The sequence below is a fragment of the Mytilus californianus genome, unplaced genomic scaffold, assembly GCF_021869535.1.
Source record: "Mytilus californianus isolate M0D057914Y unplaced genomic scaffold, xbMytCali1.0.p SCAF_1, whole genome shotgun sequence".
Lineage (NCBI taxonomy): Eukaryota > Metazoa > Mollusca > Bivalvia > Mytilida > Mytilidae > Mytilus > Mytilus californianus.
Window position 1 is genome coordinate 54,553,170 of NW_026262581.1, and position 120,557 is coordinate 54,673,726.

At 33.2% G+C, this 120,557-nt stretch overlaps 2 protein-coding genes across 2 annotated transcripts; one reads left to right on the forward strand and one right to left on the reverse strand.

Moving 5' to 3' along the window:
* Positions 1-18,926: 18,926 nt before the first annotated feature.
* On the reverse strand, positions 18,927-30,311 carry LOC127721542 (transforming growth factor-beta-induced protein ig-h3-like). Its single transcript, XM_052228305.1, has 6 exons — positions 30,174-30,311; positions 28,133-28,359; positions 24,228-24,417; positions 23,219-23,317; positions 22,066-22,176; positions 18,927-19,052 (listed from the first exon to the last, which is right to left on the reverse strand). Exons 1-6 carry the CDS (start codon positions 30,199-30,201, stop codon positions 18,964-18,966), a joined length of 744 nt encoding a protein of 247 aa, XP_052084265.1. The 5' UTR covers positions 30,202-30,311; the 3' UTR covers positions 18,927-18,963.
* Positions 30,312-32,045: 1,734 nt separating this feature from the next.
* On the forward strand, positions 32,046-109,466 carry LOC127723724 (protocadherin Fat 4-like). Its single transcript, XM_052230505.1, has 30 exons — positions 32,046-32,164; positions 33,666-33,894; positions 39,312-39,502; positions 40,880-41,110; positions 47,056-47,108; positions 51,792-52,040; positions 54,421-54,627; positions 56,953-57,013; positions 60,868-61,418; positions 77,114-77,210; positions 78,858-79,102; positions 79,779-79,890; positions 81,318-81,560; positions 82,375-82,514; positions 82,825-82,921; positions 83,534-83,674; positions 85,527-86,282; positions 86,656-86,959; positions 88,186-88,301; positions 88,673-90,715; positions 91,151-91,273; positions 92,761-95,374; positions 96,151-97,376; positions 97,834-98,104; positions 100,048-100,187; positions 102,755-102,947; positions 103,208-103,320; positions 103,942-104,207; positions 105,622-105,766; positions 107,257-109,466. Exons 1-30 carry the CDS (start codon positions 32,113-32,115, stop codon positions 107,319-107,321), a joined length of 11,274 nt encoding a protein of 3,757 aa, XP_052086465.1. The 5' UTR covers positions 32,046-32,112; the 3' UTR covers positions 107,322-109,466.
* Positions 109,467-120,557: the final 11,091 nt, after the last annotated feature.

The window sequence follows — 120,557 nt, forward strand, 5'->3', positions numbered from 1 at the left end:
TAACAACCCATTTAAGTTATATCAAACTTGTGTTAACTAAAATATAGACGTGAACCGTGTGGATATAATCATTTCCAGCTATTATAGAATAAAAAAGACAAAATACGAAATCATTTTTATGAAATTCCGTTGATTCATTGTCATAACATAAAACAGACAGTCTTTTTACTAGAAATTGGTTAAGCTAGAGAATTGATAAGAAGTAGTGTATTCGTAAACGATAATCAACTTGCGACTAAAGTCGCTCGTTGATTATCGTTTACGAATCCACTACTTCTTATCAATTCTCTACTACTTAACCATTTCTCTGACGTCAGTCTATTGTTCTTACAGTAGATTATTTTTCAAGAATCCACTGACCACTTCGTTAACTTAAGATAACTTATTTTATAACTTTAAACTTTTAACTTACGATTTTTTATCCTTTCAAAAACGAGAGGCATATGAAGGGTTCGAACTCGCGCGTATTTTCTTCATAATCAGTAGAGTCTTCAGTCTATGAATGATACCACTATACCACGAGTGCTGACATAAATCAATATTTAAATAACACTCTTTAAAGACCGGGGCTAGGGTATAAAAGGGAGACAATCTATGAAAATATGGATATATTCAAATTTAAGGCAGGGTTTAGGTCTATGGAACATTTTTTAATATTTCTTATTCATTACTTACTTTTTTTTACTATAAAAAATGTACAGAGGTGAGAACATAAACAAGAATTATTTAGAGCCAAACAGCTTGAAAAAATTCCAATTAATAATTAAAACATTTTAAAATGAAATTCTGAGGTGCAAGTATTTTCAAATTCAAATCTTGTGATTGACAGATGGGGAGGAGATACCCATGGCAACAGTTTCTTGTTTATATTTACACAGGAAGTAGTGTGCAACATGTGAATAAATTCATGTCTAGATTATACTTCATGCACTAATTTACTGATAATCCACTTACCAATCAACATGGGAATAAGTATTATTATCCTAGTCAAGTATCAAGAAATCCACAGAATGGTCACTGATAAGTGTATTTTACACCACAAGAATTATATAAAATCTCTATCAGTATAAGTTTCAATTTCACAGATGAACCATGTATTCACTTTTTCAGTATTTTTAAGAATAAGATGTTTTATGAGGTCTGGATTTAAAACAAAACTAGGTAAATAAAGGATTATTAATTGTTATTCCCATAGGTGGCCCATGTATGGGATGTTATCAGGATTGGGGTGCCAGTTTCGCACAAGTTTCAAAACACAATTTGGCATTATATCTCGTTTATGCCAGATAAAATTTTTGAATTTTGGATCACGTGCCAAAGCTAGTAATTTTCTTTCCTGATATCTATCATCTCTCCAAACATCTCGATGGTACATCATTGTCCAAAAATATTTATATTTTTCCTTTCTCAAACTGTTATTTCTCCTGTGTGGTTGCTGACACTCCGTCTCCCACCACAATTGTCTGTTACTTTCATCAGTAATACATGGTTTACACAAACAGAAAGGACATTCATCACTATCTGCATTTTGCTGAATAACAAATCTGTTTTCAGCCGTTTCCTCATTTGTATTGTAATCATCATTTTCAAGAATTTCATCAGTTTGGGTTGTTTCATTGACACATGTTGCTTGTTCATCATTCAATTCTTTCACATCCCAGTTATAGTATCCAAACAAACTTAAAATTGTTTCTTTCTGTTCTTCATTTACAAAAAGTGATAATTTTGTGCTCTCATTTGACATATTTGCAGAGATGACCACACTTCTATGTAGAAACTTGTGTAAAAACAACTTTCCCTCCAAAATTTGTATCTAAGATTTATGGACAGTATCATGTTCTATCACATGGCATTGAGGAATTCCTAAGACCTTCTATTTGTTTTATTTATTTTGTGTGTAGAACAGCTGAGATTCCACAGACATAATAAAAATCAGAGTTTTATCTATAACTTTTATGTGAAGAAATTAATCAACCAAATTAAAAGACAAATAATAGGTGTTGTCATGCTGTGATCCCTGGTTAGTTTTATGTAGCATTTTTCTTAGGGGTCAGTACAGGATAAATTAATTAATTCTGTTAACTTCTTTTTCTTAAAATAATTCATATCATTGATTTATTCTTTTTATTTAAATAAAAGAGGAAAACTATTGAAAAAAAAATATTTCGATAAGCAAGTTCGATCCTTGCTACATGATTACAGAACTCCTGTTGATATCCTGAAGATACAGGCTCACACATTATGTAGGTATCAAGTTTCCCTCCTATACTTAGGTCCATTTTGTGCAAGTTGTTTATACCTAAATGATGGAAAAAGAATCTAAAAGACCGCCTTGTTTCAAAATTTCTCTACCTGGTGATGATAGTAAGAAAAAATCTGTATTGGATAAATTACAACATGTCCGAAGTATTATAGTCAAAGAGATGAATCACCCTGTCAATAATGCTTACATTTTGGAGAAGGTTCTGGATGAATTTATTTCTACCCACAGTCTGGACGACTCTGAGACCAAAATGGAAAATATGAATTTAAACACATATATCCAGGTGGAGAAAAAGGATGTTGATCAGCAACTTTTTGTGACAGCTGAAACTTTATTACAGAAATTGGTCAGTGTTTCAGAAAATCATTCATCATTTTGTACAGGTCACTTTAAATTTAAGAAACTAACTAAAAAAGGACATGTAGCAGCGATTAGATTTACATGTGACAAGGATAAGCATCATTCTGTACTTTGGTCATCATCTCCGTATTTGCCAAATGGAGAATATATGGTTAATTCAAGAATCTTTCACGGATATGAATGTAGTGGAATGTTACCGGTACATTACAACAGATTTTCACAGGGGGCCAATATTGGACATATCAATAAGTCTAAACAAAGTTACATGCTTAATGAATATAAACAGTTTGTAGACGAAGAATACAATGACAGCATTGAGACAGCATTGATGGAAGAAGTTGGCATGTATGAAGACTTAACAAGTATTGACATTATGACTGATGCCCGCCATGGCTGGAGGAAAAACGCTAAGGATACAAGTGTTGTAGCCATAGGAGAGAAAATGCACAAGGTACTGAAATGTGAACATGTCACTAAAGCAGATGACTTTGTATCACAGAGACACGAAAAACTTGGAACTCAAAGAATATACCAGTACTTAGAAGATAATGATGTAAAAGTGGGTATTCATTCACATGACAGAAACATGAGTATAAATAAGTTGGTACGTGATTCTGATGTAGTAAACCAGAATGATTCATGGCATGGAATAAAAGCAGTGAAAAGTGCCATGAAAAAAGTATCCTTTGGACCCAAATATTTACGAGATAAAACATGGTCAGAAGAGCTTGAGGACAAGGTAGAATCAGTAGCCACCCACTTTCATTGGGCAATTCGTAATTGCGAACAAAATCCTAAAGAGCTGAAGGACCTGTTGCTTAATGTTGTGGAACATTACAAAAACAACCATACTAAATGTCACCCAGACTCAAGATGCAAAAGAGATTTAAATTATGAACCTAAAAGGATAGTCCTCACTAAACCTATAGCAGAAAAACTACTTCTAGGTGTGATCCATAAATCTGTAATTTTCAAAAGTCCAGATCATTTTATTCTTGCACGTGATACATCATATGTAGAAAGTTTTAACAATACAATGAACATGTTTCAGGACAAGAGAATTGTGTTCAGTGATGCAAATTATAACACACGAGCCTGTTTAGCAGTCTGTCACTGGAATGAAAATGTGGATAGGGGCTTTACATCCATTTGGAATCCTGAAAGGAGAAATGCACCAAGAAGCATTAAAGGAAAGAAAAATTATAAACCTCCATCTTACTCCTATAGAAACAATATATGGAAAAGACAAATAAACTCCATTTATCTGTGACCACATTTTTGATAGACAAGACAGTTTTCAAAACTATTAAATTCTACATAAAAATTTGGAATTAAAACAAAAAATTAAGAAAGTGGATTAATTTTATTTAATTGTTATTTTTCATTCTTTATATTTAATCTGGATATTTATCATGTAAATAATGTGTACAGTAAGTTATTTTATTTACATACATTTCCTGTCCATTTCAACATGTGTTATTGTTTACATTATCATCATCAGCTGTTTAATCCATTTCTTATCTATCTTAAGACCGCCCATATCCAAATAGGCTTAATTGCTGTAGGGGTGTAAAATTTTTTAGGTCATCCCCGGTCTTTAAGCGCACAACTGTCAGTACATGTCAATAAACTGTATTTCTATCTCAGAGATAATTCGCTTTTGTTATCTAATAAAATATTTATACTATGTCTGGATTTGTTCATGTTCTTTTCAAATTTATGTAAATTGTTTTATGCGTTATTTTTTAAGGAAAATTATGTTCTACATTTGAACGTTCTTGAGTATAGTTATATAGCAGTATGGAAATATCTTAAAAAAGAGGTTAATCACGATGTCAGGTTGTGTCTTTTGATACCAACGACTAGACGATCACGGCTATGAACAGCTTGAATGTAATAGTAAAAAAATTGACATAATTATACATTGTATATCTGTAGCACGAGCAATTCTGCTGGAGATTTAGAATGCGTACCACAGAAAATACTAGTTTATTGACTGGTTTACGATGGATGCCAAATGTAATAACGTTAAAATAATCTAAACTTAATGAAAGGGAAACAGTTTAAACAAAATACATGTATAATTTTCAAAAAAGACCTTCAGCAATTATTTTATTTATTTCGGAAAGCATCATTTACTGGAGCATCATAAAATTGTAGTATTATGGCAACTACGCTAAATACATGTATTTGACTTAATACGGTTAAATTGCAGGCAATCGTTAATCAGCTGTAAAAAATCATAGATTGCTAAATACTATATATGTAAATTTGAAAGGTTTCTAAATTTTGGTAATTATATTTTTTTAACTATTCAAAAAAAGATTAAAAAACTCTGTATATTTACATATGTCTTTTTGAATAAATCATAAATACCAAAATCTATATATTAATTTAAATACTTTGTAATGATAAAACATTAAATGAAATATAAATATACAAGTATTAAATCTGGTAATAAAAAGGGGAGCTAACAACCCATTTAAGTTATATCAAACTTGTGTTAACTTGAATATAGACGTGAACCGTGTGGATATAATCATTTCCAGCTATTATAGAATAAAAAAGACAAAATACGAAATCATTTTTAAGAAATTCCGTTGATTCATTGTCATAACATAAAACAGACAGTCTTTTTACTAGAAATTGGTTAAGCTAGAGAATTGATAAGAAGTAGTGTATTCCTAAACGATAATCAACTTGCGACTAAAGTCGCTCGTTGATTATCGTTTACGAATCCACTACTTCTTATCAATTCTCTACTACAGAAACCTAACACTATGCTTAACTCACAAATATCTGACAACTCCTTTACGCATTCTTTTGTAAACGGAAATCAAGATAAACAATGATAAAAGTGTTTTTTTATGACACATCCCCTTACATTATCCAACATCAAACACAGAACGTCCCAGTTTACCGTGCCACACATTACCAAGAATGGTATACAACTTCAAAATACTGATGGATTCAGTCGAGGATTATGGCAGGCAATGGGCTAAATGCGAGAAAGAAGACGTAGAGACTCTTTCCGAATGGATTAAGGCTGTGAGGTCGTTGATACAAACCCGAATTAAGAAACTAAATGGGTCTATCAATACCCACGCTACGTCAATTTTTAAAGACCCAAATGTTGCAAAACACTTGTCCTACCTCCATGAAAAATATGCTGTTGTCCCCGCAGATAAAGCCCCAAACAACATCGTTTTTGTGTGTAAATATCATTACATAAACTGCTTGATGAATGAATTAGGTATTGACAATTCATTCGGAAACTCAACATATACCCTCACGACACTTACCAAAGGGAAAATCCTGGGTAATCATAGGTCTGTTCTATGTTCCTTTGGAATTTCAACCAAAGATGAAGAACTGGATCTTCCATCACTGTATTGGATACCCAAACTACAAACAACGGTATATTGCTGGGTCTTCCTAGTGCTCCACGAAACCTCTTTCTAAATTATTAACATCTATTTTATCAGTAATCAAAGCCGGGCTCCAAAGTTATTGTGAAACTGCCTATTCTAGAGGTATTTGCAAGCATCTTGTACCATTTTTATTACAATCATATAATGTTGTTTGTAAATACTACGATGTCTTTTTTGATGACGCAGGTGTCAGTACCCCGCTGGCGCTTGCCCCCGTTGTAAAGGGGAAGTTTCACAATAATATAGAGAGAGAGAGAGAGAGAGAGAGAGAGAGAGAGAGAGAGAGAGAGAGAGAGAGGTGGCGTGAATCAGATGAGGATACTAAAAAATTCCAAAGATCTTTTAGAGTACATACAATCTCAGACTCTCTCATCTTGCAATAGTATTAAAACATTTGACTTTTCTACACTTTACACAAGTATTCCCCATTCCAAACTAAAAGACAAATTGAAAGAGTTGGTATAATTTTGTTTCATTAAAAAGAATGGCGAACGTAAATACAAGTATTTTGTCTTGGGGAGGGATAAATCCCACTTTGTAAAGAATCACTCTGATTCAAACAAAAATTCTCTGAAACTGACATTATCAAGATGCTTGATTTCTTGATTGACAACATATTTGTTACGTTTGGAGGACGTGTTTTTCAACAGACTGTCGGAACTCCAACGGGAACCAATTGTGCCCCTCTTCTTGCCAACTTGTTTCTTTATTATTATGAGGCTGACTTCATACAGGAACTTCTTAGGAAGAAAGATAAGAAGTTAGCAATATCCTTTAACTTTACGTTCCGCTATATAGATGATGTTCTCTCAAAATTTGGTGACTATGTTGAACGAATCTATCCCATCGAACTAGAGATAAAGGATACTACAGATACAGTTAAGTCTGCCTCATATCTTGACTTACATCTAGAAATTGACAATGAGGTTCGGTTGAAAAGAAAACAATACGAATAAAAGAGATGATTTCAGCTTCCCAATTGTAAACTTTCCATTTCTATGTAGCAACATTCCAGCAGCGCCTGCATACAAAGTATATATCAATTGATACGATATTCCCGGGCTTGTATTTCCTATCATGATTTCCTTAATAGAGGATTGCTGCTCACAAGGAAGCTATTAAACCAAGAGTTCCAAATGGTGAAGTTGAAATCATGCCTTTGTAAATTTTACGGACGCCATCACGAGTTGGTTGACCGTTTTGGAATAACAGTTTCACAAATGTTATCGGATATGTTCCTTATGTCGTAACTACAATACCCTTCCCTTTTCACGAATGTGACCTACCGAATTAGACTATTTACCGGATTTGTAATAACATAAGCAACACGACGGGTGCCACATGTGGAGCAGGATCCGCTTACCCTTCCGGAGCACCTGAGATCACCCCCAGTTTTTGGTGGGGTTCGTGTTGCTTAGTCTTTAGTTTTCTATGTTGTGTCATCTGTATTATTATTTGTCTGTTTTTATTTTTATTTTTGGCCATGGCGTTGTCAGTCTGTAAAATACACAGACAAAGCATCAAATGCAATTAATTGCATAGATTAGGACGCACGGGATGCAAACAAGCCTAATCACGAATTAAGTTATGGCGCCTATATGCCCAACACTGGTTACAATCAGGCAGGGAGACCCACACTTACATGATTAAAATCTAATAGAAAATTAAAAGAACCAGACTTGTATGACGGACAAAAGACAGAGTGGACAGTTTATAATTGCGACTTTGAACAAGTCGCTCAATGGAATGAATGGACGGACGGACAGGGAATGTCAGCACAGCTGGCTATGAGCCTACGCGGAATTGCGCAAGTGTGTTAAGCGAGCTATCCGTGGATGCGCTCTCTCACTATAATACACTGAAACCTATGCTGATGCAGCGGTTCTGTCCACCAGAAAGAGAAACACCATATCGATGCTATTTCAGAAACAGGAAACGCCATCGTGATAAAACATCCGCAGACTATTGATATGCACTTAAAAGACTGTAGTCGTGCATTACCGTCAATTCCTATTACAATGCGGGAAAATCTTGTAGTAGAGCAATATGTATCTGGGTTGGGTAATGCCGAGCTAAAGCGCTACGTGCAGTTTCCACACCCAACGACACTCGATCGCGCAATTTCGTTAGCAATGGAGTTCGAGGCGTTTGAAGGCGCGCAAGTTTTCCCGCGTAAAGAACACGGATGAAAGGCAAGTAATGACCCTTACAAATAAAATAAATTGGACTCGGTCAAATTCAAACACGAGAAGACAAAAATCGCCGAGTTAGAGGAAACAATAAGAGACGTTCAGCAAAAGGAAGGACACTACATTCCCGATTGTCTGGGTTTGCAAACAAAGAACCCTGTTTAGCCGACACAAACCTAAAGTATACCTAATGGACGATCGAAAAATAATGCTGGACTTTCCAGCGACATGAAATTGAACGTTGCGCAGATAACAAACGCAAAATCGTTCATGTGGACAATTTGAAGTCCATATTTTTACCGTATGACAACGATTATGATGTTGTGTTTAACAAAATAACGACCGACAGGGAAATACCAAATTCAATAAGTATGCCTACCTAATATTTCCCGACTGATACAAAAATTTAATCAAGCGAGGTTGAGGCATGCACATCTCGGTACAGCAGGACTAGAAGGCTTATCAAACCACCAATTATTTTTTTCTATTATAAAAACAACAACACAGGTTGCGCTTAACATGGAGGGAGGATATAAATATCATTTTAAAAAATCGTAATTGAGGCATATAAGGGAGGAGACATGTGATTTCACATTAAAATATTATTGACTTACTTTGTGTAAATTGCGCTCATTCCTGAAAAGAAATTCACAATAATTAAATTCGTTCATGAAATGTCGCGATATATTGGAATTAAAGCTGAATTTTATCCATGGTTATGTAGTTATGTACACATTTAGGAAAACAATGGGCTATTTAGCTTTCAGTTGTGTATATATTTACATGCCATTTCCTTTAAAATACATAATAATAGGATTTATTAAAGATTAGAAATGGTTTAATTTTAGCCCGGTTGTTATAAGCATATTGTTGCTTACTTTTTTTTTGAATTTAACAGTCCATGGAAAATTCGCCACTAAGGAAAAATACAAACGGCACTGGGAAGAAAGGCATATAGAGGAAGTGCAGAATTTTGAATGCTTCTTCAAAAACTGCTTTACATAAGTAAGGAAACAGTCTGATATGAGAATTCATTTAAGAACTATTCGCAGTGAACATGGTGAAGCAACAAGAAAAGAATAGAAGACATTTTACTCAAATGCAGGACCAGGCCCGTCAGGAGTACATGATATATTGATCCGGGGTTTTTCGTTTTAAGCAGAATGAAGGAAAAGACTTTTGTTGTTTCTGTCGTCTCATCGTATTGAGTTGCACCTGTCTTCCATTTCCGCATCCACCTCCTCTTAAGTTTCCGTAGTTGCTTTAACAGGATCATCCCTTGTCTCACTCGTCTCGCCGTTTTATGTCCCTGTCAAAACCTACCAGACGCCGTCGTTTACTGTTTTACCTTCTCCGGTCGTTATTACCGACGTCTTGTCTGCCGACACTATGGACACAGGATATGACGTTGCTTTCAGCGTCCACATACCACCTTCATTACATACCAAGAGGCCAGCAGCCATCACACTCGAATAATATCGCAAAATATTTAGACCTTTCCCTCCATTGAGGACTCTGCAACACAAACCTCCTCTATGGATATACAGCAGGTTTATTTCCCACCTATATCAGCAGCACAAATGGAACTGAAGGACCATTTGAGGTTTTATGTAACTGCATGGACCAGTTTGGAAGACAAAGGGAGGCCACAAAACTCAGGCTAGAGGAGTTGAGAAAGGAAAAATCTTCATTTTAGAAGAAGGAGCTCAGCCGAGTCAGAAAACAGAGAGCTCCACAGACAGCTCTCTAAGATAACATTGACGGAAAGCCATTTTGCAAACAGGATCCCTAAACAATAGTTATATAATCAAAGAATTGTGATTTACAGGGAAATTTTGTTCTTTCTTTTCATGAAATGATTTTAATTTAATTATTATAAAATATTGGTGATTTTTCTTTTATTGAGAGACAGTTATCTTAATATTTTAAAATATAAAATTGATTGCTACTAGTTTCCTATATTTAATGTACTCTCATGAGGACTTAAGTGCATTGGCTGGTGCACATTATGTCTTAAGGGAGGGGGATTTTAGTGGTAGACGTTTCTATATTTACTCCTCTCGGGGTTCCCTATTGTTCATATGTATATATACGTACAACGTACTCTCCATGTTCCTTTTAGCAAGCTCAAATAACTTATTCCTTACGTTGTACATTCCGTCGGGCACTTCCTGTGTACTGACCCCGGCCGGCCGCTTCGGACATATAAATACAGCCATCTCCGACGTCCCGGGGATAGCCCCGATAATTACGTCACTGCGACGCCAACTAGACAACTGTAGACTTTTAGAACGAAACAAGAACAACAAACTTTACACTGGTAAGAACATCTACCACGAATATGGATAAATCTTGTTATATTTATTCTACATAGCTAATTAAATGAGCAGTCATTTAAAGGATTTCTTAAATTATTCAACTATCCTAGTAACCAGGGAAGATATTGTTTTGACAAAGAGACACTCATAAACAAAAGGATCACTTTGTTTATTTACATTCACTCCCATTACAATACAAAAAGTAACTGTAAGACGTAGTGTTTTTTGTTTACTAAAACTTTGTTTGGAATTTACTCGTACAAGACTGGCATCAGAAGATATTGACTGTCATGTGCAGGTCCATTTGGCTTTCATAGTATCGAACATTTCAGGTACATAATAAACCTACTGTGATGTCAAGTTTCACAAAAGTTAATCCTTTGAATAACCGAAAACAATCATACATATGTGAATTGCTTTAATCTACCAGCCGGTCAGCAAGAAGGAAAACACACTCGTACATAAACTAAACATGTCATACAGTTTACCGTAAATAAAGACAACAGTAGTATACCGCTGTTCAATAGTCGTAATTCGATTCAGCAAAAACAAATCCGGTTAACAAACTAAAACCGAAGGAAACACATCAACTTTAAGAGGAAAACAACGGAACAGCAGAAACACTGAACTACAACAAAAGCAAACACCTACATACATAGAAACGGACTGTAGATAACAACTTCCATAGACGTATTAACTCCTGTATGCAAATTTGTCTGCGATTACCTAAAGTAAAACAAGTTCCCGTAAAATTTTTGTCTCGCAATTCAAAACATTCGACGTCATACATGTAGATAAAAGTGATCCTTTGACACCAGAGGTTATTTGTAGGCAAATTTAGGGTCATTAGGAGCAAATTCAGCTAAATATCCAAAACTTTAAAAAGTCTTTTTAAAGATATGCAAATCCTTTGAGTTTAATAAGTTTTTTTTCGGCAATTTAAAGTACAATGACTACATCGAATACTTTTTATCTTGAAAGAAATACTGATTACATATGGCACCCCGTTAAAATCATCTTCTTGAATTTCAAAAGATATTTTTAATTTTTTTGGGATTTGATTTTCGATTATTTACCACCAAAAACCTTATCAGCAAGGAAAAGGATAACAAAATAAAACAAATTTGAGTCCATATACTGTCCAGCAATGCGACAGGTCTTTTACTGATCCCTTAAAAGTTATCAAGGGTGGTTAGTATGAAAATTGTGACACGGTCACAAAACGGTGATTGTACTCCATTTTGGCCGGACGTCGTTCAGTATTTAAACAACTTGATAAAACAAGTGACTTAAATCCTCATTTTCCTCACAGCATGAGTTTGATATGTACAGGACGAGAGTTGGAAAGATTTCTATACCCTAGTTAACTCTTAGTAATCGGAAACATACAAAAATCATCTTAAACCTGGCAAGTAGTTTTACTAGAAGTAGGAAACATTGAGACATATCAACATCGCGATAAAATAAATAGCATTTGTGTTTAAAATCATAAAACATGTTAATGTTTCCGGAATAATAATCACTTCAGACCAAACGTTTTGAGAGTCAAAATTAAGTGTAAACAGTCTGATCTTTCACTAATCTGCGTTGATTAAGACCGATTTAAAATCTGAAAAATGAACACATCAAGAACAATTACCTTGGTACAAAAAAGACTGTTAATAATATCCGTTGTTTAACCTTCAGATTTAACGCTTGTCCAGTTTAGAGGAAATTAAAATCATTTCATCATCTATACTATTTATAGATGAAAAGATTATATAAAATAAAAAAAAAACACGTCGAGTAGAACATTTGTATTACACATTGTACAGTTATTTCTTTTAGTTAAGATAGAGTCCGTCAGGATGTTTGGTTGGGTTTTTAATAATGTTACACTATGTATTATATAAAGGACATTGTTTCAACATATAAACATGATTTAGTTTTATTGTCCAAGTTATTACAGGGATTTTCGTATTTTAATCAATAATAAGAATATTTTGTTTGGAAAGATGTTTTAGCGTAGGAAGTAAGGTAAGAATGTTGTATTCATCCATTTATATGATGGTAAATTCTGTACTCTTAGTTTTAGAAACTACGAAAAGGTCAGATTAGCTTCAGTCGTGGATCTGTCTCCGTCGCCTTTTCGTTTCTGGTTCATTTCAGAAAAAAATATTCGGTCTGATAAAAAGAACAACGTTTATGAAAATATTTTAAAGAACTTACAAGGGGACAACCTTTGATTTTCGGATGGAGGCAGGATTTTTCATTCCAGATCCATGAAGCATCACTGTCACAAAATGATTGCGCACATGTTGAAGTTGTGCAACTGGAATTATAAAATTGTTTGAGGAATCCACCCAAGCTTATAAGCATTATAAACACGTAGTTAAAGCAAAATTTATAAAAGATGATACAAGTTTTAAGTAATCAACTCCTACAATGTTCCACTAAGAACCCTGCATCTTCACAGTGAGATTGAAAACATGTGTTTAAAGTGTGCACCTGCTACATGTATTATGGATTTGTTTTGGAATTTCCCACTACTATTCCACACTTGGAAATTTAGTATTTTTTCTGCGAAATTTACAAAATATGGTACCAGTGTTGTGTAATCAAATCATCCTACAGATCCAGATCCCTAACTTCACCGAAAGATTGCACATATGTTAAAATTGTGCATCACCAATTATAAGAAAGTTAACTTTTAAGAAATTTTTACTCATATACGAGACTTGGGAACTAAGTCCTTTTTGTTTGTTTAGGTTGAGTTTTTTTCTGATTAATATTTGCTTGTAGTTACATTAAAGTTGAATTTTTTCCCGTATGTATGTATTGTATTGTTAAATTTTAATAGCCTACTGACTAGAACAATATAATAATTAATACCAACGCAACGAAGTTGCAGAGGATATAATTCTGACTGTTGACCCGTCTGTTTTTCATCGTTTTGTTGTCGCCGGGATAGCACTTTCATTTTTCGAAAACTCCAAATTTTCGGATGAAGGTTTCCACTCATCAAAACTGCAGATAAGCTCGTTTTCAGAAAAAATTGAAATTGGCCCTTTATAGTAAGTCTTATGGACGGATAGGGTCTTCATTTTTATCCGATCCTTTTCAAATTTGTTGAAATATTTCCACCTATCAAAACCTTGGAAGAGTTCGATATTTAGAAAAACCTTAAATGTTGGTCCATTTTTGGAAGGGGCACTCTCTCCTATATCTATTTGCCATCGAGAAAGCGGCTTCATTTTTTTATCAGATCATTTTCAAATGATGGTTTTCATTCATTAAATCCTCGGGTGCTTTATTAGTAGAAAAATCTGAAATAGGCTACTTGTTCAACTATCCCATATTGGTTGTGTGTGGTGTGTGAATTTGCTCACTAAAGTTTGATTTTTCATATAACATTGTACATTAACTTTCCTTTGAAAACACCAATTCTAATTTATTTTGTAGAGAGCAAATGAATACATTTCTATCTCGAAAGCGGTTGTGATCGCCTTGTGCATATTCGTTGCATTTGCAGGTAAGAAATGGGTTCATGGCATGCATTGCTAGAAATACCAGAAACAAACCCAACATGTATATGTTATTATAGAATTTTCATAAGGAACTATTTGTCCAGTCATTTGGTATATGTTAGGTTTCGCGTCAGCTATATACAGTGTTTAGTGGATACGTTGGGTAAATTCAGCATCATTACAATAGCAGATTAATTTTTCGGCACAAGATGCACATTTCGACAATAAATATATCTTCAGTGATGCTCGAGACCAAAATATTTACAAATCTAAATATTATCAAAAACACGAAGAGCTGATAAACAAAAAAGAACATTAAGTTATTTGACTAAGTGTATTATATGATTGCCAATGATACAGCTATCATTGCTCTATGCGCAGTGTTGCGATATTCAATTTGCCTTTATACTTTATGTAAACAACGACCCATACATGTAACATGTGTAAATATAAATTCAGCTTTAGATTAAGAACTATATTACATGTAGTGTCCTGATTAATCAACACATTAATTAGATAACCCTTTTCGACCGTTTACTAGATTTTGGTTATATTCCACAAAAACTGTTGAAATGAATATGAAATTTTTCATCATTTTCTATCTATATAAAAAGTAAAATAACAAAAATACCGAACTCCAAGGAATTATTCAAAACGGAAAGCCCCTTATCTATATCAAGGGAAAATTGAATAAAAAAAAGACATGAATATTTCGAGATCATAATTGATTGACAACTACACATGTATCATAGATTATCTTTAATACTTGAATAGCATCCTAAACAAAATGTACTAGTGGAAACGAATGAACTGCTCGAACTTTGTTTAATGCAGAATTGCTTTTAGGTCTAGAAAAGCCACGAATAATGTCTGTATCAAGACAAACTTCATATTCAATCGAGGTACATTGGGAAAAACCAGTTGAGATCAATGGTAGATTATTGAGTTATGATTTACAGTGGAGAAACAGAGCAACTGGCGAAGAATTGAACAGGGTCGTTGACTGTGTAACTAACACTCCAGTTTACGAGAATATATTAGGTGCTAGTATACATGTACACTTAAAATTAAAGTAGAGTAATAGTTAGAAATCTATTCATTATGAAAAAAACCTATTTTAGGTTCGAAATGTTAAACGTTTTAATTCTGACAATGAAATGTATGTCTATAATGATTCATTCAGGTTGTCTGTGATAGATGCATGTTATAGGAGATGCAAATTAAATACAGACCAGTTACTGACATGGAAAGAGCCAGTTAAACTTTCAAATACGTGTACACCTTTTGTATGATAAGCAGATTTCATGTATTCAGATGCAATATAAAAATAAGGAGATGTGGTATGATTGCCAATGAGACAATTTCCCACCCGAGTACAAATGAAGAGGGTGTAAGTAATTATAGGCTATTGTACGGCCTTTAGCATTTAAAAAAATCAGCTATAAAAGGCCTCGACATTAAATATGTAATACAAACTCACTCTTCTTTTCAATTGTGGATACGCTGAACGAATAAAAAAAGATTTTTTAGTCATGTTTGTTCCGGAGGTTTCCCTTCGTAAATCTAAATGTCTGGCCTTTAAATATTGACCAGTTGAATGCCGCCGACATCAGCAATTTCAGATCCTAATAAATATTATTGTGTTCACTTGTTGTTGTCTATAATACGGATTAAATATTTTCCGTTTACCAACCGTGATCACTTAGAAAAAGGACTCATAGTTCACCAAATATTTTTTTTAAAAAGCCAATTTTACAACGACACTAGCTAATAACTTTAATAAATTAGAAAATAAGAAAAGAAAGGGAAACTTTTTACTATAAACAAATTGACTCGAATTCGCGCTTTTTTTTATCAACATGCTTTGTTAATCATAAGTCATATGTTCATATAACGTCAGTTATATAGTTGTTATATTTCAGAGCCCTTATGTATACACAGTATGAAATAAGGGTAAGAGCTGTAACTGCTTTTAGAAAAGGTGAATTTAGTGACAATTACCCTGCATTAACAGTCATAAAATTTGGAACAAAAACAGTATATATACAATGGCTACAACCAGAAACAGTGTACCGCAGTGTTGATGCATATATGATTGAATTTGTCAATATTGACTCTGGTTTCAAGAAAATGGACAAGATTGCACCAGATCAATTCAAGGTACATTGTTCATTGCAGCATTAAAAATACGGCAAGCTTGTGGCTAAGAAGAAAAGTAAACTATTCATCTCTATGCACACAATTTGAATCAATATTTTTTTAATGTTTTTAACCTTCTACCGAGGTTTAGAAGTATGGTTACCTGGACTCCCATCCAACAGACATTGATGGACGGCGCGTAAGTTTGCCTATGCGAATGTAAAAAAAACCGCAGCGGTTTTTTTAAGAGGAATGTAGACGCTGCGTAGTGAGAGTCATGTAAACATCAGTAAATCCATGCACAAACACGGTATGGAGTCCTTAAAATGAAATTTTGCATGGCAAATTTCGGCCCATACGAAAAAACACTCTTTCTAATCAAAAGTCCAAACCACCCACTTTATGTTTCGGGCGGTCATTGGCAAAATTTTATAAAAAATACTTGTTTTATGACAATTACTAAACTTATTTAGTAGAATATTAAGTCTTTAATATTAAAACCGCTAGGTTTCATTAGCCCTTGAATATGGACACTGTAAGTGAAAGATAAACCAAGAGAAAATTGTTGCAGCTGATACAGAGTTTACATGTATGTTGTAGGTTGTTACATCAGCTGGATTAAAATGGGTTGAAACTTCTGTAGAGCTACCGTCTAACACCCTATATTCTGCTAGAATCGCAGGACTTACTGTTAGCTTGTATTATTCTTCCGAGTATCTAGGAAATTATTCCGAGTTTAGATTTTTGGAATTAAAAGGTAAGTTTGTAAGGAATGTAAATCATGGCGAGAAAAGTGCATCTTATAGGTAATTGAATAAGCTGCTATCTGTGGTTTTTATTAAGAACAACATGTATCGATGATTTAATTTAATAGCGTTCAGAGTTGAAGAGCGATACACATAGCTTCATGTTGGTTGATTTTACAAAGACTTAAATTATAGACTGACTCGAAGAAGATCCAGCATAAAGATACAAATCTTAACATTCTTCAGACTCAATTTGTGTCTAAAGTTTGTACAAATAAATGTACAATTACAGTGTTTTATTACAAGATATGTATGCACATTGTATTGGTGAATTTCATAATTAACTGAATACACGAAATGCATTTCATGAAAGCAGTTGTTTGTTGAAATGTAAGTAACTATTTCATATAAATAATATTTAAATGCTAAAGTAATTCAAGTATTTTTACTACATTTTGAATTTGTACAGATACCACAAATTAAGACTTTATAACAGGCGATTGTTTTGGTTTTTTTTTTTTATTCATATCAATTCTATTAATGTACAAATGAATAGCTAATTCGTTACAATATTATTTTGTAGATCAAAAGACAGACTTTCGAAAGACACCTTAAACCCTTTGGGAATGCATAATTAGATATAAAAAAATGGTCTCAATATATGCATGTTTAAGTGTTCTAATTTCTACTTATTTCAAACAGATATTCTTATATTCAATAGTTTTGCCAACCAGTGGTAAATTAAAAGCAATAATTTAGCCTACTTGGAGATATTGTTACCGTTACACCTCACAAGTTAATCTGAAAAATACCCTTTTATTCATAAAATTGGAATCTTGCTCATCATATTTGCTACTAAACTTGTTCTCTTTTATTATGTTCACGATAAAGGGCAAAAAGGAACAAAATGCGCAATAACCTTTTATAGTTGACTGTGCGGTATGGGCTTTGCTCATTGTTGAATCCGTACGGTGACCTTTCGTTGTTAATTTCTGTGTCATTTGGTCTCTTGTGGAGAGTTGTCTCATTGGCAATCATACCACATCTTTTTTATAATAACTCGTATCAGAAGTTGACTGATGATTTTGATCATAATGGACAGTATGTAAATCTAGACATTCTGGACATTTTAGCTTGTGTCAGATTCTTCCTATCTACTACGGTTTTCATAATAATGGACTAAACTTGCATCTTACATCTATGTTATATTTTTAAACATGTCGCCCATATTGATTGATGAGCAGGATCATCTAACAAATTAAAAAAAAAGAGTTCCCAAAAATGACGATTATGCCTAAATTTTGTTCCAATATGCCGGTAGTTTCATAAAATATTTTTATAAAGGTTAACGTACAACGACGGACGCCAAGTCATGGCAATAACTGAAACTGGCCTTCTGGACCAGATGAGCTAAACGGAAAACTTAAATAATCATGGTATATTGCATTTCATATCATCTAGTACATGTAAGTACAGTCACAATTAATGAAAGAATCCATGCATCAATAAAGGAATCTTATTGATAAATTGTTATGCAACATTACTTGGTGAAAGAAAACCCCGTAGTCTTTGGCTTTATACACGTTCAAAGTTTCAGTCATGGCGAAAATAAGTAACAAATATAAAACCTTATTTGCTGCTTGCTACAATCACTAATGCTGCATTTTACTGAAAATATTCTATATATAGACATTTCTATTGTTATGCATTCCCAGAAATCTCTGCAACTACATTTCCTGAATATATGGCGTTTTCCGTGATTACAGAAGATAGGGCCTCACCAGTACCATATCAGTACCTTTGTAAAAAAAATTGAATAAATCTCAGCTTTTATATATCTCAAATGACCAATAAAGTCCATAATCTGACGAATGATTTGCGAAAACTGCATGCGGAAAGTTTTACATCTTTTGTGGATAAAACATATTGATAAGCCTGTTATTTTAGAAGTTAGAAAGGAAAAACTACTCAATATCATGTTTTAAAGGATGCACAGAATATTTATTTCATTCTACAATAGTTTGTTTATGACATGCACTACTCCGTTCTTTGTGATAAGATCTGGCTTTGAAATACCACTGTCGTTCACTGTTATATTTCCTGTAAATGATAATAATAACAATACTATACATTCAAAAATACAAGTGCAGTTTTTAAGGCCATAACTGGAAAATGTTTTTCTATCATAAAATGTTTGTTTAATGGAGATCGTGCTGTTGCATTTGTCAACGAAACCTTCGAGTAACACAATTTCAACTACGAGCGCCTCGAGAGTATTCAAACTTTTAAAGGTAGATTGATTGTTTGTTGGTGTTTAACGCCACTTTCAGCAATATTGGTTATATCGTGGGGGTCAGTTTTGTTGGTGGAGGACTATTTAAAGCACTCGGGCATCAAGTCCCCTTACTGTTAAAGAGTGTACTTTGTTTGTGTATATTGCAAAAAAATTAGTTCAAATAGATTGGAAAGTTCTTTGATCAAATATTTATCAAATCAGATTCAGAATGTTCGTTTGAGTTCTACGGTCTTTTGATTCACATTTTTTCAAGAAGTATATCTTAGTTTTTAGACTAAGTTTGGTTTTAGATAAACTACACTTTTATGTAAATGAACTATCGATTTGTAATATTTAAACGTTTTCAATGGGTGTTATTTACCCGATAACCAATTAAATTATTTGTGTGTTTCAAGTACAAAAATGTATTCTTTTGATACTCAGCTTTATGAATTGTTTCAGACACAAATTCAACCTGATTTCAACAAAAGGACATATGCACGTACACACAAAGTTAATTATTAGGTCTTTCCACTTTTCCGTTTCTTCCGCCAAATTTTGTTATCGCGTAAAATTTTTGTTTCGCAATATGTCGCTAAGATATTTCTTATATAGTTTCATACAGTTTATGCGCTTTTTATTTTCACCGATTCGAAGCTGAACAATTTTCATTTTAAGAGTTATCTCCATATTCACTGTTTATCATGTGGGTGCATCTTCTTTGTAACAAAAAAAGATATCGACAAAATTCTTTTTCTAAATTGTTCGTTACATCCTCAGGAATTTTTGGCTAATTTGGATCGAAGCGATTCGATGAAATTTTAAAGGAGTTATCTACCTTTATCAAATAAATTTGTCAATATGTTTTTTCAACTCATAAACCGTTAACCGTATAACCCTGGAATCTTTTTATTTGAGGTCCCTAGGTTCTAACTTAGAAAATGAGGTCAAGGTCAAAGGTCAAGGTCAAGTTCTCAATTTTGACCTTTCCTTGTTTTTGCATTTTCTCAAACACTTTTAAAGATATATATGAAACAACAAGTGCAAAATGTTTGCTTTATTGTAATGAAGATATGGTATATTTGGTCTGAAACAATCTAATGACATCTTATAAGAGTAAGTTACTTGAAATGTCCAATTATAAGGTTAATTAATTATTACTTCAACTTGGTTCATTATAAAGCCATATGACCTTTTACAAAAGTTTGGATGACATATGACCTTGAAGAATGACAATCGGAAGAGACCTTGAGAAAACTGGAAGTAGCCATTTTTGCACTTTCTTCATGGAAAAGTACTCGGAATCCATATATTTTGTAATCTTAATACATTGACTTATCACTGAAGACTAGAAATGACTTTCGATAAACCGGAAGTGGCCAATTATCTCCTGGTTTACAAGCAAAAGTATATAGAAACACTATATTTTTGGAATCAGTGGGAAAGAAACTATTATATGAGACCGGAAGTAACATTTACTTCACCAGAAGTAGCTAATTATCTTCCTTATTTCACTCAGAAGTATATAGAAACCACTTATTTATCGCATCAGTATGAAGAAACTGATGATAAGATGCCAATTTTAACTGAGTAAAAACGAACTAGCTTCTTTTCAATAAATTTAAAAATTGCTGTGGAAAGACCTTAGAGAACAATTGGTTTTTAATTTTTTCTTTTCTTCCGTCTAATTTTTTTTTTTCGTTGTTTTATTGTTTTATAAGATGTCGCTTATATTTTTTGAATATGATATCGTACAGTTTATACGCTTTTGAAACTAACTCTGCTTAACCGAACACTTCACGTTGTAAGAGTTATCTCCCCAAACACTGTTTTTCTTGTGGCCACTACTCCTTTGCAACCGTAAAAGTTTACGACAAATTTATTTTACCAAATTGCTCGTTACATCTTCAGGATTAGGATGACCATTCGGATCGAAGCTATCCAGAGACTCCATATTAGTTATTCCCCCTTATGCATTTGATATAAGTGATATGCATTTCTAACTGCTATACCATAAGTGATAAAGACTGATTTGAGGTCCTTGGTCCAAAAAAATGAAAATTAGGTCAAGGTCAAAGGTAAAGGTCATATTCTAAATTTTGATTTTGGCTTATTTTCACTTCTTTCCAAAAACCGTATAAGATATCGACAAATTATTTTTACTAAATTGTTAGTTGCGACATGTCGTAACACGTAAATTTTGATTGCAAGGGTACGTTGACCGTAAAGGAGAGTTTTCTCCCTTTTTATATTTAAAATTACATGTATAGTGGTATAACTCATTTACCAAGTATAATAAAGACCTAGGGTAATTTGTTTAAAGGTCCTTGGTTTATGACTGAAATTGAGCTCAAGGTCAAAGTTGAAATTGACGATCTAGATTTTGACCTTTGCTTTAACTTCATATTTAGACACGATAAAGCCATGGGACTCTTTTCATTAGGTTGCAATTTACATGAGCTTGAAAATCCAACCAGAAATTACTTTGTGTCAACCGGAAATAACTTTGTTTTGTACTTATTTGATGTAAAAGTATATAGAACCATATATTTTTGGAATCAGTGTCAAGTAAACTATCAAATAATACCGGAAGTGACATATATCAGACCGGAAGTAACAAATGATCTCCCTTATTTCAATAAAATTCTTTAGAAACCATATATTTTTGGAATCAGCGTACATTAAGGTATCATTTGACACTTTATATGACACTTTAAACCGTATCTTAATATTTTCATATCAAAATGAATCGTAAGAAGTGGAAAGACCTTCAATTGTTCTCTGAACAATTGGTTTTTAATTATAATAAATATACGTATCTATTTTAGTACTACTTACCAGGACTAACATTTATTTTAATTCTGCTGCCTTGAGATGTGAACAAGTCTTGTCCATTTACTAGGTCAGCAGTGAAATAGACAGAGTTGACAATCAAGCTCGAAACAAAATCTTAAAAAAGAAAATATGGGAAAAAATCAAGCAATAATCATTATCGCGAAATTTTAATTATAGAACATTTGATATAAGTTATATGAAAATAAACTTATATTCCATGATTATGTGTTTTGCTTTTTTGGCTATTTCAAAGTAGTTTAAACTGGATTCACAAGTTTTGAAATGAAAAATATATAACTGTTAATAAACGCGGAGAAGATGCATCCCCCTTTTTCCTTCAAATTAGATTATTTTCCATTAAATATACCATAATTTTATTGCTTTATGCACAGTTTTCAAGACGTTTTGTACAAATAGGTAAATACATGTTTTAAGCATCACCTAAAATCCAAACTATCTATAGGGGTAAATTCAGTAAATAAGTATACGTCATCAGGGACCGCCCATTTGGGGAAGAGCTTTCTGTATAACACTGAAGTCCTGTGCTCCTCGGATTGGTAGATAATGTTTGTAATTAATATTTTTTGATAAATGGATCAAAACTGAGTTCGAAAAATGAAAAAAATGAATACTAAATGCACTTATTTTTTACTACAGGGCTAAAAAGTAATGGGGTCAGTATAGGAATTAAGTGCGAATCTACAGTGTTTGTAAACAAGGCCATGTGAATGCCCAAAATGCCGCATGACCCTATGTTTTTATTGTTGCAAAAGATAGGACTACATTTGTACTTTAATGAATGATATATGAAAGCTTCTGATTTCTAAAGGTAAACCAGGTATAAATTTAATTCAAGACATAGATTTGCAGTATAGTCAATGAGAGATTTTTTACTGAATTTACCCCATTAGGATTACAGGGCTCTACAAAGAAAAGGGAAGGAAACTGTTACAATACAATTGAGAATGGAAATGGGGAATGTGTCAAAGAGACAACAACCCGACCAAAAAGCCAAAAAACATCTATTACTAATGACTAACTACCACAAAACCAAATTAAACATAATACACAACACTTTTTATCAGATAACTTTCAATAATATAGAAATATACTTGGTTATATTGTTTCTAATCGTGATTTTGTGTTTAAGACTTACGAGCTATAGCTGTGTCGTTCATTAATAAATTAGTCATATTAAAATTAGGAGCTGCATCAAACGCCTCGTCATTTGGAACAAACATGGTTATGTTCTGTGCTATAACAAAATAAAACATAAGAACATTTGCAAACCATGCATAAATATAACAATTGATGCAGTAACTAACTTTAAAGGTTATCTTTCCCCTTTAAGCCATGCAAGAAACTAATTAATTTGGCGTCTGTCGTTAAAATGCTGTCGGTTAATGTGAAGCGACTAAGACTTTGAGTTATTGTGCATGATGACTTGAACTCATAACGTTTTAAGGTTGTTCTCCTCTTATATTTGATGCGTTTCCCTCAGTTTTAGTTTGTAACCCGGATTTGTTTATCTCTATCGATTTATGAGTTTTCGAACAGCGGTATACTACTGTTGCTTTTATTTAAATCAGACAGGATAATCATGTTATATTTTGAATATTATGTGCGTTTCCATAAATATCTATACCAAAGTTATAAAAAAAAAACATTACGTAGAAGCTGGCCTATCGACTTTTCATGCACGGTAAAATCAACATTTTTACTGATTTTATCGTTTTTGTTCATCATTTTAAAAACTAAACTATGTTATAGATGAACAGACACAACACACTAACAGTTATCAGTAATTCATGATGGACAAAAATCAAAATATAATTGAAACCGTTAACTGTCTACATGTGTAAAGGAGTTATTGAGTCATCATCGTCACTACATGTATCATCAGCATCTTCATCGCCATTGTCGTCATCACGAAGAAGCAGAAAAGTGTTTTTTTCCACATTTTTATCAATAAAATATTTTTGAAACTTACACATGTTACATGTACATTCAATTCGATAACTACGGTCAGTATTGGACTGATTTGCTTAAATGAGATTACAAAACCATTTAAAATCAAATAAGTCACACACACAGCTGCCTTTTATTTATTTTTATTGAAACTTGAATAAAAAAGAAAAACCCTGTTTTATATAATGTACAAATACCTTTCAGTTGATCATGCAGACCACCTTTATCAATTAATAGTGACATCTTGGAAAGATTTTGGTGTTCGTGTACGTATTGAGTCGTGTAAACTTCGGGGAATCTGTAAAGCATCCGGTCAATGACATGGACAACACCATTGGTGGCAGTATTATCTGGACTCGTTATATTTGCGCCAGAGATAGTGTGAACCTGTAATGAATTTGTCATTTCTCAAAAGTCGCGGTAATCATTTGGGGTTACCAATTCATTTTGTAACTATAGATATAAGAAGATGTGGTATGAGTGCCAATGAGACAACTCTCCATCCAAGTCAAAATTTATAAAAGTAAACCATAATTATTATAGGTCACAGTACGGTCTTCAACACGGAGCCTTGGCTCACACCGAACAGTAAGCTATAAAGGGCCCCACAAAATTACTAGTGTAAAACCATTCAAACGGGAAAACCAACGGTCTAATCTATATAAAAAACGAGAAACGAGAAACACTTATGAACCACATCAACAAACGACAACTACTGAATATCAGATTCCTGACTTAGGACAGGTGCAAACAAATGCAGCGGGTTTAAACGTTTTAATGGTACCAAACCTTCACCCTTTTTCTGAAACAATAGTGTAACATCACAACATAGAAAGACACACTATAAAATATCAACTGAAATAGCTTAACTCAATCAAAGGATATATTAACACCATTGAAAATACACCGAACAAATAAATTTGACCTATGACACAATGTAAATACAAAATAAATAAACTAAGGGAAGAATAATAAAAGTAACATGTTATATCGGTAAGAAATGTTAAACAATTAAAGAAAAACAATATGCTGGAACAAAAATATCAGCCATTTGCAATAACTTTAAACACAGGTAAATGAAAATAATTTTGTTATTAGGTATACGTGAACAGTACCAATCGAGAAAGGAAATATTTTTACAAAATAAATAATTTTGATGTTCATAGTACGAAGTGAAAATTAATAGTTATACCAAACACTTATCAAAGCCGGTATATAGACCAGATATAACCCTGAATAACATTAAATAACAAAAAAGCAATACAATTAGTATCAACAGGTCAAATAAACAAGAAAGTACGATTTGAGAGTACTCGCAGTTACTGACAGCTAACAATTAATAATAAAAAATCATGCATCAGAGACTAAAATCAACTAAAACACATCCCAGGGATTTAGTATTTTAACGTCATGGACAGTCAAAGAAGACATGACTAGTGCAATGCCAAAAATAAATGTATCGACAGACAGTAGGATAGTTAGGAGTTTAACCTCTTTATAGATCTAAACGAACGTGGGTGTGTCTTTATACATCCCGCTTGAAAAAAATACAAATTTAGTTATGTTTTAATTTGCTGATGACAAAATCGATATTAGTGCCAATGTAAACTATATTCAAAGATCTAATAACAACATTGGTAAGATGTTGTTTTTACAATTAGTATGTCCAGTTTTGTGATGAATGCTTTAGTTTTAAGTACAAAGTTTAATAATAAAGGTATGACAATTTCCTACAAGACGTGTATTTGCAAGACGTTGCCACAAGTATATGCTCTAATATTTCTTTAATGACATTGTCAAGTTAAAAAAAGAGAGGCGAAAGATACTAGAGGGACATTCAAACTCATAAGTCGAAAACAAACTGACAACGCCATGGCTAAAAAAGAAAAAGACCAACAAACAATAGTACACAAAACACAACATAGAAAACTTAAGACTGAGCAACACGAACCTCACCAAAAACTGGGAACTATGGACTCTACGTATACTTTCATATTTTATGTTGTATTTCTTTCTGTCTTTCTTATCGTCCTTTTTCTTATTTTTGTTAAAGAAAGGGTATAAAAAATATTAATCAATTATCAAATTCCTATAAGCGGTAAAACGACTTACTGGCGACTCGCATTTTACAAATAAATTCAGAGATTTATGTCACAACTAAAAGACCAATTAAAATGAAATTAAACTCGTGTAATACACGAACCACACTCATTTATAGATATCAGTTTTTTTGTCAAAACAATGTAAGCTTTCATGACCATTTTGTATTTTCATCATTATTAGTCAATACTTATAAATTGACCGATAGAAGGCTTCATTTAGCACTTTCATATAAGAACAAACGCAGTTATTATAGACGTCATTGGTAACAAGCTAATCATTGACTTGCCATAAGAGTATAATTTGTCTGAGCTTTGCCTGTTGTCTTCATTTTTCATTTATTTTCATATATTTTCATATTTATAAAACTCTTATATCTTCATACTATACTGTTCAAACAAAGAAAAGCATAGCTCGGATGAATTTTTCAAAATGCAAAATATATATTTTACAAGGTAAAATGAAACGGTCAATTCATCTTCGAATTTTTACAGGTTAGTTTTAAATTTAAATGCCCGTTCTTTTGATTTGGCTCTCTGCCACATGAAATTTGCGACTCGCTAAAAGTGCATATGACCTTTTGCTAACGTTTTTCACGAGAATTTTGTGGTCAACTTAACTGTTACACTTTTGCGCATATAAGGACCAAGTTTGAAGATTTAATTCATCACAACGTTTAAACGCTGCCATGCCAAGGTTGGACTCTGCTATTCGAAATATCGTCATCGGCCGCCTCCAGGACAGAGTGTCCTAAAGTGAAGTAGCAAGAACTGAAAATATTAACCAGAGCATAATTTCGCGACTTTGGAACAGATACCAGCAGACTGGTTATACTAAGGACCGCCCGAGGAGTGGACGACATCGCCTAACGACTCCTGGAAAAGATCGCTACATCTGGGTATTTCATCTACGGAATCGAACCGTTGCCGCAATAGCCACTACAGTTGGGATAACAGGATTGAGAATAATCAGCTCACAAACAGTCCGCAATCGACTGCGACAACATGGCATTAGACCCAGGTCGTATTTTGGACCCTAATTGAGGCCGTTACACAGACGGAATAGAGTCCGATGGTGCAACAGATTGAGGGACTGGACATTCCGCAACTGGCGCAGAAACTGGTTCAGTTATGAGTCCCGTTTTATGCTTCAGAAACGTGATGGAAGAACTCGTGTCTACCAGCGCATGAATGAACGTTTTGCTTCCTCGTGTGTCCAAGACGTGGACAGCTTCGTTGGAGGAAGTGTCATGATGTGGGTAGCTATCTCTAATGACCGTAAAACGGATTCCGGGTTTTTTAACGGCGTAAAGTTATAGAGACGAAATTCTCCAACCTCACCTGATGCATGTCAATGACTGACAGAGGAAGTTATTCCAGCAGGCCAATGCTAGGCCTCACACAGCGCGTTTAACAATGGACTACCTTGGGCAGAACAACATCAATGTTCTACCTTGACCTTCCAAATCACCGAACTTGAATCCTATTGAGCATCTATGGGACCAATCGGTCAAACGTGTGTGCCAGCTTCAACCCCCCACCTCAGACCCTTGATCAGCTCCGATAAATATTGCAACATGAATGGCGATCAATTCCACGCAACAACATTAGAACATTGATAGCATCCATGCCGAGGAAATGCGTAGCAGTCTTACATTTGTAGCAACGAGAGGTGGTCATACACGGTACTAACTTTAATGGCACCGGAAGTAAATCTAATTGTGATAAATTGACTTTTATTCATCATTCTCGAAGGAATTGACTCACCTCTTCTTAATCGAACACGTTTTGAGTGAATATCTTTATTAGTAATTGTAAAATTTCCATTCAAAATACATGTATTAAAATTCTTAAAAAATCCATTATGCGTTTCTTTTTTTGCTGAGTATATGTTTGCTTGTTTCCCTATATTTGACTGCAAATGGTCTTTTTGCTCACTTATGGGTGCTATAATAGCACAATACAACAGTTATATGTAACAGTAATAGGATTATAACATTTACCTTTGAGTTTCCCTTCGGATACACATTAAATCGAAGTTGACTGTTTTCTAACATCGTATCATAAAGACCATTATTTTGTAGTGAAGGCAATAGAGATATGTCTTTTGTGATGTGATATGACACAATGTCAAATGCCAATTCCCAGTTTCCAAAATTAAAAATTTTCACAATTTCTGGCGGTAAATTATTAATTGCTGCATCACTTGGTGCAAAGACTGTGTATGGACCTAAAATTAATGATATTAATTAAGGAATTAAAAAAAAAAAATTTAAAAATATAAAAACTTACCATTATAAATTATCGAATTAATTGTAAGCATCATATAAATCCAACCTGATTAGAATACAGATCCTGTCTCCAAGCTTTGCTTACAAGGATCTGACAAATCTTGGGTAAATCAGCAATTTCAGTTTGATTTCGCGTTTTATTCCTCCTAGTTTACGTGCACGCGCTATTGTTCTGGAGTCTGTCCTACAGAAATTTGCTTTAAAGCAGTCACATTCTCTCTAATTTTATTTAGGACATCTTTAAATATAAATCACGATCTCCAATTCTCAAAACGTCCAATCACGTGGCATACGCGCGTTTGCAATCCGACACCTCATCAGGGACATTTATCGCGCCATATGACACTTCTGTTTATATTGAACATTTGCGCATCCGAAAACGGATTGCCGGAAAAATAGAGATTTTTAACTATTCATCCGACTAGCCGGAACAATGAACACTCCATATTTTATATAGTCATCAGTTATGACTCTTCGAGGGAATTTCAAAAGAATAACAAGACAGTCGTCTCTAGTGGAGCAGGAACTGCTCACCGTCCGCAATACCTGAAAGAACACTGATTTTATGGTGATGTTTTGTGTTGTTTATTTAAGCGTTAGCAAGGTGTAAAGTATGGTCAAATATAATGCCTACCCATGGCCATGTTAAAATGAGCATAGAGCATGACATGAAGGAATTATTTTGATTCTAATAGGACAGATACGAAAGTTTCATCGGCATGAATATGTACATTTAATTAGGACAAAAATGAAAATAACGAGAACGTAAACATAGAATGAAAACAGTAAGTATGTGCTAATTAAAAAACTGCTTTGTAAGAAAGCGAAATAAGGACGTCATATCAGAATTTAGAGTTACAAATGTATGTGTAGTTTTTTGCGCAATGTTGTTTGTTCGTTTTTATTTTTTTTTTAGCCATTCTTCTTGTTTCCTTCGATTTATAATCTATACTGTCCACTTTGTATCTTCTTTACTCCTGTTGTTAAACTTTCCATGGCAGACATAATGATAATTATTCCAGTGATGTACATGTCTTTATAACATTGCATTTGAATTATTCCCCTTTGTATGTATAAATTGTGTTTGACTATAAAGTATCATTATGATTATAAAAAGAATGCTTTGTTACAAGCTCCACGATCATTTTCATATTTTTTTTAATTGTTGAAATCAGTTAATACATAATTGCAGTCATGAATACGAGTTGATCTATCAGCTTGTTGATGGGCATCAAAGACGGGTCTCAGTTTCTAATAACAATATAAAATCGTTTAAGAGGAAAAGTTGGGTTCTTTACATTGATATATAGAGGACGGGGATATCTATTTTGTTTATTGTTATTGTAATTATTTGTCTTTTTTTTAACATTGGTTGATTAAGTGTTGGCATTTTGGTAAATTAATCGTTAATTTCTTCTATTTGTTTATAGATGCTCGGTCAAGTGTGAAAATACAAATGAATTTAGAATCAATTTCCGAAAGAAAATTCAGTTCATCTGTTTGATTAGAGTTACTATCAACAAAAATTAGTATTACATGCGATGAGTAAGATTGACATGTGGGACAAAATGTCGAACACACATTTATAAGCTAAGTCATTTAAATGTTAATAATATTTTCCATTATTTTCTTAGATTCATTGTACTAACTTTTACACAGGATCCCAACTGCCCGTTTTAAATTTATTTAATTAAGTGTTATTAATAATGATTATAACATTATAAATAACTATAAATTTTAAGATGTATATTACCTGAATGGTCATCGCCGAGGCGGTACATATATCCAGTGCCCTGTAATAAATTGCCGAATGACGTACATCCTATGCTTGATAACAAGTCATATATATCCTCTTTCGAATGAACATTACATATTACAAAACTTGTCAGTAAAAGTCGCAGAAACATTTTACTGTGAAGTATTGACTATTCAGAATAAAACTTACAAACACATTCTACTTATTATCACTGTGTATTTACATCTGATAGGTGATAATAGAATGATATTGAACTTTGAAATAGTGATAAAATGAACAACTGATTGCATTGTTTGTGTATGCTGTAGATATGATTTTTTTTCTATTTCTGACAAATGAATATAAAATAAAAGTTTATGATGATCATAATGATGACTATCACGAGTTCATGTGATTCTCTCAGTTCTTGTTGGTTTCACTGATTGTTTTTCATAATCGATTTGTGAGATTTGAACATTGATAAACTAGTTTGTCCAATTTTTAGCGTGCAAGTAAACAAACTAAAAGGTTAAGAATTAAGGTCAAAAGAGTTTACCGTTTAGGATTTTTTTTCAATATCAAGAATTAAGATATGATAGTTTACTGCTATGATAGCGTTAAATGGTAATGGGAAAACTTTGTAAGGTGCTTGATAATCTTAAATATGTATGATTATTTTTTACTGGGTTTTTTTCTCTACTTTTCTGCAAAATTGCAAATTGAGTAAATGTGAGTTTGATTCCGCGTCATTTTTTGTTTTAAATCTAATTTCTTTGTTTATTTTTTTTTTAAATGACAGAAACCGTTCATTGTCTGCAACAGTAGTGATTTAAATGGCAATTCGAAATTCGGCCACAGATCAGTTTACGTGCATTAGGATGCTCGTGCGGATGACTTAAAACGGTAAGAGTTGGCGATTTTATTGCATATGTTTAAACAAAATTGTTAGGCCATTGATGATAGTAAAGGGTCTACCTATCACAGGGATACCATTCGGTTCTTTTTTACTTCCAGAGTAGGACCGTGGTAATACGAGAATAACAAGATAAAGAAGCTAAAATGTTCAAAATACCAACTTCGGTGGTGCTGAAAATTCTAGAAATCCAGAAAGTATACACGATTGATGGTTGTTTGATTGCTTAACTTCCAGTGACAAATATTTCATTTATATTCAAATAGTTTTACATGCTTGGCTTTGAAGTATTAACGTCTTTCCACTGCGTTTGTAAAGACCTTATTGTTTTTTCTTTTTTTTTGGATTTTTTTTTTTTTCGGAAAACCAATGCTCAAACTAAGAAGATAAACCAAGAAAATACGTTTCAGACGAACAAACTTGAGGTAGGGCCAACTTTCCCTTAATTTATTTTACAACAGGGTTATATTCGAAAAGTCTTTCAATTTTTATTTAAATTCATAGTATCACAACCGAATGTGTGTACTTTAAGATTGTTACAATATTAAGGCTTATTTCTAAACCGATCAGAAAATTATAAACGCCTAAACAAAAGCCTAAAGCCGCAAATATCAAAACCTTCAAAATTTCAAATTTTTAATAATAATGTTGAAATTGGTGGTACATGTTAAAATATCAATTTTAGATGTCTGTTTTATATAACAACTAACGAGAAACAACATATTCGGTAAACCACGCCCTTCCCCAGTTTCTAAGCCTCATACAAAAAAGTTGATATTTGTCTGACATTGACCTAATAACCAAATATTGTTTATAGATGTTTATTCTATCAAATACGTCGAAGCATTGTATAAAGTTATTCGCCTGAATTACAATAAAACAAAGAAATGTATCACATTTATTAAACACCCTGCCAATTGTGATTTAAATATCATCTTTTAACGTGTGTAATAAGAATGACCTTACAGAAGATTTTATTCACACACGAAGATGTCATTTAAAAAACTTGAGTATAGAAAAATGTTTAATAGAATGGATTTATGAATGGCGCTCATTATTTTTCTAATTGCATCAGAACTCATTTTTTCATCTAAAGGTTGGTTATGGATTGGTTTTCTTTTTTTTCTTTTTACGTATTTAATTTTATTATATGCTTTTTATCTTCAATATAAAAAAAATGCATTTCACCACAGTTTTTAGCTCACATAGTTATTTCCTTTTGTTCCGTCTAGATTTTCCGAGTATCTTGGAATCATCCTTATATTGAATTATTGTATACACAGCAATAGAGCACCACGCTTTAAAAGTATACCCTTACACAATGATTTGAAATATATAAAATGTATTAGATATATCTAAAAGCACAACTATTAGTTATTATGTATATAATAATTCGGTAATGGCTATAAACTTTCAACTTCATATCAGCATTATACGTAATGTTGAAGATATTTAGCAAAAAAAAACTCATGACCATGACTATAATACATGACATATACGCCGCGTTCATTTTCATGAAGATATGTGTTTCATAGTGATGCTTGAGATGGAGAAGAGTCACTGAGTCTTTTGTAGACGAAACGCGGATCTGGCGTACACATTTTTACATCGCGATGACCATGAGGTCATATCGATGTATTGCTATCGCCTAAATATCCATTATGCAAATTAGTTTTGGGTTTTCAACCGATCTATAAAAATTATAGATCCGCGGTCACTTATCTAGTGCAAAATAACATTACTTATCGCTTGTTTCAAATTCATTTTTTCAATGGATACTCCTATAAATATTTTTATTAAAACACAAATTAATAATATGAAAATGTGTTGTCGTTAGTTATATATATATAAAAGTAAAAAATCATTGATGATATAAATGCACACGTACCGAAAAATTGTGTTAAAGCTTACGGAAGAATATCTCAAGAACGTTTTGCGACACTCCCGGCAAGGACCGGTAACTCTGTTATTGTTTTGCGGGAAAATATGAATGGCTTCTCATATCCAATCTTTTAGAAAAATCGATTTTTTTACAGAAGAGTGTCCACCATGCACTTGCACTGCACTATAATTAGAATAGTAGAATAGAATGATATATAAATAGATGAAAATTATATATACATGCAACCGTCATATTAATATAATATATAACAACAAACCAGACGTGTATACTCTGACACTATTATCATATTAGTATAATAGTCCCAGGTATACTGATTTGTATCACTACAATATAATAGTTATTACGGTGCGGTTGAATTTCCTGTCATTTATTCATCATCCATGCACGAACTTGTATCAGAAAAAAATATATCTCTGTAAATTAACCTCAGTTTCAGGTATAGAGATGTGATCTATTTCTGTGACATGTGCTTTTGACCATCCACAAGAACCTGCGGTCATCCGATGTTCAGTACTTCAGTACTTTGATTAATCCTGGGAACTATGATGAACTTATTCACTTGTTTAATTAAATTTCATTGCTAAGGTTTGGTTTGTCGTATTGTCAATATATGTTCGTTACTATAACATATAAAATGATTTTTTGCAGTTAAAATTTTATATTTTCATTCATTCATTGGTATATTAACTTTCAGCGGCAGGCCCAGTTTGGACAAACTTAGATCATACTATTAGCATCAATGAAAATATTGCTATATCAACATCAATTTATCAAGTAAATGCTGCTGACGCAGACGTTGGTGATAGTTTAACCTACGAACAAATTCCTCCTGATTCAAAGTTTAACCTTTCCGGTCAAGTAGTGACAATAAAGTTTGTTCCAGATTATGAAACAGACGTCAATGTGTATACGCTTCCATTCCGGTACGTTTAATGTTTTCCTTGTTCATATGACACAATATCAAAAAATGTCTATATTTTGGCAATGGGAAAAACAAAACAAAAAAGAATGTCTATGGAACCTGTATTTTGATAGCACAAAACAATAAAACAAACATTGAGGATTCAAGAATGACTGTGATTTTAAAAGATATATACATGGTAACTATGGCAATGTAAAAATAGTACCAAAAATTCCAGTTCTTTCCTGTTACCAAAGTGACTCAATTTGAAAAAAAAGTGTCTACCGTTCTTTTCAGGCTGCCCCTGCATCATCAGGGTTTCCCTTACCATGCACAGATTAATGAAAATTCCAGCGTGCACCTTCTAACCCCAATTTGAAAATATCTGATGAAAGGAAACAGACGGTTTTTTGCTTGTATAGAGTGACTGGTCCATCGCTGAAAAAAATGAATGTTAGTAGTATTAGGGTGTTTTTCCTTTATGTCAATATTTAGTGGTCGGTTTTATGTCCAGACACCTGAAAGTCCACGCTGAAGAGAGTCTGAAATAGTGCAAAAGATTGATTCATCTGGTTGATCCTTTGTGAAGTAAATACCACTGCGTAATATGTAAGGTTATATGGGGCCGAGAAACACCAAAATGTACACTTTGAATTTCTTCATGAAGTTTTCGTAAATTGTTTTCTGCATAGTCAATATGAATCAGTCTGAGACACTTATTATCATTCAGTTCTTGTCTCAGTTGTTTACGATACTTAAAACTGGTTTTGAAAATTAAAGAAGTTCTTTGTTATTTTAGGTGTAATGAATTTTCAAGGTCCTTTATAGCTGTTATTATATTTCCCTTGTCAGCTCTTTCTTCACAAGTGTGATTTCTTTCTCTTCTCCTGTCTCGAATGTTCTAGATTTTTTAACACTTATCCACTGGTTCCATGTAACCTCTTTATTTTCTTTTATCGTCTTGTTAACTAGTGTCTGATTACAGCAGTGCTTGCACATACCATGCTTGCAATCCTTGTTCAAACTATTGAAAACAACGTCTTTGCAAAGCTTTGACAAATTGTTTGTGTCTATGAATTGTTGTTTTTGAGGCACTCCGTCAAATATCTGCTATTTTCACATTGTTGCAAAGGCATGTTTGTCTATTTTATATGTTGGTGCAACAATCCAAAAGGTACGCAGACGACACAACACGGAATAACTGATTTGGTAGTGCTCATTTTCTGCATTATACTTGTGATGAAGATTTTTCGTTGCATCACACAACAACCTCTCTTGTTTTTTTTTTCACCCCATTACGAGTAACAGTCGATTTCTTTCCTGATGTTAATCTTGAAACCACATCTCTTTGCAAGAACATCACTACATTTGTCCGTAAACGAGTGGTAAGGGAACCTTTGTTATTTCTGATCTTCTTTCTTAAAAACAACTTAGTGTCTTGAATGCTCTTGTTCTTACCTTGTACTTGCAAAGAAAGTGTCCACTTTGAAGCGAAATATTTTTTTTGTCCGTTTGTCCTTCCTCCCTTCCTCTCTCTTCTCATCTGAGTTAACAGTGTATGATGTAATAAAAGTGAACGACTTATTGTTTTTTAGATGTCCGCATAACTTGTCTTGTCTTTCTTCTCCTGGCATTGTAGAGGGCATTTTCATTTTTTTCTCTTTGAAGCTTCTTTCCTAAAGAATTCACCTTTTTCTGAAGAATCTTGATTGTAAATGTCTTCCTCGCTAAATCTCTGTAGCAGTTTTTGGTGGGGTTCGTGTTGCTTAGTCTTTAGTTTTCTATGTTGTGTCATCTGTACTATTATTTGTCTGTTTGTCTTTTTATTTTTGGCCATGGCGTTGTCAGTTTGTTTTCGATCTATGAGTTTGACTGTCCCTCTGGTATCTTTCGTCCATCTTTTAGCAACCTTTGCTTTTTTAGCACTTTGTAACGTTTTGTTTTTGGAGTGTTTTCTTCTTTATTGGTGGTTCTTTCAGATGATATAGTCGGTATTGATGGACCAGGTTCTATTAGCGAGAAGGAGAGGTAGAAGGAGTGACTTTAATTTATTTCTTTAGTTCCTGCTTTTGTTGTCTCCATCTTCTCCTCATGATCCGCTTTTCTCTTCCTGGCATCTGTGCAACATTTTGTCTTTTTTCAGTTGCAAGATCACTTAAATACTTTGACTTTTCTTTTTCTAAATATGTTTTCCTCCTTTCAGGGTTTGTGTCTCATTGTTGGCGATAATGTCTGTGTTTTTCTGAAGCCCTCAATGCCATTGAGGTTCCTGTGAATATAAAACAACAGACAATTAAACATTAAAAATGGATTTTGCTTAGGACTCGTTTTTCATCGACAAACATGAAGTTGATAAAGTAACTCTGACATATTATGATGTTTCATCATGCTGAATCTGTATACCAGTTTTCAAATTACTCCCAGTGATGTTTCCAAGTTTAAGATTGACTGTTATTTATGGGGCCCAAACGTATGAACGGGGCAAACCCTACATGATCGACAACTTATAGGAGGGGCAAAAGATATGAGCATAAATTCATTCATGTTACCATATTTTATTATAAAAATTCTAAGATTTTGTTTGCTGTTACCAAAAGGCCAAAACCTTTTTCCCTATCTAGAGTATGTTTAAATACCCTTTTTGTTGTTAGGGATGAGGGATGAATAAATACCCTGCCACGTCCGGTCTGTGTTTATGTGTGATGTTTTTCTTCTTTAGATCGATCTGATGAGTTAAGCCTTTATCAACTGATTTTTATAGTTGTTCTTATGTTGTGCTGTTACACCACTGTCCCAGGTTAGGGGAGGGTTGAACGCTCACAAACATGCTTAACCCCGCCACATTCTTCAAGTGCCTGTCGCAAGTCAAGAGCCTGTAGTTCAGTGGTTTTCGTTGGTTCATATCTGTCATATTTGTTTTTCGTTAATTGTGTTGGTATAAATTAGGCCGCTAGTTTTCTCAATTTTATTGTTTCATAATTTTCATGTCGGGAACTTTTATAGCCTACTATACGATATGGGTTTTTCTCTTTGTTGAAGTAAGTACGATTGCTTGTTATTGCTTATATCCACTTTATTTGAACTTTGGTGGATAGTTGTTACTAATGAAATAATTTTTCATATATTTTCTAGACATTAAGATATTAAGACTATGCTAAAAACTATAAAATTTGTTTTATTTTAGCAGATTGTTAAGGAAGGTTATTAAAGTATGTTTGTGTTTAAATGTAATTTGATTTAAATTGGAAATGCAATTAAAAATTTCAACCATGTTATCAATCAGGGCTTTATTGTTACGTTTTAATGAATAACTTTGTAGTGAGTTTCTTAAGGAATAAGGATACCTTTAGAGGAGGAAAATTTTCTTTCGAAAATTTTATTTACTATATGACAAATATGCCTGTAACGAAAAGTATGAAAAATAAATTTCTTTCTGTTACCATCTTCAATACTAGAATTGCATGATATTCTCTGCTGTTACTTACAAATTTTTGTCTGTTATCAAAAGTCAAAAACCTGTCTTTTCATTCAAAAGACAGTATATTATTATAACGATTATTTGATATGATAATGATAACTTACATAAGATGAATGGTTTGGCAGATAGTAGGTTAACTTTATGTTTCATCAGTAAAATTCTCTTTAACATCCTTCCCGTTACTGACTTAAATCTTTACTGTTAATAAATAAATAAGTTTTCATATATCTTTATAGAAATTAAGAAATAAAAACAACACACACTATTCTTATATATACCGTGTTTGGCAAATTGTTTAAGGAATATATTACTTTCTATCTATGTTATGAACAGAATTTGATTTATATTAAAAATACGTATAAGTGTAAAATTCAACCATGTTGCCGATTATGGCTATGTTGTTACTTTTTATGACATGACAGAACTTAACATAAAAGAATTATGCGGTTCTTTTTGTCCTTTTTATTACAAAAGATGCAGGTGTATTTCATATGTTTTATAAGATGAACTTAAAACATACTTAATATTATGGTGCTAACATAAAAATATTCTCAGAAGGTACAAGAAAAGGCTGTAACAGGATAGAACAACAAGTAGTATCCTTCTATGAATTCTTACCTTTGGTGGGATCGGATGTTTAAAACTCGCCTCTTTTCAAACTTTTCATGTGTAGTCAGGAATTCAGGAAATGATGCTTTTCTCAATGCATTATGGGGAAATAAATATTGGTCTTTGAAACGTCTCCACAGGTAAAAAAAAACCTTTGGACAAAATTCTAAAATGCAAAATTATTAAAAAGTGCTTTAGTTATAATAAAAACAAATTATGGATAACATGACTTTTTTTGGGGGGAGGGGGGGATGTTATATTAGAATTTTTTAATGCATTATATATTCTAGTTGATTGCTCTTAAAATGGGTACAAAAGATAATTGAAATGAAAACTAATTGTGGGTGAACGCTTGGGACAGGAAGTTAGACTTTTTTTTTTATTTTGACTCATATAAAATAATGCTCTTTACTGTACACTGTTTACAAGAAAAACTTTAAATCTATTGGCAAATTATATTTGAAAAAGTTTCAGAGAATACTGACTGTAAAACGTTAGACTTTATCAACCAACGGAACGAAAGGAAAACAACTGCCATATTCCTCTCTTGGTAGAGGCATTTCCAAAGAAAATTATGGGTCAAACATCCCACTAACAAGAGAGTTGTATATATATATAGTTCCGTTATTTTGGAAAAATGGATGAGCAATCAAAACAGACATAATAGGTTAATGTCACAATAATAGGGATTATTCAGCCAAAACTGTGAAAACATACATCACAGACGTACAACACAACTGACTAAAACATTCAAACAAACAAATAAAGACACAAACATAAAGACAAGGGTAAACAAAATGAAAAAACACTGTAAAACAAATATTTCATGTAGGCATTTTCCACTTTAATGATTGCAATTGGCTAATTAGCTTAATCTTTATGCCCAGTCCGCAGCGGAGGAGGCATTACATGTTACCCTTGTGCGTCTGTAATTCACAAAGTTAGTTTCCGTTCTCTACTTAAGTTTGCCCCAACCAAATGTTATTAAACTTATACACAATGCTTATTACCACAAAACGCATATCAAATTTGAATTTGTGTGGCGTCACTTTTACCGTTCTAGAGTAATGCCCCTTTACAAATGAAAACATTGCTAAATCTTTTCATTTCCGTTCTCTAACTTACGTTTGCCCCAACCAAATGTTATGAGACTTATACACAATGCTTATTACCACAAAACTCAGATCATGTTAAAATATGTGTGGCGTCACTTTGATCGTTTTTGAGTTTATGTCCCTTTATAACATTAAATGCAAGCGGAGGCATCATCTGTGTTCCTGTGACACATTCTCCATCTATTATTAATAATTTGATAGTACGATTTTACTTTTAATATTTGACTGTTTCACAAGGGTACACGATGGATCAACAACTGCAACAGCAACCCTGACTATCAATGTGCTGGATTTAAACGAAGCAACTCCTGTTGTTTCCGATGCTTCCGGAAATGTTGACGAAGGAAGGCCAGTAGGATCAACAGTTTCTATAAGTATTAGTGCGAACGATGCCGACACTGCTGATGTCCTATCGTATAGTTTATCGGGTAAGATGTGAATAAAGCAATTGACAATTCTACTCTCACGAATTACTCCTAAAGTATACAATATTGATACTACATTTACTTGTCCATAAATTTGAATTACAATCTAAGGATAGATGCACTAGTCTATATAATGTGCGTATTTAAGGTTTTCAAAAAAGAGTGTTATTTTTAGTATGAGCGTCATGTGTCACTACAAGATTTCAAGTCTTTGTTGAAATTTGAAAAGTGGATGCATGTACACTTCAGAATATACATGTACCTGATTTTAATGAAGTTAAACGGTTGAATATATTGAAGTTTTAAATTGGTGGTATTACACTTGTTTTGATGCTCTCTTCCGAGTTCCTAATAGTAATATGCCGAATTCATTTCAATTTTAGAGTGGTTAATTATTGATTACAAAGCACAAAAAACAAACAATTCTTTTAAAATAATGTTCATTTTCAATGTCAAAATATATATGGGGAAAATTCAGCTGTCAACCGAAAAAAGCTTGTCCCATTCCGAAACGAAGCGATTATCTTCAGGAGTTTTGTTTTCAATTATGTAGGACAACAAGAAATAAGGGGGTTGGATGACTTTCAATTTTTCTGAACAACTTAATACGGAATAATTGATTTGTCACTTTTTGTAACTCATCTAAAAAAAACATCTAATAATAGAATAAATTTAATCGTTATTCAACATTTTCTCTGAAACAGGGCAATTTTCTGGCGGGAAGGGATGCAAAGACCCTGCTATCATTAGGTGCTAAAATGGTTTTTAGTATAATTATCTGGTGTATATTTTGACAACAATCCTTTTCAACAAAAACAACAATCTTTTCCCGCACACTTCTCTCTTATCTTGAAAACCTGGAAACGCCATTGAGAAGTCCCATAGAGTCGTACATAATCATGATAACTAAACAATTGGAGCATTAAACTTCTGTAGCCCTTACCCGGTTTCTGGACAAACAATTAAATTTAATTTGAATTTATGTTTTTTTGTTGCATCGAATGCTTAAACCGTACTACGTCCATGTTTAAATAAAAAAAAAACACTGAATTGATGATTTTGAAGTAATCTATTTTAAAAATCTATTTTAAAATGTCCCTGATGACGGCGTTTGCTCCTGACTATATAGTAATCATGACTTTAAGTCAACCAGCCTTTACTCTTACTCGTAGTTAATATGTGTGAAGCTGGAGAGGTACATTTACAGGTTTATAAAATGTTTTTGTTTATATACGTATTTACCAAGTATTTATTGACAAACTAAAAAAATTAGAAGGATAAAACAAGGGATACATTAGTAGTTCACATTAAAAACTTTTATGGAAAAAGCCACTTACCAGAACTGACATAAACAATATGTTCACGTCCATATACTTGTAGGAACTGATGCGGATGATTTCAACATAGATTCCTCAACAGGGGCGATAACCACAAGTTCTGTATTTGACCGAGAAGATACGGCAATATACACGGACTTACAACTTTTAGTATCTGATGGTTTGCATACAGCAACAGCAAGTCTCTCTATAACTATTAATGACATTAATGATAATACTCCTGTATTTGGTTCGTCGTATTATTTAGGAACTGTTACAGAAAGCTCTGCAAGTGGTACGTATAGGTTATCGGGTTTTCTACACATTGATATCGTAAAATATCAGCTGCTATCCACAATGTAAACCTTTATTTCGAGTGAGCACAACGAACGTGCAATAAAGCTTCACATTGTGGCTAGCGGCTGATATGTTACATAACTGCACATTGAGAGTTGGTTTGGGGGTTGTTCAAGTTCATGTTTGATTCTACATATATTTAATGTATAACACAAAAACTTTTATACGCTGTGGTAATGTAGAAATTAACTGGTGGATGTGGAGGTTTGTTGAGTAAATTAATCCTTATTTAATGAACAAATCACGCATGCTTATGATTTTTGCCAGGAATCAGTTCAAAGAATAAATGGATAATACTGCAATATTGGTAATGCACATGACAAAAATACATAGGGTGCACTGACTAATTTTTAGACTTCTGAAAAGGTCTCTTTTCTTGGTTTTTTTGCTTGTCACTTTCAGAAGTTTGCCCCTCTCTCCACTTTTTTAGTCTATTCCTACGCCAATTAATATTGATATAAAACCGTACCTGTCCAAATAAATTAAAATGTTCACAGTTGAATGTACGCTCGAAAAAAATTACCATAAATATAAGATAAGGAATAAGTTAGAGCCGCATTTAAATTTGGTAGTCTTGTTTATCAGAGCAAGCTTGTTGAAAACAGTATTCACACTATTTTTCACTATAAAATTGAATGCTATGTGCATGCCCCCGCTGCAGCAAAGGGGGCATTACAGTCGGACAGCAAATCACTGATTTGTCCGTTAAAACCCCGGATTTATTATCCGGGAATCAAGTGGAGATAATTTCTGAGAAAGCCGTCAACAGATCGCTGCGCAGAAAAATAATTCCACGCGGAAGACGACCCGGTTGGAAATCGTGAATTTGTGAAATTTTAAGAAACCAAACGTATCATGAGTGGTATACATGATATCAGAAGTTTTAAAATTATTTGAAATTAAAGTAATGTATCGTTGAAAAAGAAATTCGAGTCATTAATTTTCAGTCTTTGGAACCACCATTTTTCAACTTCGACTGTCACTGACAAATTTTCAGCTCGGGACGAATTCACACAGGCCTGGGTTACCTCGGAAAAATAAATATGACTGATTTATTTTGATAAACTGGAACATGGAGAACAGAACTGGGATGGTCAAATGACGTTACCATTCTTTGTTCACACGCAACAAGGACGTATCTAATATACGTCCTTGCACACGACCACAATTTCAGTACACATCACAATTTGGTAAGGCCGTGCAGAGACTCCCTATTATTTTTTTTCTTAAAATCTTCTCTGCTCTTGGCTAACACAGCTCAGAAATATGACAAACTTGTCACAGAGGAAAAGACAGTCAACATGTCATTGAAATTAAGAAAATCTGTTATTTTTTGTGATTTACTTTCCCTTTTCATGCCTCACTGATGTCTTTCAGTACATAATATTACAAAATATGATCAAAAGTTATCTACTTTCTTAAAAATCACACAGGTATTCTGAATTCAGCATATTATTCATATAAGAATATGTATATAAGCCTCCCATTATATCCCTTAATCAGTGCATTCTTTTTTGGGAAGTCCAGGTCAGTGGCGGATTCAGGGGGGGGGGGGGGAGGGTTCCGTGGATTGGAACCCCTCTTTTTTTGACGATCAATGCATTTGATTGGGTTTGGAAACCCCCCCCCCCCCCTTTTTCTCCTAGTTTAGAACCCCCCGTTTTCAAAATGGCTGGATCCGCCCCTGCAGGTGTAAATTATTGTGATATGTTAGCATGTCAGGATTTGTCCTGAAAGACATGACTCCAGTGTAAACATCCTAAGATCTGATATATCATAAATAAAAGACAGGAAAAACAGTTTGGACTAGTCAGGTCTTTATTTTGTAGTTTGTAGTTTACAGATGTAATTGCAAAAGAATGAAGATGATATCACATCATAATATACTATTGTTTGTTCTCATTCCCTGTTCATCTTCAAGCAACCATTCATTAGTTGTTCCATAGATATTATAATAATAGTCTTCAATCTACATCCAGTTTACCTAAATGAATTACTATGATGATTTGGTCCATTCTCTGTTTACAATTGTTCAGCTGCATGTACCTACATATGAGGATTTATATATCAGGTCAACATGGTAATTTTTTTTTAATTCTTCATTTTTACACATATTTAAGTTAATGTTACCAGAGATGGTTTATAGGTTTATATGTCTCTGATGGTACAATTAAGACTTAAAAACGCTTTTCATAACCATTATATAATTATTTTTCACACCCCATGGCCCTGTTTTATGTTGTGATTTTTTTTTTTTGAAATTTGATTACATAAATTGATATCCACTAAACGGTACAAAATTACATATTATTTTGGAAATGCTATTTTCAGGTTTTTTACAGTACATTTGGCATTTTACTTTATCATGACTGTTCATTGCATGTTTTGCAATATTTTGTAATTTGATTAAATGATTGGGGATTGGGTTTTAAGCTGACAAATACTTAGTAGTGTCACACCCAGAATAGATCCTGATACTCTTGGCATTGACAATAACTGTTTTTGCATATATATGTACACATCTTCTATTAAGTAACATTTCTGTTGGAGCCTGAAAGTGCCTTTTTTATATTTGAATACTTAGAAAAACAAGGTATCTCATTTCCATTATCATATTATTGAGCTTTCAGCAACTGAAGGACTTATTTAATGATAAGAGTTGAAGTTTTTATTTTCTGTTGAAAAATAGAAAGTTTAATTTATCTTGTTAAATACAGACATGACAACTCAAGTGGGCTGTAACTGGTGCATGGGTATCCATGTCATATGACAAGTTTGCAATCACTGTCAGGTCAAAGGTCAAAATAGAGTGAGAATGAATAACCACTGCAAAGATATAATAAAACTCTTCAAAGGAAAAATGCAATTCTAATGTTCCTTTGTTTAGGAAAGGATTTTAATTTTTTCACTCATTCTCTAAATAAAGCCCTGATTATATCTTTCTTATTTATTAATTTTTCTCAATTTTTATTACCTTGTAATAATTTGCTACCTATACATACACATAGAAATTACATGTTTGGTGAACGGGAAGCCTTTTTGTAGAGTACCTTGATATTTCCATTTGTAATAAACATTGGCATGGGTATCATATGCCAGTGACCAGGAGTTGTTACATTTCAGTGTTCATCATTAGACCTCAGATACATAATCTTTATTCAACTATTGCATATACAAACATATGTAACACCCATTTAGAATGGAAAAAAAACTTTAGTTCACAGATATAACCGACAATGGGTCTTAACAGAAATTTTCCAAAAAATGTTACTCTAGAATAGAATATATAAAACATGTACATTTCATACCCATAATCTTCATAAAATATTTTTTTCATGAAGTGTTTTTGTATATTCAAGAATAATACTTGATTCTTCTAAGGAGATGTACATGTATGCCTTGAAACAATTATAATTTATATCTAAGTATGACAAATAAAGGCAACAGTTGTATACCGCTGTTCAATAGTCATAAATCGATTGAGCGAAAACAAATCCGGGTCACAAACCTAAACCTAGGGAAACACATCAACTGTAAGAGGAAAAACGGAACAACAGAAACACTGAACTTTTCCCCCCTTTATTGCTGGAAATTGTTCACCTAAGCGTGGGATCAGTATTTTTTCTAATAATTTACTGGCCCAAAACCCCTCACTTTATGTAAATACTTTTTACCACATACTTTTTTTATTTCTTCTGAAGCTAATGGTGTGTAGTATTATAGTTTTCAAATTTTTTTTTTTTCCTAAACTGAATATGATAATTGGCAATTTCCCTAACAGTCCATGATTTCTAGATGATCATAAGAACAAAATTTGAAATATTTCGATTAAAGAGTGATTTACCAAGGCAGACATACTTTCTTTCACTGTATGGGTGATGAACTTGACAGGTGCCCTCATTTCAATGATTCATTATAATTTCCAAGATATTTTTCATATTTACAAATTTTTGCTATCGAATACGGATAAATTTATTGGATATTATGCACCAGAAACACTGTTTCCCTTACTAAAATTGAGCGAAATGCTTATTTTTACTCGTTTCTGATCGTCCGTCCCTTGAGCGAGTTTTCATTCGAGTTATCTCCCTTTGGTCTGTCGCCAATTTTGGTCCTGTTGAATTGACACACGGCCGGTTTACCTGGCGAGCTTTGGTAACAATAGGCATTCCATGTTCATGAGATCAGGAGGTATCATCCCTCTAAAGGAAAATACTAGGGATGTCAACGAGTACTCGAGTACTCGAGTATCGCTCGGAAGAACCGAGTATCGAATACCAAAATAATACTCGACTAATCGGTTTCTGTTAGAATGTTGTTGCATTCTTAAAGAAAAAATATTATTAAGAGCGTCTCCCGGGAAATTATTATTGATCAAAATTAATCAAAATTTAAAAAGAAACCGCTTCGAATGTTTGCATCTAATTTTCATTTAAAATTCCCTCGAACAGATGTAGGATATGAACAAGAGCACCTTTCCAAGTCTTACACTCTCTTAGTCATTCCAACACCTCTTTATCGTCAGAGCAAATATTTTCACCAGCAGGACTGTTAATTACGTAACAAAGTTGAGAAATTGAAAAGATAATATTTCCAAATAAGAACAAATTCGTTGCACCCTGTGTCGACCCCGCTTAGAGAATTGTTAAAGGTATCAGTAAGTTTTAATCATCACCCCTTTGTTGATCATTAAATGTGTTTTTTTACGAATTACAAATACTGTTGTTTGAGTAAACATTTATCTATAGATAATTATTAATTATTTGCTTAGATTATTGCCAGTTTACATAATTAGTGCATGTAGTAAATGAGCTATTAATTTAAAGAATTTCTAATAGAGTATTTTATATGATTTTTAATAGCATTTTATATTTAATAGTATTTTTGAAGGCGATTTCTAAATTAAATTGATTAGATTTTTAACCCTAGAAATATTTTACAAATTAACATGCAGTTTATTGTATATATGTACATGTATGTTTTTTTATAGTGTCTCATAAGTCAACTGTTTGGCTGGGCATTGATAGCATTTTAAAGATATAATTGTATATATGTCTAAATGTACTGTATCAATCAATGTGTGACACTCAAATAAAATAGATTTTATTATTATTTATTATCAATTATGGTTTAAAATTCCAGGGACTATTATCTAATCCTAGGTAATTATGATGATAGTTTTACGTACGTCCATAAGACAAAGACCCACAATTCGTAAAATTGGTATAATTGTGTGTTTCCATTTTGTAGATGTTGATCCGAGCGAGTACTCGAGTATCGCTCGGTAAATCTAACGAGTACTCGATTATTAAATCTTCACCGAGTTGACATCCCTAGAAAATACGTTACCATTCCGTGTGTCATTTCAATTTACATTTATTTAGTGAGAAGTGTAAGGGCCACGGCACGTTTTTTCATCTTTGACAATCAAATTATCAAGGAAATTCTACATTTTCATTCTTTAAAGAATAACGTAGTGAAAGTTTGAAACCTGTCGTATCAAATGATATATTTGGTTGAATAGTAAATACATAAAATATCTTTCGTCGATTTCGTGGCGTCATTGCCGTTGCTAAAAAATGTCATTTTTTAAACTGAAAATCACGTGACCAGAAAAATAAAATCGACGCTATTATGAGATTTGCTGTCCGTCTGTTAAGGTTACACTATACCGAATTCGTTACGCCACGAGTTATCGTTTGGCTATTGTCGACATCCACGAAATTGACGGCAAACGTAAAACCTGATGTTTTATAATAACTTAGAACAAATTAAACAAACAATTTGCCTCAGTCTGATATAAAATAGTTGAAAGATAAATGTTTCTTTATTTCAAATTTGCAAATAATATATGATTATATATTAAAAATATCTTCATTTCAGCGTCGTTCATAGATACCAGTCAATGTAGCAGGTTCCGTCATGTTTCGGGCGGTTGACAACATAATACATGTAGCTGTTCTTTTATCGCGAAAATAAAAAATAAAAAAATAACCTTTTATTTTTGGTAAACATTTTTGTTGTTACTTTGCATAGATGCAGAGTACCGAGAGATTTGATGCAATACGTTATTTGACATTGATTGCTTCGATCGTCTTTATTCTCAATCTTTACCTTTTTATCATATGCCTTTTTAAATCATCTGTATCTATTAATAAGATTTATCTATATATGTTCTTACTTATGATAGACTGAGTTTTTTTAATTCTGGGATGAGTTTCTTTGCAATAAATTCTTATTTATGATGCACGCCGTTTCCCGATGATTTTTTTTAAAAGTAGAAATCCAAATTATAGAAACGCGGGATAATGTGTGAAAATACGGGGAATTGTGCCACTATTAGTGCAATTTCGTTAAAAAACCCATTCGTTTTAAAATGGTTGCCGAAAAAAGCTGCTAGCAAAATAGAAAAATGAAATTTATTTGGAAAAAATTTAGCGAACAATGCACTGTACAAGCAGACGTGGAAACTCGGACAGAAAATGGTTTGTTGGAATGCATGGAATAAACAAAGAATAATAATTGAACTTGGTTATTTGGCCGCACAACTTTTCCTATGTTTCAAGTGTAGCCAGTTTCCGAAAATTATTGGACTGTACAGGAGAAATCCGATATGGTTTCGGTAGCTTGTAAAAAATAAATTGCCAGCACTGTAATCGAATAAGCGCAGTATACAAAGGACTGCAACATCGGAATGATGAAAAAGTTAACAAAGGCTTGAAAATATGGGATGTCAACACTTAATGTGCACCCGGTGGGACGAAATAAAATTAAATCATTCAGATCCCGTTACATTTTTTTTCAATTCCATTTCGAAACAAACTATTTCTCGAAATTTACAATCTCACGATTCATTAAAATACCAGTGGCCCCACAATAAATGAATAATCGGTGCTTGGATAAAGGTAAACCAAAAAAAAAAAGCGCTTCGAACGCAACAAATTATAAAGAGATATTTTCGTTAACCTATATTATTCAAACGACAGAAACAAACAAAAAAAACCTGTTTGATTTTAGATTCATGTTAATTTACGCTTAGGTGTACAGGGATGGGTGTGTTTTGTTGTTTAAGTTGGACATGATGTACAAGTACAGATGATGAAAAATGCACCATTTCATAAAGTGGTGAGACAAAACGACTCACAAACGATTAACAAAGGTGTCTTTTTTGGGAGGTCACATTGCTGACATGAGCGTCGAAAAAAGTCCGAGAGTATTCGCCATCTTTTAAGTGGGAGATTCAATAAGACAGCAACTGGCCAATTAACGACACACAAAACCAAAGACATCTAGATAACACGTGACAAATAAAGGATGGACGAGTATTTTTTTTTACTGCTAATTTGTAGATTTAGTAAAGATTCTTTGGTCCCTTGAGTTTGAAAGTTGATAAGTATATTTACTATAGCAAGTATAAAATCTATCAAATTATAAGATCACATGTTCACAACATTAGTCAGATATTAGTTATAATAGTAACATATGTCAGTCTCGTAGTTAAAGTTAAACTTCTTGTATTTCAGAAGAAAACTCAAACCATTATCAAATAAGGAGATGTAGTATAATTGCCAATAAGACAACTTTCCATCAAAGACAAAATGATGTAGATTTTAGCTTGCTTACATTGTTACATTTGAGATTTCACAATTACATTCCGGATCCACTATGAACTGCTTATTCAAAACGATATTTTGTCACCAAATGACTTATAAAATAGAACATCATCAAATACGCTTAATGTTTTCTTTGACTGTCCATGGCGTTAACACTAAATCCCTGGGATGTGTTTTAATTGATTTTAGTCTCTGATGCATGATTTTTTATTATTCATTATTCATTCAGTAACTGCGAGTACTCTGAAATCGTACTTTCGTGTTAATTTGACCTGTTGACACAATTTGTAATGCATTTTTGTTATTCAATGTTTACTTATTTTGTGTTATATCTCGTCTCACTATTTTTAATATGTACCACCTTTGATGAGTATTCAGTATGACGATAAATTTTCACTTCTGTACTCGTACTATGAACAACAAATTTATTTATTTGGTAAAAAATATTTCCGTACTCCTAACAACAAAATTATTATATTCAAATTTACCTGTGTACCTTATTATATTTAACGCCATTTTGTCCCAGGTTAGAGTTGTCTTTTTGACATTGTTTTATATCCCCTTCTTTTTATTGATATTGTATTTATATTGTGTCATAAATCAAATTTATTCGTTCAGTGTATGTTTATTTGAGTTTTTTAATATGTTTTTTGATCGAGTTAAGCCATTTCAATTGATATTTTATAGTGTATCTTTCTATGTTGTAATGTTACACTACCGTTGCAGGTAAGAGTGAAGGTTGGCACCTGTTAAAACGTTTAAACCCGCTGCATTTGTTTGCACCTGTTCTAAGTCAGGAGCCTGTTGTTAAGTGATTTTTGTTTGTTGATGTGGTTCATAAGTGTTTCTCGTTTCTCACTTTTTATATAGATTAGACCGTTGGTTTTCCTGTTTGAATTGTTTTACACTAGTCATTTTGGGGCCCTTTATAGCTTGCTGTTCGGTGTGAGCCAAGGCTCCGTGTTGAAGGCCGTACTTTGACCTATAGTTCTTAACTTTTTACACATTGTGACTTGGATGGAGAGTTGTCTCTTTGGCACTCATACCACATCTTCTTATTTCTATTTAATATAATTTTCCACGAACGACAGAATATACTATATTAAGAATATGTATTTCATCAAGATATTGATTTTATCTATCATTTTTACAACTAACAGAATGTTTAACCTTTTTTGGTGGCTGCATTAAATGTGCCTTTTAGACACAACTATTTCAAATTGTATTGTATCGTCCTGAACATGAATGAAATATTTGCCACTGGATGTTAAGCAACCACCAATCAATCAACTCAAATTGTACTTGAAAAAAATTACTGTTTACTTATTCAAATTTTTGAAGCACTTTCATGCATGGAAGTAGCGGTGGCATCACCTTTGTCTAGTTTGGTAGGATTAAGTTGAAGATTCATTTTTTATAAGCTGAATGTACACCCGGTTAGGACGAAAGAAAATTAAATCAGTAGAATTAATAGGAAATTTACGAAACCGGACAGGGGTAATGAAAACAAAATAACAAACACCATTCAGATCCCGTTACATATAGAATAACCATACATTGTCTCGAAGTATAAATTGTATTTGTACAAGGCTTAGAAACAGGTAGAAAGCGAGGCTATGCAGAGCATTTCTATCCTGTTTTGAGCCAAGTACAAATAAAATTTATATTTGCTTTATATACTGCAACTCCTACATGTATAACTGTTCCAAATGAAATATTTTGGGCAAAAACCATCATTTTTTAATGTGGAGCGGACGACGTTTTTCCGCGAACCTGTATTGTTTATTGACGTAATAAATAAAACTCTACGGAAACGCATTGTCAACGTCATAAACAAGGCGATATACGGTCAGTGACTGTATATCTCAAATGAAAATACGGTCAAAAATTCTTTGCATATCGGTCAACTTTGAAGCAATTTATCTAAAATACAAGAATTGCTCCGTATATAAGAACATAGCCATCAATTGAATAATAAAAAAAAGGCATTTTACTTATATATTAATTTCGTTGCAAAAATTGACGTTTTCTTATAAAAATTACAAAAAGTTCAAAAATGGTGACCCCCATTTTTTTATATCATATTCCGATGTAACTCGAATAAAAAAACAAGTGTGCCAAACATTTTAGAAATCGGGAGATATGCCATTCGGTATCGAATTACCTTAAGTGTTACCGTTGTCCGTCTGTACGTCCTTACGTCCCGAAATTAGTTTCCGTTCTCTAACTTTAGTTTGCCTCAACCAAATGTTATGAAACTTATACACAGTACTTATTACAACAAAATTCAGATCAAATTTGAATTTGGATGGCGTCACTGTTACCGTTCTAGAGTAATGCTCCTTTACAACTGGAAAAAAAATTTTCGTTTCCATTCTCTAACTTAAGTTCGCCTCAGCCAAATGTTATGAAACTTATACAAAGTGCTTATTACTACAAAACTCAGATCAATTTCGAATTTGGGTAGCGTCACTTTTACCGTTCTTGAGTTATGTCCCTTTATAATGTTATATGCAAGCGGGGGCATCATCTGTGTCCCATGGACACATTCTCCTTTTTTTTTTAGATAGAAATGAAAAGAAGGAAAATGACTTTCACATTTTAGCAAGAAGCGCTTCCTACAGAATTTCATGCTGTTTTCGAAAATTTACACGAAATGATAGCACGTAACAATCACATTTTGCTTGAAACAAGGAATGGTTCAATTAGATTGTCACTTCGTAAAAATTCGTATGATCACATGTCTACGAAATAAAATATAAATGTTATTAAAAACATTTAAAATCTGAAAGTAAAAAATTTTAAAATAAAACTTTGTCAGAAATTGTGTAGTGATATGAAAGCAGTATCATCCCACATGAAAACAATTGTACGATGAAGATGTCGGTTTGATAAATCATCAGTACCTGTATGAATTGAGCACTAGTCTTACTGCAATTTAAAAAAAAAACCTGTGATACGCATTCTTTTATTGCATAGTTTTTGTAAATAAAATTTTAAAAAAAGAACATATCTTTAACAGGAACAAGTGTAGCAGCTATTTCGGCATCTGATAGCGACGACGGCACAAATGCAGTTATCACTTTCAACATCGCAAGTGGTGACACGTCTTCGAAATTCAGCATCTCCGGAAATGACATAGTTACTACAGCTACTGCTGTAGACTACGAGGTTGAAAAATCGTTTACTTTGATTATCACTGCAACGGACCAAGGATCACCTGCAAATACAGGCACTACAACTGTTAAAATTTCTGTAAGTTAAATACATTTTTCAATTATCCTACAGTTTATTGGCGGATAAAATCATTTGTCTTTCATGCCTTAAATTATACTAAAACTATTCATTAATTTTCATTTTTATTATACTACATGTACATATGAAACATTTATCTAAAAGTTAATCAAATTTTACTGCAACAAGCGATCATATTTGGAAATTCGTTTAAAAAAATTATCATTAAAATTTTTAAAAGAGTCGATGTAGAGGTATCGATCAATGAGACAGCAACTCAACAACACGAATAACCAAAAACATAAAGAGTTGTTTATACCATATGTTGAAACAAGGGTCTGGAAAAGAAGTAAATAAGTTTTACCGAGACTATCAAAGATTTAATCAATAATTTAATATTGCAAGTTTAATGTCGCAATTGTACTGCTGACGACGTCCAACAAAGACCAAATCCTGTGTTTACAAAAGTTTAAGTGGCATTTTAAAATTAACATTTTACCAATCAAAGGTCAATTTCCATATAGTATCAATAAATTAGACTTGTAGACACCTTATCTGTTAGTCATTTGAATGCTGAAACTATAGGTCTTAAATTCATACAATAGTGCTGCCGGACAATATTAAGCCGTATTATGAAAATTAGTGTTACATGTACAGTTCGAGTTATGTTTGTTCGCATTTTTGGTATAATTTAATTAAGACTACTCATAGTCAAAAACTGAGGCAACCAAAATGCCATTTAAATCAGGAAAGCCATACAAATACAACAACATATACTGATCGTGAGGAGATAAATGATGCAACCTTTGTCTTTGTAAAATTATAAATTTCATAACCTCATATAAGTTATAACTCATAGACTAAACAACAAAACAATGCATTATTGGCAAATTAAACCCTCATACGGACATAAGACATAAATTTGTTATTGAACTTACTTTGTCAATGTGATTGATTGATTGTTGATTGCTTAACGTCCAGTGGCAAATATTTCATGCATATTCAGGACGATTTTGTCAATGTGAGTGTTGTTCCTATTAATAGAGGTCGGTCGATTTAAAACGTATCCAAAGTATCCGATACGTTGACGTATACCCATCTACGGGAATATGCTAAAATAATTGTCCCAATCGAATATATTACTCGGTGTACTACTTTTGAAGAATTATGGGGATCAATGTCATATGTCGTACTACCCTTCAGTGGCAGACCCCCTTTTTTCGTAAAACAACATCATCGCCAATCTAGAAAAAAACTGTGTTTAATTGTTGTAGGTCCCCATGAAATAAAGATCTTTCATATGCAACATAGACTTAAGGATTATGTACCCTTTTGTTGTTTCTATGCTAAATATAAAGAAGTTATATATTAAGTTGAAGTGAGGCATTCAGAAATAAACAGGTGCAAATTAATCAGTGCCACAAAGTTTGATCCCCGTTATTCTTTAAAAAAGTACATTGAGTAAATAAATACTCTCGATCAGGGTAATTATTTGAGCATATTCTCCCAGATGCGTATACGTCAACGTATCTAATACTTTGGATACGTTTTAAATTGACCGACATGTACTTGCAGTATTTTATATACTGTTTCTTCTTAGACTGAATGTTAGTTAATCAGAAGAAAAAAAATGAAAGATCGATTTTTTTTTTGATAGCCATGAAAGAAACATCACATGCAAAATATACTTAATTGTGAAGTGAAATCTTAAAATGTGCAATTACAAAAGAACTTTAATTGTATCTATGATGAGTTTATTTGTATTAAATTACGGTATTATTATACAAAATGTTTGAATAAAGTATAGAAATTATAAAATTAATTGATTCCCGAATGCAAGGCAGTTAAGTTTAGACCACTGTATTACATTTGTATGTTTACTGGTGACGAAAGCTGTCAGTGTGTAAAGAAGTGCACTTGATTTATTATATATAAATATTGCTAGGATATGTGGTTTATATGTCAATTAGATAACAACCCAACGACAAAAATAATCATGCACGTCGAGAGAGCAACATAGTCTACAACAGGTGTCTACATAATATGTCAAACTCTATTTATATATAATGGTTTGAGTAAATATATTGTAACTCCAGTCTGACTAAGAGCATTAAGTTGCTAAGAGTAAGATTATAAACACATCGTAAATAGATAATATAACTCTCTCAATTACCTTGAGTGGCGCCATAAATATATCACAAATGGGACCAGTTGTTGCATAAGGCCAAAATGAAAATGAATCATTCAGTTGTTTTGCATTACGCCAATAAAATTTCCAGCGATGTTTTTGAAAATCAGAATAACAAATATCTATTCATTTGTAATATCAACTTTACGAACATATTGTATTTGTTTCAAAATAAAGTTGAATGAACATGAACAGTTTATCTTTTGATTCTAGGTTACTAGTGTCAACGAGTTTCCGCCCATATGGACAGATGCCACAACACTTTTCACATTAGCCGAAAATGCAGCAGTGGGTACAACAATTGTTACCATAGCAGCAACTGATGATGATGACGGTACAGACGGAGATGTGACTTATGAATTTGGCACTATTTCAACACGTAAATATTTTGACAAATTTCAAAACATTTATAACATGTCGGTATACTTCTTTTTTTCATCTGGAATGTCGCAGGTATTTTTTTACTACACAAAAATAGTATTCAAAAATTATAGTAGACCTTTATGAATTTGTGGTTTTCTTGAATTTACCTACACCCAAGAACGCCCAAACAACCAAAAAAAAAAACTGTAATGCCAAGGATGTTTTTAAACCTAAATACGTGACTTGCAATATGACTTAAAGGGACCTTAAACGAATAGTCGAATTAATGTCTTTACGTTATATAGTTATATAGTTATATATATTTAAACTGGTTGGAGAAGTTGTAAACGGGTTATTTTGGATTTAGATATATTGGTTATATATGCACGTGAAACCCTTTGGCGGTTTAAATGGTGGGGTTCCGTTATTTTATATAAAGAAATTGTTAAGCTGTCAGTTCATCGAAGGTGCTCACAGTAACTACAACGTACAGTTTACCGTTTACTGTCTTTGTTCATAATGTCCAAAGCAAATCCAGACCATGGTGTTAAGGGTACGATAGAACCTGATGGCGCTGAATACGATGTTTTACAGATGGTGCAGTTTCTCTTTTATCAAATGTCTTGAACAACGAAATAGACTTACAAAAGAATAATATTATTCCCATGTTGTCAGTCGGTTGCAGAAGGTTGGAGGAAGCTTCTGGTGTTGATTTTCAAGCACGAAGGCAACCGTATTCAACATAGTAATCTACAACGTTCCGATTAGCTGACCAAATTTGACACTCTAATATGACGTCCTTATATGGCTTTTTTAGTTCTAATTAGCACAAAATATGTTTAACACATGCGCACAAATTTAATGTTTACATTCTCGTTGGTTCAATTTTATCCTAATAAAAATATATGTATTGGCTGTTTACATAAACTTTATTATATATTTTTATTCAAACAACTATATATTTACCCTGGTATTAGTTTTTAAACTTATCAAATATGAAAATGAAATGTACATACTTCATGGGGAGGAAATGGGAACATCCAAATATTCTTAGGTATTTTCGTACGCTCCGACCTATACAAATACCGTATTTGTCCTATTAGAATTGAAATAATTCCTTCATGGCATGCTTTATGCTCTTTTTAACATGGGTAGGCATTATATTTGACCATATTTTACACCTCGCTAACGCTCAGTGTAAAATATCGACAATTATAATGCCTACCAATGTTAAAATGAGCATAGCACTATTGGATCGACATGTAATGGTGAATTGCAGTCCATGCATGCACACGCGGAGAACACTTCATAAAATTGAGAATGGAAACGGGGAAAGCCAGCTCAAAAGCCTAATCTGCCGAAATATTTCCAAGCCGTCGTACTCTAATATAGGTGGCTGTACCTCACTGTGACATAAGATTAAACGTTATATCAGAAGGAAAACATGACCTTGTTCGATGGCCAGAAGAAACCTATAAAGAATTTTCAATATAGAAAAACAAACGCAACGATTAAGGTTTTTTTGAAACACTTTTTGTGATGATCATTTACTCGCTTGGTCGTGGGTCACGAATCAACGAATTATAGATAATCATCACAAAACGGCGGACGGATTGAACAGCAGAATTTCTTGATTAATTACACCTTATATAAGAAAGACAGATTTTGATTGGTTGATAGCCAGTGTATTTTTCGCATATTCTAATATTTTTTCCTCATTTCAAACGAATTTGCCTGTTTTTCACCACTGCCGGTAGATTTGCCTCAAATACCATGGTATTTGCCATTTTGGATATTCCTTTTTTACCCTCTCGAGCATTTTCCCGCCAAAATTTTTCGGATATGACGTTACATAAGCGAGCTAACGCGTATTAGTACATGTATAATTCCCGCGGTTCTATGATAATATCCTCTTACCCTCAAAATTATGCATTAACATGTTAATGAATTAGTTTCGATCCAAATATTTTCGGTGTAATTAAAACAGATATATCATGTTATGGAGGGGTATTTGCGAAAAATACCAGTCTGGGGACCGAATTTCCATCGCCTAGCGGCTCCGGAAATTTTACAGTCCCTTGACTGGTATTTTTCGCAAATACCCCTCCATAACATGATATATCTGTTCAAAACTAGGAGATAAACACATGCTACAAGAAAAGTGCACCACGGCACTTGTATTGGTTGTAATTTGTCCAGGTATTTCTTGGAAGGTCTTCAAATTCTTAAATGGTTTTGAACTTTTTTCCATGCATTCACGATGAAAATGACAACCTGCGAAGTACTAACATTTACGTTATTCTAAAGTCTTCATGCTGAATGAAAACAGTATCTGGTTGAAATGTTTATATATAAACTGACATAATGTATGAACTATAACAGGCATATGATAAACATTTCTCTGGAATTAGTGACTCCTTTGAATATTTTAAATTCCCTGCTAGTGAAAACTATTAATTTCAAATAGCGAGAATAAAACTTGAGAACCGCAACATATAAATTATTTTCTGTGCATGTTGATTGATGTATATTTTATTTTGATTGGTACCATAGTCAATGAAACTCTGTGTATTTGAAGTTCTACGTGTAGGGGGAAAATGTCAACACACAACGTTGGTTCAATTTTAGACGTTACGGTTATAAATGAGGGTTTGAATGGGGTCTTCAAATATTTATTTTAAATTATTTTCGCCCATAATTTGATTTTCCTTTCTTTTATATTTTAGCACCATTTCAGATCTCTATTCTTTTAAGTTTAAATTAAATTCAGGGCATTTTTCTGTCTTCTGTAAACCTAGCCTAGACCCTCATATACTAGAAATTATTCTGAAACAAAATTAAATAATTTACCCGATGCAATGGTCAAGTGATTCAATAGGGGAAGACTCGTGAGTTGGATCATCATCTATTCTACTGATTTTGCTTACAATGGAGTAGGACTAAATGAATCTGTTGTCGATTTTTTTTTTACTCCGACAAATTTAGATTACAGAAAACTACCGCAAAGGGGATTTCCAACTAAGGGAGGGAAATGTTTCCATAAGTCTTAAATTCGCAAAGGGTATGAATCAATAGCGGCAACAAGACGAAGCAAGTCGGTATATTAGTGTTTAGTATCTAGTCTGCTGCATTAGGTAGAAATCGTTTAAAAGATTATAAAGGAAAAGTTTTGTTTTTTTTTTTACCGAGCAACTACCGAGTTACCTCGGTTGCCTCAACGTAAGCTACGCCAATGGGCGTGTATAGCTACAAATAAAAATAAAAACAATGCCCAAAAAATTTAAACAGTCGTAATATTCGTGCTTTAAAGTATCGTGATAATACAATGAAGTATTAAAGAAAAAAATATATATACAAATAATCAAAATATATGTTCAAATATTGTCAAATTAAATAAATTGCAGTTTGTTTTGGTCGCAGTATTAAGCAATATGGTAGCTGGATGATGAAGGAAGCATGATGCGCATGGAATGATGGGAGTTTAGAAGCATCGTTTTTACAACCAATGAAAACCGCCGTCGCAACTCTACCTAATTTAAATATTTAAAGTTATTTTGGGCATATGCAGAATATTTCCCATCCGACCTCTGATGTGTAAAAATGAATGTTCGTGATTTTAATTTTTTAATTTTCTCTTTATAGTCTCTACGGAAAGCTAAGATTTGCCAGTTCATGTGATTGATGGTTGACGGTGTAATATCGTATCACCAAGGCCAACATTAATATGAAATACCGCAATATGAGAAATTTCGAGTGTGGTGTGTTTCAAATGGTTTTCACAATTGTTTCGCTTTTTTATTGGTGGACTTATTTAACGGGAAATAGTGTCCAATTTGGAATCTTTAGTTTTATTTCATAATTTGCAAGATTATTTCTAGATTTTTTAGGGTATTCAGCATTTTAACTAAGCCATGTCTTGGCCTTTGATTCTAATCATATCTACTCCTTTGTTTTGTCGAAGTAAGGGAAGACATCAAAAGTTCAATGTAGGATAAAAAACTTAATTCACATAGTTTTTTCACTGCAAGCAACCAAACCTATATTAGAGTTTTGTCTTATTTATACGAAAGAATTTAGTAAAGACATGCTTTAAATTGGACGAGCACAGTTTACCGTTTATTGTCATATTTATGAGTGTTGATCATATAGAGTTTAAGTTCATTTACATATAATGATGTGGGTTGGATAATCTTGTTGTTTGCCAATGTCAATTTGAAGATTGTTATTAAATTATATCAGATTATTATGTTGTTAAACATTGTTGCAAGAGAAAAGAACAAGTTACTGCGAGCAACCAAACCTACATTAGATTTTTGTCTTATTTATACGAAAGAATTTAGTAAAGACATGCTTTAAATTGGACGAGCAGGCGAGGGAGAATTTAATTGTCTTTATATTTAGTGTTAAGTTAAATAGTCGATTCAGAATCAATATGTTCCATCTTAACTTTCGGATTAGGTGGTTAACGTTTAGAAGACTCTAGTTTTGTCACAAAAGTATTATCATGTATTGTCTTTGCTGGTAAATATTGTCCCCCTTCTTTCAAAATAAATCTCTTCCGCCGTTAAAACGCATAAAAAATTATTGTCAGTATTGTCACTCTTAGACTGCAGTAAATAAAAGAGGGACGAAAGATACCAGAGGGACAGTCAAACTCATATTAGATCGAAAACAAACTGACAACGCCATGGCCAAAAATAAAAAGACAAATAGACAAATAATAGTACAGATGACACAACATAGAAAACTAAAGACTAAGCAACACGAACCCCACCAAAAACTGGGGGTGATCTCAGGTGCTCCGGAAGGGTAAGCAGATCCTGCTCCACATGTGGCACCCGTCGTGTTGCTTATGTTATTACAAAAATGACATCTTATGTCCTTATTCGTCAAATTCAGCAGAACGGATCCCTCCATCTTGTTTTTGCTCCTATAGTACTGGCATCTCTGAAAATATCTAGGCGACTAGTCATAAGTGTGTCGATACTCTGAAGAATTTCATTCTGATTCTGGCTCATTGCGTCTTAAATTTGCTGGTCGATTGGGCATGTTTATTTCTGCCGGGTCTGACATGTTTTGTGTTGTACGTCTGCGGCTAGAATGTTTTTAAAACACAGAGAAAATAAAAACACGCTTTCACCCCATTATCATAAGAATACTTATGACGCAATCACAAATGATTAGTTCACGTAACCATGTGTACAACTACAGAAAAACACCATTTTTTAAAACGTTCCTTTTAGACATTTTCCCGCAACTCCCGGAAACGCGGAAAATAAATGTAATGTGTCTGCACATGTGTGGCATAAATCTAACAGAACAATCAAAGTTATTAGAACTCAAAAATATATGACATTAGATAACTACTGACGATGTTCTTAACTTTTAACAAGTACATGAAAATCTGGTGGAGTTAAACTATTTTTTTCTCAACCCTCAACTTTTTAAACGTTTACATTGTAAATCTTTTTCGTTGGAAACAACTTTGCTTGATAATTCAATGTGTATATTAAGCGCATTGACCTTTGTTGTATTTGTATATCAAAGTTGAGAGAGGTACATTTATTTTAAAAGATGATCAAGAGGAAAACAATGTTTATGATAATCATGGTTCAATTTATGGACATGTAAAATGTATATGTATCTAAAGTTGATTTTGGTTGATTGATTGTTTGCTCTTTAACACCTAATATCAAATATTTCATACATATATTGGACAATATATTTGGAATTGAATACTACTTCATTTTGTTATGATAGCTGCATGTATCTAATCATTTTTGTTCTGACTGTTATAGTTTTATCTTTTCTAGATCTTCTGAGATATTATACATTCCAGAATCAAGTGTTGATGTAAAATGTTTGATTTTTTATGTTTCATACTTTATGGCTGATGGAGATATAGAATTTCATACGGTGTGGAATCTGCGTTGACTTTTATTAATTTTTGTTCGGTCAATGTTATTAGCGCTTATTTTACATTGTGTCATCCCAAGGCCTTTAATAGCTTTCGATTTATATTATTAGGACTATTTCTTATTGTAGAACTACGCATGTTGGTCTTTGAAGCATAGTGTTCACATCGGCAAACGTACAACATATCAGTATTTTATCTGCTTGTCGTTTTGGTTTCATTTACGGATGTTGTATCCTGACAAAACATGTTCCATTTACTTCCACTTATTTCGTTCTATTCTTCCATTTATGCAGTGTTAAATACTTTAAACGGTATCAAACTCAATGTGTATGCTTTGTATTTTATTTGCCATTTCACATTTGTGTGAGTATTGATTTAAGGTTTGAGTGGTGGACCTACAAGTGGCCTGTTTCGACTTGATTCTGTTAATGGTGCACTTTCAACTATTGGCACATTTGATTATGAAAATTCGAATGGAATTAGCTTTTATGATATTGTTGTGAAGGCTAAAGATGGTGGATCGACTATCAAATCAACAGAGAGAACTATAAGTGTCGAGTTGGTTGATTTTAATGACAATCCCCCAGCTTTTTCTGCAAGTAGTTTTACAGCAAGTATATCGGAAGTTGCAACGGTTGGAACAAGTATCATTGAATTTACCGTAACAGATAAAGACTCGTCGACATCAAATACGTTTAACATTGTAAGTGGAGACACAGGCGGGTTCTTTGAGTTTGATGCCAATAAATTACAGCTGAAATCAGTAATTGACCTTGATACTCCAACATCAGCGTCAAATACGTACCCTTTACAGATTACAGTAACAGATGGTGGAACGCCAGAACTTACAGGGGCAGCACACCTAACCGTATTTGTATCATCGTCAAATGAACATACACCAACGTTTCCTACAAGTGTCATCAGTCAGACGGTTTGTATACTTAAAAGGTTACTACATTGGTGATGGAAAACATATGACAAGTTGCTTTTATAAACGCTATTACTAGTATATATGGAAACGTAAAATGCTATTTTTATCTCCAATCGATAATATTGCTTGTTATGATTATAGTACGTTTGCACAGGCACTTGACTCCTATATACCTTAATTAATATAACACAAGGTACTTAACTCGCATTTTTGAAAAATGTCACCAAGACGCGAACTTTTGTTATATTTTGATTTCTCGATTGTTTACCCCACTAAAACTTGTAATGACGTAAATCTAAATTGATTTATCTACACAATGGTGAAGACAACGCCTACCTTTGTTGTCGGAATCATTCGTAGCAGGCCTCTCCAAGTATGTCAACCGTTAATATTTCGTATCCCTACAGCTGATTGGAAATACAAGTCTCGCAGTAAATGGATAATTATAATTGTCCCTCTGGTATCATTCCCCTCTCTTATACATATCTCGGTTTCCCATTGTAGTGGAAGTTGAAGCTGGTGGACGTGGTTTTTGGTCAAGCGATAGTTTTACCTTTTACTAGATACCTTGAACAATTTATTGTGCTGAGAGTGCAGGAATACACAATCAATACATTTTTATCACTTGTGTGAAAAGAATTTTACAAATATTTTGTTAAATATCGATTTTTCAAACAAACAAAAAAAGCATACGTGACGCGCCAATTATTCAAAATAGCGGGCGTTTCTAAAAGTTGATCTCGTAGCCATGTCTGCCCACATATTGACTTAATATGTAATAAGTTTATTTCAATTCTATAGTTTTACTGTACATATTATCCCACGTGCATTTCCGTTTTCTTTTTTATTATTTTAAGTGCACTTAATCTCTTTTTCTCGTTCCAATTTACGTTTATTATCTGACCACGTTGTATGGTGTGAACTTTTTCTTTTTTTAAATTTTAACTCTCGATACCCTTGTACATTTTGTACTTTCCCATTTTTATTCCACATATTTGTTGCTTTAAGTATATTATTTGCTAAAAAAATATATTTCAACAGCACTTATATCGGGTTTAAATAATCCGTTCATCATATTTCGACTCTTCAAAATTCAAGAGTCAATCCTAAATTAAGGTAAATTATGTGGCCTTCCAAATACCGTTTCGATTCCTAACATCACTGAAGAGACATTAATTATCGAAATCCGGATATGGTGTACCAATTTTTGCACCTCATGTTTGCGGTATACCATCTCTTCCGCAAGTTTCTTGTTTTCAGTTTGGTATTAAATTAATAATTAAGATCCATTTTGTTACATCTGGTGATCCGTTTATTTGGCAATCGCCATGGCAGTCAGCAGTGTTTAAGAACATCCGTTGTTTGACCTGCTAGTCAAATGCGTTTTGTTAAAATATACTTTTCCACTTTATTGGTCTTTTGGAAAATGTTGTTTGTGCTGTATTTAGACCCCTCTACCAAGAAATTTGTTTTGCATCCACATGTATAAAATTGCGGTTTTTATCCAACGCAATCGTAGGTTTGAACGTTGTTTTCAATTTAGACTTGTTTATATTTTTTCGTTTGGGCTTGTATTATATTTGCCCTCGGGTTTATATAATCTGTTCATCCTATTTCGACTCTTCAAAATTCAAGAGTCAATCCTAAATTGAGGTAAATTGGTAAATTATATGGCCTTCCAAATACCGTTTTGATTCCTAACATCACTGAAAAGACATTAATTGTCGAAATCCGGATATGGTGTACCAATTTTTGCACCTCATGGTTGCGGTATACCATCTTTTCCGCAAGTTTATTGTTTTCTGTTTGGTATTAAATTAATAATTAAGATCCATTTTGTTACATCTGGTGATCCGTTTATTTGTCAATCGCCATGGCAGTCAGCAGTGTTTAAGAACATCCGTTGTTCGACCTGCTAGTCAAAATCGTTTTGTTAAAATATATGTTTTCACTTTTTTGGTCTTTTGGAAAATATTGTTTGTGCTGTATTTAGACCCCTCTACCAAGAAATTTGTTCTGCATGCAGACGTATAAAAATTGCTGTTTTTATCCAACGCAATCATAGGTTTGAACGTTATTTTCAATTTAGACTGGTATATATATATATATACACCATGTATCACCATCACTGCTGGTGATCCGATGGATAAATCTGTTGTAGAGTTGTCACTGGTTCAGTCGTACTTAAAAATATGATTATTTCTGTGACTGTATCTTGCATTAATTTTTAGGATCTTTTACAATAGATATTTCAGCTGATCTGTAGTAATTCCACCTTCATGCCTTATATATCATGTATTGTATTACGACGCTAGATTAAAACTGACGAGGAAAGGTAACACCCGGCCACCGAAAGCTTTATTTTTGTGAAGCCTAGGTGGTCGTGTGGTCTAGCGCGTCAGATACAGTGCAGGCGATTTGGTGTCACGATATCTCAGTAGCATGAGTTCGAATCCCGGCGAGGGAATAACAAAAAATTTGCGAAAGCAAATTTACAGATCTAACATTGTTGGGCTGATGTTTAGACGAGTTGTATATACAGAATGTACACAGCCATGTATCACCATCACTGCTGGTGATCCGATGGATAAATCTGTTGTAGAGTTGTCACTGGTTCAGACGTACTTATAAGTATAATTATTTCTGTGACTGTATCTTGCATTAATTTGTAGGATCCTTTACAATAGATATTTCAGCTGATCTGTAACAATTCCATCTTCATGCCTTATATATCATGTACTGTATTACGACGCTAGATTAAAACTGACGAGGAAAGGTAACACCCGGCCACCGAAAGCTTCATTTGTGTGAAGCCTAGGTGGTCGTGTGGTCTAGCGCGTCGGATACAGTGTAGGCGATTTGGTGTCACGATATCTCAGTAGCATGAGTTCGAATCCCGGTGAGGGAAGAACAAGAAATTTGCAAAAGCAAATTTACAGATCTAACATTGTTGGGCTGATTTTTAGACGAGTTGTATATACAGAATGTACACAGCAATGTATCACCATCACTGCTGGCGATCCGATGGATAAATCTGTTGTAGAGTTGTCACTGGTTCAGACGTACTTTCATATGTATAAATATAATTATTTCTGTGACTGTATCTTGCATTAATTTGTAGGATCCTTTACAATAGATATTTCAGCTGATCTGTAACAATTCCATCTTCATGCCTTATACATCATGTACTGTATTACGACGCTAGATTAAAACTGACGAGGAAAGATAACAACCGGCCACCGAAAGCTTTATTTTTGTTAAGCCTAGGTGGTCGTGTGGTCTAGCGCGTCGGATACAGTGCAGGCGATTTGGTGTCACGATATCTCAGTAGCATGAGTTCGAATCCCGGCGAGGGAAGAACAAAAAATTTGAGAAAGCAAATTTACAGATCTAACATTGCTGGGCTGATGTTTAGACGAGTTGTATATACAGAATGTACACAGCCATGTATCACCATCACTGCTGGTGATCCGATGGATAAATCTGTTGTAGAGTTGTCACTGGTTCAGACGTACTTATAAATATAATTATTTCTGTGACTGTATCTTGCAATAATTTGTAGGATCCTTCACAATAGATATTTCAGCTGATCTGTAACAATTCCATCTTCATGCCTTATATATCATGTACTGTATTACGACGCTAGATTAAAACTGACGAGGAAAGGTAAGACCTGGCCATCGAAAGCTTTTATTTTGTGAAGCCTAGGTGGTCGTGCGGTCTAGCGCGTCGGATACAGTGCAGGCGATTTGGTGTCACGATATCTCAGTAGCATGAGTTCAAATCCCGGCGACGGAAGAACAAAAAAATTGCAAAAGCAAATTTACAGATCTAACATTGTTGGGCTGATGTTTAGACGAATTGTATATACAGAATGTACACAGCCATGTATCACCATCACTGCTGGTGATCCGATAGATAAATCTGTTGTAGAGTTGTCACTGGTTCAGACGTACTTATAAATATCATTATTTCTGTGACTGTATCTTGCATTAATTTGTAGGATCCTTTACAATAGATATTTCAGCTGATCTGTAACAATTCCATCTTCATGCCTTATATATCATGTACTGTATTACGACGCTAGATTAAAACTGACGAGGAAAGGTAACACCCGGCCACCGAAAGCTTTATTTTTGTGAAGCCTAGGTGGTCTTGTGGTCTAGCGCGTCGGATACAGTGAAGGCAATTTGGTGTCACGATATCTCAGTAGCATGAGTTCGAATCCCGGCGAGGGAAGAACAACAAATTTGCGAAATCAAATTTACAGCTCTAACATTGTTGGGCTGATGTTTAGACGAGTTGTATATACAAAATGTACACAGCCATGTATCACCATCACTGCTGGTGATCCGATGGATAAATCTGTTGTAGAGTTGTCACTGGTTCAGACGCATTTATAAATATAATTATTTCTGTGACTGTATCTTGCAATAATTTGTAGGATCCTTTACAATAGATATTTCAGCTGATCTGTAACAATTCCATCTTCATGCCTTATATATCATGTACTGTATTACGACGCTAGATTAAAACTGACGAGGAAAGGTAAGACCCGGCCACCGAAAGCTTTATTTTTGTGAAGCCTAGGTGGTCGTGTGGTCTAGCGCGTCGGATACAGTGAAGGCGATTTGGTGTCACGATATCTCAGTAGCTTGAGTTCGAATCCCGGCGAGGGAAGAACAAAACATTTGCGAAATACATGTATCATCATCACTGCTGGTGATCCGATGGATAAATCTGTTGTAGAGTTGTATACAAGTCTAAATTGAAAACAACGTTCAAACCTATGATTGCGTTGGATAAAAAACGCAATTTTATACGTGTGCATGCAAAACAAATTTCTTGGTAGAGGGGTGTAAATACAGCACAAACAACATTTTCCAAAAGACCAAATGAGTGAAAAAGTATATTTTAACAAAACGCATTTGACTAGCAGGTCGAACAACTGATGTTCTTAAACCCTGCTGACTGCCATTGGCGATTGCCAAATAAACGGATCACAAGATGTAACAAAATAGATTTTATTATTAATTTATAACCAAATAGAAAACAATAAACTTGCGGAAAAGATGGTATACCGCAAACATGAGGTGCAAATATTTGTACACCATATCCGGATTTCGACAATTAATGTCTCTTCAGTGATGTAAGGAATCGAAACGGTATTTGGAAGGCCATATAATTTACCTCAATTTAGGATAGACTCTTGAATCTTGAAAGAGTCAAAATAGGATGAACGGATCATATAAACCCGAAGGCAAATATAATACAAGCCCAAACGAAAAAATATAAACAGGTCTAAATTGAAAACAACGTTCAAACCTATGACACGGCTGGTAATCTACACACGCAGAACAATCGGTTCTGCAATGAAAACAGTGAGAGGATTTTCCGGTTATGCTTGAGTGGAGTAATTGTCACCGCTTCGAAAGGTATGTACATTTCTAAATCGCAATTTTCTAATTTAACTGATCAAAATATTGAAAATCGGAGAATGCTATGCTGTGGTGAATACTTTAACGAAAAGACACATGTATCATTTACTGTTGTGCATGGAGTGAAACTCCTACAAAATCAATCGTCCCACGAGTAATTGCCGAAAAAAGTGACATTTAAATTTTGAGATGGTTCTATTAACAGACCTACAAGTTCAAATTTAGTTTTTTTTTCTGTCAACGGGATTGAATGTCGTTTTGGGTGGCGTGTACGCTGTCCGAAATTGATAGACGACTTAATTAATAAATCTAAAAACTTCCAATTTTCATTATTTCATGCGTGAGGGGATCAGTTCTGATTGAGGACATCGTGAATGCGTGAGGGGAAGTACAATCATATCTTTATATCGAAAAATGCAACAATCACTTCAAAGAAGGGCAAGTTACTTGCATAGTTTTATTGAAGTTCATACTAAATATAAATTGACAATGGAAATGGAAATGGCTACAACGTTAAATATAAGTGGTTTAGATTTATGATTGACATTGACTATTTTTTTTTTTTCTCGTGTGCATGTATAACGACTTTAATCTATGTTTTTGATGGATATAGTTCACGCCACCATTGCCTGCAGTGTGATAAGTCATATACTCAACGTCCAAAGCTGAACTTCCAAGTAAAGCTGGTACATGAAAACACACTAGACACAAAGTGCAGCTACTGTGACAAGACATTTTCATCTAAAGATAGTAAAAGAAGGCATGAATCTGTGGTCCACGTGGGAGCCAAGCCTTTTCATGCAGTGTAACACAAATGATTTTCAGGAGGAATTTTCAACTTTGTGCCGTCTCCGGTCGCATATAAGACAGAAGCACGCGGAAAAATTAAAATGTGACATTTGTGGAGGGGAGTTTTCCTATCAGCATACATTGGTGGAACACAAAGAAAGATGCGGCACAAGATCACCTCCAAAATTTATCTGTTGTGGAAATAGAATTTGTTCTGCATCGTTCACAACTGTTACACCTCAATATTAATTAAAAAGACAATATCGAGTTCATATACAATATTTATATATTGCAAACATGTAACCAACTTTTCACATCGAGCAACAACCTTAAAACTGACCAGAATATACATTAAACCTGTCTTTATCTTTGAATGTTAAACATATTAAAATAACCAGAAACTTCAAGTGTTCTTCAGTGGCGACTTTATGGCCATAGATAAATAGCACTAATTAATTGCGACAGTTCTATAGAGTTCATTCAGATGCTAAGAAAATATAACTATTTAACGGTCAATAGGTGTCACAGTTAAAGTTCTTGTAATGTCTATTAAAATTAGCCTTTTAACAACAACTAAAACATAGATTTAAGTCTTAATACATGCACACGAGAAGAAGAAAAAACATTGTCAATCATAAATCTAATCTAAATCCACTTATATTTACGTTGTAGCCATTTCCATTGTCATTTTATATTTAGTATGAACTTCAATAAAACTATGCAAGTTACCTGCCTTTCTTTGAAGTTATTGTTGCATTTTTCGATATAAAGATATGATTGCACTTCCCCTCACGCATTCACGATGTTCTCAATCAGAACCGATACCCTCACGCATGAAATAATGAAAATTGGAAGTTTTAAGATTTATTAAGACGTCTATCAACTTCGGACAGCGTACACGCCACCCAAAACGACATTCAATCCCGTTGACAGAAAAAAAAATCTAAATTTGAACTTGTAGGTCTGTTAATAGAACCATCTCAAAATTTGAATGTCACTTTTTTCAGCAATTACTCGTGGGACGATTGATTTTGTAGCAGTTTTACTCCATGCACTACAGTAAATGATATATGTTTCTCTTCGTTAAAGTATTCACCACAGCATAGCATTCTCCGATTTTCAATATTTTGATCAGTTGAATTAAAAAATTGCGATTTAGAAATGTACATACCTTTCGAAGCGGTGACAATTACTCCACTCAAGCATAACCGGAAAATCCTCTAACGGTTTTCATTGCAGAACCGATTGTTCTGCGTGTGTAGATTACCAGCCGTGATGATTGATAAGATAAATTAGGTTGTTGTTGTGCAATCTCATACTAAAATAGACTTGTACATTTTGTACTAACAACGATATTACTGTTAGACCCAAGCTTGTGCCTTTTTTTGCTATTGCTTTTAGCTGCCTTTTTAAAATATTTTTGAATAGCAAATGTCTACTAGGGTAAGTGGAAAAACGTTTGTGTTTGTCAATATTGAATTTAATAGTAACTCAAATGACTGAACATTAGCTAGAAAAATACCTCAAAAAACTTTTACAACGCCTACTAGTCCATGCAGACTCACTCCGGTTGTGTTGTCTGACAGCAAGGCAAGATATCTACAAAGGTAGTGTGAATTGTCAGCTGATGTTGAAATTAAATGGTGGTTTAAATCGGGTCAAACATCAACAGATGGTCTTGCTTGGCTAAAAGACAATTTAGCTTCAAAAATAGGGCATCTTGATAATATTTCTTTATATTTGTGGCTGGGTACCTGCGATATTACAGGGTATGGTCGTGATAAAGTTATTACATTAAAAAATAACCCTGAGGAAGCTGATCAACAGCTTATCAATAATCTTAAGGAATTTGTAACTCTTTTGGCAGAATATCCTGGCTGTAAACTTACATTCTTAGAAATACCTATATTTTCCATCTACGTCTGGAACCGACGTCATGATCATCCTGATCCGTTTGGATTTGAAGCCTATGATAATACATTGATTAAGTAAATATTAGTTGTAAATGACCAAATAAGAGCCCTGAATAACGAGCATTTATCGAGATCACCAAGTTTCTCAGCTGATATATACCACTCAATAGCATGTAACTCGTAGACCACACATAGGCATGGTAGAGATTTATATAACTTTAACCTATATCTTGATGGCATTCACCCAAAAAGTACGTTAGCTAAAGTATGGCTTCGTAAACTTGCTCACAGAATTAAGTTTGACTGCTGGTAAAGTAAAAATCAAGACTCAATAGTTCATTAATTATTGCTGTGACAACTTTTCAGTTTATCCATATACTGTATAGGGCGATGGTTGGACTTACCACAACGTCCCCACATTATCATCATTAATATTTAGATAAACATATAGTAGTTAATTTGAAAACTGAAAATGTATCCCCGTAATTTATTAAAGAAAACAGAAATTTAAAAATGGATATCCAACAATATAAAGTTAATAATATACAAAAAAACAACTTGTGCAGTGCACATGTACATGCACAAAGTAGTTACGACAACAGCTACATTCTAAATATAGAAAAAAATCGCTGAAAAAGAAACTCGAAAGTACTAAAAGATCTGAAATAGAGTATGCTTATACAGTCGGTGGTGTTACTATCAACATGGACACTATATCTTTTGAACTCTTCATATTTTCCTTGGAGCAATATTTTAACAACCCCATTATCAAGCTTCATGATTATCGTAAACTATAGCAACAGACAAAGGAGGTAACAATGTTCAACTCACAAACCAAATCTTTGACAATCCAACCCATAGTTACACAATTAATGCATACTTAACGAAATGCAACCCACTGATTAATGGGAAAAATATGGACAAATTGTTCGACAGAGATATTGAACACATACATAAGATCATGTCTAATACATAAATAAATGGTGCAAATATAAACACTGACCTTCTGAATAAAAACCTAGCATCCAAATTAATTGATGCACTAGAATGTCTCAAAAACCAACAACTCAGTATCGTAGCATATCTGAAAGCAAGTCAACAAAAAGGTCAAACGAGGGAAAATGTATAAAGTGTAACAGGAACTGAAAATCTAGAGCAGTGTTATGCCTCAACAATCACTGGGTTCATTATAAATTTGATAAGCTGTCTGAGGAAGAAATTACTCTTTCAACGAAAAGAACGATCAATCATACCTTTGTAAAAGCTGTAACAGTACACACGTAAATATATCGAACACACTGAAGGGTGATGGTGGGACTTACCACAACGTCCCTTCTGTGTCAATGAACCTCCAGTCCCATATAACATGTACTAGTCTTGATACAAAATCACAGCTTCAAATATATGAAAATAAAGTGCGTTCAGATAAAACACATATCTCCATTGCAAGGTTCCTACTTATAGAGGAAAACCTACTACAATGCTCTGTCTGTCATAATGACCTAAAGGATACAGACATTATTTGTCCTGAGTGCAAATTAGTATGTCATGACAGCTGCCTTGATACCTGTATGAATTCCTGTTACACCTGTCTTGGCCTGGTAGATCCGAGATCCGGTTTCAATACAACGGAAACAAATAACAAATTTCATACCTTTTCAAATTCTGTCTTTGTACAGGATGTTACTGATCAGCCTCTGGATGAATGTCCGATATCTGTAAATTCATTAAATCAGTCTGATTGTGTCAACACATATGTACCTAATGTCAATGCTCATAACCTACCAACGTCTTTATCAGTTCAGGATGTTGCTGATCAAACCACATGCAAATCTATTGAAAATAAAAGCCCAGTAACTAAAAGTAACTGCATCAATATTGAATTAGCATGTACCAATGCGACTGTTGTACCAAAAACCGCTACATTACAGAACGCTTTGGTTCAATCTATTCTGGAAATCTCTATGCTACATAATCAATGTGATATAAGATCAAAAGAACAAAGTGAAAAAGAGCAGATTAAAGAGAAATCTTCCAAAGAATTCTAACAGCTAGAGCAAAAATTAAAAAAAAAAGAAGAACAACTCAAAATAAAAGAAGCAATTCTATACGACAACTCAAATGACAAAACAAGAATTTTAGAAAGGTTATTCAAAGCCGAAAGTAGAAACCTAAAATTAGAACAATCCATCAAAACTTTGAATCAAAATTCCGTAAAGAATCAAACCCAAAATGATGTCAAGACAACAGACAACCATATACATTTGCCATGTGAAGAACTTATCAAAGGTATGCATGAAAGAGTCACAAAATATGTCCTGAATAAAGTCGACTAAGAACTTAACAGACTACAGTTTTTAGATACAAATAACCATCAGCAAGAACAATCTACATCAAAAAATAGTAGACCAACCAGCTTATTCCAACACAGAGACGTAGACTACTCAAATCCACAACCTCAGAGTTACCCATATAATACCAATTATTCCAGATAAAACAACGTTCCATTTACCAATTTTAATGAAACATCACCTTATCAGTGGGGCAATGGTAGGGCTTACCACAACGTCCCAACTGATAGTCGTGATCCATATTATCACAATTGGTATGTATATCAAGACAATAATTATATGGGTTACTACCCTGAAACCAAAACTTTTGATAATAATATCCACGGTAACTGGTGGGGCGATGGTGGGACCTACCATAACGTCCCCAAAGAAACCCAATATCCACAAAATGAGACTTACCATCATTCTCATAACCAGCATTCTGCAGTAAACTATATTTGTCATACAAATTTGTTTCAATTTCTCCGAACCAACATTCCATAAATCTTAAAAGTAACACCGAGGAGAAAGGTAGAAATCAGGCATCTCCCCACAAATTTCATAACCCCTCAACTCAATCTAAATTTATTTCAAAACAGACTGCCAATGACAAAGATAGAATTAAATTTTCTTGGCATGGTTCACCAATGTATGCTCATCAGGATAAACCTTCACCACTGTTTCATAATTCGAGAAGAGGTCAACCTCTATACTATTCTTCAACCAATTCTGAGCAGGATTTTTTATCCAAGGAACTGTTCCAAATCGAAAAGCACAAAATTATGTCTTAAACCCCAAATTTGTTAATACAGACCATATAAAGTCATGTAAAGATTCAAAAATGGAACATAATATTTTAGATTTTAAAAATGACTGTATAAATGTACATGGAATCTGATGTTCAGTAGTCGTCGTTTGTTGATGTGGTTCATAAGTGTTTCTCGTTTCTCGTTTTTTATATAGATTAGACCGTTGGTTTTCCCGTTTGAATGGTTTTACACTAGCAATTTTTAGGGTCCTTTATAGCTTGCTGTGCGGTGTGAGCCAAGGCTCCGTGTTGAAGACCGTACTTTGACCTATAATGGTTTACTTTTATAAATTGTGACTTGGATGGAGAGCTGTCTCATTGGCACTCATACCACTTCTTCTTATATCTACTGTGTAAATAAAGTTAAAGATGTATGTAGCACCTCTACTCTGAAGATTTTAGATTTTGATTGCAAAAGTATATTGACCTGTGGTCCACTATTTAGAGAGTTAGAGAGAAAAATTGATATATTTCTTCTCCAAGAACACTGGTTATATGACTGCCAACTCAATATCCTGCAAGAACTACATAATGATTTCACCGGAACGGGTAAAGCAGTTGATTCTAATTATCCTATTCAACCTTCTCAAATGCCCCGTGGATATGGAGGTGTAGCCATTTTATGGAAAAAGAATCTTGATAAACTTGTTACAACCTTTCCCAATTGGAAATGAGAGAATACAATATATTGAGTTGTCTGGAAATCAGAAATTATCATTTATATCTATTCATTTTGCCCTGTAAATCTTCATATAATCATCTAAATGAGCTTTACGAATGTATTCAACAACTAAATGAGATCATGTAAGTATATAAAGCCACTCACCAGATAATTATTGGTGGAGATTTCAATGAAAATTCTAATAGAAAAAGATATATACTTAACTTTATGTCTGATCATAATTTGACTACCACAGAAGTTCGAATTACCTATACACATACAGGTGGCAACTCATGTTCAGCAATAAATTATATACTCTTCCAAGAAAAAATTAGAGACTGTATACTAAATATTGAAATAGCTGTTATTATCTCAAATGTATCAGGTCATCTTCCAATTTTACTTCGACTAAAATATGAACTACCTTGCAGAAATTCTGTAGCTCAAAAACAATCTATCAGTAATAAAGTCAAGTGGAACAAAATTGATAAAGATATATAAATATAAAAAATTAATTGAAGAAGGTATTGCCTTTAATACTAAAAGACAAACCACAGAACCCTACTAAACTGGATGAAGCATTTGTGACTCTCAATCATACTATAACTAAAGCTACAGTTGCAGTTGCTCCCAAAAAGCAAAATAAAGAAAAAGAAAAAGAAACTACAAATCATGACTGAAAACATATTTCAAGCAATTGCAAAGAAAAAAAATGCATTTTTTAAATGGAAACAAAATGGTCGTCCATCTGACCCCAACAACCCTTACACTCTTCAAAAGAGAATTACCACCTCCTCACTTTGGAAACAATATAGAACCCAACAACCCTTACACTCTTCAAAAGAGAATTGCCACCTTCTCACTTTGGAAACAATGTAGAATAGAAGTTGCACTCCATAGAATACAAGAACGTTAGAAAATCATACATGCAGGGTATAATGATTCGGCACTTTTTTATAGCCTTAAAAAAAAACAAAGAAGAAAAATTTCACGTTTTAATGAAGTATTGACAGTAAAGGACGAACTTTTCCAATCCCCAGAGAATGTAATGAAGGACTGGAATAAACATTGTGGAGATCTAGCAAAAAAAACTAACAATACTTCTTTTGACACTAAATATTTGAAATCTTTTGAAAAGGAAGCTACCATTGTTAAGAAAAATATATTCACCAGGAAATTTCAACTGAAGAGATAAAGAAAGCTTATTCAAAACTCAACACAAACAAAGCTGAGGACTTCTACGGTTTAACTGCAGAACATTTTATTCATGGAAGCGAGTAACTACTACTACATTTACAACAATTTTTAAATGTTTGCTTTAAATTCTGTTACATACCAGATTTACTGAAAATTGGAACTTTATTTCCGGTGTACAAAAATAAGGGAGATATCAAAAATACCAAAAATTATAGAGGAATTACTATAACTCCAATCTACCAAAAAATTATTGAAAAAATTTTAAAAGAAAGAGAAAACCCGAAAATTCTAATTTGTCAAAACCCACTGCAAAAAAATTTTCACTGAGGGTACGTCTCCTCTGATCTGTTAACTATTCATAGAAGAATTTGAAAGGGAAAGCAAAGACCTTAAACTTTTAGTTAACATAGCTCTATTAGATGGCAGGTCAGCTTTTGCTGTTGTGGTACATGCTAACTTGATCTGCCGTTTGTTTCAAACAGACTTTTCGGAACAATCAATATTACTACTGAATAATTTATATGAAAATGCATCCTCATGTATTAAATGGAATAATATAATATCGAAACGTATGTTTACTATTGCCCAATGTTTTTACTTAAATATATCAAGTGATGACAGTCGTATAGTATATTATTATTGTGTATTGAAATTTTCCTCCGAGTGATTGGATCGAAGTGTTCCTTTATTGGCAGAAATTCGTTTACAGATTATAGATTGGTCAAATCTTATTGCTAAAAATAAATGTTTGTTGGAGTTATCTCATTTTATATGTAATGTCAAGAGAGAGTCTGAATGACATTGATGGAATGGGAAAATTTGAGTCTAAAAATACAAACTCGTAACTCATAAGACATACATCAAATAACACGTTAGATTTTTTTTCACGGAATTTTTTAAAAATTTACTATCTGGATGATAAGTTCTATTCAGACAAAAATTAACAGGTTTTTAGAAATACTTTTTATAATTAATCATTTACTGCGAGACTTATATTTCCAATCGGCTGTAGGGAGACGGAATAATTACGGTTGACATACTTTTGTAGGTCTGCTACGATTCATTCCGACAACAAAGGTAGGCGAGTTCTACACCATTGTGTAGATAAATCAATTTAGATTTACGTCATAACAAGTTTTAGCGAGGTAGACTACCGAGAGATCGAAATTTAACAAAAGTTCGCGACCGGGTGACATTTTTCAAACATGCGAGTTAAATATCTTGTGTTATATTAAAGTATTTAGGATTTTTTTTCAGAGACAAGTGCCTATGTACGTTTGGTGTGAAATTAAAACTTGTTAAGGGCGTTTTTTATTCGTCAATATTTTTATTATATTTATTTATGGACCATAAAAATGATATTTTTCATAGCGCTCATAGGGACCTAGTGGCATCATATTTCTCGACTACTTCAAACATATGTTGAATAATCTGACTGATATACCAGCTTGTCTGTTATTACTGAAAATAGAACATTTGGTAAAATCGGAAAAGTTAATAAATAAAGTTGTCTCATAAGTAAGCATACTATATATTTAGTCTTAGATACATGATTTTTTTTATTAGTTGTTATTGGCTTTGAACTAGCTGTCAGTAACTGCGAGTACTCTCAGATCTGTACTTAGTGTCCTTTTTTTTTTTGTTAGGGATGAAGGATGGAATAATACCCTGCCACGTCCGGTCTGTGTTTATGCTTGATGCTTTTCTTTTATGTATTGATCTGATGAGTTGAGCCTTTCTCAACTGATTTTTATAGTTTGTTCTTATGTTGTGCTGATACACCACTGTCCCAGGTTAGGGGAGGATTGAGCGCTCATAAACATGTTTAACCCCGCCACATTCTTTATGTGCCTGTCCCAAGTCAGGAGCATGTAGTTCAGTGGTTCTCGTTGGTTCATGTCGGTCATATTTGTTTTTCGTTAACTGTTTTGTTATAAATTAGGCCGTTAGTTTCCCCATTGAAATGTTTCATATTTTACATGTCGGGGCCTTTTATAGCCGACTATACGGTATGGGTTTTTATCGTTGTTGAATGCCGCACGGTTGCTTACATCCACTTTATTTGAACTTTGGTGGATAGTTATCTCATTGGCAATCATACCTCATCTCCTTATTTTTATATTTACTTTTGTTTTGTATATAGGACCGTTTTTATGTACTATGACGTGTAATAAGAAGTTAAAGATTATATATGTGTCAATATTTACGTTTGACTCTCTATTACCCACAATGACAGTGATTTTACGACAAAACTGAAATGACACAGATGTGTCTGGTTTTTATATTACATGGTTTTCCATTGATGTACCCCACGACCCGAGCTCATAGATTTACATTATTGAAAATCACTGAAGCCACAACTGGCACTCATATTAAGAACAATGTATTATGAAAGTGTGGGTTACATGTTAATGAGAACCTTAAGTTTTTAGATTATTGTTACAAAATGCTAGTTTGAAAATATGTTGTAAAATTTACAGTAGCCATTAAACCACTGTAGCAAGGAACAGTATAATGTTTTTCTTTAAATTAAACACACATTGTGACTTTATTTCACAGGTTGCCGAGTCAGCGCTAGTTGGATATACAGTAACGAGTTTGTCAGCAACAGATAATGATTACAGTGAAGATGGAGACATTCAGTACTCAATCGTCTGTAAGTGCTTTTTCATTCTGTAGTGCGTGGCAGTTATATTATATGAAAGTTTTCAGAGCCAAAAAAACAGGTAGGCGGAGAATGAGGAATCCCTAAAATGGTCAAGGTTACGAGAAAAATTGTTCTGGCTTAATCCAACCCCTCACCTAAAATGAAAGAATATAAAAGAAACATTCAAACTTCACTCCGATTGTCAAACATGAATTTTTTAAAATGTAACAAACCTTGATTATGTTTTAAACCGCCCTTCCCTACACGAGTTTTCCGCCGAATCATTTTCAATGTCATATTTTAAAGGTAAAAGGTGTGAGGAAATTTTAAGTTTTGGTTCTAAAAAGCAAGTATTTTTTAAAAGAGGCAGGATAGCTAGATAGTAGTAATTGTACATATATTTCTTTAAATTGTGTCTTGTGTTTTTATCTTTTGGAAGTAAAACAGACTATCATGCATGGGTGAAAAACATGCACAATGGGAACATTTTGGTTTGCTATCTTATTTTTGATAACACTACAGGATTTTTTTTAATGTGTAAGATTTTAATGAAAATAATTAGCCATATGTAACATACTGTAATAGAAAAACAAAGGAGATGAGGTATCAATCCATGACACAAAATCAGTACATGCACAGCAAAAAAAAAACACACAAAAGCAAAGGAACGGCGCTTTTATTGCTGTTCTTCATCTCAGTCACAGTGAGGCCCTTAAGTATGCTGTAACGAAACATAAATACTGCGTATGATTTTAAGATAAGTTGATCAAGAGTTGTAGGACTTGAATTGTCAAAAACTAGGCTTTTTTCATATGTTTCACCGCAACTATAATATTCTTTGTAATACTTTTAAAATTCGGTTATGCAAACACAGGCTATATTTAGATTTTGTTTATTTTCGTTTATTTGAGTACTTGTTCAGGTGTTATGGTACTGATATCTATAAATATCTCATCTGTTAACTCAAGTTTGCTCTTACCTAATCACAGCTAGGGTGTGATCGATAATTTCACAACTAATGAATACAAGCTGTCCCTTCAATATTGACAATTTGCAGATGAATTTCTTTCAGAATTCAGGAAACTTTTTGTAATCGTCAGAATTTAGGCAATCATGCATTTTTATGCAAAATCTCATGATCTTATTTTTACAACATGATTTATTAAGACACAGCACATGCTTAATTGTACCTGTCTATTTTCATCTTGAGTATGGATTATAGAATTACATGACTTTGATCATGGTTGGTGGTTGAAAGATAAGTAATTTCAGGGGATGATACTTTAATCGTTAAGGAAAAGGCTATTTATTCATGAATAAATAAATGAAAACAGATATGAGATCATGTCATTGAGACACCAACCCTACGACTCAAAAGACCCTTGAAAACTTCAAGTATGCTTTCACGAATATACTAATGAATATTTTACACACGGATTTTTGTCATTCAATATCACTTATTAAATCTATATAAAATGATCGTTCTCACTTATTTATTGACGGGCGTATCAAGCGTTCCTGTCGCAGCTAATTCTTTCTTTTTATTCCTCTCCATTACTATGTCTAATGCAAAATTTAAAGTTATTATACATTATTTCTTTATACGACTCAGTTAAAAAAACACAATTCAAACATACAGTTTACTTGCTTTGGCAGCTGGAAACACTGATAACTCCTTCCGTATTGACGCAGCAGAAGGGTATCTTACTCTAATAAAGAAACTAGACTATGAAACAACTACATCGTATGTTCTTCACATCAAGGCTGAAGATGGCGGCACTCCCGCAAATTCTGCTACCTGTACAGTTTCTGTAACCGTATCGAACGAAAATGACAATGAACCAACATGCACAACGTTGTCAGTAATAACAATTTTGGAGACAGCTTCCGTTGGCGATACGGTAACTAATTAGAAAATTAGAAAACATAAATCAAGAGAGGAAGGGAATCAAATAAAAATTTCTTTTGAGCAAGTAAACTTTTTTTTTTTTTTTTTAAACGAAAGAATAGCTCATTTTTTTAAATTTCTGTATCGAATGGAAGCGTAATAGCTTATACATTGTTTTAAAGTTGTCTTCACTGAGGAGTTGAGTTGTCTTGGTCCTTGACGAATAGATAACCAAAATTTACCCGCCTTAAAAAAATCAAATTGCAATTAAAAAAATACGTTTGAAGTGGAAACAATTTTCCTTTAATCTCATTTGATTTAATTTGTACAATTCAAAATTATACGATCTAGTATGTGTAGTTCTAACACGTTATGTAATTATGCATAAAAAAAGTTAACGAACTCGTACACAGACAACAGAAAAGTTCAGTCGTTTATAGTTCATATTTTATACTGTCGAGATATCAAATATGAACTTTGATAAGTGTCCAAAAAATGTTTGCTATAAACTTCTACACGTCAATTCAAAAGTATTTTGAATTTTGATATAGTTCTGATAGTTCTTAAGCAAACAATTCAACTAAACATGTGACTACAACGAAAGTTATGTAAGCACATGTAGCATATTACTAGTTTGCGTTTGATACTAATCAAAATCATTATAACAATTATTTACTTATATTTTGTAGGTTACAACTTTGTCTTGTAATGACCAGGATGGAATCGGAAGTTTATCATTTAGTACAACAGTGACCAGATTTTCTGTTGATGCAACATCAGGACAAGTAACTCTAGCTAATTGTAAGTTACTTTCAACCCGCCAAAGTTCAAATGAAGTGGATGTGAGCAATTGTAGGCAACCTTGTGGCCTTCAACAATGACAAAACCTATACCGTATAGTCGGCTATAAGGCCCCGACATGAAAAATATGAAACAATTCAACTGAAAAAACAAACGGCATAATTTACAACAAAAAATTAACGAAAAAACAAATATGACAGACATGAACCAACGACAACCACTGAACTACAGTCTCCTGACTTATGACAGGCACATATAGAATGTGGCCGGGTTAAACATATTTGAAGGCGCCCTCCACCCTAACCTGGGACAATGGTGCAACGGCACAACCCAAGAACAAACTATACAATACAATAAACGAAGAACAAACATGAGAAATAGCAGTAAACGACCACTCAATTACAGGCTCGTAACTTGGGACAGGCACATAAAGAATGTGGCTGTGTTAAACATGTTTGAAGGCGCCAACCCTTCCCTATCCTGGGACAGTGGTGTAATAGTACAATATTAGAACAAACTATAGAAATCAGTTGAAAAGGGCTTTACTCATCAGATCGATACAAAGCAGAAAAACATAAAAAAAAACAGACCGGACGTGGCAGGGTATTTATACATACCAAAAAAAAGGAGACAAAGTACAGATCTGTGAATACTCGCAATTACTGACAGCTAGTTCAAAGCCAAACATAATTCATAAAACAATCATGTATCTTAGACTTAAATATCAATTAGTAAACATCCAACTTCCAATGGATTTAGTATAAAGACATCATTAACAGTCAGAGAAAAAGCATGACCTTGTGCAATGGCCAAATATAGGTATCAGATTGTAGTACCGTGAATGTGCATATGCGTATAACAATGATAATTAGTATGGTTTTAGTTTACTGATAACAAAATCAATAGTTGTACCAATAAAAACAATATTCAAATATATAATAATTACAGTGTTGAATTAGAAATCTTTTAGAATAAATTTCCGGACTCGGTAAACAACATCTGCATTCAGCGTAAACATTAGATGTGCTATTTCGTTTGGAATAAGTTTTCTACAGGTGTAATTAAACTTGCAAACCAAATCTTTGTATCTATGGAAGAATTTAGTAAAGGTTTTAAGTAATTTGTTGTAACGAAATCCTTGACTTGATAATTTACCAGTATTACATAGATTGCCCTCATTAAAATCCAAAACGTTAATACAGAACCGGACACATCGAACCAGTTGGGATATATAAACACAGTGCCAAAGGAACATCACTGTTCAAAATAGGGAAAGGAAACTTTTTTGTGTAGTATATTACTAGTATGTATGTTAATTGGGTATAATTTATAGTTGATTTGTATAATGATAAACATTTCTCACTTGATATTGTTACATTGATGTTTGTCAAAGGTAAAACAAATACATTTCTACTATATATTTCCAGCTGTTGATTATGACAGCATAGACCAGTCGTATGCATTTGATGTTACGGTCAGCGATGGTTCTCATTCTACAACTGTTGGTGTGACTGTAAGCATTACAGCAGTTAATGAGCACACACCAAGCTTTACAGCTGTTACTGAAACTGTTGCTGAAAATCTGGCGGTTGGTACTTCCATAACAACATTCACAGCCACGGATATTGATTATTCTCCACATGATATTACGTCATATACGATAACAGCAGGTAGTAAACGATACTCTACTAATAGTATTGCAGTAAACAGTGTTACTTACATGTAGAACTGATTTATCAAAGGACGAATCAAAAAGCTCCTTTTAGAATGTCTTAAAAACTTAACTTCACTACGTTGATTTTGTCATATAAGCTCAATAAACCTGTAATTATTCTTGTACAATAATGTATAATGGAAGAAACTACCAGCTGGCAGACTTGCTAGATGATGCATTTAAAGAAAAACTGGATTCCAGGTAATCCATACTATCACTAAAAAAACATGTATATATACAGGTACTGAAACCGAACACATATCTTATGACTGCAGGCTTCTATTTTGTATATAAAGATCCCAACAAAACAGCATCTATGCAACATAAATATACTCTTCCTCTCAAAAAACCTGTTTGAGCACTTGTTGTGTCTTTGCATTCTTTTCGATAGTCTTTTCAAATATTTGTTCTTCTATTTCTACATGCTATATAAAAAAATCCTGACGAACTCCCTTAGAGGGTAATTTGCATATTTTTTTTAAAGATGGGATTCATATGAGACGTAAATGAATATGGTATAAATGACTAAATCCATGAATGAAATGACCGACACCTGAATTGACACTTATGGCCTCTTATAGAGTTTATAGCTTTCCAACTTGAGGGAGTTGATCCATATTTATGAACCCCTTTTAAAAATTGTGTTTTACGACACAATTCTCTTTCAAACATGGCTTATACCTTTACTTAAAATAGACATATATATATATGTATATTATTTCTGATTTTTATCGATTCTGATATATATTTATAAAATAATGTTTTAACAGTAAGCAACAGCGGAAGTGACAAGTTTTCAATAGATACAAGTTCTGGAGAGGTCAAATTATCACAGTCATTGGATTACGACACTTTAACTACAAAGTATTATGAAATAACTATTGTGGCAGAGGATGGTGGTGGCCTTAAGGTAAAGGAAAACTGTTCTTCCTGATACATACATGTCTACTTATATTACAAATTTTATCTGGTACATTTGTTTTGTTTATTTTGTATCATTAAAAATGAGGATTTAAAGGATTTAGCGGAATAAAAATAATAAGCAAAAAATACTTATGAATCATGTGCAATGTCATACCATTTAACGGATGCTCTCTGAGCTTTATGTAACTAAAGACAGTCTATTTATGTAAAAAGTGTTTATAAAGTGTATATAGTTTGTTTGACATCTATTTACTACAAATTGAATAGTTATTTTTTGTTTAATTCTGACTTTTTAGGGCACTGGAACTGTTACTGTATCGGTTACGGATGTAAACGATAATGCACCTGCATGTCTGCACTCTCTCTACGTGATATCCTTGGCAGAAGACACAAGTAAGAAATAGAAGAACTTTTAATTGTAGTTTCAACTGAATTTCGGGAACATACCAAACACTCCCTTTAAACAATTTTGGTCGATTAATAAATGGAAAGTTTGCAATCAAGCATAGTATTTTAACTAGATGAAGTCTAATTTGAACCTTTCGATCTAAAAACCAGTTGGTTGAATTTCTGAAGCTTTAATTTAACCATGGTATTGCTTTCAACTGATATAAACTTGTTTTATATTATTCTGCCGAGACTACAATGTGCTTAACTGAATCTGAAAAAGTACTCGTCCAATTTGTATCGGTATATTCTTATTCTGCAGAGTATTTAGAAGGATGTTTGCTGGAAAAATCATAGTGTCAAAATAATTCAGACTTGGTCTTGTGTTTATCAAGTACTTAACAGTACAGCTCAGATAGGAGTCATTTTACAAAATAATACTTTACAGTGAAATTCAGAAACACGTTTTCCAAAATCAAGTAAATTTCAAAATTTAAATCCGTAAAACGTTACATTCCATAGATAAATACTTGTATATATTTTCCCGAAATTCGTGTGTAATTTTCATGCTGAAATTGAAATCTAACCTTTATCAGTTATGCTTTGTATTATTTCTAGTTCCATCAACGATTATAAACGATTTACTCTGTTCTGATGACGATTCAAGTACAAATGGAGATTTAACGTTTACCTTAACACAATCACCTGGATCGATGTTTTCGTTAATGGAAACAGGCACTGTAGCTCTTAATTTGACAGGTATATGTTTAATTTGTTTCACATGCACAGGTAATGCAAACTTACATGTATGATCCTTAAATGTGCGAGGAGATGGTAGCGTTTTATTTTACAAAGTCAATGTTGTCTTCAAAACCTCACTAAAATGTTTAAACACATTATATTTCGCGTAAAGATAAACGATTTAAATAAACGGTCACGTGGTTGTATTATACCCACGTGAACGTTTATTTAAATCGTTTATCTTTACGCTAAATATAATGTGTTTAAACATTTTAGTGATGTTTTGAAGAACCCTTCCACACACACAAACAAAAAAACGCTTTCGGTCTTTCAACAATGCACACATGTCTTTGCAATTTTTCTTTCAAGTTGTCCATCCTCTTAGTTAAGGGAATACACTATGAAATATCTTAATTTTGAACAGACACATAAACATATTGGTGGGTTAAAGTAGATTTTGTTTTAAATCTCTGCTTCTTTTTCCATAATAAAGGTCTATGGAATAAGTTACAAGGCACACAAAAAGCGTAAGGTAATAATCAACGGAGAGAAAGGATAAGTTCTATAATATCGGTAGAGTATATATGTATAGCAAAAACACAAGTAATAGGACAATAAAAAATACAATTGCAATTGAATTCAAAAGCGAATGTCACCCGAACCGTATCCATAGTAACGACAGTCATTTTGAATTTTTCGAATCCTAACTTCTGATTTGCGAATGACAAAACACATTTCAGCTTCATTAAGATTGGTACAACTTTCAATTTTTCACAATTTTGCTGTTTCATGGTAACGGCGGCCTTTGAAATTATAAAGATGGATAGAAAATATACGCACGACAAGACACAATTCTGTAAAGTTTCATTGAGTTCTGAACATTTTTTCAATTTATTTTACGTTTCCGTGGCAATGACGGCCATTTGAAATTTCTAAACCATACTTGATTCATCAAGATTGTTTCAGTCATCTCCGAGAAATAACCCGAACAAAAAGTGTGGAAAATAAAAAATTTTCGACAAGTAGACTACAATACGTCGAGTCCCTTTTTGGGGTGACAAAACAAAACCGCATCAAAGACTGCCTGTTTACAGTTACTGAAAACCAGTTTTAGTACTTAATCTTCTTGTATGAAATTAAGTTGTCCTTTACTGACATCGACAGCTGTGCTGCAAAATAGATTTCATAAAATAACGTCATAAAGGATGAAGGGAAGCACATTTTTTTGCAAAGACCAGATAAAACAATACGGAATTTAAAGGCAGAAATAACTTCAAGAAGACACATTTAGTTTGAAATAAGCGAATCGATGTTAACCCCTAAAATGACAGACGAAAGGTTTGAACAACAACAGTATAAATATAAGCTATGTCAATATGTTTGTGTATACAACAGAAAGTATATGAAAGACATGCATTTTATACAAACAGTTATTTTTAGTAATGAACATTGAAATCTGTACATCATTGCAAACACACAAATATCTTGTCAACTGAGTATATTTTAGAAGAAGTCAACGAAGCATTATAAATAAGAAAAGACCTAAACATTTATAAACGAAATTTTGTCTCGCTTGTCATAAATGTTGGGTTGAAAATTGATATGCGAATTCAAAGGTCAAAGTCCTAAAAGAGACGATTATTATTATTGTTGATATTGGTTAGAAAAGTTTTAAGATGAAGTGTAATTTCATACTGAATCTATGACAGTGTTTGATTGTTACTGTTATAAACCTTTTCGAACAAATTGATGCAATTTTTAAGTGGAGTTCATCATTCACATATGTGACAAGTATATCTAAAGGTCAAAATAAATAATATTATATACACTTTGATATTATATACAAAAGTATCTGTTGGTATTTTCCCAGGTACTCTTAATTACGAGACAGTTACAGCATATACTTTAGAAGTATTGGTAGTGGATGGCGGAAGTTCACCTCTATCTACGACTGTTTCAATTGACATAACAATCAGCGATGTCAATGACGGAGGACCAAGCTTCAATGCAACTTATAATACATCAGTTATAGAAGACAGCAATATCGAGACTGTTGTAGAGACGGTAGCGGCTACAGATCCTGATCATTCAAATTCGACATTTGGAAATTTATTCTATTCAATCCTATCTGGAGATACAGATAGCAAGTTTACTATCGATTCTTCTACAGGTCAGATAACTCTTAATGGAAATTTAGATAGAGAAACAACGGACTATTATTTGCTAGTTGTGCAAGCAAAAGAGCAAGTTGGGACTTATTCCGCCTCTACAACAGTGAATGTGTCGATAAGTGATGTTAACGATAACATTCCCATTTGTATATTTATGACGTTTAGTTCAGAAATAGCCGAGTCGTCTGCTTCAGGGACAACTTTACTTACATTAAACTGCTCAGACATTGATACAGCAACATATGCAACCCTCTCTTATGCAATAGTATCTGGTAATACAAGTGTCTTTGAACTCTCTTCAAATGCCTTGTTATTGAAGACTGCAGTAAATTTTGAGTCTGATATTACATCTTATAATCTTATCATACGGGTTTCGGATGGAACAAACCTTGTCAATATAACAGGAACGATTACAGTAACAGACGTCAATGAAGAAGTACCTGAATTCATATCAGGTTATATTTTTTCACCGCACCATTTTATCAAATAAATCTAATGTAATTGCCCTGTGTTTAATTTTTTATCAATTATAAAATTATTCAAATAAAGAAATGATATCAAACAAATTAATTCGAATTATTCTATGACTATATACAAATAACTTCAATGAGAGAACAAACAACAAAAATAAATAAAGTGTAATATAATTCAAGATAAAATTAATTTCATTTTCTCATTTATGATTTAAATAAACAATATACTGAAGAATATTATTTATATCCCTACCAAAAAGTAGAAATAGTATTTATGAATTTCAATTTTACAGATTCAGTCCTTGAATTTTAACATTTTAACTGTGATGTTAACGATAGGAACTTTGTATTACAGGGGAATACACTATAAATGTACCTGAAAATTCAACTATTGGATCAACGATTGCTACCGTAACAGCCACAGATATTGATACAACTGATGTATTAACGTATACTATTTCGTCATCAACGTCATACTTCAGTATAGATTCTTCAACTGGCGATATTCTTCTTACAAAAGAACTGGACAGGGAGATGGCTGATAGTCATACATTAAATGTATCAGTGTCAGATAGTATGAATAGCAACTTTACAACTGTATCAATTACAGTGACAGATGTTAACGATAACGCACCAATCCTCAATCCAATATCATACAGGTACATGTACTTCCGTCATATATACCATGGAAATTAATAAAATACAATGAATCTATCACTTGTAGAATTTTTGTTAAATTTAGGATTGTATATTGTACCAATACTACGGTTGGGAGGTTTACTGCAACCGTTCATTTGTCCATAACTTATCACTGAGCTTCTGTATAAAGGAATATGTGATATTGTGTATGAAACCAAAGTATGACAAGCTGTATAGTGTAAGTGAATTTTAATCTGAAGGGCAGTCACTTTCTGTTTGACGATACTTAGAATTTTATTAATACCTACAGAACATTGAATTTTTCTCCAAATATTTCTCAGGTTTTTGTTTGGAGGAATAATTTGATGTCTATTTTTTAAATGTTAGCATAGTCTGTTGACTAGTCATCTGCTATTTCGTGATACTTAGAATATTTATTATACCCCTAGATAATAGAAAATTTTCCGTTACAAATTTTTCAGCATCTTTGTTTTTGCAAAATTTGATATTGGTTTGAAAATATTTTTTTATTATGATCTGTTCGGTGTAAGCGATTTTTTATTCTGCCGGGAAGTTACTTCCTGTTCCATCATAATTTAAACTTTTATCATATATACTAAAAATGAATGGTTTTGTAACATAACATTTAGGAATGATTTCCTATTTCTTCTGGAAACTTTGATGCAATGTTGTACCATGTAAGCGATTTTCAGATCTGCAGGCAGTCACCTTAGATTAAAGATACTTTAATTTTTTATACAAACTGAACATGGAATTTTTCGGCAACACTTTCTAAGTAGTGAAAGTTTACGGTTACGGCATGTGGGGAATGGTAACCTAAAAATACACTTAGCTATGCTAAATTTGACCTACATTTAACAACGCCTTCGGTTCCACTAGTAGAGCAGGAACTACTCACCCTTTCGGAGTACCTGATTCCATCTCTGGTTGTTTTAGGAATTGGTGTTGATCAATCTAATTTTTCTGTAAAGTGTTTGGTAAACTTTTTTCATTTTTTTTAATGGTATGATATGTCTTCCTTTCGACTTATAGTTTTTGATTGCCTTCTAATTATCGTTTTTTTCAGTCGTTTTTTATGCTCGGTATAATTTTTTTTTTTTTTTTTTTGCAACTTTACTCAATGCTTTTAGTTTTCATAGTTTGACCTTTCATGTAATCTTTGTAACCATTATTCAAACTGTGATGATCTGTTTATCTTCACATAGTATTTCAAATTTATTTTTAGAGGTACTGTATCTGAAGAAGACTTGGCTGCTGCTAGTGTTATACTGACAGTCGCAGGCACAGATGCTGATGACATACTTACTGATGGGAATGGAAATATATCATTTAGCATCATAGGTTTAGCTTGATTAAAATCCGTTAATTTGATATTTGATGTTCTAAGCTTAACATGGTTATTCAGTGTTCACTTATACGTTGTACAAGACATAAATAGTTTTAAAGCTTACTATACGGTAAAAGTGTTATGTGAGTCGGACGATGAACTGTAACTGTTAGTCTTAATGAATAATCTCATTGACAATCATATCACATTTGTAGCATAATTAGTAATATAAAAGTATTTATTTTACAATATTTTCAAGAAACAAAAGCAAACTTTGATTATACATGAAAATATATTTACAATAAATTTAACAGCTTTATTCCGCAGCACAACTTTAAATTCACATGTAGTTCCAAAGATACTTATACAAGAATTTTACTTTTAGATGGCGATCCAACAAACGACTTTCAAATAAATGTCTCTTCTGGGGAACTGGTAACAACGAAACAGCTTGATTATGAAACAACAACCTCTTATTCTCTTGTTGTAAGAGCTTTTGACAGAACAGGAGACAGTCAATCTTTGTCAGCGACGGCTTTTATTACAGTTTCTGTCACAAATGTTAACGAATTTGACCCAGTTTTTAATGCGACATATTCATCAGCTATTGACGAGGACATAGATGTCGGTACATCAATTTTAACTGTGTTTACCACTGACGGAGATGATGGTATCGCTGGTGACATTTATTATTCTTGCACACATACCAAATTCTATGTTGATTCTGAAACTGGGACACTTTATCTTAAGGATAATTTAGATTATGAAACAGCGACATCATATGAAGTTAATATAACGGCTACTGATAAGGGTAGCCCAGCACGCAATGAAACAACGAACACCATAATAGATGTAAACGATGTTAATGATAACACTCCAGAATGTTCTCCATCTTTGTATGCAACTGTCCAAGAAGAAGATGTTGCAATTGGCACGACCTTTGTCACTTTGACTTGTACAGACGCAGACAATGGGGACAACGGAAATCTATCATATACAATCACGAGTGTCAACAACGTTGCAGGGTCTGGATCATTTACGATCGATTCAAATGCGTCTGTAACAACAACTTCCGGCTTGGATTTTGAGAACACTGAAAATTATATTCTCGTTATAAACGTCACTGATGGTGGAACAGTACAGAGATCAACAACAGTAACGGTCAATGTTGCTGTTACAGATGTAAACGAACACGATCCCGTGTTTCCGTCAACAACATATCAAGTTAGCATTTCGGAAGCAATTACGGTCGGAACTGTTGTACAGAATATTTCAGCAACTGATTCAGATTCTGCTGATTTAGTTTATTATTATTTCAATAGTACTAATGCTGCATTTGATATTGACTACGTAACAGGCCAAGTAAAGGTGAAGTCAGCACTTGACATGGAAATTAATCCTAGCTATACTATTGTTGTTATTGCTTTAGATTCTGGAACGGTCAACTCTTCCCGGTCAACATCAGCAACTATTGAGATAACTATACTTGATGAGAATGAAAAGCCACCGATTTTTTTGACGAACTTTTATATTGTTTCATTATCAGAGAATTCGTCCATTGGGTCATCGGTCGTTTCCTTGAATGCAACTGATTCAGATAATGATAATGTAACGTATAGCATAAATTCAGGAAACATGTATAACTTATTCACTCTGAATTCAACAACAGGATTACTGGAGCTTAACTCAAGTCTCGATTATGAAAATGCTACGAGTTATACACTTATTGTACAAGCCGAAGATACACGTGGTTTGAGCAGTACTGTAACAGTTGAAGTTGTTGTTGTCGCTTATAATGAATACTCTCCAGTGTTTTCAGGAAATAGTTCAAATGTGTCTGTACCAGAAAACACTACTGTTGGAACAACCATCATGACTTTGTTAGCAATAGACGATGATAGAGGTGATGACGGTATAGTTCAATATAGTATCAACTCAACAACAACACAGTTCGCAATCGAAAGTTCATCTGGGGCTATCAAACTGACGGGTGTACTAGATCGCGAAACGATAAACGAATATTTTATTGATGTGTTCGCTGTCGACAGTGGTACAACACCATCAAGCTTTACAGCCACATATAGCTTAATTGTCAGCGTAGCAGATGTGAACGATGTAACACCAATATGTTCGTCAAATGCTATTACACATGAAATTGCGGAGGACAGTCTTATCTCGACAAATCTTGTTCACCTTAACTGTACAGACGGTGATGATGATCCAAATTTAATAAATAACCAAATCAGTTACACTATTTCTAGCGGGAATACTGGAAGTGCATTTCATTTGAACAACACAACTGGAGATCTAAGCTTATCTAACGTTTTAGATAGGGAAACAACGTCCTCATATAGATTGGTTTTAACGGTATCTGATTCAGGGACTCCCGTATTGACAACAGCCGTAAATGTTTTCATAACAATAACAGGTATGTTCTGTTTTAATGTTTTTAACTTTAATACGCTTTGATATATTGTACAAGATTTTCGTTTGTGAAATGGTCGTGATTTATTGTCTTTAAAATATTTCCATATTTAAACCCTCTTTTTTTTGTTCCTCAATGGTCTCGTAGCATTTCGCTCGGGAGGCCCTGAGCTTTGCCTCTTGTAGCGTTTAACAGAAAACTATGGAATTGGTACAATGTATTTGCAGCAACAAGTATATTGGAGAAAAATTCATCGACTGAAAGTCAGAACATCTGCATGACAGTACGTGTTTTCCAGTACACTTATCATGCGAGCCTGTATGCTAAAATCCGAATGATTGTCGATCCAGACAATTTATATGGTTAATTCTGTTAGACTAAATAGGCCTGCAGTTTTTGCAGCTTTGCATTTAATTATTATTGAATACATTTTTGTAGATATCAACGACAACTTTCCACAGTTTACAAAAAGCTCATATTACTTCTTGGTAGATGAAAACATTGCACTGTCTTCTGTTGTCGGACAAGTTTTTGCTACTGATTCAGACTCTAGCGGAGCAGGTATGTCCCATATTTGTTTACTCTGTAGCCTTTTAAAAATAATAAATACAAGAAAGTTTTACTTATATAGAAGGCTTACCATTGAAAAGTTGTTGATTCAACATATTGACTTACTGTTACATTCGTCCTATTTACACTTGACATTTTGGCGTGGGTATGTTACATTAGTGGATGTGTCTATGGTTGCCACACACACGCTTTGGAATAATGCATTTTATATTGGTCAAGTTGTAGTTTCCAGGATTTTACTTTTTATATTTGCGCATGTTTGTTGCATCTATGAGTTTCTGGTATCTTTCGTCCCTCTTTTGTTTTATGATATCGATTTTGTTATTTTTTTTCTTAATTGTTTGGAATTGTATTGGCCCAATTGTGATTATTTTTCTTGTGACACCTTCGATTCAGTACTCGTCTTATCTTTCTACAAAGGCAATTGTTCTTTAAGTTTCTCATTTTACAAGGCCAATTTTGCTAAACCCATAAACCATTTCTTATTCTGTGTTCTATGCTGTTAAAAAATAATAATACACATAATTGAAATACAAACAAAAATGAGAAAGGGAGAGATACTATTGGGTCCATAAATGGAAAAAAGACAAAACATGACAAACTAAAGAAACGACGAACAACAGTCTTCAAAATATTACACGGGAAAGTAAGGATTTGGCAAAATTGAACCCTTAAAAACCGGGATGGACCTCAGATGACCCGGAAGGACCAACAGTAGTACATTCAAGCTGCTGCTTTTAAAAAAATTAATTTTCGGATAATTGCAACTATTCCAGAGTTCTATTATCTGTCTCTATATAAGTTTCCTGATGCTTTATATTTTGAAACACGTTAGAGCACATTAACGAGCTATTTCATTTTCACAGTCTTAAAAGTGAAAATGAAGTATGAAAACAAAATATCTTTGCAAGCTTAAAGATGGCTATGGCTATTCGTTTTAGGTCCCGTTTGATCATATAATTATCAGTTATTGAGACAGTTGCAATTAATTAGTAGAACCACTTTTACTTTCTGTGTTGGGAATAACGCATACAGTTTATTAACACATGACTATATTTGTGAATCATCATCTAATATCTTGTATCGTATATCTACTAATTTGCACTGCCATATAGATGTAGAAAAAAATCACTTTTTGCACACAAATCTACAGCTGATACTTCTACTGTTCCTCAAACCATTGCTATATATTTGTTGCTCATTCTGCCTTGACCTGTCCTCCCTTAAATATTATGTAATTGTTATTGATATTTGTATTTTCTTATATCAAACAGTAATAGCTGGAAAGAAAAAAAAATATTTTGCAATTATGATTTCCTTTTCAAATATCAGTTATAAAATGCAACCGGACAGAACATCTTCACACTGGTAAATAATCCACACATACCTCAAACAAATCTCAACATTTATATGTTTTTCCGAAGGAGCAAGCTGTTTAACAATTAATGTATAACTGTTTTCAATTATTTTTTCACCAGGGCTAGTTTATTACACCATCTCATCTGGAAATGAAGAAGGAAAATTTGCTGTAGATCTTTTAAGTGGTAATATAAAAGTTATATCTTCTTTGGATACTGAGATAACTAATCTGTATAATGTTACAATAAATGCATCTGACAACGGAAGTCCTGTTCAGTTTGGTGTTACGTATGTCGTAATTACTGTGAACGATGTGAACGATAACTCTCCTAGTTGTTTGCATTCATTTATTTCTGCTACCGTCACAGAAAACGCAACTTACGGAGATGAGGTTGCACAGCTGACATGTTCCGATAATGATGACACCTCAAATCTGTCATATATTTTACTAAGTACAGACCAAGAGTTCGAAATGAATGCAACAAGTGGAGTTTTGAAATTAAATAACAGTTTAAATGCAGAAATTACGCCTTCGTTTGAACTTTTAATCAACGTAACAGACATGACATATTATACAACTGTAACAGTCTATGTTACAGTAAGCGATATCAATGAATACACGCCAGTATTTTCTACATCTGATTCTTACAATGTTACGATAACTGAAGATTTTCCAATTGCAGGAACTATTTATACTATAACAGCATCTGATAATGACTATTCTAATGATACACTTGTATACTCTATCGTCAGTGGCATTACAAGCTCGGAATTTACAATAAACTCCAACACTGGTATCCTTCTCTTACTAAAATCACTTGATGCAGAGACGACCAGCCAATACACATTAGAAATCGAAGCAACAGATGGTGTTTATAGTAATTCAACTAATTTAACAATTACAGTTTCTGATGTGAATGATAACTATCCGTCTTGTGACCAAAGTGTGTATACTGCATCATTTAATGAAAACACAACAATTGGATCCACCATTGTAGCTCTAAATTGTTCCGACATTGATATATCGAATACAGATCTAGTCTATTCGATTACATCGGGGAATGCAGACAACATTTTTGAGATAAACGCCACATCTGGAATTTTATCGCTTAACTATAGCTTAGATTACGAAAATTGTACGCTTTACACTCTTTCGATATCTGCAACCGATAATGGTACTCCTAGTCGCATTATAGATATCAAAGTTTACATAAATGTTATCCCTATCAACGAGGAACCTCCAATATTCGGGTCAATGGAATATAATATATCCGTTGCGGAGGATTTAACGCTAAACAGTAATATTATTTTGGTAAATGCGTCTGATTCTGACACTGGTAATTCCCATGGTACCATAACTTACGTTATATTCTTCGGTGATTCAACTGGTCAATTTGCAGTTGACACATTGGGTCAAATAAAACTAGTAAGACAACTGGATAGAGAAACAAGTGATTTCTACAATTTGACTATTTTGGCTTCGGACAGTTCTACATCGTCTGCTGATTCTATGACATCAACCGCTTTTGTTAGTATAATGATTTCTGACGTCAATGATAACTACCCAAAGTTTTCTGAAAGCTCATATTCAGTCTCTTTAATGGAAAACACTGTTATAGGTGCTACAGCACTGAGCTTGAGTGCAACAGATGATGATATTAATGAAAACGGCAAGTCTGGTTTTTTATATTTTATTATCTCCGGGAATACAGGCGATACATTTAATTTGTCTGACAACAAATTAATTTTAGCAGCTGAAATTGATAAGGAAACAGTATCATCCTTTAAACTTCAAATACAGGTACAAGACAATGGATCAATATCATTATCAGACAACGCTTATGTTAATATCGAGGTTTTAGCTGTGAATGAATATACCCCGGCGTTTGCTAATGACAGTAACTCGATAACGGTCAGCGAAACTATTCCACTTGGAACTATTTTGCATACATTTGCAGGAACAGACCAAGATACGGGAGATTACGGAACATTACGGTATTATATTGCTGACAACATTACATATAGCGAATTCTTACTTGACGAGTATACTGGACAGTTGACTGTTTGGTCAGCATTAGATTATGATACAGCACCAACAGAATACAACTTGACTGTCCAAGTGGTTGACACTGGATTTAACGGTTCTTTCTCTAAAGCTGACTATATGTGGTTATTTATAAATTTAACGGATGAAAACGACCACACTCCTACGTTTTCTCAAAATGTATATACATTCACCATTCAGGAGAACACAACTTCAGGCAGTTTGATCGGCAGCGTTGTTGCTTCTGACGAGGATTCTGGGAGCAATGGTGAACAAACATACTACATTGTGAGTGGGGATGGTGCTAGTGTATTTTCTGTCAATGAAACATCAGGTGAAATTACAACATCATCAGACATTGACTACGAAACGAAAATTTTGTATTCGATTGTAATGGAAGCCAAGGATAATGGCACAAGCAGTTTGTCATCGCGATGTTTAGTAAAAATTATAATTACTGACATTAATGATAATGCTCCAACTTTCCAACCTGACAATTTCGCTGTTAATATTGCCGAGGATTCTGTCATTGGTACATCTGTTACATCAATGTATGCGGTGGATCCAGATTCAGCAGTGTCAAACAATAACGTATTTACATACAATTTGATTTCTGATACCTTTACTATTGACTCCGCGACTGGTATGATAACAACAACTACGAGCTTAGATACAGAAAATATCACAAGGTAGGCAACGCGATTGCACATATACAAAATTATTGGAAAATATTTGAAACCTAAAGAATATAAGCAATGTATCTTGATGTCTTTCTATATTTTGAGAGTTGGGTGTTAATGGCATATCTTTTAAAACATAAGAAGATATGGTATGAATGCCAAGGAGACAATTCTCCACCAGAGACCAAATGATGTAGAAGCTTAGCAACGACATGTCACCGTACGGCCTCTAACAGTTAGCAAAACCAATAAGGCAAATATAGCAAGATATAAGAAGCCCCTAAATGACAAATTAAAAAATATCAAACGAGAAAAACACTGAATTACAGGTTCATGACTTTGCACATATAGTATGTGAAAGAGTTAAACATGTTTTGGGGCGCGTCAACCTTTCCCTAAACTGAGAGAAGAGTGGTGAAACAGCTCAACACACGCATTTTGATTGTTTCGGTTAACGTTATCCACTACTTTTATAGATTATGATGTTTTGGTTATGTGTGTCATTGCGTTGTGTCTAATTTACGTATACCCCACATCTCCATTTATGCATACCATTTTTACCATTCATGACAGTCAACTTTTAGGCGATTTCTTGTTAATGAAACATGAAAAGTTTGCAATTTGATGTTTGTTAGAAAACGACAAACAATCAACAGATCTGGGAAAATTCGAACATTTTTATTTATGAAATATAAAAGCTGCTATTATATCTATAATTTTAGATAATTTTGAGACATTGACATTATTGTATATTTAATGATTATGTAAATGTATTATGTTTGCAGCTATATATTAAATATAACAGCAGTTGACCATGGGTCGCCAGTTTTAACTGGCACAGCGACAATTACAGTTCTGATTGATGATGTTAATGATAATATTCCGATTATCTACGGTGATTATATGTCCGTAGTGTCTGAGGATTCTGGCATAAACACAGTCATAGCAACTATCAATGCAACAGACCACGATGACGGTAAAAATGCTGAACTTAAATATTCTATTGTAAGCGGTAACACTGATAATGACTTTAAATTAGACAGTGGGTTCGGAATTTTACAGGTAGCCAAAACACTTGATAGGGAGAGAACATCATCTTACGATTTATTAATAAACGTTACGGATGGTGGATCTACATTAAAATCAACCACTGTAAATGTGACGATTACAATTTTTGATCTCAACGACAATGGTCCTACTTTCACCTCCGTAACCTTTAATTTCAATACCACTGAAGATGCTGTCGTTGGATTAGAAGTTGGTACTGTGACTGCCAATGATTTGGACGCTGGTAGTAATGGAGAAATAACATATTCTTTACCAATATTTTGGTCGGGATTGAATTCTCATTTCCAAATCAATGACACAACGGGTGTCATTTCAACAGCTGCTGTTTTAGATCGGGAAACATATGATTCGTATACAATACTTTGTAAAATAGCAGACAATGGGTCACCAACATTCACTAACACTGTTAATATATCAATAACGATAACAGATGTTAATGATAACAATCCGATTTTCAATGATACAGTATATTCTGCCTCTTTTCCAGAAAATCAGGCAGTTGGTACAACATTGATATATGTTTTTGCAGCGGACGTCGATATTGGCGTAAATAAGGACATAACATTGACAATTGATACATCTACAACAAATGGACAAACAGCTGACACGTACATTGCAATTGATTCAGTGTCACAAACCTTAACAGTGAAGCAAAATATCGACCGTGAGATTACGTCATTATTTCAGTTCACATTACTAGCAAAAGATGGTGGAACACCATCAAGATTTTCCAACGCCTCCATTAGTTTTATTGTGGAAGATTTGAACGACAACGCTCCATCTTTTTCCTCCAGTTTTTACAATGCAGAGATACCATACAATGATAACTGTCATGTTACTGTTGCAGTGGTATCAGCCAGTGACAGTGATGATGGTGATATTGTAACATACAACCTAGCAACAACAGAATATTCGAATATATTTAGTTTAAATTCTACCTCAGGTAAGAACGTAACATTCTGTTCAAGTTAATACTGCACATAAGCAATGAAACACAGCTACTCAACGACAATGTAAACCCGTTTATTTTAATCATCAAAACACTGCTTTATGCGGGTACTGTATATACTTATTTTAAACAGAGGCGATGTTCAACAAATGAACCATCGTGGTGATATCTGATTTACGTTTTCAGAGATAATATAAAAGCTTAATAGCAAAAGCTTATAATGATTATATTTTATCAATCTGAAAAGTATCCTTTTGCTGTGCATAACTTTAACAATTCTGCACTTAAACTACCTGCATTTAAGTACATGATGTTTAATATGAACACAATGTTGTCGAATGTTAATGTATGAGGTATATTTTAAGCTTTATTGAAAGCAGTAATTTATACATTTTTTTTGTTACTCGTTTATTTGCTAAGTAGGCACATTTTGCATATTTACTGTTCTCAGGTGTGATATCGTTGGTCGCAACGCCTGGTGAAAACACAAAATATGAACTGGAAATCATTGCAAGCGACACTGCTTTAACTAACAGTACAGTGAAAGTTCGAGTTGACACATTCGAATCAGAGAGCGCAGTTGTGACTTTATCTCTTGGTATTAGCAAAACAGCTTTTGAACCGATTGAACAAACATTCATTAGCGAACTTGATTCAGTTATTCAGCAAAATTACAGTACTAGTCAAACTAGAAGATGGTGCATTAAAGCAACATCATATAGGTCAGTATCATTTATTTTACTTCATATTGAATAAACTATTTATTGTTTATTGTTATAATCTAATATTAACCAATAATAAATGTAAAAACAGAAATCAATTTAAAACACATAAAAAAAATCAGTTCATTAAATTCAATAACTTGGACTGTTATCCACTCGCTTCGCCTCGGATGACAATTTTTTCCATGATAACAATTTGTTTTATCACCCTCTCAAAAGATTTTGCGCAATTTTAGAACTCATATAATACTCTTAACATAAATATCCCTAAAATTCTAGATAAGTTCATTTCGCTTCGAAATCTCAAAATAAAAACCTTGAAGTTCCTTCATTAAATGAAAACTAAGCAAACTTTTGTTCTATTTTATTTTCTTGTATAATGCTAACAACATTTGTAAACATATAAACCTACACAGTATTAAAAATCTTATAAAAAAAAGTGTGGGGAAATTTAAGTAGAAAATTTTAAATAGCAACACATTTGGCACAGAAAAACTAATTTGAAATTTGAAATTTGAAACTCGAAACCAAAATTGGTAAAATTTTACTAGGTTTTATCTACCGACACTATTTGTTTCATGTTTGTTTAACGTCTATTATGATTAATGTTTTCCACATTTTTATGGATCGCAAAATGTAATGATGTACAAAGATACACAATGGTCTTGTTTGGATTAAGTGTAACAGTTGTACTTATATATGAAAATTTACCACAAAGAAAAAGGAAATTCATAATACCAATGAAGACGTATCTAGCTAACAAAGCACGGACTAAAACAAATGAAATCTACTATATAGTATAGTTTCGTTAAAGAGGCATATTGTTTAATAGTATCTCTCTATGAAACTGACAAGCTCAGGCATGTGTTACGAAATTAAATGGAATTCTACTATTTTATTAATGACATCTTTATTTAACTGCGTCTTAAAGAAGTGTATATGTCTCATAAAGATTCCATTATGATTGGAAAACAACAGTCACGTGGAACATTAATGACTGCAAGTATTCTCCGTTATTATGTTACAATAACCCGTGATTATCAGTGGATTACGTCAACTACAGGAATTGCCGTCTTAAGCATCATTTGTGTTCTAGTTGTAGTTGGTGTTATGTTAACTGTTCATTTGTTGACAACGTCAAGAAAACCAAAGTAAGGATAAAATTCAACCTATAGTACTACTTAAATTTATATGCTTAAACAAATGTTGCAACAAATTCTGGCTGGTTTTGGTTACTAGCTATCTAATTAGAAATAAGAAGATGTGGTATGAGTGCCAATGAGACAACAGTCACGTGGAACATTAATTACTGCAAGTATTCTCCGTTATTATGTTACAATAACCCGTAGGAATTATTAAACCAAAAAAAAAAACCAACCAATGACTTGATTTGACTCGTAACTTCTTGGTTTTAGCAGTTACTTTAAATGAAATGATTGAATGCTCTTAATGGTACAAGCTTAAACTTTGCGCCCGTTTTTTTATGCCCCGTCTAGGGGCATTATGTTTTTCGGTCTGTTCGTCCGTTCGTTCGTCCTTCCGTCCGTCCATCCGTCCGCCTGTCCTTCCGTTCGTCCGTCTGTCCCGCTTGAGCTTAAAGTTTTTGGTCAAGGTAGTTTTTGATGAAGTCCAATCAACTTAGTACACATGTTCCCTATGATATGATCTTTCTAATTTTAAAGCCAAATTAGAGTTTTTACCCCAATTTCACGGTCCACTGAACAATGAAAATGATATAGCGAGTGGGGTGTCCGTGTACTATGGACACATTCTTGTTTTTTTTTACTATGAAGAGATGGTCGATATAGATCCACTAGTTTACATGACTTTTTTTTTATCTTTATTTTAAACAGAAGTTAAAAACAAATTTTCGGAAAGGGATTCTCTTTATATTAGATTATATTGAAAATGCTCTTGAAATAAAACTGTTAATTGTTTTTTAGTTCATTAGATGTATCAGTGTATGTTTTGGAAAACAATGCTACAGATTCGGCAGATAATGTACCACAAAACAAAACTATGTTAAGTGCAGTAGTTGTAAAGTCACTACTAACGACTTCCAATGGATCTGTTATTTTGTCTGGTAAGTCTGTTCTACATGCATTGGTATGTAACAGTTCATTAAGACTATATATTTTTCTGTGTTTTACTTTTCATGCCCATCTACGATTGTAGGGAACATTATGCTTTCTGGTCCGTATCAAAATAAAGGTTTTTGGTTAAGGTCGTTAACATTGAGGTTGTAAACACATCATCTTGAAGCAGCAGGCATAATGTCCTATGGACAAGCATTGTTGTTCTAAAATGTTGGGTTTTTTTGGTGTGCATTGTATATGATAAAAATTGCATTTCTATATGCCGTAAATGCATCTTAGCTATTTATAGCAGCTGTTGGTATAACTTGAATGGTCTTCATACACAAACGTTAGTGCTCTTTCTTGCACATTTTCTAAAAGACATTTATATTTTTCTCAGTACAAAAATCCCATTTCAAAGGCTTACATTGAAATTGCTTTGAATAAATGTATGGAACGTATAGTTCAAATAAATTCCCACACGTTTTAAAACATTTAGTTGCTGTGAAGTCTTCCTGTATAATTTATTGATACAATGTACACATATCAAAATGTAACTGATAACCAATATCAATGCCAAGAAGTTTAACAGCTGATTCACATGAAAGATCAGTACTCTGAATACGTATACATGGATTTTTGCCACTACTAAAACCTGAAATTTGTTAGGGTTTACCTGCATTTATTTATTTTGAACCATTCTTATTCTCATGCATCTATATACTGGATATTGTCTTATGCTGCGCGCCAATTTTATAGAAGTCTTAACAGTGTGGTCTGACATCGATTGCCACGTCTAAATGCACAGAGATAAGGGTGCAATAAAGTTGTATTTCAAACACTTTTTATAAATTTTAGAAAAATAGATAGAACACTGACATGCCTATAGTTGGCTTTCTCGAGTTGGTTGTGTGTTTTTTTGTGTTAAGTTGCAATAATTATGCCTGCTTATGTCTTTTGGGGAATACACTAGTTTCTACAAATAAACTATTTTGTTCCCCGGAGGGAATTTATTTAAAATCGGCTTAATAGTTGTCACAAAATTATTCTTTTTGGTTCAACCTGAATGCTCTAAAAATAATTTTTCCTGAACATATTTTTAAAGTATTGTAACTTGGTTTCACTGCTTCCTATATTTTCCAGTATGTTCTTGTAAACTGTATGTACATCATGTGATTCCGATATACGGCTCGTCTAAGTTCACTATGCATGCATGGTAGTGGTTCTTTCCTTGGTTGACTCGTTTTAATTCATTATACATTTCTAAGATATTGTCAAAATTCATTATACATTTATCTCTTTATCTTTTTAAAACTAGCTGAAAAACTATTGTCAGATACTGATGAGAGCTCATAAATGCCCATCATCAGCCATTTCGTGTCATTTAAGTGAACCTGTAAATAAATGTTCTCGGAAGTTATCAGACTCTGTCAACTCTACGACTAGATGGAAAGTAATTAAATAACTAGTAATAACATAATGTAATAATAATTCATAAATACAATGATGCCCACCGTCTTGTTTGTTTCTATTTCGTCGAAGAAGTTTGTAGTCGTCCACTTTTAACAGGTTATCACTAAACGATTGGTCGATTTTTATTTCTGTCACTGACTATAAGAAGATCTTCGATTTTAATATATAGTAGTAAGTTTTTTGATCTCATCATGGTCTGTAGTACTTTTCCTTTGGCAAATCTATACATTTTTGACGTAACCAATATGAGCAGTCCTCGCATTAAAATGTATGTTGATCTTTTTACAGACTTTCGGTATTTTCCGTATGGACTTTTTCTGGTCCGGGATTAATAGAGATATGCCTCCAGATAGTAATAGAAGTCGCATAAAGGATGACTGATACGGGGTTCTGTTGTTTAAAAGTGTTCCGTTTGTTAAACATGTTTTTAAGTTGCAGGTCTTCTCGGGGACTCCTCTAGGGTGCAAGTAATCTAGCACAAACTCAGAATAGGACAAGTTTGTGGAAGTTTCTGAATAAAAACTAAGATCTTCAGTCTTATAGTTACTTTTTTGTACCCCTTGTTGCGATGGAATTGCAAAACAACGGATCAAAATCAATATTGTTGTTAGAGTTGATATTATCCCGACGCCATCTTTTTATTGTCTTTTGCATCATTTGAAATTTCGTCTATAACTCATTCAATGGGTCATTTTACGCAATGTTCTGTTTTTCCAAATGAGTCTTGATTAAATTCCGTTAATATGACGTCATTACTAACTGGTAACAACGGGACATTGAATTTTTATATTTCAGCAAAAGTTATAATTTATTATATAGTTTTATTTAGTATACTAGTATTAAGTTATTAAAACTAAAACAGTATCGATTCTCATTTAGTAAATGTATTTCTATACAAAAAAAAACTACAGTTCTAGTTATATGGTTAATTAATCCATGTAAAGTTTAAAAAAAACATACGTAAAAAAAAAACATACATCAGACTAACATATTAAGGGTATATATATATATATATGTGTGTGCATATAATAATAATGAAATTGAATGTCGATACAATATAATTGATTAAATGTACATTATTTACATAATTTGATCTCTTCAGGTGGTGTTTGGGACCAATTCAATATAACCGGAATTTCATCCTTTACTGCGACTATAACATCAACGGCTGGTGCGACAGATGATCAGTGGATTACGTCAACTACAGGAATTGCAGTCTTAAGCATCATTTGTGTTTTAGTTGTAGTTGGTGTTATGTTAACTGTTTACTTGTTGAGAACGTCAAGAAAACCAAAGTAAGGATAAAATTCAACCTATAGTACTACTTAAATTCATATGCTTAAACAAATGTTGCAACAAATTCTGGCTGGTTTTGGTTACTAGCTATCTAATTAGAAATAAGAAGATGTGGTATGAGTGCCATGAGTTGATTAAACAGGTACCTTTGCCTGGTTATTTAAAGTTAGCACGAATCGTTCTTTGTCTTTTGCTCTCTTGATCTTGATTTAAAAACAATTTAGTTAAGCCAATGAATTGTTTTAATCTTACATTACAGGATTAAATCAGAAGAAGAAATATTAAAAGAAAAAAGATTGGAAATGAAGGTTGAGGAAAAGGACTTGGAGAAACCTCCAGATGTTAAAAAACAAACTATGCTAATAGAAATTGGTAAGATGAACAATAGATTTAACCAGTGCAGTTAACACTATAAAAAAAGGATATAACTTAAAGAAGTTATAGAGCAATGAAAGTCATGCTAAATAAAATATTAGAATTTTGACAGACATCGATTAATTCTATCAAATATTGCATGTTTCTGTATGCGCTGCAAACACAGTTTATCTAATGATTTTTTTTTATTTCATGTGTTTTGTTTTGCTAAATTGAGTTTTATTTTTATCATTATTATTATTATTATTATTATTATCATTATCATTATAATTATAATTCAGTCAACAAAACACTTCACTGACAACTACTTATTGAGCAGTACAAACTTTTAAAACCGGAAGTGAAGTAAGGTACTCCAGTAGGAAACTAATAATATTCATTGTATATATACATAAAGCTCTGATACGTGTAAAATTCTATGATGCGTCAGTTTCGAGTAGAATATATAAATGTATATTAATGTTGGGCTGAGGCTATGACAAATGGAAAAGGACATCTGATACTGATTTGGGGTTAAATACGTGTGAACAGTAATATCAATTGTTGTTGTGTCGGAATTGCTTCAATGCTATGTTAGAAACATTGCATAGGACATTACACTTTAAGTTTATAATTCAGAGGACGATCTTGATGACTTGAAGACAGTACCGGCGACACGGCAACAGAGTAGAATAGGATCAGTCTTTAGTAATAATAGTAGAAGAACCCATGTATCAACAGACCTTCCAAAAGGGACACAAGTTTCAGCTAAACGCCCGTTTAGAAATCAAATGTCTGCGCCTAAATCTGACATTAAACTGGAAAATGTGGACAAATTTTATGACGAAATCGACAAAAGCAAACTACCACCGCCAGTAATAGTAAGAGGACCTATGCCAAAAATAGTAAGTTTCTTATAAATGGATAAAATACAATCATTTATGTTACATGCAATGATGTATAACATTTATATGAATTTCGTCAATAAGTTTTCGTTGTATTAAAGTTACCGGCTTTATGGCGCTAAGAAAACCATATACTGACGAATCCTTATAAAATCGAATGGAGCTGCCAAATTATCCACTTTTTTTCTATTTTTACTTATCGTTTTATGTGATTTCACACGTTTTTATCTCATCAAATAGTAGATATCCAAATGTAGTACTGCAATTGACCTTAAAAAATGTTTTTATGTTGATTCTTTTAAATACAGTGCTACTGACAACCTAAGGTAGAACCTCATTTAGTTACATTATGTTGATACACTGTATCTATGAATCTTTAGGATATCATTTGCACTGACATTAGCTTAAATCTCAGCAATTTGGCCAAATTCTGTAAAGTTCACAATTACCCTTTAACTTCACGTTCCGTCATGCAAATCGTGTCCTCTCAAAGTTTCAAAGGAGATTAACTTCAACAGATACTTACATCTAGAAACTGACATTGATTATCAGTTGAAAACTAAACTTAACGACAACAGAGATATTTCGATTTTCCCATTTTGAACTTTCCATTTTATAAGTAATCATCCAGTAGCGGGTTCATGTGAAATGTCTAATTCGCAGCTAATACGATATTCCAGGTCTTTCCCTGTTGACCGTTATGGAATATTTGTGTCACAGATGACCATGGATATGTTTAATCAGTATCCACAATCCTGTTCCCTTTTCCTCGTTTATGGCATCACTGAATTCGACTTATTACTATGTTTTACTTGCCATAAACAACACGACGGGTGCTACAAGTGGAGCATGAACTTCAAAAATACGTGATTTAATCCTAGGGTTTTGGGGAGGTTCTTGTTGCTCATTCGTTGGTTTTCCGTGTAGTTACTTGTGGGCTGTTGTTCACCTATTCGTCTTTTTTCCCTTTAGGCCACGGACTTGTCTATTTCTCTTCGACTTATGATTGTTCCCTTAGTCTTCTCTCCCTCTTATTTACCTTGAATATCCAATGATTAATGACGTTGGATTTCTTTATTTTTTATTTACATCTATAAAATGTATATTTGTATTAAAATCAATTTATCGGAAGAGGGGACAAAATGCACTTTTTTCTTTATATAAACATGATTATAATTTTATAATACCAAAAATTGTCCATCTTACAGGATTTCATTTTTTCGGACTGCAAAGGCAAACTATGACATTTGAATGCAATCTGTGAAATATGTTTGAATAACACTACGAGATCACTTCGAACATTTTTTATTTTCATAAATTTTCCCTGTTTCAAGTTACACAATTGCTTGGGATTCCTCTTGTTAGGCAGAACCATAAAACATGAGGGAGAAGTTGTACATTCTGTATTTTTCAGGACAGAAAAACACATTACAAAGACAATGATTTTTGGAATGATATGGCACTTCCTAATGTCACTGGGTTCAACGGTTTTTCAAAAGCAAAGAAAACTGAACATAATAAAGTTGGAAGACCGATAGTAACACGTGTCTATGATGAAGGTAAAACAAATGTTATAAAAAATGTCACATGGCTTATTCTCTGTTGCAAAAAGCAAAAACGTCATATTACGAATTCTCACTCTAAGATCAAGTTTTACCTCTGGAAAAGGGATTGTACTTGTTCATTGTAATGATGATCATTGCATGGTAAACAAGTGAATAATAATTAAAATGTTTCGGCACAAATCATAAAAATGTACTCTTGCGTAACATGGATTTCCGAACCTTTTGAAACAAGGATTATTAAAGCATAATTCAGAAATGCGAGTCAAACGCAGAAAAAAACCCAAAAATTACTATGTTTTATTTTTTAATAAACGGAGTTGTCTCTCTTGGTGTATGACACATATATATATATATAATGGTTATGATAAAATCGGAAGATATCAAAATCAGAAATGGTTAATTTCTTCTTCGCTAGATTAAATTAAACTTTAAAGCGGTGTTTAAAATTTAAGCACTTAAAAAATCAGAAAAATTCAACATATAACAGTTATCCAAGATATATTCTGTTGTTACTTCAGTACTTCGGCAAAAGATAATGTGCTACCTGAAACTAGTGAACTGGCGGATACAACATTTAATTTTGTTTAAGCATATCCCTTTTTTATATTTGTTCTTTTCTATACATTATTGTGGGTTTCTATTTACCGTTTCTGCTGAATTTAGCCTCCGTGTCATTTTTGATTATTTTTTTACACAAAACATGTCCTTAAACTAAAGACTGTTGTCTCATTTTGTTTGGTAAAAAACCCCACGCAAATGGATATGTTGATTGTATTGTTTAGAATACATTTCTTATTTTGTAGTTGTGAATATGTTATTCAACTTTAAAGACATGTTCAGCAATTCAGCATGTTGCTATTTTCCGTTATCTGTGTATAACATAGTCCGAGATTACTCTGACGTCCAACGGCTGTTTTGCCAGACAAGCTGGGGCCGTGGGACGTCAGAGCTCGTCCCATATTAAAAAGTGGATATTTGCCCGTCCAAAATATATGCGCTGCTTCGTCGCTTCTGGTGCCAACGGACGGCCTTGGAATTGTCTAAATATGAGAAAATAAAGGGTGGCAGGTAGGTGAAACTTACATAAATGAAGAGGTAAATGAAAAATGAACAAATTGATACCCGATTTATATAATTCCAAGGCCGTCCGTTGGCACCAGAAGCGACGAAGCAGCGCATCTATTTTGGACGGGCAAATATCCACTTTTTGATATGGGACGAGCTCTGACGTCCCACGGCCCCAGCTTGTCTGGCAAAACAGCCGTTGGACGTCAGAGTAATCTCGGACTATGTATAACATAAAACCGTCATTCAACACAATAATATATGTGAGAGAATATATTTCTACAGGATTCTATGCGGATATCACCTAGAAAAATTATCCATCTCGCTAGCTATCACAGAATCATTAAGGACTCTTTTTTCTTCTGTCTTTTAATCAGATTTGATATACTTATTAAACAGTGTTGTTTCACTTATTTCAGCTTCTAGACAGATTGTGGAAATAGACTATAAAACAGGTACCAAAAAATACATTACTGACAATTGATTATTCACGATATCTGAAATATGTAATGTTTGTTATAACGACATATGTTTTATCGTTGAAGTAATAAGTTTTATTTTTTTTACATCTAGTTTTAATGTTTCACGATTGAGTCTTTTGTAGACGTACAATGATATAAGCCTTATATATATGATGAGTTTATTTTTTCAGTAACCAAGAACAGGTTTTGTATGTGTGTCTTGCAACCGGTTTTTTGTGGGTTTCGTTTTTTGCCATGGTATTTGTCTGGTTTTCTTCGTCTTGTGATTCTGGGTTGTTCTTTGGTCGCTCTTGCCTCTTTTTAAGACAATTATTGTAGATTGGTAAATGCGGTGTGCACGTAAAGCTGGCTAAAATGTATCCCGACCAATTTTTGAGTCTGTACTAAATCAGGTTTTGTGATCCATGTTTTGTTCGTTGTTTTTCTGTAGTCTTTTTTTTTCGACACGAGTCGGATGTTGGTGGTAAGTGTGATTCGTTGAGCTGTCCACTAATTTTGGTAATTCAATTTATCCTTAATATGTTTTATGTAGAAATCTTAAAAATTAAGGAGCTACAAAGGAGGTATTAAAAAAGTAATAGAAGAAATACAATCAACACTAAAGCCAACAAATAAAAAGACGCTTTATTACTGTTAACATGTCATAACAAAATTACGGGACTGAAAGCCATTTAATTCATTTTATAATTTTTTTTTTATTTTGCTGACTCAGAAATCAACTGGCAGATTGCATCATTGAAACATATGAGGCTCCAAAGCATCGGAGTGATAAAAGAAGTGCAATTTTACCATCGAATGCAGTATAATATTTTATTAAAAATCCTAAATCAAATTAGAAAACAAAGATGTATTGATGAAATTCGATCTTATCCTTTATGGGAGGGAGAAAACTTTAAAATCGGTGGTTCAAGTGTTTATTATAAAAACTGGGCTGAAGCTGGAATTTGGACAGTGCATGACTTGTTAGATAATCAGGGCAAAATTATGTCATTTCAAAATTTCCATCAACTATATCAATTTAGAACAAATTTGTTTACATTATTATGGAATAGCACATTCGCTTAAATAGTGGTTAAAAGTTATCAATATATATGTCAAGGAGAAAAGTTCTCAAGCAATTTTGCCTTTCATTATAAGTATTTTCTTTTTAAAAAAATTCAAAGGACATGTACACAGTATTGAATGAGAAATATATTACTTTTTCTGCAAAGGAAAAATGGGGAAACCATCTTAATATGACTGATATTAACTGGAAAAGAATAAACCCTTCATGTTCAAAATATACAAGAAGCACAAAGCTTTGCTGGTTCCTGCCTATACCAAAGTATTCCTGACTGTACCAAGTCAGGGGTACGACAGTTGTTTTCCATTCGTTTGGTGTGTTTGAGCTTTTGATAATATTGCCATTTGATAAGGGACTTTCCGTTTTAAATTTTCTTTGAAGTTTGGTAATTTTGTTATTTTACTTTTTTCCAATATAGAATTATCCATTTTGGAAACTAATACACTACTTTACAAGATGAAAATAAGTAGTAGCAATGTATGCACATTTTGCAAAGAAGAACCAGAGACCATAAAACAGCTATTTTGGAGTGATCATATGGTCTCCAGTCTCTGGCATGCATTAAGCAATTAGATTTTTGAAATGACAAATATTGAACTGCCTTTGAATATCAAAATTATTCTATTTGGTAACTTCGAAAATATTAAATTGAATTTTGTTAAAAATGAGATTATTTTGCTTACAAAATACTTTTTTACCGAACAAAATTACAAGAAGTATTGCTAAATTTAAATGCTTTAAAAAATTATTTAAAGGAAGACATGAACTTAGAAAAATACATTTCATTTAAAAAAAACCTCTCTGAAGAGGAATGCAACAAATACTGGAGTCCCTAGAATAATTAATAAATGGTGTTTTTTTGGTTTATCAATTTTGATTTAAACACCACAAATATATATCAAGGAACAAAATAAGATTCCCTCGTTATATGATAATTATCTATGTTTAACCTAATGTTGTACCATTATATATTCATTTGATTTAAAACTTCCTCACTTTGAATATGCCACTTATGTATACCTTTGTTCATACATGTTGTGCTAGCCTATTTGTTACAATAAAGCAAATTCATTATAAAAAAAAATGTATTTTATTGACCATCGAAATGAGTTTTTATCATTATACCCCATGCAAACAAAGATTTTCAGGGTATGCAAGATTCACCCTGTTCATCTGTCTGTCTTTCTATGTGCATTTAAGCGCAAATAATAACGGGCCGTATGGAAATCGATGTAAATTTACACAGTTGTCAAGGAGGTGCATAAAAGAATATGTTGTAAATTTAGTCGTTTGCTTACATTCATCAGTACTATTGTTGAACAACTGAAAAATTGACAAAAATGCGAGATGTGTACATGTGAAAAAACCAAAAGCTGCTTGGTAAGAAATGTTAGAAAATGGCTTCTTTAAATGGCGATGGAGATGTTTTCCGATAATTTTATTTCATGGTAAAATGAATTTGTAGTCTCAAATGATGATTCTTACCTCATTCAAACAACTTGACTTGACTAGAAATTACAATGGGAGTGCTTGCAAAATACATTTACGATATAAAGAATAGTTGAATGTTTGTGTTAAACGTTTAGAGGTTAACATTTTATGCAAATTCAGAATAAAAACAATCTTAATTTAGAAATTTCCCTTGTTTTGTGTAATAAGGTACCTACTTATCCCAAATTGAATTATTGCAATGGTTAATTCAAAATGCAAAAATAATGACACTCTACTGGTGTAGGGTAACGGAATATCGTTCCTATTAGGCAGGCACTTGACTGCGTGTTTATACATCTTGCACAACTAAATTGACATCCTTTGGAACGGGTCTTCAAGGTACATGTATTGGTGAATGGGAGAAATCTAGATGGTCACATTTCTTTACCCATGTCAACCCACGGTTTCTAACAAAATGATTAAAATACACACTGAAACAAAATTCATCTTTGACAAGAGTTTATGCAACTAAAAGCTTTGAAAATGATAACATTAACGATGCAAATTTTTCTGCACCAGATGCGCATTTCGACAATAAACGTCTCTTCGGTGATGTTCAAGGCCAAAATATTTAAAAATCCAAAATTTATAAAAAAAAATATGAAGAGTATATAACCTAAATGGACAAAAAGTATAGCCAAAGCCGGGCAAAGAATCACAGCTTTGCATGAGGGAGATATATTCCTTAATTTAAAATAATTTTCAAAATTTAGTAACAGCAAATTTTAAAAACACAATATCCGTATTTTCATGCTAAAACCGAAGTACTGGCTACTGGGCTGGTGATACCCCCGAGGACTACAAAAATGTAACAGTCCACCAGCAGAGGTATCAACCCAGTAGAAGTTATAACATTAACGGTACCAATTTTTCTGCACCAGATGCGCATTTTGATAATAAAGGCACTTCAGTGGTGCTCGAGGCCAAAATATCTATTTGAAAATCCAAAACTTGTAAAACAATGAAGAGCTTATAACCCTAAATGGACAAAAAGTATAGCCAAAGCCGGGTAAGTTAGTAATAATTAATAAACAGATATGATTATGCACCAATAGCTCTAGTCTAGTGGTTTTGAAAACTGAGAACGTTTTGTCCAATCAGATTAAAATATAAGTTTTGTCACATTCATCTACGTTGCTTTGCTCTCGTGAAAACAATATTCGATTTCGAAATGAAATTTACACTAAAGTGTCAAATGTTTATCACCTCGAACAAATCTTAAGATATATAGATATTCTTTAGTTAAGATCATATCGTTTTGACACTTTCGTGTCCATTTGTTTAGAACAATTGTCGATCTTAAACCTATTATAAATATTTGTAAACAAAAGCTTAAAGTAAACAAGTTTACAAAAAATGATGGCCAATTTGGTGTATCATATTTAAGTGGGAAAATTTATCAAGATTCTATAGAACTGAAGAAAAAAAAAAACTTTTAATAATAATTACAAAGTAAAATGGTTTCTGTGCTTACACTATTACTGAGATAGGCGAACAGTGTATTAAATGGAAAAAGATCATTGCTCAGATTACAAATAAACCTTATACATTTAATAAATGAAAATCCAAAACTTTAATTCTCAACCCAAAATCGTGAGCAAATCCACTAACACTGTTCAATACAAGCTATTAAAAGAAGATATGGGTTTAATGTCAATCAGCCAGTAACCGAGCGACAAGAAAACTCCAAGATATCTAGAAGTCGGCTTGTTGTATTCAACTATTGACAAGGGACTTGTATTTCAAGCTCTGAATTGCCCCGAGTCTGTGAATATTTAAACAAAAATTAACTATTCATATCAAATTCCTTTTACAACAACCAAAAAAAATGACAACCACGGACGAGATTTCTGACTTTAGACTGTACATGAAAAGCAATTAACTCTAGTTACATGTATAATTCAGATGAAATTTTCTACAAAACAATAATAAACAATAGTTTCAAACAATCCTCGCAGTTACCAAAAACATACTTCCAGTATTTCACCTGCTGTCATCTTGGCGACTTATACTCTAATATTGGTTGCTGTACTGCGGTCTGTATAACATACAGCTATGGCATACATGATACAGAAAGACAGCAAACAAATGCCCAGAGTTAACATGTACATAATGTCGGTGCACAAAAAACAAAAGATACATCTAGGACTTTTTAAAAACAGTTATTGATGTTAACTCCAAACAATACCAGACTTTGTATTGGTTTTTTCCTTATTTGTTCTTTCAACAAATATTAGATTTAAAAAAAAAAAGGATTGATGGTATTGATCTGTGAAAAATTGAAAACTGCAATTATGGAGTTATTATTTTTGGAACCTCTGGTTAACCTCAAACTCTATCTGCGAATATATGGTATATGTAAAAAAAAATGCAATGATAAAACACGTTTTGTGAAAATGATTTATTCATATTTTCTAAGGTTTTCAATGGTATTCATTTTAAACAGTAGGTTTCGGAGGTCTTGCATCGCTTTTGTTCATAGTTATATTAACCCAAAACGAAATTTAAAAGAATATATACTAGTCCGAGTATACAATCCAACGTAAAGGTGGTCTACAGAATATTTTATATTTTAACTCAACGTCTAAATGTATCGATACAATATTTGCTGCTCTTTACCGTCAAGTGAATTGTGATCACTGAAAGAGCACACAGTCAACCCTTTAATTGGTACAAACAGAACACCAATAAATCATGTTCCCTGTTTTCACTTTCCGAATATTAAATACGTAAAGGTTAAAACAAAATGTATTAAAGGGACGTTTAATCAACTTAGCAGTCAAATTCATGTTCACCGATTTGACCAAAATTCTGATGTTTGATTTATCACATACTAAAACGTATATCTTAGAGAAACCATTAACAATACATGCATGGGGTCGCTATAATGTACCAGCATTTCGTGCGTATTATAGACCAGACGCCATCTAATTATTCATCGTGAAGACCTCCGAAGACTGCCGAAGGTCATATAACCCGATATAAACACAAATATAAATATATATATAGATACAAATGTAGCGAGCACGCGCAGTCGTATTTTTCCAAATGTTTGATTTCGTGAATTGGTTAAAAATATATGTAAATCATCGTTTTACCTGTATAAGATTGATTATTTGTGGGCCGGATTAGTCGACGAAATGGTTTTTATTTCTAGTGTCACCCTAGTTTCACTTTTCAATGTTGACATAGTTTTCTTTTTAATGATTGAACATGCTGATTACCACATGCGGAATATATGCGCAACCCAGCTCCCAGACATGCAATTCAATAATACACCAGTGGTGTTTTTTTTATTTTTTTACCTTATTTTGACGAAATTGAACCAAACTGATTGCGAATAACGAAATATTATTTCTTTTTTTCCGCTTTTATAAATGCTTAAAACAAAAACAAAATCACATTTTATATTTTTGTCGAATTCGTAGCTAAAGTCACTTTCAGGAAATAACAGCTTTACCTCAAATTACAATTTTACTGTCTTTGTGGGTTTTTTTATTCTACTTTCGTCCTCTTACTTAATGTTTCTGAGATATAAATATTTTTACGGTAACAGTACTCCACTTTCAAAAGCAATAACGATGTTAGGAACTTTTTATTTAAACCTAAATCAAAATAAGATGTGGTATGAATGCCAGTGAGACACCTATTTATCAATGACCAAATGACGTACGTGGATATAAGCAACTATAGGCCAACGTATGATTAAAAAGTGTGTTAAATGATCTTCAATGAAGAACAGTATTGCAAAGAACGCAGAAAAGAATTGAAATAGATACAATCAATAATTTTAATAATAAATATCAAATAAGTCTTCTCAATTTCGCAACTGTGAAATTTAATAGATCATGTTTTTATCTTGATTGTCTTCTGACATATTACTTTTCAATTCAAATGCATTGAAAACAATGAAAATAGTGATTGACATTTTGTTAAGGTAATTATTGCTTTCAGTGTATCTCGAAAGTTATCGTAGAGATATGGTTCTTCTAAAATCTTACTGAGGTTACTTGCACTATCAGTTAAGTTATCATGCCGTCAAGTATTTTCTATTTCTTTATTTTAATTTCAATGTTCCTGGCATCATTCCCTCACGAAACAGTATACCTATAATAAATAATAGGTGTGTTTGACATTTGTAGTCATGTGTTGGTCAGTGTTTGCCATTAATTTCGGTACATAGTTCCCGAATGCATCAGTATATCTCCTTTTCAAAGGCGAAATCAAATGCTAACAAGCACCATGTGATTAGATTTATCATGTACTCTTTAACTCTAGATACGCTGAGATACTTTAAATAGTTTTCACCCGTTCAGAATGTCGTTCAGTATGCTTGAACTTATATGAACCAAATAATGACTACTACATAAAAAATAATAATATGAAATACAATGATCTTATTTGTCTTTTGGTTTGTGGTTTTGTGCACAAAAGTTTCAGACTATTCAAATGTGTTGGTTTTTCTTTGGTGATTTAAGTATTTGACAATAAGAACAAACTGTGCCTCTAAATCGCACACAAAATATTTGTTTATAAAAAAGAAGATGTGGTATGATTGCCAATGAGACAACTCTCCACAACAGACCAAATGACACACAAATTAAAACTATAGGTCACCGTACGGCCTTCAACAATGAGCAAAGCCCATACCGCACAGTCAGCTATAAAAGGCCCCGAAATGACAATGTAAAAGAATTCAAACGAGAAAACTAACGGCCTAATATATGTACAAAAAATGAACGAAAAACAAATATGTAACACATAAACAAACGACAACCACTGAATTACAGGCTCCTGACTTGGGACAGGCACATACATACAGAATGTGGCGGGGTTAAACATGTTAGCGGGATCCAAACCCTCCCCTAACCTGGGACAGTGGTGTAACAGTACAACATAAGAACGAACTATAAAAATCAGTTGAAAGAGGCTTAACTCATTAGATGGATAAAAATACAAATACTACAAATACAAGTGGACGTGGCCGGGTACTTGTACATCCAAACAACAAAAAGACACTAAGTACAGATCTGAGAGTACTCGCAGTTTCTGACAGCTAGTTCAAAGCCACTAACAACTAATAAAATAAATCATGCATCTAAGACTAAATTATCAATCCGTACACGTCCAACATCCAATGGATTTAGTGTAAAGACGTCATAAACAGTCAGAGAAAAACATGACTTTGGTTGTTTGAATATTGAGAAAAATTAATTTAATACCTGTAAGAGAGCCCATGCAATTACAAAGCATTATTGAGTTGTCTATGTGGAATTTCGAGGTTTAGACTTGTTTCACTTCCCCTACTTCGTGCACCTCACCAATAGCTCCAGTTTGTCTATGCGAATACTTTAAAGTCAGTGTGATCAATAAATTATAGGTGTACAAGTATACTTACTGCAGAGGAGTGTGATCAATAATGGATGTATAACTACACATATTGAGGAGTGTGGTCAATAATAGAAGTACATCTATAATTGCTGTAGATGAGTGTGATCAATAATTAAAGATGTAAAACAACACTTGCTGTAGACGAGTGTGATAAATAATAGTTGTACAACAACACTTGCTGTAGATGAGTGTGATAAATAATAGATGTACAACAGCACTTGCTGTAGACGAGTGTGATAAATAATAGATCTACAACAGCACTTGCTGTAGATGAGTGTGATAAATAATAGATGTACAACTAAACTTGCTGTAGACGAGTGTGATCAATAATAGATGTACAACTACACTTGTAGTAGAATGTGATGAATAATGGATGTGCAACTACACTTGCTGATCAATAATAGATGTACAACTATACTTTTTGTAGAGAAGTGTGATGAATTATAGATGTACAACTACACTTGCTGTAGAGATGTGTGATCAATAATAGATGTACAACTACACTTGTTATAGAGAAGTGTGATCAATAATAGATGTACATCTACACTCGTTGTAGAGGAGTTTTTATATAAAAAAAAATAAATGTGGAATCGTAATGAGACAATACCATAGACGAAAAAGTTTTTAACAGTTACAATTCATCGGAAGGCCTTCTAAAAGCAAAACCAATACCCATAATTAGTCGAAATAATTGATGATGGTACACTCAACTTAAAAAGTATTCTATTATCATACCAAGAAAACAAGATAATGGATGAGGCACAAGTTACAGACTTAAAAGGTCTTCTCCAATACAAAATAATGATTGCATTAGACACATATAACATAGTCACTTTACACAGAAGTGTAAAGAATTCAAAGAAAAAACGACATAACCTATCAAACACGGTTGTGATGTTAGTGATCGGTACATGTTGTCGTTGGAAGTAAAGCAGTTTTTTAAAAAGATTTATACATCAACGTTGTGATATTTACATTAATCCTTTTATCATAAAAACAGGGCTTGGATGCAAAATTTGATTCCTAACTTAGTCCTAGTTGGTCCAAACTTTTACAACATGAAAAGTGCTATATACTGTGTAACAGGTCAGTTCCAATGCATCAACTTACCCAACCTACTGGCAAAGCCAACGCAATATTCGGGAATTCTACTTTCTAAAAGTGCGTACATATAAAATAACATCCATCGTTGTTTAAACAAGACGTAAATACAATAAAAATAGGTATGTAATATTTTGACAAAGATGTTTTCTACTTATATTTTAAATTCAAATCCTTGCTCGTGACATCTATACATTGGATTGAAGTAAAGAGGTTATTAAACCAAATGTTTAGTCTACGTTTGTTTCTTTTAAAGAGTTTATGTTAAAATCAAAATGAAGTATACATTTTTACAATAAAGTAAGTGTTATGGGACTTTAAAATACGGATATGGAATCGACTATTATGTTAATATAGTGCTTGAGTGATTAATGTCTTGAAGAAAGCAACTGCATTACGCAACAGTTTGATCAAAATACTTATCCATAGCAGTTAAGAATTATGTACAGAAAAGAAATGTCAGGGATCGCAAAATTTATGTTATAACCTTAAACATTTATATCATAAATTCGACATTTAGTATACTTTATATCTCTCAAACTTGGAATATGACATTTAAAATTGCAGACATGTTAAGTACCATCTTCTTATTTTGCCAATATATATTATAATATTTTCTGTATATTAGGAAACATTGGATTTATCATCGTACTAACTGCTGACTTTCGACTACCTCTGTCTGATTAATTCTGTTGTTTTTGTCTAATATCGTTTTATAGTTGTAATATTATATATATGTTTATTTTGATCATTACGTGATGATTCCTAGACTTATTTTCGCTTTTTTATTTTGTTTTGTAACTTGTTTTCTTTGTTTGTTTGATTGCTTTATTTGTTGTTTGTTTTACGGTTTTTTCACTTCTGGCATGTCTGTAGTGTATATTAAGCTTAAACTGGTTGATTTGTATTTTGAAACTGAATAATCCTGATATCTGATATGTACTTTCATTTTTCTTGTATATAAGTGGATGTAGTTTTACGTACAGTAGATGATGTTTCGCAGTTTCTCAAAGTACACGAATATTTATGTTTTTTGCACATCTTTTTTTTTTGTGTATTTGATTAACACGTTGACATAGATTTATTTTATGTTACTAGATAACTTAATCAAAGAGTTTTAAGCGATCAACCTTGTCATTCGGACACTTATCACAAAGACGGACTCTCTTACCATTCGGAAAGGTTACACAAATGAGGGCTCTCCTACTATTCGAACACATACTACTTTAATATACGGAAGTCTTACTATTCGGTCACATATCACTCAGGCGGAATATAGGAGCTTTGCACTGTATAGATGAAGCACAATTTTGTGTTTTTTCTTAAGTAAAGAATTTGATATGTTGACACGCGTTTACTCATTACTTCACAACTGTAATATGTTGTTATAAAATAAAACAATTGTAAAATAAATTCAAAGCAGTTCATTAAGGAACTATATCTTTCTACAACTTTAGGCAGAAGTCAGAAAATAAAATCCTGTAATTCTTTTTCTAACTCTTTACTGTATATACATCATTGATTTGATAGAAAAGAAAGGATATGGGGTATCCATCCTTGGATAGACTTTGTAAGATGTAACAACACCAAATAGGGCCCGGTCAAAAAACATACGTACGAAGGAGGTACATATTTAAAACAAAATAGTTCCTACGCATATGTGTAAATATCTGGATTTTTTTTGTAGCAAAAAAGAATTTTCTTCCGTAATATATTCTAATGCACATATCATTAGCTTCCGAACAGCTTGCACTCATTTGACATTTGGTTTATATCATTTAATAATACAGCAAATTATGTAATTAATGCTTTTGTAAAGGACGTACACACAAAGAAACAGGAAAATATTTATTGTTTGTGCCTAAATAGACATAAATAAATCACGTCTCCTATTCACTTATATAGTTATATACAATGAAATTAAAATGAACAAAGATTAGGTAAATAAAAAGAGGGATATGGTGTATCAATTCATAGCATGACATCACTACAAACACTTGACAAATTCTCACGCAAAGGAACAGCGCTTTTACTGCTATTCTGCATATCGCATTGAGGCCTTCAACACGGAGGGGCGGTTGAGATCTAATAAAAAAAACTTGTTTAATCCCGTCACATTTTCGTGAACCTTTTCAACGTCAGGAACCTCATCGTTAGTTGTCGTAAGTGGACATTTGTTTTTCAACGGAAGATCTTTGATTGTTTCTATTATTCACAACTTTTATAGACTCTGGACAATTTAGAAATTGACATCATTAACTAGTACAAACACCTGTCTATTGTTAAAGACTGTATTGTGATTTCTAGATGACTTTTGGTTGTCGTCGGTTTGTTGTCCTATTGACGTATATCCCATGTCTTCATTTATTCCAATATACAAAAACGAATCATGTGGGAGACTAACTGCTATTTCATTGATGTGTACCCCACATCTTCTATTATTCATTTTAAACATTTTGGTCCTGGATTGAAAAGTAAGCTTGTAAACGAACCCACGACCTCGCGAATTCAATGCAACCAGCCTACCACGAGCTCACCAAGGCGGTCATTTTTTATTTAGACATTTTAATTTATTTATAGTATTTTTTTCTGAGAAAATTGTTTGTACAGTTTTTTTCCTGAAGCATTATACATGCGTTTTTCTCTTGCGTTGTTTTGTAGTAACTATAATTTGTGTTTCGTCGAACTTTGTTTCATTTGAGATACTTTATTAGATGACAGTCGTTGATTTGTTCTACCTTTGAATTTTAGCTCAACTTGAAAAAAGAGAAATAGTGCGAGGTATTGCTATCAGTTTCGTTACTCCCTCATGCAAAGCTCTGATTCCTTGCCCAGGTTTTGCTATTTTTTTTGTCTTTTTGGTTTATAAGCTCTTCGATTGTTTAATAAGTTTTGGAATTGCAAATATTTTGACCTCCAGCATCACTGAAGAGATATCTATTGTCAAACTGCGTATCTGGTGCAGTAAAATTGGTACCTTTGTCCAGTTTTATTGAAATTCCAAATATTTTAATACTTGCTATTCAAGCTCGAAAATGTGCAAAACATACCAGATTTCCGTGTTTTAGAGTAACATTCACTAATATCGCACAAGACAAAAAGATAGTTTGCTAAAGTCCAGTGGCAAATACTTTATGAACAGTCTAAATTCAATAAGATTGTTTTTCAAAGTGAGCCTATTGCAAAGAAGGGCAGGCAATTTGGCTGCCACTGAAAAAAGAGGTTATAGTTCTGGGATAGTGAGATTTTGTCTTGCAACAGACCATCAACGGCATCTTCAGAGAAATACTGAAACGATCTTTAAATTGCAAAAATCTTATCACTCTTCTAAATTGGGTCTTCGATTTAACGTTCCCACTCCCTTTCTGCTTTTTTTTACATCCCGCACACCCAACACCCCATTTACAATGGATAAAATGCTGCACAGGATAATTCAGGTATCCATATTCACATACCCCACTCAGCCATTTGGTAATGGAAGCCTAAAATATTAAACAATTAAGACCATAGACATCAAAAGGTCCTAAAACACCCAAAAGGGATAAATGCCAAACATGCCTGAAGGCAGTTGCAACTTTAGTCTCTTTATAACTCTCGGAATTTATCAAATGTACCATTCAAATAATGTCATCAAAAATAACAAAGCACAGACTACTGGATAGACGAGTGTCCACAAGCAACAGCAACGCACCAGGGGTAGCAATTCTTGTGGTTTCACAGAACCCCCAAGACGGTCATCTTGCAAAACTTGCAAGTCTCATTTAAAGCGAATATTTGTTTATTGAGGAAGTAACAACACTTATCTGACTACGATTTGCCCACTTGGAAACATATTGGACCTTTAATCAGGACCAAAGTAGCACTTTCTTCAAGCCGATCAAAAAATTAATAGAATAGACCAAGGCGGCCTTTAATGTACCAATCGACACTACAATTAAAAATTAAAAAAACTGAATTGGTCTATGAATACCTAGGCTACATCAATCTTTAAACACCAAATGTTACAAAACACCTATCCTACCTCTATGACAAATATGGTGTTGTCTCCGCAGATAAAGCCCCAAACAACATCGTTTTGTGTGTAAATCACATTACATAAATTGCTTGATAAATGAATTAGGTATTCACTTGGAAACTCAACATATACCCCCACACTTACCAAGGAGAAAATCCTGGATACTCATATAGGTCT

Bases quoted from the DNA above. Each gene is read 5' to 3' on its own strand.
- LOC127721542 (XM_052228305.1), bottom strand. From the start codon at position 30,201: ATGTACCGCCTCGGCGATGACCATTCAG. The intron at 23,318-24,227 runs GTATTTGTACAT...ATTTTGTTATAG, and splicing joins TCTGCATGATCAACTGAAAG to CACAGAACATAACCATGTTT. The intron at 19,053-22,065 runs GTAAGTAGTACT...TATCATTTACAG, and splicing joins TAAAATAAATGTTAGTCCTG to GAAATATAACAGTGAACGAC.
- LOC127723724 (XM_052230505.1), top strand. From the start codon at position 32,113: ATGGCGCTCATTATTTTTCTAATTGCATCAGAACTCATTTTTTCATCT. The intron at 82,922-83,533 runs GTAAGAAATAGA...TATTATTTCTAG, and splicing joins ATCCTTGGCAGAAGACACAA to TTCCATCAACGATTATAAAC. The intron at 83,675-85,526 runs GTATATGTTTAA...GTATTTTCCCAG, and splicing joins TGTAGCTCTTAATTTGACAG to GTACTCTTAATTACGAGACA.